The 137,879-nt window shown below is 51.4% G+C and overlaps 7 protein-coding genes across 14 annotated transcripts; 4 read left to right on the top strand and 3 right to left on the bottom strand.

The window, feature by feature from the left end:
* Positions 1-39,358: 39,358 nt before the first annotated feature.
* CYB561 (cytochrome b561) lies at positions 39,359-47,803 on the bottom strand. 4 transcript variants are annotated; one of them, XM_081171626.1, is made up of 6 exons: positions 47,780-47,803; positions 43,407-43,637; positions 42,819-42,917; positions 42,227-42,330; positions 41,074-41,231; positions 39,359-40,659 (listed from the first exon to the last, which is right to left on the bottom strand). In XM_081171626.1, the coding sequence occupies exons 2-6, from the start codon at positions 43,612-43,614 to the stop codon at positions 40,464-40,466; spliced, it is 765 nt and encodes a 254-aa protein (XP_081027752.1). In that variant the 5' UTR covers positions 43,615-43,637; positions 47,780-47,803; the 3' UTR covers positions 39,359-40,463. The 4 variants fall into 4 exon arrangements, with proteins under 4 accessions (XP_081027752.1, XP_081027751.1, XP_081027753.1 ...); XM_081171625.1 differs by lacking the exon at positions 47,780-47,803 and adding an exon at positions 47,307-47,381; XM_081171627.1 differs by lacking the exon at positions 47,780-47,803 and adding an exon at positions 46,923-47,068.
* Positions 47,804-48,980: 1,177 nt separating this feature from the next.
* On the bottom strand, positions 48,981-52,095 carry ZNF511 (zinc finger protein 511). Its single transcript, XM_081196607.1, has 6 exons — positions 51,891-52,095; positions 51,725-51,795; positions 51,406-51,616; positions 51,005-51,129; positions 50,323-50,520; positions 48,981-49,335 (listed from the first exon to the last, which is right to left on the bottom strand). Exons 1-6 carry the CDS (start codon positions 52,092-52,094, stop codon positions 49,266-49,268), a joined length of 879 nt encoding a protein of 292 aa, XP_081052733.1. The 5' UTR covers position 52,095; the 3' UTR covers positions 48,981-49,265.
* TUBGCP2 (tubulin gamma complex component 2) lies at positions 52,054-64,215 on the top strand. The gene is made up of 17 exons (XM_081195673.1): positions 52,054-52,266; positions 52,409-52,537; positions 52,917-53,111; positions 53,501-53,660; positions 54,291-54,498; positions 54,814-55,013; positions 56,412-56,601; positions 57,057-57,202; positions 58,277-58,457; positions 58,897-59,077; positions 61,196-61,368; positions 61,637-61,765; positions 62,292-62,412; positions 62,864-63,007; positions 63,111-63,239; positions 63,492-63,655; positions 63,890-64,215. Exons 1-17 carry the CDS (start codon positions 52,093-52,095, stop codon positions 63,999-64,001), a joined length of 2,736 nt encoding a protein of 911 aa, XP_081051799.1. The 5' UTR covers positions 52,054-52,092; the 3' UTR covers positions 64,002-64,215.
* A 521-nt stretch (positions 64,216-64,736) lies between these two features.
* On the bottom strand, positions 64,737-73,956 carry LOC308588146 (erlin-1-like). The gene is made up of 11 exons (XM_081196472.1): positions 73,727-73,956; positions 73,548-73,629; positions 73,342-73,388; positions 72,367-72,428; positions 71,064-71,189; positions 69,182-69,255; positions 68,846-68,904; positions 67,729-67,820; positions 66,789-66,878; positions 66,037-66,116; positions 64,737-65,854 (listed from the first exon to the last, which is right to left on the bottom strand). Exons 1-11 carry the CDS (start codon positions 73,939-73,941, stop codon positions 65,624-65,626), a joined length of 1,158 nt encoding a protein of 385 aa, XP_081052598.1. The 5' UTR covers positions 73,942-73,956; the 3' UTR covers positions 64,737-65,623.
* An 89-nt stretch (positions 73,957-74,045) lies between these two features.
* On the top strand, positions 74,046-84,428 carry CWF19L1 (CWF19 like cell cycle control factor 1). 3 transcript variants are annotated; one of them, XM_081196207.1, is made up of 14 exons: positions 74,046-74,103; positions 74,225-74,309; positions 74,407-74,485; positions 75,316-75,417; positions 76,713-76,930; positions 77,762-77,880; positions 78,373-78,457; positions 78,587-78,727; positions 79,570-79,681; positions 80,898-80,959; positions 81,399-81,608; positions 82,095-82,214; positions 83,207-83,304; positions 83,653-84,428. In XM_081196207.1, the coding sequence occupies exons 1-14, from the start codon at positions 74,078-74,080 to the stop codon at positions 83,795-83,797; spliced, it is 1,602 nt and encodes a 533-aa protein (XP_081052333.1). In that variant the 5' UTR covers positions 74,046-74,077; the 3' UTR covers positions 83,798-84,428. The 3 variants fall into 3 exon arrangements, with proteins under 3 accessions (XP_081052333.1, XP_081052332.1, XP_081052331.1); XM_081196206.1 differs by having other exon boundaries at positions 80,898-80,977; XM_081196205.1 differs by having other exon boundaries at positions 78,373-78,727; positions 80,898-80,977.
* A 4,756-nt stretch (positions 84,429-89,184) lies between these two features.
* LOC308588074 (cytochrome P450 2H1-like) lies at positions 89,185-96,550 on the top strand. 3 transcript variants are annotated; one of them, XM_081196292.1, is made up of 9 exons: positions 89,185-89,710; positions 90,700-90,862; positions 91,496-91,645; positions 92,313-92,473; positions 93,648-93,824; positions 94,485-94,626; positions 94,798-94,985; positions 95,458-95,599; positions 95,902-96,550. In XM_081196292.1, the coding sequence occupies exons 1-9, from the start codon at positions 89,531-89,533 to the stop codon at positions 96,081-96,083; spliced, it is 1,485 nt and encodes a 494-aa protein (XP_081052418.1). In that variant the 5' UTR covers positions 89,185-89,530; the 3' UTR covers positions 96,084-96,550. The 3 variants fall into 3 exon arrangements, with proteins under 3 accessions (XP_081052418.1, XP_081052419.1, XP_081052420.1); XM_081196293.1 differs by having other exon boundaries at positions 89,607-90,121; XM_081196294.1 differs by lacking the exons at positions 89,185-89,710; positions 90,700-90,862 and adding an exon at positions 90,973-91,124.
* An 8,129-nt stretch (positions 96,551-104,679) lies between these two features.
* LOC308588030 (uncharacterized protein) lies at positions 104,680-112,477 on the top strand. The gene is made up of 7 exons (XM_081196193.1): positions 104,680-104,807; positions 105,275-105,361; positions 107,171-107,665; positions 107,828-107,903; positions 108,345-108,427; positions 109,556-109,682; positions 110,638-112,477. The coding sequence occupies exons 3-7, from the start codon at positions 107,240-107,242 to the stop codon at positions 112,227-112,229; spliced, it is 2,304 nt and encodes a 767-aa protein (XP_081052319.1). The 5' UTR covers positions 104,680-104,807; positions 105,275-105,361; positions 107,171-107,239; the 3' UTR covers positions 112,230-112,477.
* The last annotated feature ends 25,402 nt before the right edge of the window (positions 112,478-137,879 follow it).

The following is a 137,879-nucleotide window of genomic DNA, read 5'->3' as shown; positions in this document are numbered from 1 at the left end:
GGAGGGTTCACAGTTGCCCCATGTGGAGGGTTTGGAAACTGCGCATGAAGCTTATGCTGCTCTTGAAGGAGTGCACCACAGAACCACGGCTGGTGCTAAAATCCATACCACCAGGTGGTTGTTTGAAATGAAGCTACGTCCAGGTGGGGACATAAGACAACATGTTACAGAGATGCTCTCTGTGTTTAATGAACTGCGGCTGTTGCAGGTGAACTTTACTGATGAATTGAAGGTTTATATTTTGCTAAGCTCTCTGGACAAAAGTTATGACAATTTATGTCTAACTTTGGAATCTATGAATCCGCAAGATCTGACTTTGGCCTACGTCACAGGACGCTTGGCTGACGAACAGGAGAGACGGCTCAGGGAGAGCAAGTCTGGCGCAGCAAGCTCCACCGGGAGAAAAGGGGGGGCGAAGCAAGATGAGAGCTTTGTTCAGGCTTTTGCAGCTCGTCGGTGTTACGTGTGTGGTTCTCACGGGCATTTGAAAAGAGACTGCCCACAGAAAGCGAGAGCAGCTGGGCAGGAAGCCTTCAAGGACACCTACCATGGAAATCAGCAGGGTTTCCATGGGAACCAGCCTGGGAGACAAGGCCAGCCTGGGAACGCAAGAGGAGGACGTGGAAAACAATGTGAGGAGACGTATCAGATAGCAGCGAGCATGGCTTTGTTCGAAGACGGCTGTGTGGAAAATTCCCAGTTTCGCTTTGTTATTGACTCTGCTGCTAACCGCAATTTGATTCCAGAGACACCTGCTGTTGAGAGGTGGAAGTGCACGGCAATACCTGCCGGGAAATCTGTACTGTTTGCAAATGGACAGAAAGGAAATCTGACTAACGTTGTAAATCTGCATTTTCGTGTTTTGCAGGAAACGCTGGAGTGTTGTACCGTTCCTGGGTTGCACCACTGTCTGTTATCTGTGCCATATTTACTGAAAAAGGGATTTACGTTTTCTTTTCAGGATGATGTGTGCACAATCTCCAAAGGAGGGAGGATGCTTGCCAAGGTTAAAAAGGGGCAGAATGATCTTTTCATTCTTAAAACGTCTCTGGAGGGTGAGGGGAAGGTTGAGAAAGCACAAGCCCTGTGTACTGAGATTCCCACTCATGTGCAATGTGCACATATTTGGCATGCTAGGACGGCTCATAGTTCAGTAGAAGAACTACAGGTGCTGCCGGAAGTTTCTAAAGGGTGTAAGATTGCAGAATGTGGACATGATGTAAGTTGTGAAACTTGCAAGCTGGCAAAGATAAAAGGATGCAGTTATCCAAAGATTGAGAGGATAACCACTAGGCCTTTTGAACAAATTCATGTAGATTTGTGGGGTCCTGTGAAGGAACCAAGTCTGGGAGGGTCAAGATATCTGCTCTCAATGCAGGATAATTTTACCCAGAATTCCTGGACACATGGTCTTAAATCCAAGGATGATGCAGCACAGCTGATCAAACGTTGGTTTGAGGAGGTGGAACAAAAGTTTTCCACCAAAGTGCAAGCTGTCACAAGTGACAGGGGAGCTGAGTTTACAGGTTCTGCTTTGCAGAAGTACTTTCGCAAGAAAGGAATACGTCACACAGTGACTGCACCCAATCAGGGGGGGAAGGCAGAGCAGATGAGTCAGGCTCTGGTTAAAACTGCTCAGGTGTTGCTGAAAGATTCTGGGTTACCTCCAAGGTTTTGGTTGGAGGCAATCAAGTATGTGAGCTTCACCTGGAACCGCACCTACAATTCCATGGTAGGGGACACACCGTTTGGGCTGTTGCATGGCAGGAAACCCCAGATTCATTTTTTGCGCAGGTTTGGATCGCATGCATCTGTGTCAGTACCTGCAGCGTTGCAGGGGCCAGATGGATCCAAGTTCCGGAAAATGATCTTCTGTGGGTATGAGCCAACAGCAAATGCGTGGAGATTTGCATTTCCATCAGGTGATCAGAGTAAGTTACTGATCAGCAAACACGCTGAGTTCTATGAGCAGGATGAAAAGTCAAAACCTGCTACCAAGCGTGATGTTCTTTCAGAATGTCTCTCTGATTCAGAACAGGAAGATTCTGAGGGGGAAGAGGGGGAGGAAGGAGAAACTGAGTCTGATGATGACGATCAGGGAACTGACCAAAGTCAGGAACAGGAGGAGGTATCTGTAGTTTCTCCACAGGTTAAGAGAACACCCAAAAGCGAGCCCAGTTCTCCGGTAAGTGTAATGGAGAAGGTCCAAAAACGTTTTAAGTCAGAGGGGGAATCCCGTGAGGATGAGGACACAGGTTCTGGTGGCAGTGAGTCAGAGGTAACATCTGAGTTTATGCCCAGAAGATCTAGTCGCTCAACGAAAGGAATTCCGCCGGACAGATACCAGGCGACAAGCGCATGGGCCTGGTTCACACAGTGTGATTCTGGGAGTGTTGAAGGGGTTCAACGGGTGCCTGGGAAAGATGCTGGAAAAGAGCACAAGGCAAAGGGGAAGGTGTTGAACTCAAAAGGGTCTTGTCAGAAGGTGCAGCAAGGGGGGGTGTGGAAGCTGGAACCTAACGAGTTAAGCTTTTCCCATGATGCTACACCATTCTGACGTCATTTTTAGAAGCTCGGGCGGAGCTTGGGCAAAGTTTGCCAGTCCCACTTCGAACTTTGTGGGGAAAAGACGTGGGCTTGGAATGGCTGCTAATAGCCCTGGAAAATCCTGAGAAATGTTGGAATAAATGCTGTATATAGACAAACCTGGACTCAGTGTGAGTTTGTCTGGAAGCCAAGCAACGTGACAGTTTACACCGCTGTGCAAAACTCTGCTTAGCCGTGACGGAGAGCTCGGAGCAGAGCATGCCGCAGAAGAAGCGTGCCGGGCAGGGAAGAGCTAATTGAGGGCCATAAATCAATTAGCGGGGGTCACGGCTGATAAAATACGTCACAAAGCAACCCAACACTGATCAACCAAACTTAATATGCTCAATCTAACCGGATAGGTTAACTGACAGGCTTGATCTTCAGAGTCTGCTCATCTTAACAGAGAAAGTGGACAGAGAAAAGTTTTTCTCTTTCTCTCATTGCACCAGAACTCATGGGCATCCAATGAAGTAGAAGGCTAGAAGATTCAGAGCAGATAAAAGGAAGTTCTTCTTCATGCAAAACATAGTTAAACTGTGGAACTCCCTTCCTCAGCAGCGTCCCCATCAGAGAGAGAGAGCATTGAGTCTGTTCTGCCCTCTCCTTCAGCATTTTCATGTGGAGAAAGACAGGTAGGTGGACAGAATTCATTTGTCTCTAGAGAAGTCAGCTAATGGGCTGAGCCATTGTTCTCTTATCCAGGTGCAAATCTCTTCCCATCCATTCTCTAGGGATGCAGGTTGGTGAAAGGCAAAAGCTCAGGATCAGTCCTGATCAGTTTCCTGCTTGGCAGGGGGTTGGACTCGATGGCCCTTGTGGTCTCTTCCAACTCTATGATTCTATGATTCTATGATTCCTGGCACCCAGATTCACCAGCCCATCAGTTCCTTTCCACAATCCGTTATTCCCTTCTGCAAATGTGATTAGTCCCTGGGCTGAATGACTTCTCCATAACAGCATCTGCATGGAAGTGTCACAAGGAATTTCCCACAAGGTGAAACGGAGGCAGCGGAATCGAAGGTGAGTGGAGGGAAATTGCCTCTGGGCTCCCACCAGCCAAGGAGGCCGAGGTGTCACTGCCTCTTTCCAGAGGTGAACGCCTGGGAGACGTGAGGACAACCCTGTGCTGCCCATAAAAGGGTTGTGACTGTGGCAGACTTGGGCCTTCAGACTGAAGTGGCACCTTGAGCGAGGCCAGATTTCAGGGCCGCCTGTCTCTCACATTCTGTTCTAAGTCACTGTTGCAGCGACAGACAAGGCAGCAGCCAGTGCTGGTGAAACAACCACACTCCCCTAAATCCACCTCTGGGTCGTGAGATTATTCTTGTCTGCTGAAGGCAGTTGCAAAAGGAGGCTGCTCAAATAGAAAATAAAGTGGCAGCAGGTGCCAGAGGAACTCTGAGAGCTGCTTTATGCAGAGAGTAGTGCTTCTTCAAACATCGCAGAGTTAACCTATGGAACTCACTCCTGCAGGAGGCAGGAATGGCCAACAACCTGGATGGCTTTAGAAGGGCTTCTGCACCTCACACCCACCTGCCAAATGCTCTGCCCTTCCAGGTGTCCAGAAGGGAAGTCTTGTCCCCATCCAAATGCGCATTTCATTCCTGTCCTTCCCAAGCCTCACATGGAGGTGAGCAGCCACACAAACGCACACCCTTCGCAGGAAGGGTTGCTCTCCCCCCCCCCCCGCATCATGTCCCCATGTGGCCTCTGTTTCTGCCGCCTCCTGCCAGAGTTACATCACAAGGACTCGAAGGAGTTTGGGGAATTAATCTCGCCCTTCATTTTAAGGCTTCATTAGCACCGTCACTGCTAAGAGGCTTCCAGTGTCCTCCTTGTTGTAGCGGCTTCTTTTTTATTGTTGTCAGATAAATTAGTCTGGACCTCGTTAAGGGATGAATGGATTGCACTAGCGACAGAGTCATTTCGGGAAGCAGAGCCAGCCGGGAGAAAAACTCTGGGAGGGAGGCAAAGCAGGGCAGGAGGGAGACACACACACACACACACACCCCGCTGGGCGGCTGGATCCCCTGTTCTAGGAACTCTTCCCTTCCAGGAGGAGAAGAGGGCTCTTGGTGGCTCCAAACCAGGATGGCTCGACTCTGCAGTTGGAGGCAGGAGAGGCTTCCTGTGCCAGTTACTGGAAAGCACTGGAGAGGAGAACACTCCTGGGGTTGAATCCTGCCTGTGGGTTTCCCATAAAGGGTATGCAGCTGGCAGGTGAGACCTGGATGCTGCAGCAGACGAGCCATTGGCCTGACCCAGCAGGATCTTCATATTGTTGTGGGTTGGGGGGGCAGGGATCCCCTGGATCCCTGGGTGCCAGATTTAGCCCTCTAGCTCCTTGGAGGCTTTGAGAATTAAAGTGAGCTGGCAGGATGAGCTGGCAGTTCTGCTGGGCAGAGGGAGAGGAGGGACCTGCCATTAACCCAACACGAAAGCCATCCACAAGACAAAAGGCCCTGCCAGTAACCAAGGGGGCTGTTGCCAGGCAACGTGGACGTGATATCACGCAGAAAAAAAGTGGTCCTTTTACGCAGAGGTTTTTGGCAAGGTGTTCAGGGAACAAGAAGGAGAAAGTGGGGAGAACTCCATGGGGCGCAAGACTGGCTGCTTCCTGAAGTTATGAGAAGGGCAATGAGAGACATTCTAGGGGCAAACTATTCTGCACCCTCTCCGTTGAAGGCTGCAGGTGTAAATATGTGTAAAATAAACCATACTTCAGAAAGGCATTAGTTTGTGCTGGTGAGCATCTGGAATCCCTGGACTCTTGCTACGGCTCCCCAGGAATTGGGTGTGGCCTGTAGCACTTTGTCCTTATGAATGTTTCTCCCTTTTCCATGTGACAGCCCTTCAGATATTTGAAGATGGCTCTCCTATCTGGGGAACACAGAGAAATGCTATTGGGTGAGAGAGAAAAGGCAGAACTGCTCAACATCTACTTTGCCTCTGTCTCAAAAGGAAAGGGATGCCCAACATGGTGATAACTGACGTAAGGAAGGAGCAGCAGCCCAGACAGGAAAAGAGGTATTAAGGGAACACCTGGATACTTTAAATGAATTCAGATCTCCAGGGCCTGATGAGCTGCATCCAAGGGTACTAAAGGATGTAATTTCAGAGTCTTTGTCTATGATCTTTGAGAATTCTTGGAGAACAGGGGAGGTCCCTACAGACGGGAGGTGGGCAAATGCTGTCCCCATCTTCAAAAGGGGGGGAAAGGAAGACCCAGGTAACTACCGACCGGTGAGGCTGACACTGACACCAGGGAAGGTCCTAGAACAGATAATTCAACAGTCAGTCTGTGAGCATTTAGAAAAGGATGCTGTGATTACTAACACCCAGCATGGGTTTCTCAAAAATAAGTCATGCCACTTGGTGGATTGGGGAAATACTGTGGACATAGTGTATCTTGATTTCATTAAGGCTTTGGACAAAGTCCCCCATGATATTCTTGTGAGGAAGCTGGTAAAATGTGGGTTGAAGGAGGTACCGGTAACTGTTAGGTGGATTTGTAGCTGGTTGACTGACCGAACCCAAAGAGGACTCATTAATGGTTCCTCAACATCCTGGGGAAAAGTGGCAAGTGGGGTGCCACAGGGTTCTGTCCTGGGTCCGTTGTTGTTCAACATCTTTATAAGTGACTTGGATGAAGGAATTGAGGGGATGCTCATCAAATTTGCAGATGACACCAAACTGGGACAGGTAGCTAATGTCACAGAAGACAGAGCCGGAATTCAAAGTTACCTTAACAGACTGGAGAATTGGGCGCAAGCTAACAAAATGAATTTCCATAGTGACAAATGTCAGGTTCTGAACTTGGGCAGGAAGAACTAGATGCACAAATCCCTGCAGAGACACAACTCATAAGGAGGGAGGGTCAAGAGTCTCTGTGAACCTTTGCCACAACAGCTGCCCCCCCCATTGTAGCATCTTGATGACCCAACCCCCCTGCTTGTCCAGATTCACTTGGTATCTCCTGCTGCTGCTGTTGCTGCTGCTGCCTGAATGGTGAAAGGAAGGCCTGACACAAGCAGACCCTGCCATTGGCTGCAAGAGGAGCTCCAAAATACTGAAGTTCCTCCTCCTCCTTCTGTTGCTTAGCAACCACTTTCTGCATCTCCCTGGTACCCTGGGCTTTGGGTGGGCTGCCCTGTGGCTGCTGGCTTGTGGGGAGAATGAGAATACAAGGAGAAGCCTTGCCACAGGGGCAGGTGGGGGTCCCCCCACCACAAGAACTGCTCTCTTCTGGAGCCAATTTAACACCCTCCCCAGCCCCACAGAAGAGAGGCAGAGGAGAATCTCTCTCTCTCTCTCTCTCTCTCTCTCTCTCTCTCTCTCTCTCATCAGCCACAGTCAGCAATTTAAAAATCACAAAACTGCTCTCAGGATTTCCAGGCTCAGCCCCCCCCCCCCCACGTTGGGCCATCAGGGCAAACCTCTCGTTTGGCTGCTGCCTGGATTTCCACACACCAGCAGGTTTTTTCAGCTCAGCAATTGACTACTGCCAGGAGCGACCCACACAGCTCAGAGAGGGATGGAGAGGAGGGCCTGCCCCAGAAGGGATGTCTGTGGGTCACCAGTGCCCAGCTCTTGGGGAGGAAGAACCACGGGCGGAAGGATGCCTGCCTCATACCTCTTGGAAAAGGACAGAAGATACTCCCTCCTCCTCCTCCTCCTTCCCTTCCAGATTTTTCCTCAGGCCAAATCTGTCCTCCTAGGGCTTGTCTTTCTGGGGCTCCTGCTAGAGACCAAACAAATGTTCACTCTGGAAATAAAGTTAAAAATTAACGAACCCCTTTTTCAAACTGTCAGAGCTTGGAAACTTCTGAAATTTAGACATACTGAAATCTGGTTTTCAGACATAATGCATGTTCTGCAGATCTGGAATTGTACGTCTGTTTCCATCCAGCTTCCACAGAGGAGTTTTGCTTCCCTTTCCAAAGTGTTGCCTGGAAAGTGGGGCACAGAATGAGAGACTTGCATACAGGAGAGGAAAGACGGCTGTGCTGGCCGAACCTCTGAGAGACTTCCGGGGTGCCTGCGCTCTGTGACTTGCCAAGAGGGTGAGGGGTTTCTGGGCCTTGGGGCACTGGGACTCAGAGTGGCTGCTTCTTCGCATCCAGGAGACCCTCGGAGCAGAAGGGCTCTCAGATATACTCTTAAGCAGCTTGAAATGTCAACCTATTAAAATGAAGAGATGTTTGTATATATTTATGGCAAAGTGAGAGTCAACGGGAGAACATAAATTGGTCTATGAGAAGATAATTCCCAGCCCAGTAGAAGTTAATAAACTGTAGATCATTGCTGAGGGTGAAGAAAGCACTTCATATTTAATCTGTCTGGGGGCATTAACCTCACCAGCAGAGGAAAAACCCAAATACAAAACATTGGCTCCTTCTGATCATTGAGTATTGATCCCTGCCTCTCCTGGTCATAACACAGAACTGAACTTTATAAAGTTAATCTGTCCAAACTGAGCAGGTATTTGAGGCCTTTTCCTGCCTCCTCTGTCTGGGCAAAATATTCCTTATTTAAGGGGGGGGAGAGGATTGGCCAGGCTGGGGGAGGGGGGATCCTCATCACAAAATTGCAGAGGAGGGACAGCAGGGAAGAAACATTCAAAGGCTGGACTGGACAGCTGCATTCACAGATCAAAGGAGGCCACAGGGCTTCGCCACACATCCCTTTCTCCCCTGATTTCTAGGGTCCAAGAGGCTTTTATTTTGTCTGGCCTTTTCCCCAGGAAAACACACTGTTTACTGCTTAATCAGAACAAACGTCAATCCACAGAAAACCTGGTTGACGCTTGATCTGATCCAGGGCTCATACAAACTTGCGCTGTACCTAGAAAGCAGGAGCCAAGCTCTTTTCTTTTGCCTCACCACTTTCCCCTGGAAAACCCACTCTTAAGCAAGAAATCAGAGCATTAAGTCAGTCCAGAGAAAACCCAATTGACACTTGCTCCAATTCAGCAGTAAAGCGCAGGGCAAACAGAGGTGTGGCTAAACCCATCTAGTCCAGCACCACTTTCTCTCAGTGGCCAAGGAGACACTTGTGGGGAACCAGAAGGCAGGATCTGAGCCGAAGAGCAGCTCTTCCCTTGGGGGGTTTCCAGCCACTGGCGCTCAGAAGCGTGGCTGCCTCCACCTGGGGAGAAGAGCGCCAAATGAGCAGCAGCTCCCACCTCCTCGGGGGTCTCAGGCCCCCTCTCTGGAAATCTCCAAAGATCTCCCTTGTTCCAGAGGAAGGAGCCACTTCCTTCACTGGCCACTCAGCATCTGGGAAATTACCGCATTTACTCGAATCTCAGGCACCACCTAATCTAATGTGCACCTCAATTTTCAGAACCTTGAAACCCAAAAAAGTATTTGCTGGCGAATGTAAATGTGCCATCAAATCTAATGTGCACCTTAATTTTTGCAACATAATCTGGCCAAAAACAGTGAGCATTAGATTTGAGTAAATACTTCTAAGCTGAGCTTCCATTGCCAATCAATAAATCAGCAAACCCTCGGGAAATAAATTACACCCCCCCCCAACTCCCACAGACGGGAGCGAAGATCCATTCCCTTTACCTTCAGCACCTGATCCAGCTCCACAGACATAATCATTTCGGGAAGATTACCATTCCAAACATTTTTCATAATCTATTTTTATTAAACATTAATGAAATTGAAAAGGAAATGAAGCAAAACAAATCTTTCACACAGAAGAAGTTTTCTTTAAGGTTGGAAGATGCATTTTGATGGGATGCTATTAAGCCAGAGGGGAATGGGATAGTTTGTCATGTCGATGTGCTTCGATGCTGAGGTTGGGGGGGGTCAGAGGGTCCCCAAGGGGGGCTGCCACCAAGGGCCTCATGGCGGAAGGGGGGCTCTGGGCTGCCCCACACAGCGTGGGTGCCTAGCCCAGCCACATCTCCACCCTCGCTCCTGCCCCCAACAGCCTTGGCCCTTGTGGCGCCAGTGTGGCCCCTGCTTTCTCCATGCCACTGGCTGCCCTGGTGCCCACATCTGCTCCCTCCTCAGCATCCTGCCCTGGCTCTACTACAGGATGGGCAACCGCTACCCCAGAGCCAGGCCTTGCCACGTGGTACATCCTGCTGCTCTGTTGTAGCCCAGGGCAGGAGTGGGGTCAGCTGTGATCTGTCAGAGGCACCAGGAGAGGCAGTGGCTTCCCTCAAAAGGCCTGTTCATTTCTTGCTCCATGTGGACTTTCTCCTGGTCCCATCCTGCTTGGCTAGCTGCCCCCTCCCACCTCCAGCTGAGAGGGGAAGGTGTGGGGAGCAGAATGCAGCCCCAAACTCAGCCACCCGTCTGCACTTGCCAAGTGAAAAATGCAGAAGGGGAAGTTTCTCAGAAACAGGGCCGGCCCAGCCATTATACAGGGTGATGCTGCCGCCTCAGGCAACAGAAGTCCCCAAGGCAGAAACCCCTGTGGGTGCCCCACAACCTCCGCCACTGGCAGAGAAGCGGCGCCAGAGTCAGCACCAATTTCAGGTGCGATCTTGGCAATTTTGCTGACCACCCAAGTTCTCACCCGAAGTGGGTCCTGATGCTGGAACCGCTTCTCCAGCAGTGGCTGCAGCAGCAATGGCAGGGCGGGGCAGCACGTCCCATTGCGCCCCTGCTCAACAGCCGCTCTTGGCCTTGATGTGAAGGGGTTTGGATTAGAAATGAAATGGCAGATCACCTTCAGGAGGCTTATAATGACAGCACACTGCACACGGTAATATACGAAATCCATCATATGGCAGCAGGGAAATTAATGCATTGGCGGCAAAGCAGGATAGCGGCGTCGATGTTCTTGAGGAGAGTGGAAAGTGTTGTGCTAATGGCTTGACGCCTCCTAGTCATAATGCAAACATCTGGCAGTCGATCCCTCTTTGGAAGGAACAAGGTGGGGGGCATTAGCACCCACCACAACCATGTGCTAGGTCCAGACTCAGCCTTTGCGCTGGGGGGTTTGGGGGGCAGTCTTAGCCCACCTGGCCTTCCCATCATCCAACATCTAAGTGCAGAAGTCTTCAAAGAGCTGTGGGGTGTGGGGGGGGGGCTCATCTAGGCACACCTGAGCATTGTTTTCCTTTCCGGGGAATACAGAGGCAAAGTTGGTGTTGAACAGTTCCACCTTCCCTCTGTCTCCCAACAGCATCTTCTTAAAGTCCAGAGTGCATGTCCAACCATTCTCAGCTTTCTCATGCCTCTCCATCATGAAACCCAAGAGGACATGATCACTTCCTCCCAAGATTCCCAGTGTTGTTGTTTAGTCGTTTAGTCGTGTCCGACTCTTCGTGACCCCCTGGACCAGAGCACGCCAGGCACTCCTGTCTTCCACTGCTTGGTCAGACTCAAGTTTGTAGCTTTGAGAACACTGTCCAACCATCTCGTCCTCTGTCGTCCCCTTCTTCTTGTGCCCTCAATCAGGGTCTTTTCCAAGGAGTCTTCTCTTCTCATGAGGTGTCCAAAGTATTGGAGCCTCAGCTTCAGAATCTGTCCTTCCAGTGAGCACTCAGGGCTGATTTCCTTCAGAATGGATACGTTTGATCTTCTTGCAGTCCATGGGACTCTCAAGAGTCTCCTCCAGCACCATAATTCAAAAGCATCAATTATTCGGCGATCAGCCTTCTTTATGGTCCAGCTCTCACTTCCATGCATCACTACTGGGGAAACCAGAGCTTGAACTATACGGACCTTTGTTGGCAAGGTGATGTCTCTGCTTTTTAAGATGCTGTCTAGGTTTGTCATTGCTTTTCTCCCAAGGAGCAGGCGTCTTTTAATTTCGTGACTGCTGTCACCATCTGCAGTGATCATGGAGCCCAAGAAAGTAAAATCTCTCACTGCCTCCATTTCTTCCCCTTCTATTTGCCAGGAGGTGATGAGCCCAGATTCCCAGTACTTCCACCAATAACAAACTTGGTCTCTAAGGTGCTACATGGAAGGAATTTTTTTATTTTGTTTCGACTACGGCAGACCAACATGGCTACCTACCTGTAACTTCCACTCTGTCGGTTAGTTCTTTCCTATTGGTGAGGACAAAGTCCAAAATAGATGATCCCCTTGTTGCTTCTTCTACCTTCTGGGAAAAGAAATGGTCAGTGAGGCAATGGAGGAATTTGTTAGACCTTAGTAAGCATTCTTGGCAGAGTTTGACTTCCAAAAGATATCAGAGAAGTTGAAGTCTCCCATGACTGCTATATTTCTCCTTTTTGAATCTTCCGTAACCTGTTCTATGAAGTCTTTAGTCTGGCTTGGAGGTCTATGGCAGACACACACAGTAAGGTCACCTACAGTTTTTACACATACAGTATGCTCTCAATCTGCATTCCATGCTCCAGGTCATGGATTTCTTCACAAGTGTACACAACCATTACATATAATCTTCCCTGTTTAGTCTATTCCCTTTGAACAGATTATACCCCTCAATTTCTACATTCCAGACACAAGTCTCATACCACCAGGTTTCCGTAATGCCTATTAGGTCATATTTGCCACCCTGTATTAAGAGCTCCAATTTGTCTTGCTTGTTTCCCATACTCTGTGCATTTGTGTAGAGACAACTGAAACCATGAGTCATGCCCTTCAGCTGATTCCTACTTGTAGTTTCCAGCCCTTTAGCAGGTTTCTGGAGCATCACTTGTTTCCTGTGCATCCATAAAGCTATTCTCCCCAGTATCAAGTGTTCCGCCTGTCATCTGTAATATTGTCTCCCTCCACCTCAGGATTTAGTTTAAAGCTCCCCTAATCAGGCTCTTAGCAAACAGATGCTGGGTAGCACAAGAGTGCAGAGAAGAGGGCTGTGGCACTTGGGTCCTGCTTTGGGGTTTCCTGCTTGGCTATGTGGGAACAAGGTGGAGATGGGGCTTTGGCCTGATTGGGCAGCTGTGGTCTTCTGATAGCCTTGCGTCAGGAGAAAGTGTCCAATGGTATTCAAAGTGTTGGAAAAGTCAAGGTGGGTGAGGACTGGAGGGAAGCCTTCAGACCTTATAGTTAAGAGACCCTCAGTTATTTTCCTGAGGGCAATTTCAGTGGAGCACAGGGGATAGAAACCGATCAGGGGAGGGAGGGAGGGGGTGCAGGAGCAAGTGACACCTCCCAGGAAGGTGAAGGCGAAGAGCAGGAGCAGAAAGAAGAGTCTGGCAGCTTTGCAGGGGGGCATAATGTTGTGCAGCAAAACACACCAATGATGAGGCACAACCTCCTTGCATTGACTGCAGGTAATTAACTGCCTCCCATAATTTTCCAGGCTATTGGGCACCTGACAAGGGACTCCTACAGGCTTCAGAAGCCTCTGGGTCATCTGCTTAGATCTGCAGGAGGCAAAGCAATCCCGCTCTCTCCTGGGGGCTCCAGCTTTGCAGTCAGAAGAGACCCAGAGACCACCAAGAGCAACTGGGTGAAGGCAGGGAGGGAGACTCCCCACCCATTTGCCTCTCTGGAGAAAACAGAAATCGTTTTCTCCAGAGCTAAGAATGCAAGAGGGGCCTCCAGCTGGGTCAGGCCAGTGGACCCCCTGGTCCAGCATCCTGTTCCCATGGCGCTCAGCCAGAGGCCCCCATGGGAAACCCACAAGCAGGATTAGAGTGCCCTAGAGGACCTTCAGGGTCCCTTCCAACTCTACAAATCGACTAAGCTTCAGCCTCTCCCCAGAGGAAGAGAAGGCATCAGAAAGTGTTTTCTAAAGAATTGATTTTATGTTTTGCTTGCTTTACGTCAGCTGCCCTGGAAGAGGCTGGGTGGAAATATTGGAATGAATGGATTCTGCATTTCCCCAAAATTCTCTACATGACTGAATTCAGCAGTTCTTGAGAGAGAGCATCACCAGGCACTGACCCGGCTGCTGATGGAGGCAACTGGCAAATCCAGAGACAGGCTGGTCACCCTTCGGAAGCAGCATCCCCAGGACAGGCAGCTCTTTGGCTGGGAGGGGGGGGGGCATCAGGAAAGCCACTTACCCCAGAAAAGCAAGAAGCAACCCCCCAAATCATGCTTTTGTACAGCTTGCAAACGGATGGGGAAACTGGGATTTTTCCCCTGGTCATTTTTGAGTGCCTGTTTACATGAAATTGACTTGTTCTAACTCCAGCCGAGTCAGCCTACCTAGGACACACCAATTGTTTTGAAGTGGACATTTCAAGTAAGCCCATTACTATTTTTCTGTTCTTTTAACACATTGAGCGCCATGGGATGGCGCAGAGGATGTTGACGGGAGGGTGTCCTGCCCCCTAAAATAAATCCTGGCTAAGCCCATGGAGAGAGAGAGAGAGAGAGAGAGAGAGAGAGAGAGAGAGAGAGAGAGAGAGATGTGAACTTGCAGGAGATCCTTTGGCCTCCCCCTGAGTCCTGCAGGGGCCGCCTTCGTGGCCAACGGGGTTGGTGGGCAGAGCAGCTGCCTTGGCCCTGAGTTGCCTCTCTCCCGGGGCTTTGGACTAGATGACCCTTGGGGTTCCTTCCGACTCCTCAGTTCTGTGATTCTATTAAATATATTTGGATGTCAATGCCACCTCCTGCCCTCATCTTCTGGTTTGCTATAAACCTGTTTTGTTGAGATTTGCTGCTCTGCTCAGAGATCTCTGAGCAGGGCACCTCCTCTTCCTCCTCCTTCCCTCTTTACTTGCCAGGGGTGGCAGCTGGTTAGTTGTGGGGAGAAAGAGAGAGGCTGGCGCCCCTTCTACTGGCTGCTGCCCTCACAATGCCAGGCTGGCTCAGAGGATTAATCCATTCCCTCATTTATGGGAAGGAGCAGCTGGGCTGGAGAGCCAGGGGCTGGGAGAGGAAGAGGAGGAGGTCTCCGTGGCTACTGATAGGGGGCCTGCCAGGCCTCCCCCTCTTGTGATGGTCCAAGTACCAAGTACGTTTTCATCACTGCCGGCCGTGGCCACAGCGGGAGCAGAAGGCACCTCTCAGTGCAAGGGGTGGAGGAGAGACGACAGGAACTCTCTCACATGCGAGCTGGACTCTGGAGCAGCCTTCTTCGCCTTCTGCCAAGCCGCCTCAGCCTGCCCCACATGGGAAGGGCAGGAAGGCCACCTCAGCCAAAACAGGTGGGGACAACACTGGATGGCAGCTCTCTTCATGGAGGAGAGGGCTGTCGGGGGCTACTGGCCACAGTGGCTATGCTCTGCCTCCACTGGTCGGAGGCAGCAATGTGCCTAGAAATTGCAGGAGGGAAGAGGCCTCTGGTGCTCAGATCCTGCTTGCAGGTTTCCCATAATGGGCATCTTGTTGGCCACTGTGAGAACTGGATGGTGTGATGCATGGGCCATGGGTCTGATCCAGCAGGCTTTGCTTATGTTCTTTTGCCACGAGGAAGGGTCTCTCTCTCTCTCTCTCTTCTCTCTCTCTCTCTCTCTCTCTCCCCCCCCCCCCGGGTGCTACTTTCTCTGTGTGACCTCCTCCTTGCAATACTTTTCACATATTCATAGAATCATAGAATTGCAGAGGTGGAATGCTCTGACAGGTTTATAAACCTCCAGTGAAGGAGAGTCCACCCCCTTCCCAGAGGTTTGCAGAGAGGGGTTGTTTGTGAAGCAGGCATTATTGTGCCTTTGGCACCAGGAAGATTTTCTCTGCTTTGCCTCTTCCAGCTCTTGCTCAGAGCTTCCACAGTCAGAGAGAGTCTACCTTGGATCATCAAATGTTGGGGTTGAAGTGAAGAAGCCATCCCCTCACAGCTCCACTTGGCGTCTTCCCACTGGGCCATTTTGCCTTCCCACAGGCTAGGTGCTCTGGGGTGTCCAGTGCCTAAGGAGGAGCTCTGAGCAACTTAGAGGGGGAAGAGGAGCTAAAAATGCCAGGCCTGAAGCCCCCCACCCCATTCTGTCAGCAGCCCCGGCAAAACATGGCAGGGCCTCTCTTCTTTCGAGGCAGCAGTTGCCATGGGAACCAGACGTTGGGTAAAGCAGCTCCGAAGAGACCCTGCCTGCTCTCTGTGGCACCCCAAAGACAGCGGGAAACACGGGGGGGGGCTTTCTCCTACGTGGGGCAAGGGAAGCTCCAGGGTGTTCCTCTCTCTTGTGGAGGGGAGTCTCTGGGGCTCAGGCTAAAGACGGCTGAGTCTCCCCTTGCTCACCCTCCCCAGGAATTGCTGCACAAGCAAGCGGCAGACAGGTCCTTGCAAAGCAAAAGGCTTCACAGAACTAGGAGCCCCTGCAAGGAGGAGCAACACCTTCTCTCCTGCCAGAGGAAAAGTCCTTCTAGCCCCTACGGAGGGGTCAGGAAACCTCTGAGTTGAGGGGTTAGGCTTCTTCTTTACATGTACTTACTGCACAAAATCCTTCTTTGTGCAGCGCACAGTTAAACTATGGAACTCACTTCCACAAGAGGCAGTGATGGCCACCAACCTGGTCAGCTTTAAAAGAGGACTGGACACATTCACAGAGGAGAGGGCTCTCCAGGGCTCCTAGCCAGGAGGGCTCTCCTCTGCCTTCGCAGTTGGAGGCAGCCGTGCTTCAGAGGCCAGTTGCTGGAATCTGCAGGAGGGAACGCTGCTTGTGAGTTCCCAAAATGGGCATCTGGCTGGCCAGGGTGAGAAGACGATGCCGGACAAGATGGGTCCCTGGCCTGATCCAGCAGGGCTTGTCTTACATTCTGAGCCACAAGGGGAATAGGGAGGGCTGAGGAGCCTCCTGCCCACCAGGCCAAGATGGCCAGTGCCTGCTGGACCCCAGCCCCTGTCGTGGCCCAAAGCCCACCTTGGAGCAAGTCACGGGGCCTCTGCAGCAAAGGAAGCTTCAGTGGGAGGCAGACAGTGGGAGAATTGCCACAAGGGGGGAGGCTGCTCAGTGCCCCACGGTGGTTCATAACGGGGTGTCGATGGAAAGCCTCTTCCGCTCATCTCCCTCCTTCCAATGACTTCTTTAGCTTCCTAGAAAGAATTGAGATCCTAGAAGACCTCTGCAGGTGGAATAATAGAACTGTAGAGTTGGAAGGGTTCCTGACAGCCATCTAGTCCAACCTCTGCAATGCAGGAATCACAAGTGAGGAATCCCTCACAGACGGCCACCCAAGCTCTCTTTAAAAACCTCCAAGGAAGGAGAGTCCACAGCCTCCCGAGGGAGATGGTTCCACAGCTCTTACTGTCAGAAAGTTTTTCGTAATGTTTAGTTGGAATCTCCTTTCTTATAACATGAAGCCATTGATTCGAGTCCTGCCCTCCACAGCAGGAGAAAACAATTTATTTTTTAATTGAATTTATACCTTTCCCTTCCTACCTAAGCATCGCAAGAGACAAGGATCAAAGCAGGGAGAGGTTGGGGTGGCAGAGAGAGAGAATGAGGCTGTGCTGCTATCTGCATGAGGGTTAGGTCACTGGTGAACCAGGGAACTCCTTGCCACTGTGAGATTTGCTGCCATGACCTAGTGAGCACCACACTTCTGCCAGCCAGGCACATGGAGCAAGGCATTGTGGGGGAACAGCCCCATCCACCCAGAGGGAACAAGGGCCGGGCATTGAACTAAGAGCCAGCCACACACCATTGTTAGCCTTAATCACTCTGTGCTCTTTATCCTAAGGTTACCAGATGTCCCCGTTTCCCGGGGACAGTCCCCAGATTTACAAATCAGTCCCCATACAAAATCCATTGAAGTTGAAAAGTGTCCCCGGATTCATTGAAAAAAATCTGGTAACTTTACTTTTATCCCATCATCTTAAAATCGTTTACATCTTTAAAATATATTTTTTCCACTCTTATAAAAATCTCAGGTGCTTTTGGGGCATTATGAGCCTTTCTCAAGAGCAATTAGAAGCTCACTCATCGTATAATGGCAAATCTTATGGAGATTCAGGGAGAAGGAACAACCATTTCAGAGAGGAAGCCAATCTTAGTACAGTATCGCAGAGATTTATGACCTCCCATCCCCCTGTGCAAATGCTCAGCTCCTGCTCCTTGGCAGAATGATCAACCCTTTTGCAGTCAAAAGGCTTCCTCCATTGGCCTCTGTAGCTTTTGCACACTGCAGTCCTGTGCACACTTCATCTTACTTCCAAGTAGACATGCTGAGGATCGCACTGCACGTGCCCCCAACTCCCCACGGAGCAGGAGATTTCAGGGCTGCAGCGCCTGACCAGGGTCCACGCCCCTTTGGAAAGAGGCCGAGGGCAAAAGCATACACACACTCTTCCTCCTCCTGAAGCCCAACTGCTCCCATTTCCTCTCTGCTGTAAACATTTATGGGGCTCTCCCCAAATAGACAGAAAGTGGCCCAGTCCACAGAAGAGCACTTTCACACCAAAGAGATGGTCAAATGGCTGCCGGGCCATTTATAGCCCGGTCAGTTCAAGGTCAGGGAAACGTCTCCAAAGTCCTTGTGACTGTTGGCTCAACTCCCAAATCTAATAATAATAATAATAAATGCCATCCATCTGACTAGGTTGCCCCAGGCATTCTGGGCCGCTTCCAGCAAAATATAAAAACACAATAAAACTTCCAACATTAAAAACTTTCCTAAATTAATGGCAGCAGAGAAGGGAGGGGGGAGGCAGCAGGAGAAGGAGACTTGGGGAGCCTGTGCAGCCAAGAGGCATCCTCAAGCCTCCTGAGGAATCACCTGCAACCAAAAGGTTATCCAGACCAGGCTCCCCACATCCAAGCTTGCCACTTTCCTCAGGGCAAAGGCTAAGCTTCCAGGGTCACCTGACTCCCGCCTGGCTGGGAGGGAGGCGCAGTCTTTGGGGAAAGGAAACCACTCTTGGAGGTCCAGGTAATTTTACCTACCGTATTTTTCACTCTATAAGAGGCACCAGACCACAAGACGCACCTAATTTTTGGAGCAGGAAAACAAGAAAAAAAATATTCTGAATCTCAGAAGCCAGAACAGCAAGAGGGATCAATCCCTCTTGCTGTTCTGGCTTCTGGGATAGCTGCGCAGGTGGGTAGCTGCACCCGCCCCCCCACACCCCCCCCAGCAAACCAGGAGGGAGGCTTCTTGGCTCATCCATTGCTCTACAAACAAATCAGAGTCACTCCTGAATAAGGACTAGAGACAGCCCAACCTCCACATAACCGTTATTCAAGCAGATCCAGACTTTCCTTCATGGAAGGTTTTTAAGCAGAGGTTGGATGGCAACTTGTCAGGGATGCTTTAGCTGGGATTCCTGCAAATGTGACGTGAAGGCTGGTAACATCAACCCCGCCATGTGGAAATCCCTTGCAGACGACCGCAGCGCCTGGAGACAGACAGGTAGTCAGTACATTCACAGCAGTGACCAGAGGAGGAATGACCACTGGGAGGAGTGCAAAGAAAAGCCATTGTGCATCAGAAGCAGCAACACGGGATGCCTTCATTTGCCCCAGAGGCAACAAAACATGACCTTCCCAAGTCAGAGACACAGCAGACTTGGCAACTTTCACCCCCAAAGGCTCACTCTCCCATTGTCTCCTGAGACAGATGGATGAGCTCAACTGTGGGGGGATGAGGGGACCTTTCAGGGGGGCCACAGGAGAGGCTAGTGAGCACCCCGCCAACCACAGGCAACGCACACGCTGCCAGGGAGGGAAACAAGATGTTTAAAAGGCATAAAGACTGCAGGGGGGGCAGGAGAGCATCGCAGTCAGGCAGCTTCTCTCATTTCTGTCTTCTCAACCTGAGAAAGGTACAAAATTATTAACTCGGTGCAGCTCAGCATTCATTTGAAGCCAGGCAAAGAGCTCACACTGATTATGGCAGCGTGTCCCCAAACCACTGCCATGTCCTCAGTATCCGTGGTGCAGCAGCGCCCTCTGCTGGCTGGCCTTTGTCTCCTTCAGCAGCAAAATGGGAAGGGGAAGATTTCGGCTATCAGCACCCAGCACTAAAAACCAGCCTAACCTGAAGGGTGCTGGGTGTCTCCCAAGGAGGCAGGTGACCTGAGAGTGGCTCCCGGCCTATGCTCCATATGATTCTATGATTCCCCTGCAAGGACTCAGGCAAGTTCAGGACTGAAGGCAGGTCCCCTGGAAGGGGGGTTTGCAAGCCACCCATGGCTGCTCCTCCCCAGCAACTGGGGATGTGCAGGATGTGACCCCAACCGGCTGCGCAACCCGGGATGCTGGGTGCAGGGGATACATATAGGAGAAAGAACCCAGCGGACTTGCCTCGCCGATCTGCTATGAGGAATCAAGACACAGCATACAACATAAGAACATAAGACCTGGATCAGGCCTTATGATGGGGGTGGTGGGTTGGAAAGGCCCCTTGCTTGGGGGCAAAGAGAGGGCAGGGCCCCTGCACAGCACTTAGGCCCCATTCTAAGGGCTACCATAGGCTGACCCCCAGCTGGTCCTAGCCAGGATGTGGAGAAAAGGGCTTTACCCTGAATCCACTCACAGCAGGCAGGCTCTGTTTTGAATCCTGCTGGGCAAATTCAGGTCTTGGCTGCTACTGTTTCCTTACTTGTTGCTGTGGTAGATGTGTCCCAGTTCTCCGGGTGATGGGGAATTTCAGGGGCAGGTCAGAGACCCCAATTGTAGACCCCAAAGGGTCATCCAGTCCAATCCCCTGCAATGCAGGAATCACAGCTAAATGATCCAAGACAGATGCCCATACGATCTCTACTTCAAAACCTCCAAGGAAGGAGAATCCACCACCTTTCAAGGGAGTTTCACTGCTGAACAACTCTTACCATTGAAAAATTCTCCCTGATGTTGAGGCAGAACCTCCTTTCTTGTAATTTGAATCCATAGGTTCAGGTCCCTCCCCTTTGGAGCAGCAGAACACAAGCTGGCTCCATCTTCCATGGGACGGCCCTGCAGATATTTGAAGAGCTGGGTCTGGTTCCCTTGTGACCTTTTACACATAGGTTGAACATCTGTGGAAGTGCAGTTTAAACACTCCAGCAGATAGCCCCAAATCCATGCAAACAGGCCAAAGAGGCCCCATCTAGGTCAGCAACTTGGCCTCCTAGGGACCAACAAGCCCCCACTTATTTCCAGGAAAGCAGTTAGCTGTTGTTCCCAAGTGAGCTCTTCAGAGTCTCCCATTCCAGGTCTCTGACTCTGTCCCAGACTGGCTCTGTTGTGTACTGAAGTTCTCACCCTGGGCCAGCAGGGGGAGACTGTAGATAGTTATGCAAATGAAGGATCAAAAGTGACGTTCAATGATTGGATGGATACTGTAGATAGTTATGCAAATGAAGGATCGAAAGTGACGTTCAATGATTGGATGGATACTGTAGATAGTTATGCAAATGAAGGATCAAAAGTGACGTTCAATGATTGGATGGATACTGTAGATAGTTATGCAAATGAAGGATCAAAAGTGACGTTCAATGATTGGATGGATACTGTAGATAGTTATGCAAATGAAGGATCGAAAGTGACGTTCAGTGATTGGATAGTTTTAGAAAGTTGTTACAGTAACGTGGTACTGGAGCTCTATATAAGCAGGCTGACTGAGCCCTTCAGTTCAGTTCTGTCCTGGCCTGTGAATAAACAAGAGCTGTTTGAAGAATCGCTGTGTCGTCTGATATGTTCACCCACAACCTAAAAGGCTCCAAAGTGACCCGCCAATTCTTTTCACACAGTGTCTCTTAAGTAGCAGAATTGCTTTGCTGGGAGAGGGGAAGGCAGGCTGCGCCCCATTCAGAACAGTCCTGAAGACTCTGGGGAAATGGCTGGACACTTAGCCCAGTGCCATGTTGCCATGGCAACACACCTGCCTCACCAAAGAGATGTGTAGGCAAGACCAGTCGTCCTTTTGTATAGACCTCAGTCTTACTGTAGAACCACCACACAGAAGGGAGCCGAAGGTCACCCCCCTAAAAAACTCTCAAAGCCTACAACGTGGTGATCTCTTGGTTTACCTTCAGTAACATTTCCTTGGATTCTGCTCTGGAGGGCAGAACTCAGCCCAATGACTTCAAGTTGCAAGAAAGGAGATTCTGACTCAGCATCAGGAAGAACCTTCTGATGGCAAGAGCTGTCCAAGTGAACAGGTCTCCCTTGGGAGGTTATGAACCCTCCTTCCTTGGAGGTTTTTAAGAGCTTTAGCTGTGATTCCAGCATTGCAGGGGGCAGGACTAGATGACCCTCTGGGTCCCTTCCAACTCTACAGTTCTATGATTCTGTGATTTTCCTGGTTCATGGTGTTGCTAGATCAGAGATGGGGAATGCCTGGCCTGCAGGTCTCATGAGGTGCAACATGGGTCCTATGTTGACCCACAAGGCCATTCCCCACAACCATGCCCACCCAGCACGGGGCAAGTCCAGATGGGGCTCCAATGGGAGGCTAAAGTGAGCTCCTGAGCCCCTCTTTGCCAGTGGGGCTCCCTGTCAGTGCCTATTGACTTATGATGTGGAACATGGGGCCAAGGTCAGGCCATTTCCCGTTCCTGTCTGTGCAGGACTGTGCTTCTGATGGTAATAGTCCATCTGGGTGGCCAAAGGCACAGGAGAGCTCTGAGGGGCCCCGCCTTTAACTCCTGGTGATGGGCTGTCAGCCAGTTCTGAAGCGTTCACACAACCGCAGACCCAACTCTAGTCATTTCCACTGAATTTCTGAAAAACCACCAGCTGCAGCTGGATAGTTAACAGACAACAAGCTCTTTGTTGAAATCTGGGGAATATATGTATGATGATGAATAGAGGCTGTTTGTGAGGTGAATGATAGAAGAAAGAAAAGCCAGCCAGCCTATTTGGCAACACCTCAAAATCCATCACCTTTTTTGGTCAAATGTGCTCCTTCTGCTTAGCAAAGCCTCAGGTGCAATTTCTCCCTGCCAAAAACAGGAAGTGTGGAGCTCACTCCCAAATCATTCCAGATTAAACATGACACCATGATGGTAGGGAAGCTGATTTCACATCACTTGCTTTCCCCCTCTATATATATAGATTTGCATAATGCAGTATAAACTTGCTAATTGCATTAGGAAGCTATTAGAATAACAAGACTTTAACATGCAAACAAAGTAATTATCCCATTCAAAAGAAGGGAAACATTGTCAAGGCACCTTTGATGGGGCTGCTGCTCTCATCCACTCTGCCTTGGGCTGCTGAATTGGCTGCTTTGCTGCAGTCATTTTTTTTTTTAAAGAAAAGGCAAGGAAGAGGCAACATGACAGAAGTTTATAAAATGATGGCTGGCATGGAGAAAATGGACGCAGAAAAGTTCTCTTCCCTCTCTCCTAACTCCAGAACCTGTGGACATCCAATGAAGCCGAACGCTGGAAGATTCAGGGCAGACGAATGAAAGTCCCTCCTCATCCAGCACAGAGCTAAACTATGGGACTTGCTCACCCAGGAGGCAGTGATGCCACCAACTTGGATGGCTTTAAAAGAGGATCAGATGAATCCATGGAGGAAGAGAGGGCTGTCGGTGGCTGGACTCTGTCTCCACAGCGAGAGGCAGCCGTGCTTCTGAATGCCAGTTGCTGGAAACCACAGGAGGGGAGAGAACTATGGCACTCAGGCCCTGTTTGGGGGTTTGCCATAATGGAACAGGATGCTGCGCTAGATGGGCCACCGGCCTGATCCAGCAGACTCCTCTTACGTTGGTTTTTCTTTTAGCATTATATTTTACTGAAATTTATGGGAACTGCCTTGAGCTGAAGAAAGGTAGTCTATCAATATTTTCTGTAAATAAGATACTTACTCAAATCCCACCAACATGATTTCGGACTTCCCTGTTGAGGAAACAGCATTCATTAGTAAATGGGGTCAAATGTGGGGTGCCGTTTCCTTTTTCTGCAGTGCATGAAAGCGCAAGAGGACTCTGGGGGCAAAAGCATCCCCTCAGAAGTGCTGTAAGCCACGGAGCCCTCTGCCCCCAAGTCAGTGCAAGAGAGGGGGCCTTAGAGTGCTATAAAACCACTCTCCTGTCTCCTGACTCTTTGGTGCTACATAGGTGTTGCTAGGAAGGTTGAGGGGCACTGGAAGCCCACTGCTAGCATCTCAGCATCATCCCTCAGGGACCCTGAGAGCCATCCACTCCAATCACCTCCATGCTTGCTGAGTCCCCTATTCAATTCCAGTGAAATATTATCTTTCCCCCCCCTTTTTTTTTGAGGAAGAGAGATCCTCACAAATCAGGAAACCTTTTAATCCCACCTTGACTAAAATCCCATAGCATCACTGGGGGCTGAATCCAGCCCAGTTGGACAGCCATGGATTAACTCAATTGGGGATCCTCTAAATGGCTCTTTTCTGGCTTCCTGTTCCTCCCTGAGCCCAATTTAAAGGTGAGCGTCACCTTTTTGATCCAGGATGTCTAAAAAACAGCTTGCTCTTGCTATGCCTGTGCCTGCCCACAGAGTCTCTGCTCCACATCCATGACCTTGTAAAATAAGTTCCAGTTACAGATCAGACCTAGCAGGGCAGCGGTTGAAGAAGGAGCAAAAAAGGTTTTCTTGTGTGCTTGTGTTTCTTTGTGGCTGATTAGCTGTTTTCCCTGTATAAAGGTCAGAGGGGGCAGGGTTTCTGTTGAGGCAGGGGATTAGCTGTGGGAGGAGCTTATCAGACCTAGCTGGGCAGCGGCGCGCGCAGTTTGTTCCATCTTTTAGATTTAGGGGAGCTAGTCTCAAAAGTTTGTTGGGGGAGACCTAGGTTTTTTTTTCTTGTGGGGGGAGTTATTTGTCCTCTGTTCACGCTTTTTATGATGGAGGACCGCTGTAGCCACCCCCAACGACACGTTCTCAGGATGGAGGGGGAGGGAACAGCTGCAGTCGCCTGCAGTTCCTGCACAATGTTTGCCATCTTGCCAAAGGTTGCAGGCAGCTTTACCTGCAGCAATTGCATGTTGATTGCCCTCTTAAAAGACAAAGTCCAGCAACTGGAGGAACGTGTAGCTACGCTCCAAAGAATTAGAGAGCTGGAGCTCTTCTTGGAAGCAACAGAGCACACCGTCTCCACCAAGGAGGAGACAGGGGACTCCCCTGAGAAGGAGGCTAGTTCACCAACACAGGAGCCAGATATATGGAGAAACGTGACTCAAAGACGTAGGAGGCCCAGGGTTCGCTCTGATTGTTTAGAAATACACAATCGCTTTGAGGTCCTCTCCCCTAGCATGGAAGACGAAGAGCAGACTCCATTTGAGGATCTCTCCCTCATTACAGTCGATCAGGTATATGAAGACGAGCAGCAAAGTCAGTCCTCAGGGAATGTGCAGGCGACCTTGGAACGGACAGCTCACGGAAGAACCCCGACCAAACCTAAGAGGAGGCGTGTAGTGGTGATAGGGGATTCCCTACTGAGGGGAACAGAAGCAGTGATCTGTGGGCCTGACAAGATGTCTCGGGAAGTGTGCTGTCTCCCCGGGGCTAAGATCCAAGATGTAACTGAACGACTGCAAGGAATCATAAAACCCACTGACAAATACCCCTTCCTCTTGGTTCATGTGGGAACCAATGACACTGCAAGCAATAGCCTCCAGAAGATCTAAAGAGACTACGAGGTTCTGGGCAGGAAATTGAAGCAATTAAATGCACAAATTGTCATCTCATCTGTCCTCCCAGTTGAACAGGAACGGTTTGGATTCTTAGATAACGGACTGCAGTTTCTTGAAGATGGACTTCTGGCTGCACCTCACAACGGTTGGGAGGAATGTTTTTGCCAAAAATCTCAGAAACCTCATCAGGAGGGCTTTAAACTGACTAATGTGGGGGAGGGAGACAGTGCTCCTGAAGGTAGGAGTCTATCAATTGACGAAGATGATCATCCAAATGTCATAGACCAAATGGAGCAAAGAGCACGCAGACCTAGTGGTGGGAGGAAAAAATCCTTAAATAAGAGACACGGGGGAATGATTAATGGACTTCAATGTCTGTACACTAATGCGCAAAGCATGGGAAATAAACAAGATGAGCTTGAGCTCTTGGTACAGCAAACTAAATATGACATAATAGGCATCACTGAAACCTGGTGGGATAAGTCCCACGATTGGAATGTAATAATGGGGGGATACAATCTATTTCAGAGAAACAGACCAGACAAGAAAGGAGGAGGAGTGGCGTTATATGTCAAGGATGTGTATACCTGTGAAGAGATCCAAGATTTAGAACCTCAAAGCCAAAGTGAGAGCATTTGGGTCAAAATTAAGGGAGAGAAGAATAACAGAGATCTCATTGTGGGAGTTTACTATAGATCCCCAAGCCAAACGGAGGACATAGATGATGCCTTCCTGGAACAGATGGCCAAGCATGCAAAAGGAAGGGAGATAGTAGTAATGGGGGACTTCAATAACCCGGATATTTGTTGGATGTCAAACTCAGCCAAGAGCATAAGGTCAAACAGATTCCTCACTGGCCTTGCAGACAACTTCATTGTCCAGAAAGTGGGAGAAGCAACAAGAGGAACAGCCATTTTAGATCTGGTCCTAACCAATGTTGATGACCTGGTTAGTGGGGTAGAAGTGGAAGGATCATTAGGCGCGAGTGATCATGCTCTTCTGAAGTTTACTATACAGCGGAAAGGAGCAGCCAAGCATACTAGGACTCAATTTCTTGACTTTAAGAAAGCCGACTTCATAAAACTTAGGGAAGTGCTGGGTGAGATCCCATGGACAGTAATACTAAAAGGAAAGGGAGTTCATGATGGCTGGGAGTTTGTTAAGAGGGAGATAGTAAAAGCACAACGTCAGGCAATACCAATGAGACGGAAACATGGAAGGTGCCTAAAGAAGCCAGGGTGGCTATCTAAAGAACTTTTAACTGAGTTAAGATTAAAAAAGGATGTGTACAAAAAATGGAAAAGGGGGGAAACCACCAAAGAGGAATTCAAACAAATAGCCAGCACGTGTAGACACAAAGTCAGAAAAGCTAAAGCACAGAATGAACTCAGGCTTGCTAGAGAGGTTAAAAGCAACAAAAAAGGCTTTTATGGGTATGTTCGTAGCAAAAGGAAGAACAAAGAAACAGTGGGGTCACTCAGAGGAGAAGATGGTGAAATGCAAACAGGGGACACAGAAAGGGCTGAACTCCTCAATGCCTTCTTTGCCTCAGTCTTCTCCGATAAAGAAAACAATGCCCGACCTGAAGAATTTGGAGCAAATGATTCAGCAGAGGAAACACAGCCCAGAATAACTAAGGAGATAGTACAAGAATACTTGGCTGGTCTAGATGTATTCAAGTCTCCAGGGCCAGATGAACTGCATCCAAGAGTATTAAAAGAACTGGCAGATCTCAGAACCACTGGCAGTCATCTTTGAGAATTCCTGGAGAACAGGCGAGGTCCCGGCAGACTGGAGGAGGGCAAATGTTGTCCCTATTTTCAAAAAGGGGAAAAGAGAGGACCCAAATAATTACCGCCCAGTCAGTCTGACATCAATACCAGGGAAGATTCTGGAGCAGATCATTAAGCAAACAGTCTGTGAGCACCTAGAAAGGAATGCTGTGATCACCAATAGTCAGCATGGATTTCTGAAAAATAAGTCGTGTCAGACTAACCTGATCTCGTTTTTTGACAGAATTACAAGCCTGGTAGATGAAGGGAATGCAGTAGATGTAGCCTACCTTGATTTCAGCAAGGCATTTGACAAGGCGCCCCATGATATTCTTGTAGAGAAGCTGGTAAAATGCGGTCTTGACTATGCTACCACTCAGTGGATTTGTAACTGGCTGACTGACCGAACCCAAAGGGTGCTCATCAATGGTTCCTCTTCATCCTGGAGAAGAGTGACTAGTGGGGGTGCCACAGGGTTCTGTCTTGGGCCCGGTCTTATTCAACATCTTTATCAACGACTTGGATGATGGACTCAAGGGCATCCTGATCAAATTTGCAGATGACACCAAACTGGGAGGGGTGGCTAACACCCCAGAGGACAGGATCACACTTCAAAACGACCTTGACAGATTAGAGAACTAGGCAAAAACAAACAAGATGAACTTTAACAGGGAGAAATGTAAAGTATTGTTTCCTGCTTGGCAGGGGTTGGACTTGATGGCCCTTGTGGTCTCTTCCAACTCTATGATTCTATGATTCTATGATTCTAAGATAGGTAGCCGTGTTGGTCTGCCATAGTCAAAATAAAAAAATTCCTTCCAGTAGCACCTTAAAGACCAACTAAGTTAGTTCTTGGTATGAGCTTTCGTGTATCTGAAGAAGTGTGCATGCACACGAAAGCTCATACCAAGAACTAACTTAGTTGGTCTTTAAGGTGCTACTGGAAGGAATTTTTTTTATCTTGTAAAATAAGGCAGGTGAGTATGCAGAGAGTATTGGGTGGGGTATGTGATGCCTTCTTGGTTGTTCCCCGGACTCTGGACCTGCATCTGTCAGAAATCCCGCCAATCCCCTTCTCTTCTCATTCTTAGGGAAATGGCAAAAACAGACTTGCTCAGACCGACTTTCAGTCTCGAGTGATTTGCGGCCCTTGAGAAGCTGGTTTTCTTGCTTATTGTTTCCTGACGCTTATTTTTATTGATGCTCATCTCGTCATTCTTGCCTGCTGCTTCAAGGGTCTTTCTGGCTGCAAAACAACACATAACTGTAATAATACTAATAAGGTGTCCTTACCGTTGTCATGAGCACTGCCTGGTCTTTGCCTGAACAGGGCACCACTGCTACTCCCAGCCCCCAAAGCATGATGTAGCCCTCTGGTCAAAGAGCAGGAGGGCGTGCCCTACTCAACATTACAGCCCATCTGGATAACTGATAGGTGGAAAATAAAAGCCAGCCAGCGATGACTCTCACGAGACGGCAGAGCCAATGAAGAAGGCAAGCCAGCAGCACTCCGGGTGCAGAGTGCTGAAAGCAATATGGCAATGCATAAATCATGTGAAAGGCACCCCTGGGTGCAGATGGTCAAGAAGCAGAGCAAGACCTTGCAGGGAATGCATTCTAGGGGAGGGGGCAGGAATCTCTGCCAGGCAGTTTGGAAAAGATTCATAGTCCTGTGGTTTGAATAAATCTGGAGCTATTCAAAACTGGTATCATTTAGGAGTTAAGTCCTTCTGCAAGTCAGCAGGATTCTCTGCTGAATGGCCTCACCCTGTGCACTATGGGAACCAAATTACTGTTATTTAACCTCTAGGTTAGAGTACTGCAATGCATTATATGTGGGGCTGCCTCTGGAGACGGTCCAGAGGTCCAGAGGGCAGCAACACAAAAACGAGCCTTTTCTCCCTCCCTCCCCCCAGGGAGGCTCACCTGGCACTTTCATTGCATATCTTTAAGTGCCAGGCGAGAACATTTCTTTATACCCAGGCCTGGAGCCAATTAGCATCATATCTAGCCTGAGTCCAGCTCAAATACGAGAACTCGAAGGAGGAAGAGCAGTCGGGGCCATGAAGTTGCCTGTCAACCATGAGCAGCGTCTGGGCTACAGACTGAGCAGGCACTCACAAAGCTCACCTGGGCTGGATCTAGACACATTCCAAAAACGTTTCAGGAAAACGCATTGTAAAGCTCATAATGGGAAATCACGTTGCTGAAGGACTGAACTCTACAGCACCATTACAGTGTGATGTCATACCCTTTCCCACCAGAGAGTTTCTACAAAGCATAATAAATATTTCTAAATCTGTATCTATGCCTTGAAGTCAGCATAGGCAAATTTTATGCAGGTCCTCGTCCTCTTACTGCTTCTTTTTCAGGAGGAAGGGGATACACACATGGCTGTCCCAACAGGGACCCTGGCCAACTCTCACCAGCTGACTCTGGTGTCCTTTCACTCAGAAGCATCACTCCTTGCAAGACTACTTACTTGAAAACATGGCAACTTGGCTTTGGCCAGACATTCTGTGCAAATGCAGCCACCACCTTTCCCAGGAACATCTGTCTTCCAGAAGAGAAAGTGCATAACTGCGAAGGCCTTTGTGTGTCCTCATTAACATGCATCATAAACCATCCAAAGAACTGTACTTTTATTGCAGTGCTTCTATTGAAAAATCTAATGGGCATTAAGAGGCTGACAAGAATAATAAATGCCCGTAATTAATAACTGCAGCCCTGAAGCAAAGCCCTCCCCCCACCCCGCCAAGGGCTGAGACGTGGCTCTGTTTGCTCCACTGTTCCTGTAACCAGGACCTCCTGGGGCTGAGGAGGGAATTCTGCCCTGACTTCTTGACTCATCTTCTCCCTCCAGGCAAGTCTGAGTCTCCATTGTCTCCCATCCGTCAGTCCATCCAGATTTACAAGGCACCCTAGTTCAAAGGGAAAGGACCTCTCTTTTTAGAGAGCAATTATGGAACTCTCTGCCTCAGGAGGCCGTGATGGCCATCAACTTGGGTGGCTTTAAAAGTGGATTGGACAAATTCAGAGGCGAGGAGGGCTATCAAAGGCCAATAGCCATGGGGAGACAGCAATGCTGCCAAAGACCTGCTGCTAGGATCCGCAGGAGGAGGAGGACGTGCGCTTGTGCTCACGTTCTTCTTGCTGCCTATGAGGCATCTGGCTGGCCACTGAGGAAAGGATGCTGGACTCCAGCAGGCTCTTCCAAAGTTTTTATGTGGTGCTTTTGTTCACTTTGTGTGTGAGATTGGGGGTGTCTCAATAAGCAAACCAAAAGTTTTGTTTCCTGCCCCTCCAATAACAGCGACACGAGTGCCTGTGCAAGTAGGGAATGTCTTTTGGGGGTGATCGGATCTTGGGGCCCAGCCTGGAGTTCCCATGGAATGGCTTACTGCTCCCAGCAAAAGTGGTGCTGATTCACCATGGGCAACAGGCAGGCCTGTGGAGCAGTCAGACATTCCCACAGAGCAGTGCCAGCAGGGGAGGAGGATTGGGACTCCGCACATTTGTACAGGACAGAAGCTGTGCTATGGTGGTTCTGGACAATGCCACAGCCAGTGACGGAAGAGAGCATTTGAAGGGGTCTGTCAGCACACCAGCAGAGGTTACTCCTGAGTGAACCTTTCCTTCGGTGTTGCTGGCAAGTGAACCCAAAAGACATGATGTGCAGATGACAGTTTAATGACTCAGAAAGGATTCAATAAGTCCGCTAACGTGTGGCTAATTCTTTACATCCTGGAGGAAGGGCTTAGCTACAACGGCCGTTGACTAACGGCAACCTTGGCAGGCACGTTTCAGAGAGGCTTGCAGTTGACAATGTGTAATCAAAAGGGCCCTCCTTGTCACGAGGGGCACAAGTAGCCCATTCTTCATCCTTATAAAGCACGTCCAAGTGTCCCAGAGGCATGCTCCCTTCATGCGGCAGCACTCGTCTCAGTTGGGAGCACTTTCTGGTAGGCTCTGCTGCCACCAGCTGGCACCTAGAGGGGAGGACGAGGCTTTGGGACTATGTTTAGAGGAAGAGGAGAACCAAGGAAGAGGTAGGTCCACCAAGGGCAGCCTGTGGTTGGGAAGAAAAACTCCTAGGCATTCGGAATGAAAACCAATCTTTCTCTGGGCCTGATGAATTGCATCTGGAGTGCCAGAATCCCAGAGTCCATCAGTGACCAGGACACTAAGTTGGGAGGCTCACCAGCTCAGGAATCCAGCTGGCCTTCTCACCTGCCACACTGAGGGGTCTGCCAAGTGCTCTTCACCAGCCACAATTCACCTGCCTTATACCAATAACATTGCTGAGGACTAGTGTGATGGGGTGGCTGGAGTATTGGTCATGGGCCACGTCACAGGCTCATGTTGTGATGGGGTTGCCCAGCCCTGCCTTCATCCCCCACCCCACCCCCTTTGGCTTCCAAGGCACAGGCCTGAAGTCATTTGAGTGGCTGAAATAAGAATGTGATCAATATGTGATGCATGACCAGATAGGAGAAAATGGGAGGGTTGATTAATGTGTCCATGTACAGCATCAGCAGCTCATGTGCACGATACATTTAATCTCGAGTGTTTTACTCAGCAACAGAATGATTCAAATGTAATTTATGTATGAAATTAATGAAGCAAAATAATTCATGAGAACGAATTGTTAGAACAAAGAATGTTTCAAAATTCAGGAGCTGCATTTTTAAAAAATGGTTCTATTATCATTGAATTAGGGAAATCAAGGTGCCCAATTTATCAGTGCTGAGATGTTCAAGGTGTTTTGAGGTAATCAAGACTGAGGATAATGGCATGCTGGGAGTTTCATTCCTGGAACTCACAATTGCTATTAAAACCTCTCTTTAGTATGGCCAAAGCAGGAGCAGAAGTTGCAAGATTTATTATGGAATAAAGGGAGGCACTCATAGTGTGCATAAATCTGGGCCAGGGGGCCATGATTAACGTGCAGACCAAGAAGCGTCACACTGACACTTTCCGAAACATGAAATGGCTCCTTCTCAGTAACCAGGCCTACACTTCATCACGAGGGGCTGTTGGACACAGAGCCTTTGCCAAGCAACTGAGACCATGTGCCGTTTGCTACCTGGGACTCACTGGGCAAAGTGCCTCTAATAATTTCAGTCGCAAGTGCCAAGCACGGGCAGTTGAGTGCTGTAGACCAAGTGCTTTGGCAGCAGTCTGGGATCTTGGGAGTTCGAGCTTCATTAGGATGGTCACCTCCAGTCCATTCATGGACTCAAGTCTCTTGGCTTTGGTCAATCAGAGCAACTTCAAGGGGGGCATGGATGGATCACACTGTCATGGACCATGTAATGATCAGCCATTGATGTACACAGGTGAAGAGTCAAGGGGATCTCCCCCTCCTGCTGCAACAAGCTCTCCTCCCATCTCCCAGAACCAAAAAAGGGTTGAAATGGGAGGAGGAAGGGCAGGCTGCATGCAGACACAGTCTCAGATTGCTTGGGGGAAGCACCGGAGAGGAGAGGACTTTGATGGCTGTGGGAAAGCTATGAGTTTCAGTCTCTGCAATTAGATCGGACACTCAGCAAAATCTGTGAAGATTGTGTCTTTACAATAAAGAGTTAACTCCAACTTTAAGCAGTTTGCTTTTCTGACAGCTCACTCTGTGACACCCTAGATCATTTTCACATGTACTACTGGCAACTAGGTTTCCCTCATCTTATATTTGTGCACCTGGTTCTTCCTGTCTAAGTGTAGAAGCTTCCATTTGTCCCCCTAGGAGCTGGGAGCACTGTTATACAGTGGTTCCGCTCCTTCCTTCTGGGCCATGTTCAGAGAGTGGGGGGGTGAGTGTTCAGACCCCTGGGCTCTCACTTTTGGGGTGCCTCAAGGTTCTGTCCTCCCCCCCCCCCATGCTTTTCAACATCTACATGCAGCCACTGGGAGAGATCATTAGGGGGCTTGAGCTGGGTGTTCATCAATATCCGGATGATACCCAGCTCTAACTCTCTTTCAAATCAGAACCAGTGAAGGCGGTGAAGGTCCTGAGTGAGTATCTGGAGGTGGTTGGAGGATGGATGGCAGCTAACAGATTGAAGTTGAATCCTGACAAGACAGAAGTACTGTTTTCAGGAGACAGGAGGTGGGCAGGTGTGGAGGACTCCCTGGTCCTGAATGGGGTAACTGTGACCCTGAAGGACCAGCTGCACGGCTTGGAAGTCATTTTGGACTCACAGCTGTCCATGGAGGCGCAGGTCAATTATGTGTCCAGGACAGCTGTTTATCAGCTCCATCTGGTACACAGGCTGAGACCCTACCTGCCCGCAGACTCTCGCCAGAGTGGTGCATGCTCTAGTTATCTCTCGCTTGGACTACTGCTATGTGCTCTATGTGGGGCTACCTTTGAAGGTGACCCAGAAACTACAACTAATCCAGAATGCAGCAGCTAGACTGTTGACTGGGAGTGGCCGCCAAGACCACATAACACTTGAAAGACCTACTGTACGTTTCTGTGCACAATTCGAAGTGTTGGTGCTGACCTTTAAAGCCTTAAACGGCCTTGGTCCAGTATACCTGAAGGAACATCTCCACCTCCATCGTTCTGCTCAGACACTGAGGTCCAGCGCCGAGGGTCTTCTGGCGGTTCCCTCACTGCGTGAAGCCAAGTTATAGGGAACCAGGCAGAGGGCCTTCTCGGTAGCAGCACTGCCCTGTAGAACGCCCTCCCACCAGATGTCAAAGAGAAAGACAACTACCAGAATTTTAGAAGACATCTGACGACAGCCCTTTTTAGGGAAGCTATCATATTTTAATATTTTGTTGAAAGCCGCCCAGAGTGGCTAGGGAAACCCAGCCAGATGGGCATGGTATAAATTAGTAGTAGTAGTAGTAGTAGTAGTAGTAGTAGTAGTAGTATTGAAATGCATTTTGTTAGTTTTGGCCCAGTCTTCTCCAATCTGTTAAAGTCATCTTGAATCCCAATTCTGTCTTCTGTAGCATTAGCTATCCTTCCTGGTCTGGTGTCACTGGGTGAGCATCCCCTCAATTCCTTCATCCAAGTCATTTATAAAGACAATGGGCCCAGAACAGAACCCTGAAGCACCCCACTTTTCACTTTTTTTCCAGCATGATGAGGAACCATTAACGAGTATTCTTTGGGTTCAGTAAGTCAACCAGCTACAAATCCACGTAACAGTTATCTCATCCAGCCCACATTTTACCAGCTTCCTCTGAAGGACATCATGAGGGACTTCATCAAAAGCCTTACTGAAATCAAGATACACTATGACCACAGCATTGCCCTGATCCAGCAAGCCTGTAAGTCCATCAAAAAAAGAACTGAGATTGGTCTGGCATGACATATTTTTGAGAAACCCATGCTGGGTCTTAGTAATCACAGCATCCTTTTCTAAGTGCTCATAGATTGACTGTTGAATTATCTGTTCTAGGACCTTTTCTGGTATCGATGTTATGCTCACCAGCCAGTAGTTACCTGGGTCTTCTTTTTCTCTTTTTGAAAATGGGGACATTTGACCACCTCCTCACCTAATCGCCAAGAATTCTCAAAGATCACAAAGGCTGAGATTACACCCGCAAGCTCCTTTAGTACCCTTGGATGCAGCTCATTAGGCCCTGGAAATCTGAATTCATTTAAAGTAGCTAAATGTCCCCTTACTACCTCCTTTCCTTTCATGAGCTACAACTCCTTTTTTGCATTTCTTTTGTCACTAGGTTGGTCATTGCGTTCCTTTTGTGTGAAGACAGAGAAAAAGTATATATTAAGCAGTTCCGCCTTCTCTCTGTCACCCAAGAGCATTGCTCTGTCTTCTCCATGCAAATGACCTACCACTTGCTTGTTCTTCCTCCTCCTTCGAGCATAGCTGAATAAACCTTTATTATTATTTTTAACCTCTCTTGCAAGCCTGAGCTCATACTGAGCTTTAGCCCACCTGACATTCACCCTACATCTATTGGCTACTTGTGTATACTCCTCCTTTGTGATTTCTCCATTCTTCTATTTCTTATACATTCCCTTCTTAACTCTCAGTTCATCTGTAAGCTCCTTGTGCAGCAACACTGGTTTCCTTAGATGCCTCCCGCTTTTCTTTCTTGTTGGAAATGTCTGCATTTGGACCTTCAAAATTTCATCTTAAGGAAACTCCCATCAGTCTTGGACTCCCTTCTCTCTGAGTATTTCTGACCATGGGATATTACCCAGGAGTTGTTCCTGATGTTTCATTGGAGTATTGTATGAAATTTGCAGCAGGTGGGTCATTTCAAGAGTAAGCACTATATGCCTGGATGCCCCTTGCAGGACTCCAGACTTCACAAATATTTTGTCACAAAACCTTGGTATCACACTGCTTGAAACTTTGGGATCTTTCCCCCCTGTAATCCTTGTTCTTTCTTAATTCAGGTTATCCAGAGTTGCATGCTGCATCCATTGAGAAACGGCTATGACTATGCAAAAGCTGAAACTCTTCCCCACTTGCAGGAGGCGCCATTGGTGCTTCTACAAAGGCGAGAGATGTCCCCTTTGTTCTGAGCTCCATGATTACAGGGTGGAGAACAAAGAAGCCCCCGAACATTCTTACTAAGAGGATTTCACCAAAGCCTAAAGTTGTCACAACCTATGAAGGCTGGCATTTCACAAAAGCCAGAAACGCTTTAATTTGATTGTGAGAGATAGAATTCCTCATCTCCATGGTTTCTCTTTCAGCCTAATCCTCCTCAAACGACAGAAGCACTTTCATACTGGTGATTATTTCCAAATCTCTGCTCTTGACAGGGGAAACATGACATTATCTCCCCGCAGAGGAGCTACGGGAGACTTTGCGCCCGAAAGGTGGTCAGGCGGGGCGAGGCAGGAGAGGCCGCTGCCTTCTGGGCTCCGGAGTGGCCCGACCCGCAGGGCAGCTCTCCAGACGGCACCATCTTGGCTGGAGAGGCCGCGCGAGGAGTCCCGGGGCAGCCCAAAGCTCCTGCAGGCTTCTCTTCCGTTCTTTCCCGGGCAGCGCGGCCTTCCTCTCCTCGCCTCCCCACGCTTGCCCAGGCGAGCTCCTCGGCGGGGCGGGGGCGGGGGCCGCAGCCTTGCTTGCTCGACTTCTGTGGGAGACCTCGGAGGAGGGAGCCGCCAGCTCCGCTCTGGCGAGGGGGCGAGGGACACCCGCCGCCGCCGCCGCCGCCTCCTTCCCGCCCTTTCCGGCGCCGCCTCAGGCGAAACGCAGAAAAGGGCGGGAAACGGCGGGCGCGGCAGCGCGAGAGCCGCTTCTGGGCTCCCCTCCCCTCCCCTCCGCGCTCGCCTTTTCGGTCTCGGCGTTGGCGGCTCCGCCTGCCTGTCACATGTGGCCCCGCCTCGCGCCCGCTGCCTGCCCAGTCAGACGCCTTGGAAGAGCGCCCGCCTCCCGGGGAGCCAAGGGCCCGAAAGCGCCTCCTTGGCCTGGAGCCCTGGGCCCTCCGCTCGCTTGCCCTTCGGCGCCCTTTGCATTTCTCCGAAGGGGGTCATTTCGCCTTCCATGAGAAGTTTGCGGGGATGCTCAGTGAAATCCTCCTTAGTTTCATTGCTTTGTAATGGCTTTGGCTACACAAATAAGCAATATCTAGGCAGAAATCAATCCTTTCTTCTGGAGGTTCATCCCTATCTCACAGGAAGGGCTTGTAAGGCATTTGCAGTGGCTCCGTCCCCACGTCTGTCGGGCAGGAGAGGCTTCCTTGGCTCACAGCAACCAACGTGGCCTGGGGAATTGGGCCCTTCACCAGCTGCCTGCCCTGCTTGTGCCCTTCTGGCAATTCCAGTCCTTCTGAGGAAGCAAAGGCCATGGTCCTGCCTGGATTGCGGCCAGAGATCCTTCTGGGTGCCGGGGCTCTGGCTTTCAGTGCGCACCAGAGGAGCACTCCGTGAATAGTCCTCCAATAATGGCATCTTAATTCAGGGGGAATCCATACGTTTAAAAAAATCACTGGATGAGATTTCTTTTAAATACCCTGCTTCTGTGACAGGGACACACAGAATTCAAGCTGAGAATACAAATTCATTGCTTAATAATATAGGCATGTTGCATCTGAGTTTATCAAAGAAATGTAAGCAAGAATAGACACTGAACTTACAGTACCATCTCATGCATCTCTACTAGCAGCCAGTCTCACTGAGTTCAGTGGGACTTTCTCCCAGGTGACGTGTGTAGCATTTCTGCCTCAAGCCTGGCAGTAAACAAACTGCATCTTCTTCTCAAAGTCCCCAAGGGGATTCCTAAGACTACTGCATTCAGGCCTTCTAGGCGTTGCGCTACAAAATCCCACCACATAAGCATAACAATGCTGGTGGAATGAATAGTGCCATCTGAGAATGCATTCATTTTTGGTACACAAAATCAAAGTTTAGTACAATGTAGTAAAACTCAGGATATCTGAGCTTTTATCTATGTGAACCAAAGTTTGTTACCTCACCCTGCCCCCAATTTCAGTGCATTGAAATATGTGTTTGTAAGTTTAAGCTCAGAATTTATGAACTCAAGGGGAGAAAAACTGAAAATCTGTACAATTATATCTGAGCCCCATGAATCAGACTTGTAAGAGCAATCGTGTTCTTTTAAAGCATAAGGACTTTATTAACACTCTAAAAAAAAAAAAGCTAAGATTTTCTGGTTTCTTGCTTAAGAAGCTAAATTGATGTTGTAGATCACACAGTGATGTATTCCCAACTGCTTAAGCCTCTGGACTGATGTCATGGATCACACTATGATATATTCACACAACTCAGCAGGTTTTAAAGCATTGACAATTTAACTGTACTCATTATCTTTTTCCTGTCAGTAGGAGATGCAGCTTGGGGTGGATTTGTAGCAGAAAAAATGGAAGCAAAATTGTTAAGAAACTTCCCCCATTGGCCACTGCTCAACTTCTGCTAGAAGTTTCAGCCAAGAAAGGAAGGAAGAAAAATAAAGAGAAAGAATAAGAGAATTGATGAAGGGAGGTAGTGGGAGAGGAATGGAACACCTGTTTGACTCCGATAGTCCAGTGGCTCTTCTGCCTCCTGCTTACCTTCTTGTATCCTTGCAGGTTCCTCTAGAGCACTTACCTTCAGCAAGGTAGAGGGCCACCTGAAACAGGTGGGGAAAGTCTACAGCAGCAGCTCCAGAGCAAATACGTATATGGAGCTGGCTTCCACAAAGAGTCAGGTCTCCTTCCTAAAGAAAGTACTAGAGGAGTGGGGGACCAACTCGTGGAGCACCGTCCACAGCACCAGAAAGAGCCTGCATGACAGCTGACGCTTAGGTCACATGGCTGTGAGCAGCCAGCAGGCAGGACAAGAGCCTCCTTTATTTTATTTGTTTTACTTTACATTGTTTTGTTTTTAAATTTGTTTTCTGCCCTTCACCCAAAGATCACAAAGCAGTTCACAATTTAGGGTGCCCTAGCCTGCTGTCTTTGGTTTTCCTTTGGGTAAGGACAGTGGCCCATCAGTTCGGCAGTCAGCATGTTCTAGCATATTCAGTGCAATTAACTTCAGCCACAAAGGGCAATGAGAGACATGGGAATGATGGGGAAGCCCTATGTGCACTGGGAAAATGTGGCTTTACCCAAAGCACTTGTTACATTATACATCCCTTACTAACTCCATTCTTCCATGTCTCCTCACAAAGCAAAATAACACCTGTTTATCTGACTTTTGTGTTCAAATCTCAATTACCACACCACACTGAATATGCCCTAATTACCATATTTACTTGAATCTAATGCACACCTTTTTTGGCCAAATCACGTTATGAATATTTAGGTGTGCATTAGACTCGATGACACATTTACATTTGCCAGCAAATACTTTTTTTGGTTTCAAGGTTCTGAAAATTGAGGTGCGCATTAAATTCGATGGCACATTAGACTCAAGTAAGTACGGTACCTCGTGCTTTGCAGTGTAACTAACATTCCCCTTTCCTGACAGTGCGACACTGTGTGGGCAGGAGTCAGGGAGCCAGACGGAAGGGAAAGACTTCAACTCAGCTCAGACTCCGCAAATCAGCAGCAAAGCAAGGCCCAGGGCTGCTGGAGATGCTGCAGGCTGACTGCAAGGGTCCATTGCTGTCCAAGGTTCTGAACTACTAAAGCACCGTAAGCAGTAAGGTCTTGCCTGGAAGCCGGATACTTCGCTATTAAGTGTGCTGTTTCATGCCTTAACATAGAAGCCCAATCTGGGAACCGGGCTTCTTGCTTTGCCTGGCATCCTATAAGTTGGGGCTGGACACACTGGTGGCACTGATGGCACTAGGGCACTCCAACTGTGGTGCTGAGCATTACCCTGTTAGTCTTTGTGCTTTAACATGCGGTATGCAGGCTAGAACTGTGCATTACACATAATACATTCTGCAGGTTGGCTACGCAGCTATGTTGTGCTTCATTCTTGCTGGGTATGAGTAACGTGTGGTCGTCACCCCAAGCATTTTTATTGCCTTCAAATCCAGAAAGAGCAGCTGCCCTTGGCAGAACACAACAAAGATGCTGAAATGGCTGGGCCTCTGGTTTGTGGAACAGTTTTGGGCTTGATTTGGGACCGACTCTTGAAAGAGCTAAGCAGGACTAAGTAGCTTCATGAGTGTAGCTTGACCAGCAGCCGAGATCCAGTCCTAAAGGGCCCTGCTGAGATTTCACTGACAATTCAACTTCAAACAATTCAAGAACTTGCTGCAAATATTTATTGAAGTTCATCTCAACCACCAAACACAATATATACTGGTCAGTACACAAGAGAGTGTATTTGTATTAAGGCAAGGAGTCCCCAGGAAAATAAATAATATCACACTTAAGATCAGTATTGTCATAGTGCCTATTGAGTGCTCATAGTGGTCCTCATCCTTAGCTAAGTAATTCTTATACAACCCCACTATTACACCTGATGCATTCAATTCAAACACTTCCATAGGGTAATGTCCCACCTTTTTCTTACAAAGATTTTGCAAACCACAGTATTGTATAATCTTTTTTATATAGTTGAGCCATTAGGAGAGATTAAACATCCAGGTCCCACAGAGATCTCCCAGAGCAGTTTGCGTCAGAGGAAATGCCTGTACCCAAACCCCAGAAAACAGGATAAGTGAGAGACTGTCAACTTTAGGGCTTTCTGGAGTTGGAAAAAACAAACATTTCAATCAAATATCTGCTGGCAGAAAAAGAATTGCACAAGCAACATTCTTGCCTCAGCCTCCCAGTTGTTATGCCTGATAATCACTGTGTAAACAGGAGAAACTCTACAAATATTCAGGCTTGCTTAAATCTTTTGGACAATTAATGGAAGGAAGGTGTGTATGTCTAAAGCCTTCAGAATTTTGTTTTTTACTGATGCAGCTCTGCAAGAAGTCACAGCCTCCAGCTGCACAGAATCTGCAGCTGCCCTCCCAACACCCCTGAACCCTTTTTGTGAGTGCTGTCAGCCCCCCTTCTGGGAATGGCCCCAGGGGACTCCTTGTCCTGCTGCCATTAATGAACACTGAGCAGGAAGAGAGGAGCCGCTTCCAGAGCAGAAACTGGAAGTCCCTGTTAAATCCCCTCTTCACAGGGAATGTGGTACAACACCCCAGCTCACAGGAGTGACCAAGGCACCGACCCCCTGTGAGACCCCTGCTCAGAACGAGACCCTTGCAATGGCCACTGAAGGAAAAGGGATGGCAAAGAGTCCTCTGGAGAGGGCTTGCTGACACAAGGCCCAGCAGGAAAGGTGGCAACCACCATGTTGCACGACAAGCGAGAGACACCACATGGAGACACAGGCAGGCGGCGATGGCGGCCGTCATTGGGGGCTTGTTGGGCTGCCCTCTTCTGTGAGGGTCTTGAAATCCATGGACAGGGCCATCTCCTCAGCCAAGGGGGGCCTTTGCCACTCCTCCCGTGTCAAGATGTAGCCCACAATGGCCCCAAAAGCCACCAGCAGGAGGCCCAAGGTGTTGGCAAGGACTCCCTCTGGGGCAAAGGAGCTGTAAGTCTCCCTGAGCAAGAACAGAATGGTTGACATTAGCACAAGCACTTTATCTCCACCCCACCCCACAATTTCTAATTCATTCATTTAAGAAAAAGGCAGCTCAGGGCTTTGGGCAACTCGTCTGCTGACCAGACATGTTCAGAATCTCATTCTGCCTTCCAGGCCAGAGGAGGCAATGGAGGCGGCACTCGGTTCCAAGCCCAGCACTGCTGCCATTTTGCAGGATGTTGATTTGAGAATATATTAGCCAAGTAAACTGCAAAAATCTGTTTACGAACACCCCTCCCAGGGAGTCATTTCTGCTCCATCCCTCACTTTGCAGCCCAGAATTCTGGATTAATCAGAAGGAAGCCGAGCAGAGACAGAGCCATCAGGTTGTAAGTTAAAACAGAAACACTTCCATAAAGTGGGGGCCACTCACTTGATGTTGAAGAGCAGCACCTCCAGGATCCCCAGCAGGGCAGTGGCGACGGAAAGGATGAGGAGGGCAGCCCCAAAGAAGACATGCTGCGGTTTGTATCTGCTGCGGAGCGAAAAGGAGGCTCCGGGGAAGAGGAAGAAGATCCAGCCCAGCAGCCACTAAGGAAGAAGGGGAGGCAGTGCCCCAAAGTCAGGAGACAGCAGCCCACCTCCCAGGGAGCCCACCCCACCCCCAGAATTGACTAAACAATCAGGAGGCAAAGAGGAGCCAGCCCTCAAACACTGTAAGCTCCCTTGCCGCCAGCGCCTTTAAGTTCTGGTGAGAGGCGGGTGGTGCCCCAGGATGAGGGGCGAAAGGTCTCCCTTCCAATAATCCACCCCATGGCCTCCTTCTGATCCCATGAAGCCACGACTGAGGAGGGGCACAAGGGCTGGCTCAAAGGCAATTCAGAGCGGCGGCAGCCTCCTTCCTTGGAGGTTTTTAAGCAGAGGCTGGAGGGCCCTCTGTCATGGATGCTTTAGCTGAGATTCCTGCATTGCAGGGGGTTGGACTGGATGACCCTGGGGGGTGCCTTCCAACTCTTAAGATTTTATGAGGTGCCACTGCAAGTGATCCCCCCCCCAGGAGGAAGGGGGGCGCAGGAAGGGCTCCCAGCAATGCAGATCAGCTGTGCTTTGGGAAAAGATGAGGCTCCTGGGAGCCAAGACCCAGCTCCCCAAGCAGACAGTGTCAAGAGCCCTGTGCTGTTTCTGCAGTGCAGATGGAGCCCTCCCAGAGATCCCCCACCCAGCGCCTGGAATCAAAGGCCCCCCTGAGAAGGATGTGGGTGGCTGCTGGAAGCTCTGAAGCTGTCAGGCTGCAGCGTCCAGCAAGGATGTGGCTCAAGGGTGTCCTTCCTCTAATCGCTTGTGTCCAGACAGACCCCTGGACAGCTCAAGCCCCCCTCCAAGGTTGCTGAGGAATCTGGGGAGCCCCAGCACCAGATGCAGTTTCAACAGGGGAATCAGAAGCCAGAGTTTCTTCCTTTCTCTTGCTCTGATTTCCTGCCCCTCGTGCATTTCTCCCTTGCTGCTCTCTGGGGCACGACCTGCTTTGGAAGGAGGCCAGGCAGACACCAGCCCCCTTCCTTCCTCCCACTCTGCTTTTGCCTCACCTGCACAAAGTAGAAGCCAAAGGCCAGGATGCCGCACCAGCTGTGCAGGCTGTACATGTCCGGGATGCTCTGCTTCTTGTGGAATTGGAACACGGCTATCAGACCTGGAGGGAGGGAGAGGCCTCAGGTGACCCCCTGCCTTTCCCCACCATCCCAAACCTCAGGCAAAACTGCACCAGAGTGGGACCCTACTTAACATGAGGGATGGGGAGATGGGCAGGTCCAACTTGCCTGGGAAGAAGCATATGGGTGGAAATGGCAGGTGGTGGAGACTGTCTGTCTGTCTGTCTGTCTGGGGGAGCCCTGCTAGCTGTATTCCAATCCACATATGTGAGGAACACAGTAAGCCACCCACGGCCTCGTCCACCCCAGCCTTATGTTTTTATGGGAGAGGAGGCCCCAAACATGCCCGCTTCCTCCAGCTTATTGGAGAACTCAGAGGAGCTGGGGGTTGACCCTGAGACCCAGGGAAGCCTCTGACCACCCCCTTGAGCCTGGTGCCCCTCAGAGGGGCTTCTGAGAAGGCAGGCAGGAGGTTGAGGCTCAAGCAAACAGGGCAGATTATTCCAGCTGCCCCCCCCCCAGGACTCACCAACCAGTGCAATGACCAGCGCCAGGGCGTGGAGCAGCCCGTGCAGGATTTTGGTCGAGCGCTTGCTCTCGTGCCGGAAGACCCGATATACCAGGAGGGCTGCAAGAGGAGAAGAAGGAGGGGAGAGGGGCAATGAGGTGTGGGGCTGGCTGAGAGGGGGCTTGGCTCTTGCTCCCCTGGCCAGGAACTGCTCCGCTCAGACCCCACAAGTAGCGTTCTTCAGTTCTGTATTTTGTACACTTATAAATTCATAAATATATTTTTAAAAAACAAATAATTGAAAAGGTTTGAGGGTCTCTCAAAAGCCTGGGATTTGAGTAACAGAGTGGAAGATAATCTAGTGGAGCATCTGCCTTAATCATGTGGCTGAATGACCATGCGCAGACACAGTTTGTGGACCCTTGGCTGGGCAGTGCAAGATGTGCTTCTGCCTCCTTTGGGACGGGGGTGGGTGGCACATCCTGCTCTGCCCCCTCTCCTAAATTGTGAATGCAGTTACAGCAGGGGGAGAGGTTTGAAATAAGCAGCTCCCAGTTGTCTCCCTTGGAAGAGAGTTCTCAAAAGGCCCCCCTTCCACCACTTCCTTACCGTCTCCTTGGAGGAAGACCATCCCAATGACCATGCACAGTGGGTGGGCATTGAACTGCAGCTTGGATCCATCCCAGGCAATGCCGCCCCGGTATTGGCCCATCCAGGCCCCCGTCAGGGTAATCACAGCCAGGCCCACCACCTGTGAAGCAGCCACGGCGTAGGTGAGGCCAGATGGACTGGCGCTCCTGGCCGGAGAATCCTCCATGCTGTGCTCAGCAGAGCCCGGGGCTGCCAAACAAGAGGAGCACAGCTGTCAGCAGGTAGACCCAGGGAGGGCAGGGGCTGCCTCTGGAAATCTTGGGGGAACTGGAATTTGGGGGAGACCTGCACCCCTCCTTGTCCCACTTGGCAGCAGCAGCTTGGAGAAGCTGCACCCGTCACCAGATCTTCTGTTGATTCCAGTGGCCAAAGAAGGCCCAGAGGGTGGACCAGTTACTCTACCAGCCAAAGGTGGCCCTCAAGATCTCGCTGGACTTCCAGTGGAGCCCGTTGCGATTCTTAATTCTCTGTCTGCATTGTTTTAAAGTGATATTTTATCTCTTTTGTAAAGCTTGCTGCACACCGCTCTGGAATTTTGCACAAAAGGTGCTCTATGAATACTTTTCATACACAACTAAGACGCTGGGCTAGGCTGCCTGGGGTTTCTCCTTCATCATTTCATGGCTCTATAAGGATCAGGGAGAAGAGGAAGCTGGCATGGCCCCACTTGGCCCTGGGGCAGAGAGCCCAAGCCGAAGCTGTGGGGCAAGAGTCTGAGGCTCCTCCACCTTCTGCAACTGGGAACTACAACTCCCATCCTCCTCGGCATCATACAGCAATGCTTTGGGGTACCTGATGGGACCTGGAGAGTTCAGAACATCTGAGCAGGCATGAAGCACCATGCTGGGGAAGGCCACTCTGGCCAAACTCCCCCCAGGAGTCCCTCACCCAAAATGATTGCTCCCCACCTGCATCTTCAGGTCCTTCTCTGCACTTTGACCCAGCACAGCAGAAAGGTCTGCAAACATCCTCCCCTTTAAAACAAACACAAGCCCCAGGAAAACACAAAAATGCCTTCATTGGGCCACAACCAACAATGATGATGTCCTCTCTGCACTGGGAGTTCCCAATCCAAGCAAGAACCTCTGCTCTTGGGAAAGGGAAATGCAAAGTCTGATTGCCCCCCACCGCCTGCAGGCTGCCTTCCAGCTTCTCTCTTCTACTGAGCCTCCACCCAAAGATAGGGCAGGATGGAGCCTTGGTGTGCTTATGGGCAGAACCAGGACTAAACCACTGAGCCTCTTGGGCTTGCTGATCAGAAGGTCGGCAGTTCAAATCCCCACAAGAATGAGTTCCTGTGGCCCTTTCCCAGCTCCTGCCAACCTAGCAGTTCGAAAGCATGCCAGTGCAAGTAGATAAATAGGTACCGCTGTGACGGGAAGCTAAATGGCGTTTCTGTGTGCTCTGGCTTCTGTCATGGTGTCCAATTGCACCAGAAGTGGTTTAGTCCTGCTAGCCACATGATCCGAAAAGCTGTCTATGGACAAAAAGCGGCTCCCTCAGCCTGAAAGCGAGATGAGCGCCACAACCCCGTAGTCGCCTTTGACTGGACTTAATCGTCCAGGGGTCCTTTACCTTTATGGGCAAAACCTCAGCACCACCATTTGCTGGTGGAGAAGCAGAGCCTGCAATGCTTCTGAGGAGCCTGGTGAGTTGTCCCCTAGCTGCGTTGCTGGGCTCTGGATTTCCCTGCCCCTCTGCCAGGGACATGGGTACCCTAGGGGCCTGTTCTGTTGCACAGCACACAGCTGGCCTTTGCAGCAGGGAGGAGGACAGGGCTAAGCCAATTGACTTAATCCACTTAACTGCGCTGATCTAATAAGGCCTGCAGCTCTGGCCAAGAATCGATGCAAATGTGATAAAGACACCCACTCCCACCTCAGCTTCCAGGATCCAGGCTTCTGTTGGGAACATCCTGCTCCCCAACCAGATCCCCCTCTGGCCCCCTGAGCACTTTGGAGTCTGCTGCTCCACAACAGCAAAGAGCAGGAGCTGCCATTAAAACAGGTGAAAACATCTGGCTGCAGAACAGGCCTCCCATGGGAGAGGCGCAAGGCAGGGGATTCCTTAGGCTGTGCTGACTTGCCAGGGGGAGGGGCTGCACTTTCCTCCCTCCTCTCCATAACTTGGTCTGTGTTAGGACAGCTGCTTGGCATGCAGAAGGGCATTGGCATCTCCAGGCAAGGCTGGGGAGAGACTCCTTGCCTGAAATCCTGGAGAGCCACTGCTGCCAGTCAGTGCAGACGGTACTGAGCAAGATGCAGCAATGGGTCCCACTCAGTGTAAGGCAGCATTGCACCCCCCACCACCTCCATGCCAGGCCCACACCGCCTGTCTCGTGAAGCTTGCCATGTAAGGGGTGTGCCAGGGCAGGAGGGGAGGAGGTGACTGGCAGCACCAGCCTCTAATCAGGGAGCACCTTTGCCAGGCTCTCCTTCCGTCTCCCAATCACAGTGCCGGGCGGGGGGGCAATAGAATGAAGTTACCAGTTGCTGCCAAGGGACAAAAAAGCAGAACCTCAAACCAACTTTCATACATCCCAAGTCCCTTCCCCCTGTGCCATTGCAGAGCTGAAAGGGACCCTGGGCATCATCTTCTGGTCCAAGAGTGTAAGGTCTGACAAATTCCTCCCTTGCCTTGCTGACCATTTCATTTCCCAGAAGGTGGAAGAACCAACAAGGGGATCATCTATCTTGGATCTGGTCCTCACTAATAGGGAGGAGCTGGAAGCACTTGGAAACTCTGAAACTTGGGAGGAAGTGATCCTCTTCTCCTGGGTGTCAGGATACAGAGGAAAGGGGAAACAAAAGGGGAGTCGGACACAGACTCTGGACTTCATATAGCTTAAGGAGCTACTGGGTGTGATCCCATGGTCAAAGAGAAGGGAGTCCAAGAAGGATGGAAGTTTCTAAAAGGAGAAATATTGAAGGCCCAAATGCAGACAATACCAACCAGAAAGAAAAGTGGGGGGCTCGGCAAAAATATATGTAAGCTATTTGCATACAAATTGCCCCCCAAGTCACAGCAGAGAGATACCCCCCACACACACACACTTTCTAGACTTCTCTTGCACAAAACCCCCAGCACTGACTTGAAAATTTCAACAAATTCTGCAAATAAATAAATATTATAGGTTCCACGTTATATAAAAAAAGAACCATGAAAGGCATCTTGCCCACAGGCCCCTCCACCTGTTTGACTGAACTCTGGCAAGTAGGATCCACTCCGAAGTGGCTGGCAGACCTGCCCTTGCCACCCAGTTCTGCAAAAGAGCCATCTGCTTCCTTGGGCGCCCCTTGCAGTCAGCAGAGCCAAAGAAATCCTCCGTCCACCTGGCGGAAGCCCAAGCGACCCAGGTTCTGAGGGGCCAAAGCAGGCTGGGCCTGACTCTTCCCTCCTCGGTGCCCCCCGCGCTGCCTCCTTCGCCGCGCAGTCCAGCCCCGGCAGGCAGCGCTCAGCCCGGCCAAGACCCACCTGCTGCTGCTGCTGCTGCGATCTCTGCTCCGCGTCCTGAGCCCCCAAGGCGCGTCTGCCGGCCGCTCCGGAGCTCCTGGCGCAGCGGAGAGACCAGGCTCCCGTTTCCTCCTCCTCCTCCTCCGGGCAGAGCCTGGACCTCCCTCCCGCCCGCCCCCCCGGTGCCCAGCACCACCTCCGCCCCTGGCGCGCCCAGAGCGGCGGGGAGGCGCTGCTGCTCCGGACTGGGGGTCCTCACCTGCCTGCCCGCCCCCGCCGCCTCCTGCTCTCGGCCGGGGGACCCTCTGGCCGGGGGCGGGCGGGAGGGTCCGATTCCTCGGAGAAGGGCCGGGGGGGGGGCGGACAGGGGACTGGACGGAGCCACCTTCAGCTAACATGACTCACCTTTCCTGTTCTCGCCCAGGCAGGAAGCCAGAGAAGGACGAAGGCAGAGCAGCCCCGCCGGAGGGACGGGCGGATGCCTCCAGGACCCAAGACTGGCCGGGTCTGGGGGGGACCCCGGGGCATCTAGCGCACCCCCCCCGCAGTGCAGACCCCCTTGCTTCCAAAGAGGGGCAAGCCGGGGGGGGGCAGCCTTGGAGGGGCCCCTGCTCCTTCTGCCGAGGGCGCCTCCTTGCAGAAGCCTCCGTCTCGAGAGGGATGGGGAGGGGAGGGCCAAAGAAGGGCCGCGAGGGGGGTCCTGGGGGGGGGCAGACGGAAGCCCATCCCGGCGGGGGGGGGGAGAACTCTGGCTCGCCCCCGGGGGAGGGCGAGGTTGCCCATCCCACTCCCCCCCCCCCGCCCAGACCGGGTCTTCTCTGGGGGATGCGGGGCCCCGTGGCGCTCCAGGGAGGCGCCCCTCTCCTCCCCCCCCTCACCTGGCGGCGCCTACGTCCCAGTCGCCGCTGCTGCGCGGCGTCCGCCTCCTCCTCCCGGCCGGGCTCCCTCCCCACCCCCACCCCGTCACCATGGAAACGGGGGAGCTGCGGGGCGAAGGAGGAAGAGGGGCTGCAGCCAAGGGACCTCTCCCTGCCCGTCCAGGCTGAGCAGGTGCAGGGGCGCAGGCTGGGTGGCGGGGGGGGGGCTGCCCTGAGCCCCAACAAAAGAAGCACCGGCTCCAGCGGGGGGCGAGATAAGCCCCCCCCCATGAGGGGGTCTCCGGACTGCACCTGGCTGCGCTGGGGGGGATTCCCTGGTTGAGAAACTCAACAAGGTGCTGTTGGCCCCACAGGAAGGAGAAGGATGCCCGTGGAACTCCCTGCAGATTTTTAGGTGTCTCTTGGAAACAGTCCTTTTAAGACAGGCCACCTCAATACATTTTTGTATAGAACCACCAGCACATACTGATGATTCAAATGTTTCATAGGTACCTTAGGGGTCTCCCTCCACCCCAGTTTTTAACTGGTTTTATCCAGTTCTATTTTATACAGTGTATTGTTAAGTTGCTTTGAGATTTTCTTTGTATAAAGCCATTAAGAAACGTAATAATGTCTTAGCTTCCATAGCAAATGTGTTGTTAGATTATAAAGTACATCTTGGGCAACAAAAGATAATATTTAGAATTGGACTGGTACTTTTGTACAGAAAGGGACTATTCATAGCACGTTGCAGAAGATGTAATTAGGAAAATGCTTCTTTGAAACGTAAGTTTAAGCAATGTCTGACATTTATGAATTTTTGGATTAAAGTCTTAGGATGTATAAATACTATATATGGGGGGAAATAAAATTGTCAGATGATAACATTATCCTAAATGTCATGTCAATTATATGGGGCTTGGCAGCTAGTTGATCTAGATCTAGGCAGGGGGTTGGACTCAATGGCCCTTGTGGTCTCTTCCAACTCTATGATTCTATGACTCTTTGTGCCCTTACTTCTGCCAAAAGACTGATTTTGACTGGAAAGATAATACTTTGGCCCTTTTGATTAATGGAGAGACGACAGGACATCTCTTGCAACATAGGAACAGATTATTTTTAGATGCAGATTGTGTATTTTGTGCATTTTGTTCAGAGAGAGATGACCCTCCATTTGCCTCTTGTGGCTTAATCCACCAGCTGCTCTTTTCAACATCCAGGATTCTGTAAACACCAAGCATTTTATTTTCAAAAATACAGAAACGATTTTCACCCTCCGCACGCAACTCTGGTCCTGGGGATTCCTGGCCTGCAGGAGCAGCTCCCAGTTGGAGAAGGACCCAGTTCACTGTCTCTGCCAGGTAGGTCAGGCGCACCTCCCTGCACCAGAGCCCACTTTGCCTCTGCTGAAGGGTCAAAACCAGCTCCTCCGCCCGAGGAAAGGCCGCCTGGGCTTTGCAAAAGCCTTTCTTCACTCCGCCACTTCCTGAAGTTCCTCTTTGGTCCCTCAGGCCTTCTTTTTTCTGCCTTGGAAGCTGCGCTTTGCCCCTTGTCCAAAGCAAACAGTGTGTGGGACACTGGAAGAGAAGGAACAGCAAGAGAGCTTTCAGTGCCCTTATGGCCAGCAGTAAAAAGGGCTCCGGGTGGATCAGAGGCTTGGCTGAGGCCTCTCAGGTTTTCAAATGCCATATGCGAGCGTGGCCGTTTAAGATAACTTGTGTGACTACAGAAGGCCCAGAAATCTATTGAAACTTGTTACGCTTTCCTGTTGCTCAGCCACTCAGGCTCAACAATGGGTGTAGTTCCTTATTTTAACTCATTTCTGGTACCTCCAGATTGAGCTCATGTTACCACAAGTGCATGCAGCGTTGTCATTTGATTAGTAAAAAAATTACTCAGTCATCAGTTCAGTAACTAAGCTATGCAAACATATATACCGTATTTTTCGCTCTATAAGACGCATGAGACCACAAGACGCACCTAGTTTTTGGAGGAGGAAAACAGCAAAAAAAATATTCTGAATCTCAGAAGCCAGAACAGCAAGAGGGATCGCTGTGCAGTGAAAGCAGCAATCCCTCTTGCTGTTCTGGCTTCTGGGATAGCTGCGCAGCCTACATTTGCTCCATAAGATGCACACACATTTCCCCTTACTTTTTAGGAGGGAAAAAGTGAGTCTTATAGAGCAAAAAATACGGTACATGCAAACAATATTCCAAAAGCAGAACAGCTCTTCCTGACTTATTCCAGAGGCCAGACTTACACATTTCAAGACGTTACTACCCTGTGCTTCTTCAGGAGGAAAGGGGATATAATTTTAATATAAACAGCAATATTAGTAGTGCCAAATCGCCCCGAGTTTCACTCACACAATGCCATTCATGCAGCTTCCAGCCATTCAAAAAGATTTGGGGCAGGATTTTAAGATGAGATACCTATTTTCTCTTGGAGGTTTTGTGACCCTTTTTAGTTTGCTGACAGAAAAAGCAAGCGTTGCCATGGTTCTCTACACACAAAGAACAAGCGGATGCTAAGACGAGGACAGCCGCTCCAGGAGAAGCACCGACCTGGAGCTGTAGAGCCGCCTCTCAGGTGGCGGAAAGGCTGGCGTGTCCTCTGCCCCGGGCTGGGGCGGCTTCTCCTCTGTGCTCTCGCTGGGGCCGACTTCCATGGCATCGTCCGCTGCTGGCTCCCTGCAGTCTTCTCCCTCCCACACATCCATCGGGAAGGCGCTCTCTCTGGAGGGAGATCTCGCTGCCTTTGTGCTGGCGCAAAAACACAGCCCAGAGCAAAACCCTTGCAAACTTTTTATGAAAAGGCATGAGGACCTTGCTGCTGCCACCACCCCCGTTTCTCTCACCACATGGAGGCTACCTGTGAGTCCAGGCCCTTCTCCCCTGTCAGCTTCTTCTCCCCCCAGCCTTGCTTTTCTTCCTGCAACATGCAGGCAGGAGCCTGGGTGGTGCAGCAATCACAGTGGCAGGCAAAGACTTTTTAGAAGAGGATCTAAATTCCTCCCCACCCATGAGGCTCACCAAGTGGCTTTGGGGCCAGGCACTTCCTCTCAGCCTCACCTACCTTGGCTCCTGGCCGAAAAGGGCAGGATTCCAAAGAAAGCCAAACAGTACTAGATTTGTCTAGAAGATTTGTCTGCTCCCCCCCCCCCCGCCACTCCATGTCCGAAGCCAGTCTGCTGAACAGTGAGCATGTCTGCCTCCCCCCCCCCATTACCCACACCTGAGTACTTACCTCTTTGCCTTCACGGGTTTATCAAAGCGGAAGTCCGACGGGTAGCAGTGAACTCGGACCAAGTGCTCCTTGCGCTCTTTGCTGTTCTTGAACTTCTCCGGACAGCTCTCAACCAGGCATTGGTACTAGAAAAGGGGGCAAGAGGGGGCTGGTCAGCATTTGGGGTCCCAACCACTCAAGCAGAGATGGGTTTCTTAAAAAAAAATCTCTGATGTCTTATTGCGTTTTTATATTTTGTTGGAAGCCGCCCAGAGTGGCTGGGGCAGTACAGTCAGGCGGACAAGATACAAATAATAAAATTCTTATCACGAAGAAGCAGCTGGCTCCTGGTGCAATGGTCCTCATGGAGCGGGCGGGAGGATGGGGGCCGCCGGGGCTGCCTTGCCTTCCAGGGGCCTCACCAGGCTGCGCGTCTCCGCCAGGACCCCGAAGAGGGCGTCGTGCCACTCCAGCAGGTGCAGGTGCAGCAGGTGCGCCGAGGGGAAGGCGCGCTGGCAGGCCGAGCAGGCGCTGCGGTGAAGGAGGCCGTAGTGGTGCTCGCAGCCGGCCAGGGAGTCGAAGACCTGCGCGCAGCCCGCGGCCGGGCACGAGAAGGCGGCGGCGGCGGGGGGCCTGCGGGAGACACAGCGGGGTCGCAAGGGGCACCCAAAGGCCACCCAGACCCGCCCCGCCGGGAGGGAGGGGAGAAGGGGCGCCGGGCTCCCCGAGGGCGCCGCTCACCGGGAAGCCCCTCCGGGGGGGGCGCTGGGCTGCGCATCCTGGAGGCCGAGATGCCGCTGGACGTCGCCGTCCTAAGAGGAAGGAAGAAAGACCCGGATGACGCCACTTCCGGGAGGCCCCCCCGGGCTCCCCTCCCCCCCCCCAGCCCGCCCGCCCGCCCGCCTGCCTCGAAGAAGGGGTGCTGCGCGGGGAAGCGGAGCCTGGCCGGGCGGAAGCGGAAGGGGCCTCCGCCTTCCCCGCCGCGCTCGCCTTCCTCGTCCCGCATCCTCCCGCTTTCCTCGCCCGCTGCCGGAAGAGGCGGGTCTCTCTCTCCCGCTTCCGCCGCGGCGCTTCCGGTGCCCCGTTGCCGGGGAGACGCCTCCCGGTCCATGGCGGCCATGAGCGAGTTCCGGCTCCACCACGACGTGAACGAGCTGCTCCGGCTCCTCCGCGCGAGGGGCTCCTGCGGGGAAGGCGGCGCCGAGGGTTACGTGGAGCTGCTGCAGAGGAGCCAGGGCGGGCCCTTCCTCGCCGCCACCTCCGCCGCCGCCCTCGGAGCCAAGGCGAGCGAGGCCCCGGGGGGGAGGGAGGGGGAGGGAGAGAGGGAAGGACCCCCCCGGGACCCCCGCCGGACCCCCTCCCTCCCTGGGTGGCCCCCGGGACTCCTCCCGCCGGGCGCTGACCCCCCCCCCCGTCTCCCCGCAGGTGAAGATCGCGGAGTTTTCTCGGACCCCGGAAGACTTTCTGACCAAGTACGACGAGCTGAAGTCGAAGAACACGCGGCACCTGGACTCGCTGGTGCAGCTGCTCGCCAAGCTGACCGAGGACAAGGAGGTGAGGAGAGGCGGGCGGGGACAGAGAGACGGGGCAGCCCCAGCCAGCCATTCCTCAGCCCGGCCCAGCGCTGGCTCACCGGCTCCCCATCAAGAGAAGAAGCAGAGGGTGGGACCTGCAGCCCGGGGTTGGAGGGCCCAGAGCCCCCCCCCGCTCCCCTCTCTCCCTTCCCGCCCGGCAGACTGACAAGAGACAGACAGGTTGCTCTGGCCTGAGGCCTGAATTTGAATTCGGCCCCCTGAGGGCTGCAGGCTGCCCACCTCGGCTGTCCTATATCAAGACTGGGGAGGCAGCTGGGAGATCCACTCTCCTTGTGGGCTGTGCCTCTTGGGCTCTTTGGTGTCGTTCCTGAGTTCTGCTTTTTGTGGGGCTTTTGCAGACCCTCCAGTACTTGCAGCAAAATGCCAAGGAAAGGGCAGAGCTAGCAGCCAGTGCAGCGGCCAACAGTGGCGGAGCCAGCAGCAGCAGCGTCACTTTCTCCATCCCCTCAACAACAGCCAAAATGACCGTCCAGGAGCTGGAGGAGCTACGGAAGCAGCTGGGCACCGTCACAACCAGCTCCAGCGCCCCACAGGTCCCTCTCTTCTCTTGGGTCCCCTGATTTGTTATTTGGGAAGGGAAGGTTCTGCTGCAGCCAAAGCCTTTGGGATCTCTCTCAAAGGCAAGCCTGGGATGGGAAGCCAGTGACCTCAGTGGGCAGCTGCAGGAGGCCCTCAGCTGGGCTCCCTGTAGTGCCTACTTCAGAGGAAGCTCTGCCTTGTCCAACGCTCCGGGCAGGTGGGCTGCTCTCCGGTTTGCCAAGGGGACTAGGGGTGGGTCCTGAGAGGCCTCCCTGGGTGCAAATACTGTACCAGCCTCTTTGCCCCCTGAGCAAAGGGGGCAGAAACTGGCAGTGAGTGGGAGCCCAGCTGCCACACCCCCTGCTGCCATGGCTGGCCTGTCACTCGCTCTCTTCCTTGGCAGTCTCTTGAGCTGGTGCGGAAGTCGCTCAGGGACAAGCAGAACCGGAAGAACTCTGGGCAGCCCATCCCGTCCTTTCCCGCCTGGGTGTATGAGAGGCCGGCCCTCATCGGGGACTTCCTCACGAGCTCCGGCCTGAGCCTGGACACCACGGTGCCTATCGGTGAGTCTTGCACGAGAGGAGCAGAGGGTCTCCCAGCTTGGGGCTGTTTCTGCCTCCCCTGCCTGCTGGATGTTTCTCTGGGACCCTGAATGGGCAGCTGGTGATGCTCTGCCAGCGTGGGTCTGGCCAGTGCAGCGCGGAAGGTCCAGAACACAAGAAGAGTGGGGCGGCTGGATCAGGCCAAAGGGGCCTATCCATTCCAGCATCCTGTCCTCACAGGGGCCCCCCAGATGCCCCCAGTGGGAAATCCATTGGCAGGATCCAAGCCCAAGAGCATTCCTCTCCTCGCCCATAGCTGCCAACAACTGCCAGCTTACCATAGATTGAAAACACACGAATGTGAGTAGAGTTTTATTCGTGAGCCCAGCAGGCACAGTAAAAACAGTGTCAAACAGCTTGACGTAAAAAAATAAGCACACAAAACCGTGTCCAGGTACACAAAATATCAATAGGGATAAAGTCAAAGAGCATTTCAAGGCAGCCACCTGTCAAATGCCCTCTCCTCTCCCGGTGGTGGGAGACCCTGCTCTTTTTAAGAATGGCCAGCTGCCCTTTTGGCCCTCAGGCGGGTTCCCCAGATGCATTTGTTTGAGTGGCGCCGGTGCATGATGTGCCGCTTTCCTCTGCCAGGGACTTTGCCCCTGGCAGCCCAGGAATCTGCTGTGGTGGAGGACTTGCTCTACGTCCTGATTGGGGTGGATGGTCGGTACATCACTGCGCAGCCACTGGTGGGCAGAGAGAGCCGCACTTTCTTGGTGGATCCCAACCTGGATATGTCAGTCAAGGAGCTGGTCACCAGGATCCTCCCCGTGGCAGCGAGCTACTCCATCGTCACCAGGTAGCAGCCTGGGGTTCCTCATCAGGGACGGAGCTGGGGGAGGCGAAGAGGACGCAGCGACAGCCTGTGTCCCTTCCCTCCGGCTGAGGGCTGGGTGGGGGGCCTCTGGGGTTCCTCCCACCTGGGCGCATCAGCTTCCTCCCACCTAGGGAGCTTCCTGCTTCCTCTCATTGCTGAGCTGCACAAGAACGAGGCTTCCTTGCATCTCGGGCGGGGGGCGGGGCGGGGGGTGGCATTGGTGGGCCACGTTTCTGGTGGGGCCCAGAGGTGATGGGCTGGCTTCCAGCAGCAGCTCTCCGTCCTGCGCCCTGACAGGTTCGTGGAAGAGAAGTCTTCCTTTGAGTACGGGCAGGTGAACCACGCTCTGGCGGCCGCCATGAGGGCCCTGGTCAAGGAATACATGACCCTGGTGACGCAGCTGGAGCACCTGCAGCGCCAAGGCCTGCTCTCCCTGCAGAAGCTCTGGTTCTACATCCAGCCCACCATGAGGACCATGGAGATCCTGGCTTCCCTGGGTGAGTGCAGGGCAAGGGGGGGGGCAGTGAGCAGGGTGTCTTTCTGGGCAGCCGCCTTCTCTGTCTGCTTGCCTCCTGCTCCCCTGGAGGGGGCATGGGAGGGAGGGAGGCTTGGACCTTGGAGCCCCAGTGCCAGGAGAGGCCGAGGCGGCTCTCCTTCATCAAGGGGGGCAGTGGAAGGAGCTGGGTCCCTGTGTCCAGGTGGGCCTCTGGCTCTGCCCACTGCTGGGGTGTTGCTGCAGGGAGGGTCCTTCCAAGGGGCTCCAGCAGCCCAGCGCCGAAAGGGGTTCCCTCGTGCCACAGTCAGTCTCAGGTGAGGCCAGTGATTGGGTCATTCCTTTTCCTGGGGGCAGCAAGGTCAAAGGGGCTCCCTCTGGGCCTCCCCGCCCCCTGGAGGGAGGACCAGGGCCCCCTGGGAATGCCACTCCTCCTCCTTCCCACAAGGAGCCCCATCCCTCAGCCCTAGAAAGAGGAGCTGCAGGGCAGCTTCCTTTGTACCCCCCCCCCCAAATGCTGTGGAAGCCTCCAAGTCCCCCCTACCCTGGTGCCCCAGAGCAGAAGGGGGCATCCTCTGGCCCCTCCTTATTTGGGTAATAATTTTTATAAAGTTGCCACAGAGGGATGTCGGGATGGCTTCATTTTGATTACTGTATATATATTACAGTTTTTAAGGTTGATCTTTTCTGTGAACTGCCCTGAGACCTCCGGGTATAGGGTGGTATATAAATTCAATTAAGAAGAAGAAGAAGTTTGCAATTACAATCCGATAATAGCCTTATTATGACAATTCCAACTCATAATACAGTTATTAAAACCAATCCCCTGGCCCCTCCTGCTGACTGCAGGAATAATGCTGGCGTGCTCGCTCTCTGTTTCTGTGTGTCTGCAGTCTGTGAGCTGTACACTATTTGTTGATTTTGCAGAAGCTTCTATCAGCTGAATAGGGTGGGGTGGGGGGGACATTCTTTGAATAAACAGTTCTACATGATTCAGATTCAGCACAGCGGATTGGCTGGAGCACCTCAATCGCGATAAGTGCACTTGAGGACAACCAGGGAGTGGCAGAGGTTCTGTTCCTGAAGTGGTTGCCAGTAGCCTCTTTTCAGAGGTTCTTGGGCACCTTTGGGGGCCACAAGTGACCCCTGAGAGGCAGGTTTCGCTTCACCAACCCCAAGGGCCCATTGAGCCTTGCGGAAACCCTGCCTCCGCTCTGGGTGCTCACCTTGTAAGCCGGTGTCCCAGGCCACGGTCCAGAGCAGCCATCTCCTGCTGACCCCTTTTCAGATGGGGGAGCTCCTGCAACATCCAGGTGTGTCTGCCATTGATGGGCACCTGTGCCCTGACCAACCCTGGCTTCAGCGGGACGTGACTCTTCTTGGCCTTTGCTTCTTGTTCCAGCCACTTCTGTGGACAAAGGGGAGTGTGTTGGAGGGTCAACACTCAGCCTGCTGCACGATAAGACGTTCAACTACACGGGAGACAGCCAAGCCCAGGAGCTCTGCCTCTACTTGACCAAGGCTGCCAGCGTCCCCTACTTCGAAATCCTGGAGAAATGGATCTACCGAGGCATCATCAATGATCCCTACAGGTGGGCGGAGGAACCTAGAATCATAGAACCATAGAGTTGGAAGAGACCACAAGGGCCATCGAGTCCAACCCCCTGCCAAGCAGGAAACCCCGTCAGAGCACTCCTGACATATGGTTGTCAAGCCTCTGCTTAAAGACCTCCAAAGAAGGAGACTCCACCACACTCCTTGGCAGCAAATTCCACTGTCGAACAGCTCTTACTGTCAGGAAGTTCTTCCTAATGTTTAGGTGGAATCTTCTTTCTTGTAGTTTGGATCCATTGCTCCGTGTCCGCTTCTCTGGAGCAGCAGAAAACCTGTGGTCCTTCTCTTGGCATGTGAGCTGGAGAAACCTCTGTGGTCTGTTGGGGAGTCCAAGCAGGGCGCTGTGTCCTGGGACTGCCTGGATGAAGAGCCCTGGGGAGCCTCCTGCTCTGCACCTCCCTGCCATGGGCCTAACCGCTTTTTAATTCCACAGTGAATTCATGGTGGAAGAGCATGAGCTCCAGAAGGAGAAGATCCAAGAAGACTACAATGACAAGTACTGGGACCAGAGGTACACGATCGTCCAGCAGCAGATCCCCTCCTTCCTCCAGAAGATTGCAGACAAAATTCTCAGCACAGGTGAGGAGCCAAATTCCTGCTTGACAGGAAAGTGGGAGGGGAGGAGGGAGGGTCATGCAGTGGATGGAGAAGCCCCCAGGCGGGGGGGGGGGAGCGGTTGTGGAGTGCCTGGAAGGTCTGGTTCCCTTTGCAGCTCTTCCCTTCTGCCTCTGGGCGAGTCGTATGGAGGATATCCTGTGAGATTTTTTCTCAAGCTCCAAAAGCCGATTGTTGTATTTATCTGGCTTCTTTCCATTGCCCTTCCGTCAAGGAGGGAGATGACAGATGATGCAATTGAGGGGATCCTCATCAAATTTGCAGAGGATACCTGTCAGGGAACTGACATTGGAGCTAGAGGCGGAGGGAAGGCTCTCAAATGATGCTGGAGAAGGGCCCAGCAGGGAGAGAGGCAGCTCCGCAGATGGGGAAGCAAATCAGCGCAACACCAGGGATATAGAGGGGCTGATGGGGGAATCGGTGAGAGGGCTCCAGGACTCTTCACCGGACACCAGCGGGGAGAGCACGGGTCCTCCGCTACCCACGCCCACCCTGTGCAGAAGACTTCCGCGCAGGGAGAGTAGGAGGAGACTGGGTGTCAAACAACTTTTATGTTGGAAAAGATTTAAGAAATGCCCACTGACGGATTCTGCTAGCGACTGAGGCAGCCACGAAGTGAAGGGCTGCCCAGACTGAAAGGTTTAGCAAGGCAACAAAGCCTGGAGAGGCGGCAACTTACGCACGAGCAACCCATACACATTACAATACCAAACTGGGAGGGGTAGCTAATGCTGCAGAAGACAGAATCAGGATGCAAAAATACCTTAATGGATTGGATACCAAACTGGGAGGGGTAGCTAATGCTGCAGAAGACAGAATCAGGATGCAAAAATACCTTAACGGATTGGAGAAGTCAGCCCAAACTAACAAAATGAGTTTCAGCAGAGACTAATGTCAGGTTCTCACGCATTGGGAGGATGAGAGGGACAGCAGGGAAGGGAGAGTTAATGTGCTCATTTGTTTGTGCACAAGGTCTGAACAGCGTTTAGTGAAGAGCTGAGCCCGTCCTCATGTCCCTTTGTCCCTCCCGTCCTGCAGGGAAGTATTTGAATGTCGTTCGGGAGTGTGGCCGTGATGTCACTTGCCCCCTGGCCAAAGAGGTCATCTACACACTGAAGGAGCGGGAATATGTGGAGCAGATCGAGAAAGCCTACAACTACGCCAGCAAAGTGCTGCTCGATTTCCTCATGGAGGAAAAAGAACTTGTGGCCCACTTAAGGTTTGCTTCCTTCCAAGTGGCGTCTCTTGCAGGCTGCTTTCCTTCTCCATGCCAACTGGGACAGTTTTAGGGGCTGCTGATTTGGGAAATGAAGGGGCAAAAGTGTGGAGGAGCTTGTGTTTTCCCAGCAGGGGGCGGGAAGCAGGCACTTTCATAGACTTGCCCTGAGGCTGCAGGAGGAGCTGGGTGCAGGGGCAGGGGCCACGGGACCCCCACTCCAAGAGAGAGTCCTCCCATTTCCTGCCTCCCAGCTGAATTGCAAGGGGCTGCTTTATTGCAGATGGCATAAAGATACTTGCAGCACTTCTTATTCCAAAAGCCAGGTCCGCTTCTTCCTGTTTCTACCGGGCGGGAGGAGGCAGGCGGTGGGTGAGGGGTCCCTCCTGCCTCCTCTGTTCCTGCCGCAGTGAGTTGACTGGTGGCCCCTTTCTGTGAGCAGGTCCATCAAGCACTACTTCCTCATGGACCAGGGGGACTTCTACGTCCATTTCATGGACCTCACCGAAGAGGAGCTGAAGAAGCCGGTGGACGACATTGTCCCCACCCGGCTGGAGGCTTTGCTGGAGCTGGCCCTGCGGATGAGCACAGCAAACACAGACCCCTTCAAGGATGACTTGAAGGTAAAGGATGCTCAGCACAAAGGCAAGGCCTCAGCCCCAGAGCTGCTGCCGGTGTCTCCCCATTGAGCCTGGGCAACCCCGCGAGTGGCTTTGGCTTGTCTAGCAGGGCTCTGGGGGACGTTTGGTGTGGAGCCCTTGCCCACCCAACCAAAGAAAAGACTTTTTGCAGATAAAGTTGCTCAGATTCGGGAAGAGGTAGACTCCACCGTGGGAGCAGGGTCAGGCCAGGAGAGTGCTAGAATCCTGTCTAGTCAAGTTGCATGGAATCAATTCCAATCTGTTACCTCTGAGGATGTGGACAGGCTGCTTGGACGAGTGAAACCAACCACCTGTCTCCTGGATCCTTGCCCATCCTGGCTTATAAAAGCTAGCCGGGAAGGGCTGGGCGATGGGCTCTGCGGGGTGGTGAATGCTTCCCTCTGTGAGGGAGCCTTCCCAGACCCGCTGAAAGAGGCAGTCATTAAACCGCTTCTTAAAAAAACATATTTAGATGCGGCAACGATGGCCAACTATTGCCCAGTCTCAAATCTACCATTCTTAGGCAAGGTGATTGAGCGGGTGGTTGCTGAACAACTCCAAGCACTCCTGGAAGATTTGAACCATTTGGATCCCTTCCAGTCGGGATTCAGGCCTCATCATGGGACTGAAACTGCCTTGGTCGCACTGGTCGATGATCTCCGGCGGGCTAGGGACAAAGGTGAGAGCTGTTTCCTAGTTCTGCTGGATCTCTCAGCGGCGTTTGATACCATCGACCATAAGATCCTTCTGGACCGTCTTGAGGGGCTGGGAGCTGGGAGCACTGTCATACAGTGGTTCCGCTCCTTCCTCCTGGGCCATGATCAGAAAGTGGGGGGGGGATGAGTCTTCAGACCCCTGGGCTCTCACTTGTGGGGTGCCTCAGGGTTCCGTCCTCTCCCCCATGCTTTTTAACGTCTACATGCAGCCGCTGGGAGAGATCATCAGGGGGTTTGGGCTGAGTGTTCATCAGTATGCGGATGACACCCAGCTCTACCTCTCCTTTAAATCAGAACCAGTGAAGGCGGTGAAGGTCCTATGTGAGTGCCTGGAGGCGGTTGGAGGATGGATGGCGGCTAACAGATTGAGGTTGAATCCTGACAAGACAGAAGTACTGTTTTGGGGGGACAGGGGGCGGGCAGGTGCGGAGGACTACCCGGTCCTGAACAGGGTAACTGCCCCTGAAGGACCAGGTGCACGGTCTGGGAGTCATTTTGGACTCGCAGCTGTCCATGGAGGCGCAGGCCAATTCTGTGTCCAGGGCGGCTGTCTACCAGCTCCGTCTGGTACGCAGGCTGGAATCCTATCTGCTTGCGGACTGTCTCCCCAGAGTGGTGCATGCTCTGGTTATCTCTTGCTTGGACTACTGCAATGCGCTCTACGTGGGGCTACCTTTGAAGGTGACCCGGAAACTACAACTAATCCAGAATGTGGCAGCTAGACTGGTGACCGGGAGCGGCCACCGAGACCACATAACACCGGTCTTGAAAGACCTACATTGCCTCCCAATACATTTCCAAGCACAATTCAAAGTGTTGGTGCTGACCTTTAAACCCCTAAATGGCCTCAGTCCTGTATACCTGAAGGAGCGTCTCCACCCCCATCGTTCTGCCCAGACACTGAGGTCCAGCGCTGAGGGCCTTCTGGTGGTTCCCTCACTGTGAGAAGCCAAGTTACAGGGAACCAGGCAGAGGGTCTTCTCGGTAGTGGCACCCACCCTCCCACCAGATGTCAAAGAGAAAACATCTACCCCACTTTTAGAAGACATATGAAGGCAGCCCTGTTTAGGGAAGCTTTTAATGTTTGACGGACCAATGTGTTTTAATACTTTGTTGAAAGTCGCCCAGAATGGCTGCGAAAACCCAGCCAGATGGATGGAGTTTAAATAAATTATTATTATTATTATTATTCCAGGTTTTTTAAGACTACTATGTAGCGTTTCTGCTGGTTCAGGGTTTGACTTTGGCCTCACGGACTGTCAGTAAATGAAAATTCAAATATTTGCTATCATTTGTTTGTTGACAGTCTGGTCACATGCTCTGTTTGGCAGTTTGAGTGTCTGACTGGCCTCCTTCCTCTCGCGGCCCTTTCCCCTCTTTCCAGGTTGACTTGATGCCCCACGATCTCATCACGCAGCTCCTGAGAGTCCTGGCCATCGAAACCAAGCAGGAGAAGGCCATCATCCACGCAGACCCCACGGAGCTCTCGCTCAGCGGCCTGGAAGCCTTTTCCTTCGATTACATCGTGAAGTGGCCTCTCTCGCTGATCATCAACAGGTAAGGCAGAGCAGCTCAGCTGATGGGGGCTCATCCTTTCCATCCAGAGGGGGCAGAGCACAGCCAGCCATTGGCCTGATCCTGATCCTCCTCCCTCCGTGCATGTGCCTCAGTCAATGCATCATAACTCTGGAGGGGAAGGAGGTGCTGGGAAGGCCTCCTCTGGAGGAAAGAGGGCTGGCTGGCCCCTGGCCCTGAGGTAACCTGCCTTGGCCCCTCCGGGCCCTGGCCAAGCAGCGGCTCCTCCACGCCTCTCCCCGTCTCCTAGGAAGGCCTTGACGCGCTACCAGATGCTCTTCCGGCACATGTTTTATTGCAAACATGTGGAGCGCCAGCTGTGCAACGTCTGGATCAGCAGCAAGACGGCCAAGCAGTGCTCCCTGCACTCCTCCAAATGGTGAGCTCTCCCAGAGCCAAGCAGGCCCAGTCACCAGGAGAGTCTCTGAAGGCGGAGGCCTAGAGCGGAGCCTGGCCCCTCCACATGTGCCGTGGGTGCTCAGCCCACTGAGCTGTGGCCGCTTCCTGGGCCTTCCTTCTTTCTGCAGAATGAACACCCTCTTGGATGGATGAGGCCAGTGGGAGGGCATTGGGCTGCTGGGTCCCCTGGCAGCAAGAGGGTCTCTCCCTGCAAGTCCTCTGACCCTGGGAGCTCCCCCTTCAGATTCTGGAAGGGGGCACTGAGGCTTCAGAAGCCGCTCAAGGGGCAAAGACCTTGGTAGTCAGAACTGGCTGTGGGGGGAAGGGGTCTCTTCTCCTTGCTGCCTTCCTCTCCTCTCCCCCCCCCCACCCCCCCCCCAATTGCAGGGCTCCTCCTGCCTGGCACTGGTTTGGGCTCCTTCCTGGGCTTCTGGGCAGCATCCTGCAGCCCCACAGGGGCTCCGCTCCCATCTACCCCTCCAGGCTCCTCCCTCTCTCGTTCCCAGGTTTGCTGGCGCCTTCACTCTCCGCCAACGGATGCTCAACTTTGTGCAGAATATCCAGTACTACATGATGTTCGAAGTGATGGAGCCAACTTGGCACATCCTGGAGAAGAACCTGAAGTCGGTCAGTTTTCGGCCAGTGGCTCTCAGAGCCTCTGGGGGCCACACCAGGCCCCCGAGTCCTCCTTTCGCCCCCCAGTGGTGGGGCTGGGTGGGGCCTCTGTTCCCAAGGGGCTTCATTTGTGAGTTGGAAGGGTGTCAGGCTCTTTTGGGAAAGCAAGGTTCTGGCTGGTAAGGAGCTTTCTGCTGTGCCAGAGAGCCTGAAGTAGCTGCTCACAGGAGGCCACTGGCCCAGAAACCCCCTTGGCTACATTTTGGCTTCTAGTGCTCCCTTTCCTCCACTGTGACAGTGAGGTGGAGCTCCCTTTGCCACCTGCCTCAGCCCCTGAAAATAAGGCTTTGTCATCGCTAGCTCTGCATGTTGATTGTAGCAAAAGAACAGAGCACTATTTCTGGCCATGGCTGTTTCCAATGTTGCTGGGCGTTTCTGATGGGCTGCTGTCTCCTCTGGGCAGGCTTCCAATATTGATGATGTCTTGAGCCACCACACCAGCTTCCTGGACAACTGCTTGAAGGACTGCATGCTCACCAACCCAGAGCTGCTGAAGATCTTCTCCAAGATGATGTCTGTCTGCGTCATGTTCACCAACTGCATGCAGGTGGGCTCCCTCTTCCATCCCTCTGTGCCACGGGGAGCAAGGGGCACCCCCTGGGTGCGCCAGCGTGCTCTGGGCTCATGCCTGCCTTTGTCCCACCCACCAGAGATTATCCAACAGTATAAAGCTGGACAATGAGCTGGGACGCCTGACGGTGGAGCACGGGACCATGAGGGGGGCCCCCACCGAGCAGGAGCGCACAGAGGAATCCACCCGGAAGCAGCTGGCGAACAAGGTAGGGGTTCAGGGGAGGGTGGAGGTGCCTCTTCATTTGCAGATCCCAGCCCTTCGCTCAGGAAAGCACCTCAGGTGTGGACAGAGCCCTTCTCTCGTGGTGCTGAGCACTATCTGGCTCCTTCCCAAGTCCTCTCCAGGAAATCCTGCCCCAGGATGAACCATGGCAGCAAGGCCAGGGCCGCTTCCTTGCCTGCCCTCCCTTCTCCCTTGTGAGCCTTAACTCTCTCTCTCTCTCCCCCCACCTCTGCAGCTGTCAGCAGAGCAGGCCGATACCATGCACGTCACCTCCGGCTTCGAGGCCACAATCAACAAGTTTGACAGCAATTTCTCAGCCCACCTCCTGGACCTGCTGGACAAGCTGAGCATCTACAGCACCAATGACTGCGAGCACAGCATGATCAACATCATTTACAGGTGAGCAGGGAGCAGCATCTCTTGGGCAGCTGGAGGGAGCCTGGGGCTCGTGTGGCGGCTCTGTCCTCCTCCCAGCATCAGGGCGGCTGTGCAGGGAATGGCGCCTGCTTGGCCATGGCAGGAAGGAGGAGGCTGGACTCTGCAGACCCTGCTCTTCTGCTCTGGCAGAGGGACTTCCTGGTCACGCTCCTGTGCTGCTTCCACCCTCCTCTCCCTCTCTCTCTCCGCCCCCAGGTTAGACTTCAACGGCTTCTACACGGAGCGGCTGGAGCACATGTCTGCCGAGCGGAGCCAGAAGGCCGTGCTGCAGGCGGGGCCCCCCAGGCCTCTGGTGGCCACCCAGTGACCCCCTTCCCTCTCCCCGGGGGCTGCACCCAGAACTCCCCACGTATATTTAGCACTTTTATTGCATAGGTAGCCTAGAGCTGCAGCAACACACTCCCGCTGCAGCCGCCATTGCTTGTCCATAAAGAATTGTGGCGTTTCTGGATGCTTCTACTTTTACAATGCAGCTGAACAATTTGGTGTATTTTACTTGACATAAAAAGTACCTGTAAGCAGTTCCTGAAGTCCTGTCATGTGACACAGGTGGCGGGAGGGAGGCGTTGAGGCCTATGAGATGGTGATGGAGCCGAAGGGGGCACAGCAAGGCCCCACCCCACAACCTTGGGGCAGTGGGTGGGTGGATGTTCACCCACACTGCGTCTACATGCTCTGTTGGGAAAGAGGGTCCTTTCCATTAGACTGTCTTAGTTGTGGGCTTGCCAAAGAGGACACCCACACCATATATTGAAAGCTCCCTTGTAACACCCCAACACACACACAACCGCAAGGAGGGAAGCTTCTTGCTTGTTCATACGGCATTGGCAATGTTGCTGCAACCTGCCTTTTTTAGAGCTGAGAAACTTGGCACTTCAGACTCACTCTTCAAACCCCCCCCCCATTAGTTTTCTGCGGGGGAGTGGGGAGAGAAACTAATCTGCTCTGGCGAAATGCAGTGTGTGTGAGATGAAGAGCAGCTTGTTAAAGGCTAGAAGGCAACCATCAAAGAGATGCAGATGCAGATACAGACGCCACAGGAAAAGATTATGAAAATAACTTTATTTTCCCTTAATCCAAAGTTCAACATTTTGCATATATCTCTCTCGCTCTTTTGAAATAAAAGCCATACCAAAAAAGCCAGGAAACACTTCCAGTCAGCAGGTTTACCTTCCACAAATGCATTTTTAAGTTCTGAAGCAAAGTCTGCCCACCAGTTTAATCCAGTTTACAGTTACAACCCAACAAATGTGTCCCCACTTCTGCCCACGCCCTGGCATCGCGGTTCATTCAACCTGGCCATTGGCCCCCAGAATGAAGACACTCTGAGCCTTTGGGCATCTCTGCAAGGAGCATCCAGTACCATGCTGTGGGGTGGGCTCCACAGAGGGGCAATGCCCCCACCCAGGGGACACAGAGAAAGAAGCAATGATAAAGCAGCACAACACACCCACACCCAAGGGAGCTTGCACCCTAAGCCCATCTGCTTGAAAGTACTACCTGGAGGAAGGTTTTGAGTGAGGAACACTCTCCAAAAGGACAACAGATGCTCCTTCATCACAAGCAAACCCTACAAGGAGGCTAAAGAGCAGCTTCCCAACAAAACCCCTGACCATGCAAGCACCAGTGGTAAAATCAGACCCCCCCCCCTTTTGCTGTGTCAAAGTTGTCCTCACAGGAGGTCTGCGGTAGAGTCTACCCTCCACGGACTTAACGGCTGAGGTCCTCCAGAGCATCCCCCCCACACCCCTCCTCTGTGGGGCAGATGCAGCAGCCATAAAACTCCCATGAAAGCTGGCCCTTGGGCTGTGGAGGACCACGCAACTTCAAGGACGGTTTGTGCTGCCCTGAATAAGGCAGATCTGAGGCAGCCAGTGAGTTGCAGTTTCAGACCACGGAGCAGACACGACGGCTGGTGCAGCAGAGGCATCAAGTGGCGGCTGCCGTGGCAGAGCTGGCCCCGCCTCCCCCGTGCTGGAGGCGCAGCTTCCCTGCTTTGGAGAGGAGACGGCTGTCTCTAGCAGTCCTCGCCTCTGCCGGCTCAAAGGCGTAAGAGCCCAGAAAGAGGTTCGGGGGGAGGCTGCTGCCAAAGTAGAGCTTGCTGTTGGAGGCCACGGCCTGGTACCTCATCAGCTCCAGGAAGGCAGGTGTCAGTTTCAGCTGCACAGGGCAGGGGGAGAGAGGAGGAGAACGAATGAGGCAAGGATTTCTGTGCCATGAGCATCCACGGGATACTCACAGTGCAGCCATCCTTCCAAATGAGCAGGAGTTCTGCGTTTCTGAGGCAAAATCCTTTTCCTTCTCCCCAGCACACACATGGGCAGCCAAGAGTCAACACCCACCTTGTTCGAGGCAGCTGCTTTCTGAGCCATGTAGAGGTTGGCGTCAGCCTTCGCCTTCTCTCGCGCCAAGAAGGCCGTGTCTGGGAAGGGACCAAGGAAGGCAGCTCAGGAGAAAGGAGGATCACCAGGGTGCCCCATGGGGATACGGCCCCGGAAACCCACAGCAAAGCAACATCCCACTCAAGCCCAGGCTGGTTTCTCACTAGTTCCACCCATGATGAAGATAATAAACAGCCCCAACCCCACGGTCCAGAGGATTCACCAGAGCAGAAAGCAGCCCCTTTTCCGCCTGCCTCCTCCCTGCCCACCTTGGCTTTGGGGACCTGGATTATGCTTTGCACACAAGGCTTTGGGGACAAGACACAAACACACACACACACACACACACACACACAAACACACACCCCTTCTCACTCTCCATGAGGCACATGGCTTGTGCAGGCTCTGCAGATCTGTTTTTCAGGCTCAAGCAATCTGAGCCAGTGAACACAAGTGAATCTGGAGCCAAGGAGCCCCTGCCTTGGGCCACCCCCAGGGGCATCCACAAGGCATCAATGCTCAACTATGGCCAGACACCCAGGCTGCACCCGGACTTGGCTTCTCAGTCCCCAGAAGACAGGCAAAGTCCCAGTGCTCTGCTTGGCTGCAGGCAAAATGCTTGTGGGTAGCACAGCCAGAGACGTGGGGTTATTTGGCTCACAGCTTCTGCTTTGCAGGCAGGGAGGAGGTAGAGGTAAGGGCTGCATAGCTACCTTCAAGCTCAGAAATTTGCTTCTCCATCAAAGTCTCCATGACCCTCTGCTGGCAATGAATCTTTGCCACCTGAGCCGCCTTCTCTGCTTCTGTGAGGAGAGAGCAGTCAGTCAAGCACCAGCAACCCCACAGCCAGCGCTCCAGGACTCCCGAGAGGAAATCCGTGGCAACAGCGCTCTAGCAGCAGGCAACCAAGAGCCCCAAAGGGCCCGCAGGCCTGGCTTGCGACACACCGCCACTGGTACCTCATAGGCCACGTCCGCTTCTCAGAAAGGCCCTGCTGGGCCTGGGGAAAGAAGACCCTCTGGCCTCTGCCAGAAGTGAAGCTGTGGTCGCCACAGGCCTCTCTCCAGAGTCTCTTGCTCCAGGCTGTCTTTGCAACCAGGCACTAGCAACTGTTTGCCATGTCAAGCAATAAGCTACACAGCTGCCACAGGATTCTCGTTCCGCATTTGCCAGAAATTGATCTTTTATTGCAGCAGCCTCCACACTTCAGAACTCCCTGTCTATTGACACCAGGCAGGTGCCTTCATCACTGTGGCCTTTTTGGCGCCTGCTAAGAATATTTTGTTTAAGACAAGCCTGCCCAAAAATGTAAGATGTTTTATCCATCTTTAGCTTGCTGCTTGTTTCAATTCTTATCTAATTGTTTTAAATAGCTGTTTTTAACTGCTTTATTCATTTTATGCGTTTCATAAACCACTTTAGAGTTTTTTAACAATCACATGGTATATAAATTGTATGAAACAAATATGGCACTGTGGAGTTCCGTTTTTCATGAGGTTTGCAATGCATTTTCCTGAAATGCTTTTTGGATGTGTCTAGATCCAGCCAGAAGCCTAGAATCTCAGGTCTTTGTGCCACACATGCCTCCCAAGGGAAGATAAGGCACCGGGGGTGGGGGGAAGAGAGAGACTCTCCCAAAGGGAGTCTGGTTACCTATGACGGCCCTTTTCCTCTCCGTCTCGGCCTCCTTCTCCACCACTCTCTGCTTCTGGGTCGCTATCAGGAGCTTCGTCTTCTCTGCTTCCCTGAATGGCAAAACAGGAAAGGTCCTTCCCTGCTCCTCCTTGGTGTGGGGCCCCAGCCGCCCTCCCCCCCCCCCCGCCCAGGGAAGGAAGGGGCCCTGGGAGGGGGTGGCTGACACCCCCCCCCCTGCTGTTTGCATCCCAAGGTGCTACGCAAAGCGGGAGCTTGGCCTTTAAATCGCCTCCAGCTTTTGCCCTGCTCCGGACTCACGTGTTTCCTTTTCCAGCACTGGATCTTGGCCCTTCCCTTCACTAGACAGAATGTTTTCTCATTCAGATACATGGCGTGTTTGGGGGGGGGACCCAAAAGATAAACATTTGCACTTCAGATTGTCACCGGCCCTGAAGAGTTAATGAGCTGCTCTGCCCAATACCTCCAGGCACCACCGGTGGTCTCCAACTCCTGCCATCTTCTGCTAGTTTACAGCAGTCCAACTGACGGCCAGCTACTTCTCCATATGCCAGAATCTAAGCCCCAAACCCCCCAAATAACCATCTCTCTCTTCACATGCCCGCCCCTCCGCCATAGAAGGGCCAGACCTGAGCAATCTCAGGCATGGCCCAGAGCAACCCAGCAACAGCCTTGGTTGCTCCTTTCCTCTTTGCAGGGGCCTGGCAAGCAGAGACACTCCGCTCTGATTCTCCTGGCAACTGGAGGGCAGCCCAGGCCTGAAAGCCCTGAGAAGGAGATGTCAAGCAAAGCCGCCTGAGAGGCGCTTCTCCCACCCTGGCCTTTGCATCAGCTGCACAGAATGGGGAGAGACCTCTGAGAAAATGGTGGGCACAAATCCACAGAGGAGGAGGCTGTCATTCATTGACGGACGGAGGAGATGCCTCAGGAGAGCAGGGGCTGAGGAGCCCCAGGGGAGGTGAAAACTGGTGGAGTTCAGGTCCAGTCTGCCTGCCAGGGCTTCCCAGAAGAGACGTTTGGTTGGCCCCCGTGGGAATCCTGAAACACCAGCCTAGAGCCCCTCCCTGGCCCTGTGCTTTGGCCTGACCTTTCTCTGATGCTCTCAGCAAATACTCACACAAGTTCAAAATCTCTTCGGATGGCTTCTGGGATCTTGGGCTTCGTCACACGCACTGCCTGCACACACACAAAAGCCAGCAGACCCCATAAGACTGCAGCTGCCCCCCAAGTGCAAGCTCCTCTGCTGCAGAGAAAGGAAGCGGCCCCTGCATCTGGGCCCGTCCTGCTGGACTGGACCCCCCCAGCCAGCAATATGGCAAGTTCCCACTTTCGACAGAGGGAAGCTCTCCCTCCTCAACCTGCATCCCCACGCAGAGAAGTGGGCTAGTCCTAAATCCACCAAGATCCAGGAAAGGGGGAAAAACCAAAGCTAAAAAGGGAAGGGGGGCATTACCTGGATGGTGAGACCTGGAGCCATGGCATTCAGATCCTGCTGCAGGGCCAACTTCAGATTTTCATCTATTTGATCTAGGATTAGGGGGAGAAAAGATGAGAGGCAGCATCAGCCAAAGAGAGTCCGCTGCACAAGAGTCCCAGCATTTCTCCAGCTGGCTCTGTGCTGCCTGCACTGACCAGCCGCAATGGCTTCGTGTCAGTCTCACCTGGAAACACTGCCAGGACTTGACCCACAGGAATTCTGCATGCACCGCAGATGTTGCGCCACTGAACCACATGCACCCCCTGTGCCAACCACAGGCAAGAGTCAACAAAGACACCAGGCTGCCCTGCCAACTGCCCAGCTGTGGACGGGGCCCTCAGGCAACCCAGTCAAAGATTCCCAAAAGCAGAGAAACGGATCTGCCAGACAAGCCCAAGAACAGCTGGCAAAATATCAGGATGCCATACTAAATATTGTTCTCACTACCAAGAGTAATTCTGTGGTGCTTAATGTGAAGCAGAATACTTGAAACTCAGACTGGGAGCTCTGTGGGTGTCTCTACACAATGCCCAGCTGCCAGCTGCATCTCTCTCCTAAAAATATTCTTCCTCCTTCAGAAATCCCAAATTCCCCAAGCACTCCATCCCAGTCTGGTCAGGCAGCCTCTTACCCTGCCTGCCAGACATCTAAGGAAACAGGAGAGCAGATTCTGAAATGGGAGCAGGTCCAACAACACAAAAGGCTCCGGCATTCCTCCTCTTCCAGCACCTCAGGAGGACCAGGAAGACCCAGCTCTACCTCTCCTTCAAATCAGAAACAGTGAGGGCGGTGAAGGTCCTGTGTGAGTGTCTGGAGGCAGCTGGCGGATGGTTGAACCACGACAAGACAGAAGTACTGTTCTTGGAGGACAGGGGGTGGGCGGGGGTGGGGGACTCCCTGGTCCTGAACGGGGTAACTGTGCCCCTGAAGGACCAGGTGCGCAGCCTGGGAATCATTTTGGACTCACAGCTGTCCATGGAGGCACAGGTCAATTCTGTATCCAGGGCAGATGTGTACCAGCTCCATCTGGTATGCAGGCGGAGACCCTCCCTGCCCGCAGACTGTCTCACCAGTGGTGCATGCTCTGGTTATCTCCTGCTTGGACTACTGCAATGCGCTCTACGTGGGGCTGCCTTTGAAGGTGACCCGGAAATTACAATTAATCCAGAATGTGGCAGCTAGACTGGGGACTAGGAGTGGCTGCAGAGACCACATAACACTGGTCCTGAAAGACTTTCATTGGCTCCCAGGATGTTTCCAAGCACAATTCAAAGTGTTGGTGCTGACCTTTAAAGCCCTAAACGGCCTCGGTCCAGTATACCCGAAGGAGCGCCTCCACCCCCATTGCTCAGCACGGACACTAAGGTCCTCCTCCAAGGATCTTCTGCTTGTTCCCTCACTGCAAGAAGCGAAGTTACAGGGAATCAGGCAGAGGACCTTCTCGGTAGTGGCGCCCTCCCTGTGGAACACCCTCCCTCCAGAAGTCAATGAAATAAACAACTATCTGATTTTTAGAAGACATCTGAAGGCAGCACTGTTAAGGGAAGTTTTTAAGGAATGATCTTTTTATTATTTTTTAGGTATGTTGTAAGCTGCCCAGAGTGACTGGGGAAACCCAACCAGATGGGTGGTGTATATATGAGAACATATCATCACCATCATCAGGTGAGAGCTGGAGGACGAAGTCCTGACCGAGCAAGAGGCACAAGATCTCTGTGGGCTTCCTCTTCCATGCCGTCCCAGAAGAGGAGGGATGGAACTGTGTAAACATCCTTGCTCCATTTCCAATTCACTGGATGTGCTTTGGGGAAACGGTACCAGCAAAAGCAAGCCGCCCCCCCCCCTGTCACCTGCTTACCAAAGAGCTCAATGTAGACCTCCTGGAGGGTGTGGGCACTGCAGAACTGGTTGAGCTCATGATGGACTTTGTTGAAAATGAGGGTCTTGTCATAATCTGCAGTGTAGTTCTTCACAACATCGTATACTAAGAAAAGGAACAGCAGAAGTGTCACCGGAAAGTCACTCTGATGCCACTGGTGCTCTCTCACCTGTCAGGCAAATTCAAGATGCTGGTGCTCAGAGTTTCTTGAACACACAGGAGCTATTTCTCAGAATTAATCGCAATTTCTATCTAACAACTGAATATGACTTGTAAGTATAAAAGATTGTCCACACATCTGAAGCCGGATCCTAGCTATATTTACTTAGAAGGAAGTCCAACTGGTTTTAGTGTGATTTACTTGCAAGAAAGTGTGCTTAAGGCTGCCGCCCCAAAAAGATGGCAGTGGCCTAATGAGCAAATGTCCTAATTTTTACTCAGCAGTTCCAAAGTGAGCAGCTCTAATGAAAACATTACAGTGTGATGTTACGGGAGACTGATAATATTTTTCTTCCTATGTCAACTGCAACTGAAGGCTTCTATACAGAAGTCCTCCTTTACAAGTCCAGTGAGCAGCAGTTCCCAACATCCTGCAAAGCCTCGCAGGGACTGTGGTGAGAGCCAGGCCCCAGCGGGAGTCAGTCTCTGCTTTTTCCTAGAAGCCCAGCTGCGAAGCTTCTTCTCAGAGCTCACCCTCTGCCATCCCCAAGAAGCCCTGTCCTGCGCTCCTTTTCCAGCTGGTGCCCTTCCGGACCCCACTTCCCTTCTCTTCCCCCTCCTCCTGCCGCCCCAGCCACTCCCCCCACCAGAACAGCTCTGTCCACTGCCTCCCCTGCAGGTGCCCAAGGAGAGTCTCTCTGCCTGCTCAGCCTGCTGCCCCACACAGACAAACACGCCTTTGACTCTGACAGATTCAGAAGCAATTTAGCCTTTTCGGCTGGACCAAAATCAGTTCCTTCAGAGGCTGTAAGTCTCGCTCATGCCAGTCACCGATAACAACACTGAAGAGCATCAGAATCTGGACCCACCCCTGGCTGTTTTCCATCAACCTAGCAATCCTTACTGAGCCAACATCAAAAGTCAGGAACAGTCAACAGGAAACCCTCCTTTTCAGCAACATGAGCTCCTCCAACTTCCCTCTGCAAGCCCCTTTCCATGCCCACCAACCCTCCACCTCCCTCCGCTCTTGCTGCTGCTGAGCCCACCCGTCCCTGTCTCCGAGGGGCTCTGCTTCTCTCCTTCCTCCAGGATTTGCTTTCAGGCACAGGGAAAGGAGCCATACCTGCATGTGGAGCCAACATGTTCACCACCTCTATCCGATCAATGTAGATCATGACTCCTCCACTGCAAGGAAAAAAGGAAGAAGATGAGCTATGCCACCCCTTGGGGCAAACTCAGTTTCCTGCAGCCTTTCTCTACACCAAGAGGGAGAGAGGCAGAGACAGCGTGCACAGAGGTTAAGTGCAAGAGAGCCGGGGGTGGGCAGGGGGCTGGTCTGAGGCAGCTTCCTGCTCTCATCTCAGGGTTAGAACCAGGAGACCCCAGATAACCTTTGGCCCTCAACAATGGGCACAGGAGCAAGTGGCACAGACCGCCCAGCTGGGCTGCTGCACCAGCAGCACTTCCCTCCACAACACAAACTCCCGCCAGAGCCAATGACGACAACAGCCTTTGCGGTTCCTCACAGCCTGTGTCACGGAGCGGGTGGCAATGAAGCCGCCGGCCGAGTGACTTGGAACAGACGCAGGTCCCACGGTTATTGCACAGCTATTGGCCCAGGCTGAAAGTTAACCTACACCTCTACTGAGCAACATGCAAGAGAAAATGAAGAGGAAGCAACACAGGACTCTAGAGGCAACCCCAGCTCCCTGCTTTGCCTTCACACTGCTACACCTGAAAGAGAACTAGGTAGCCTGGCTGCGTCCAGCAGCTGCCAAGAGCCAGACTGGGGCGCCTGCCATACACCTGACTAGCCCCCCCCTCCGGCAAGAGAAAGGCCAGCAGCCCCACAAGAGAGCATCTTTCCCAAGATGAGCCTGTTGCCTGCCTGCAGCTTCCATTAAGCAAACTGCCTTGGAGCCCTTTGGTTCCGGAAGAGGTTCCTGGCAGAATCCTGCGCCACACATCTCACTGAGCAGCCGAGAAGCAGAGCCACTGACGGGGTGCTGGGTGCTTCAGCCCAGAAAATGCCGCTCAGGCTCCCCCGCACCCGGCCTAAGGTGCTCCTCCCGGCACAGCCCACCCTCCGGCGACCCACCTGGTCCCGCAAGGCACGTTTTTCACCTCGTCCGTTTGCAGCGTTGTCTGAAAGAGAAGAGAGACTGAGCAGCCCGGGGGGGGGGCGGAGGGTCCCGGCCAAGCCCAGAAGCAGCAGCAGGGCTGGGGAAGGTCCCGCCCGCTCCTCCCCGGCTCGGCCGAGGCCCCTTTCCCTGCCCGGCCCAGCTTCCGCGGGGAGATACAGACCTGGACGGCTCTGGGCGTGGTGACGAAGGGCAGCATGAGGTGGTAGCCCGGGCCGCTGAGGGTGGCCAGCAGCGCCCCGCCCCTGGGGGGAGAGAGAGGGGGGGGCTGAGCGGAGAGGCCGGGGGGCGTCGGGTCGGGGGGTCCCTGCTGGGGTCTCCCCCCCCCTCTGCCCGCCTCACCTGTAATAGACGGCCAGGTGGCCCTCCTGCACCTTGTGGACGGAGGCGCCCAGCAGGAGGAGCAGCGCCGCCGCCGCCCCGGCCAGACTGGCCCCGGCCCAGCGGGGCGGGCGGGCGGGGAGGGAGCGCGGAGGAGCCGGGCCGGGCCCGCGACGGGCCTCCCCCTCCCCGGCCAGGCCTCCGCCGCTCCCGCCGCCGCCGCCGGAGGAGGACATGGCGCGGCCTTCCTGCTCTCGCTCTCGGGAGGCGCCTGCGCAGAAGCGCCTCCCGCCCCGGAGGACTTTGGGCGACGCACCGCCCGCCCCCGCCGGAAGTGCCCTTCCGCCGGAAGAGGGAGCGCGCGGGAGAGCGATGGCGGCCGGAGGCGCCCTGAGAGTGTGAGCCCAGGCAGCCCCCCCCCGCCGGCCTCCCCCCCTCCTCGTTCTCGGGGCTCCCGGCCCAGGCCCCTCCGCCCGCCCTCCTCCCCTGACGCGCCTCCTCTCTCTCTCCCCCCTCCAGGCTGGTCTGCGGGGACGTGGAGGGTCGCCTGGGCTCCCTGTACAGCCGCGTCCAGGCGGCGCAGAGCAAGAGCGGCGCCTTCGACGTAAGGGCGCCCCTTCCCCTCGCCTCCTCCTCCGCGGCGGGCGCCGAGTCTCCCCCGGGGCCTCCTCCTGAACGTCTCCCCTCGTCTTCTCTTGCAGCTCCTCTTGTGCGTGGGGAACTTCTTTGGCTCGGCCCGCGACCCAGAATGGGAGGCATACCGGACAGGAGCCAAGAAAGGTAGGGCGAGGCTGCAGGAGACAGGAGAACGGGGAGCTGATGCAAAGCTGAAAATGAAGGAACTGCAGCTAGTCCTCATCTGTAGACTGCAAAAAACAAAGCCATGCTTCCCCTGCCCGCCCCCCTAATATTCTTATGAGGGTCCCTTCTCCAGGCTTCAGAGTGTGGCTGGAAGTGGGGGACAGAAAAGGGTCCTCCTATCCTTCCACTCTGTAGTTTTAATCTGAAATCGCAGGCACACTCCTGCACCTAGAGCTCAGAAACTGCTCGTGCTAATGAAATTGCCTTTCACAAGATGCGCCCAGGACAATGGGCGTTTCAAACCCTGACTCCAAGCCCCTCTCCCTCACCTCAGGCTGTTTTCCAGCCAAGGTGATGATCTGTGGCTGGGCTGCAGCCCTTCAGACTTTCACTGTGGGGTCACACATCTGCATCGTTCTCCCTGTGAAGGACCCCTTTCCATGTAGGAAGCTCACTCTCTTTCTAGCCTACACCACAGTGCCCAGTCATATCTTTTTCAAAAGCCAGCACTTTCTCTGAAATGAATTGTCTGTGGAGAAAGAAATAATAATAATTAATTAATTTATACCCCATCCATCTGGCTGCATTTTCCCAGCCACTCTGGGCAGCTTCTAACAAAAGATTAAAAATACATTAAAACATCAGTCATTAAAAACTTCCCTAAACCGGGCTGCCTTCAGATGTCTTCTAAACGTCAGATGGTTGTTTATTTCTTTGACATCTGATGGGAGGGCGTTCCACAGGGCAGGTGCCACCACCGAGAAATAACAGCCATCTCATTTGGGCCATGGTGGCTTTGTCTCCCTCAGCTCCTATACAGACATACGTCTTGGGTGCCAACAACAGTGAAACAGCACAATGTTTTCCAGATGCCAGCGGATGCGAACTAGCGGAGAACATCACTTACCTGGGTAACTTTATGCTTATTGTTTACTACATTTAATTAAAAGGAAGGAGGAAAATGTCTGAGAGTAGCTTCTTAAAAAAATAAAGGTAAAGTTACCCTTGACCGTTAGGTCCTGTCGCGGATGACTGGGGTTCCACACTCATCTCGTTCTATAGGCTGAGGGAGCCGGCGTTTGTCTGCAGACAGCTTCAGGGTCATGTGGCTAAGCCGCTTCTGGCAAACCAGAGCAGCACACGGAAACACCGTTTACCTTCCTGCCAGAGCAGTACCTATTTATCTACTTGCACTTGACGTGCTTTCAAACTGCTAGGGGAGCAGGAGCTGGGACCGAACAACGGGAGCTCACCCTGTCACGGGGATTCGAACTGCCGACCTTCTGATTGGCAAGCCCTAGGCTCTGCGGTTTAGACCACAGAGAGATCCTGAGAGATAAATCAGTTAAAAGCCAAATTTAAAATGATGTACCATACAGAATCCTAAAACTGTTCATCCAACAATCCAATGAAAAGGACGATCCCTCCCCATGCCCACTAAAAGATGAGCACCACAATAGAGGTGAAGAACCACCAAAGCCCGGGCAAATGGAAAGGTTTCAGGCTTGCACCTAAAAGCTGACGAGGGGAGGAGGAGCTGACTGCTCTTGGGACTCAGGCATGGTTTGAGGCCCCAATTTAGGGCTCTGTGGGAACCATATTTTGTATTTCCTTCAAACTAGCAGGGTGTGGATTCTATCTGATCCCCACCAGAAATTGTTTCTTTTTCCAAATGGGAAGTTACTGTGCCAAATGAGATTTCTCACTTGGGTCCTTCCTTGCTGGGGTCTGGGCTTGGGAGCACGGCTGCCACCTGCCCCTTCTTTGGTGGAGAACAAAGATTTTTGATCTTCAGCCTTCTTGTTTGGAGGAGAGGGGTGGTGCTCCTCTGACCTCTCAATGCTCCCAAGAAGGTGATGGTGTGGGGCTCCCCAAGGTTTCTCCCCCTGTTCACTCAGCCCCCACCCCACTCCATGCCAAGCTACCTGACCCATGAATTGAATGGGTCATAATGCAGGCATCTGCCAGGCTCTACCAGGGGCTGGGAAAAGACTGGGAATTTTTACTGGCCAGGGAAAAGTTCTTTCCAGCACAAGGCAGAGAGGCTCCTTCCCTGTCTCTTGAACAAATCAGAATTCCAGCATATACACCCAACTAGGATCTCTCTGGTTCTCCCTGTAGAATTAATTGTGTTCAGTCTTCAGGCACGTTGCTGGTGTGTCAAAGGGTTCCATCCTGACCGTTGTCTTCTGTGCTGTGCATGTAGGACGTAAAGGGGTCTTCAGCGGAGCCTCTGGGCTGCAAATTGCCTACCTCAGTGGGACTGAGTCCACAGGGGGGGAACCAACTCCAGCCCACTGCTTCAGCACCAAGGATGTGACTGATCTCAAAACCTCCCTGCTGTCTGCCTCTAAGTTCAAAGGCGTAGACATCTTACTGACATCTTCTTGGCCAAAAGGAGTAGAAATCTTTGGAAATAGCCCTGTAAGTATCCAGTTTTGGGTGGGAGGGGCTTGTATGTTCTGTTCCATAGAAATCCACATTCTGGATTGGTGGTGGTGGTGATTGTAAATCTGTGCTTGAAATTGTACACCACTTTGGAAAAGCAGGAACAGTAAGGAATACCACAAAGTCAACTGAAACAAAAATATGTGGTGATGCAATACTGAACCCAGAGGATGGCAATAGATAAATGTGGCTCAGCGTTGGAAGAAAATAAATGCTGACTACAAGAGTGGGTGCAGGCATAATAAATAAATTTTGCAGTGACAATAAAGTAACAGGAAATAGCCCAACCCTTTCTAAAATGGACAAAGGAAATGCATAACAGTATATCCAAAACTGTGGTAAACAGTTATCATCTCCAAAAAGTTTATAATGGGGAGCAGAAACCAAATGCTGTCATTGTTTCAAAAGTCTGAGAGAAGAAGAAAGTCTCCATTAAATTGAGAGCCAGAAGGCCAGATGTGCTTCTGGCTGGAGACCCTTCTCAGGCTTGGGGCCACCATGGGGAAGCCACCAGGCACCAGCCTGAGATCAGACGAAGGGGGGTGCAACACGAGGCCCCCTTCAGAGACCTCCACAGGTGAGCCATTCACCATGGCAGCCAGACAGCCTTTCAGCAGCCTGGCCCAGATGTGGAGGGGGCTGGGCTGGAGGGAGAGGCTTTCTAGGAAGCAGGTTTACTTTCCCCAAGAAAACAATCCTTTCCTTCTGCAGTTCACAAACATGGGCAGAGGGGGACTTTCTTTCTTTGGACTGCTAACAAATCCACCGAAATGTGAAACAAAATATGTGTGTTTGTGTTTTAAACAGGGTGACATAGACACTAAGAAATGTGGCTCCGGCCTGGTGTCTTTACTAGCTGCAAGTCTGAAACCACGGTACCATTTTGCTGCCCTGCAAAAGGTCTATTACGAAAGGCTTCCCTACAGGTACGCAGAGCCTGGGATCGCAGTTTGCTGACTGGCTGGTGTCTCTGTGTTGATGAGTCCCACGCATTAGGCCAGAGAGGAATATTGTTTATTATTATTATTTATATGATAACTATTGCTGTGCATAAGTGGCCTCTTGAAATTCTCCAAGCAATTTCTTTGCCTTGAGTCCTCTTGGAGAGGCAGAGGGGGAATCTGCTTGCTACCCTGATATTTTGGGATTTTATAGAATTCCAAATTTGTTCTGCATTGATGGTTCCACCTGTAGCCCATCTCGTGCCCCTCACATAGCTGGAAAGTGGTGCTATGAAGCCGGACACCTTTCAGCGTGGGACTTTTGGAATCTCCTTCTCTGGAGGCTTTCAATGTGTGACTTGCTGAGCTGCTCTGGAAGAAGCTGAACTCTGTCCAGATTCCATGTTGACCTGTGCATGGCACTTCTTTGGTTTCTCTGATTCCTGCTGGAAGTGGCCTCACTCTTCTCTTCTGCAGGAACCACACAGTTCTCCAGGAGGCAGCCCAGCATGTCAGCAGGTTCATCGCCTTGGCCGGGGTCGGCAATTCCGACAAGAGGAAGGTACAGAGAGTTCCAGGGACCCTCCTGTCTCCTCTGATGAGAATTGTCAAAGTAATCACCGTTTCATTGATGGAAACAAGTCAGTTGTTTGTGTTTCTCCTGACTCTCTTTGCTGTTTGCTTTCTCCAGTATCTCTACGCCTTCAGCATCCTCCCAATGAGCTCCATGGAGCCTGCAGAGCTGGTCAAGCAGCCGCAAGATGTGACGGAGAACCCCTATCGAAGGCCTGGGGGCGGCAAGAGCTGTGTCCACCTGCTGCCAGATGAAAAGGTACTGGGGGCGGGGGCTGCACACGTGCAATTCCAGCAGAGCCCCCCCATTTGCCTCTGCATTGGAATTGTCTTCACAAACTTTAATTGGCTTATCACTAGTGTGTTTCCTGCCCTGAGAGGAAGGTGGGATATAAATCTGGCATGTTTAAGAACATGTAAGGAGAGCCCAGCAGCAGGATCAGGCCGACCCATTCAGTCCCACATCCTCTTCCTCTCTTATGGCCAGCCAAGTGTCCACTATGGGGAGCCCCCAAGCGGCACGCCAGCCACTTGCGATGCTCAGCATTTGGGATCGGGAGGGTTGGGCGTTTCTGGCCGGCTGGGTGATAAGCACGTGGGGGAGGGAGGTTGCGGAGCTGGTGGCTTCAGCAGCCAGGGAATGGTCAGTAGAAGGAGCCATTCCCTTTTCTGCATCCAGAAGATCCTGGCCAGAATTCACTTCATGCGCAGCAGGACTGCCACTCCCCCCCCCCAGCACCCCCAAAAACAGCTCATGGGGGGAGGTTTTTCCACCTGGGGAGCTGAGATGCTTGCTCAGACACAGCCTTCATCCTGGCACAACACTGAGTTCCACTGATCCTCCCTCTGCACTGCGCAAGAGTTGAATTTGGATCATCTCCCAAGTTTCCTCCGAAAGAAATTTCCAGCAGGCTGTGCCCTGTCTGCTCGTCCTGCTGCTCACTATTTTGGGTCTCCCCAGTCCCGCTTTGCAGCTCCTTCAGAAAAGAGTTTTGTTCCTAGGGTTCCGATTGCCAGGCCTCAAGGTACATGGAAGCAGCCCTTCCCCAGTCTACTCTCCAGATGGTGGCTTGATAGCAGCCCTTCTCCTTTCCTCTGCAGGAGGAGCCGGCTCCCCAGTTCTTCTTTGACTTAAGCAGCAAGCCAAAAGGAAGGAAGCGCCGCCCAGAAGGTGGGGAGGGGCAGCAGCCCAAGCGTGCCCCCGGCAAGCCCCGTGAGTACCAGGCCCACACCTCTCTCCATGGGCTGGCAGAGGGTGGACTGCTCCCTTCAGGCCAGGAATTGGATTTGCCTTTTGTGGGGCTGTGTCCGCACTTCTTCCATGGAGACTCTGACTGGGCGGCAGGCAGAGAACAGAGCCACTTAAGGGGGAGGCTCTAGACTTGCTACTCACTTGTTACAACACAGTACAAAACATAAAGGTAATTGCACTACACCATTGAAGAGCACACACACACAGTGGAGGCAGTAGCAGGCAACCTTGCTGGGGAAAGGACTCTGCAGGTGTGGAGCCACAGCAAAAAAGGCCCTTCTCTTGCACCACCCTCCCAGTCTCCCTCAGGGGGTCTGGCAGGTCTCTTTTGTGGGAGAGAGGCTCCAGAAGATAACAGGGTCCTAATAATAATAATAATAATAATAATAATAATAATAATAATAATTTCTTATTTATACCTTGCCCATCTGCTGGGATTGTCCAGCCACTCTGGGCGGCTACCAACAGAATGATAATAAGAATAAGAATAATACATGATAAAACGTTAGGGCTAATCCCTAATTCGCAAAGAGCTTCCTGGGTCAAAACCAGCCCTTTGAATGAGGCTTGGAAGTGCCCAATCACTTCCAAGCGGAACTGCAACAGGATTCATGTTATAGGATCTGCTTGCCTCCAGCCTGTCAACTGTCAAGCAGCTGCACAAATTCAGCCTTCCAAGCCACTTCCTAGGGCAGCCCCCCAGTGAAGCACATTGCAGTAGTCCAGCCTTAGGTTGCCAAGTTCCCCCTGCCCAGAGGGTTCCTGTTAGGCTACTGTCCTATGCTGAGAGAAGGGAGTTGTCTGTGGCTGGCTGGTGAAAGAGTCTTCCCACCTTGGATGGGCTTTTGATCCTCAAGGGAGAGGGCTCCCTTGCCTGAGTCAACTTGAGCCCCCTCGTAGCACATGCCTGTTCTTTGCCTGTGGGGCCCCCCCTGAGATCCCCATTGTGCTTGGGAAGAAGCAGTGGCCCTGCCTTGGGGGCTCAGGGGCAAGAAGCGAGGGAATGTCAGCTTCCCCCCATGAGTCCAGCACAGCCTTGGCCTGCAGGAGGGTCTTTCTGGAGGCCTGGCCCACCAAGTTGCCCGGAGCAAACAGTGCTCTTGCTGCCTCCTGCTGGCCATCCTGCGACACATGTGTGAGTGTTTGTGTCTCTCCCCCCTCCACCTGCCTGTTTAAGCCCTGCCAACGGCCGCCTGCTGGTTTTGCCTTGCTAGCCCAGAAGTCGAGAAGCATTTGGTGGTGAGCATCGGCACGCACGTGAGTCCCTCTTTCTTTCTGCCTTGGTCCCTTTCGGAGCTTGCCGGGCATTGTGTGGGTCTGAGGTGGACTCACAGCTGAGGACAGGAGTTGCTGCAGCATGACTGAGATGCAGCGAGGCTGGCCATGACGTGGCCTCCTGGAGGGGAGGCTGCTGGGAAGTCTGGCAGGGAGGCTTGGTTCCCTCTTAAAGGACTTCCCGTGGTTTTCTGTCCCGTCCCTGGATGCTCTTGAGCTGCTCTTTGGTATCTCTCAGTGTGCAAGGAAGCAGCAGCTGCTCCGGGGAAACCTCCGTATGGCCACAGGGAGAGCCGCCTTGGGGCTCTGGGCTGCTTCAGCTTTGACCCGGCTGGTGTCGCTGCCGGAGCTGGCGGGGTGGGTGCTCACCCTTTGTGTCCCTCTGCGCCTGGTTCTGCTGCAGTGCTACCTGGCCCTGGCCAAAGGGGGCTTGACTCCAGACCACGTCCTCATCTTGCCCATTGGGCACTGTCAGTCGATGGTGGACCTGGCATCAGAGGTGGTGGAAGAAGTAGAGCAGTACAAGTCTGCCCTGAAAAGGTTCTTCGGGGCCAGAGGGAAGAGATTCGTGGCCTTTGAGAGGAACTACCGCAGTCAGCACCTCCAGCTCCAGGTGAGAGGCCTCTGGGTTAGTCCCTCAGGAACCGGCGAGGGATGGCCATGGGCGTAAGAGCAGGGGGGTGGTGCTCCTTCCTTCCTTCTGGGGAGCAGATTGCAGTTGCTGCTGGGCTCTCAGACCCTGGCAGCTGTTGTGACAGTTCTGCGTAGCCGGCCAGAGACAGTGTCTGAGCGGCGTCTGCCTGTCACCGAGAGTGTGGAGGAGGCCAGAGAGCGGAGGGCTCCTGGAGGGTGCAGAGTCCCCGGCTGCTGCTGCTGCTCACCTCCTACAGCTACAGGAAAGCTTTCCTTTCCTTCTTTCCTCAAATTTCATAAGTTTAAGCCTGCAGGAGAGGCTCTCTGCCTTTCACCATGATGACAAGCTGGACTGAGGGACGCCCTGTGGGCCCCTGTGATGGTACTCTCAGCTTGCTTTGCAGTTCTGCTCTTAGGCTGCGATGCACCATGCCAACTCCTCTGTGCTGTGATTCCCATCCCCCAGGTGGTTCCTGTTCCCCTGAACTGCTGCACTACGGAAGACATCAAGGAGGCCTTCATCGTCCAGGCAGAAGAGCAGCGGATCGAGTTGCTGGAGATCCCAGAGCACTCGGCTCTCAAGCAGGTAGAAGGAGCACACCGGGGTCTCCTGGGGCCACGAGGTCCATTTCATCCGTAGCGAGGCTGGAGCTCCCCCTTCTTGGAGCAACCCCTTTGGGTGGGCCGTGCTCAGAGATGGCTGGTGGCTGCATGGAGCCACCTTTCTATGCAAAATTCATCTGGATGTCCAGGAATCAGAATTGCAGGGTTGGAAGGGACTTCAAGGGTCATCTGGTCCAGGAATCACAGCTAATCCAGGGGTCCTCAGTCACTAGTCCTTCCTTTGCCGCCTGCTCCATAGTCACTGACTGCAAAGTGGCTCACCTAACCTGGAGCCATTTCTGCTTCTCTCCCCATCAGCCGAGGGGGGCACTCAGAGGGAAGTAGGCCTATAGCAGGGCCCTGGGGGGGGCAGGTGTAATCAGAGGAAGGCCTGAGAGTCATGCAGGCCCAGCGTCTCTGCTGACAGATCCTGAACGGGAGTCCTTTTGGCTTCCCCTTCCTAGGTTGTGTGAAGACTCCTCTTCAGTAGCCGTTAGGGCAGCTGCCCAGACCATCTGTGTCCTGGGCCAGCTCACAGAGCCACCCGCGGGGGGGGGGGGGTGAGGGAGTATTGGCCTCTCCATCACTCTGTGGTTGCTTTAAGGGTCTCCAGATTTCCTGGGTCCTGCTGCAGCCATGAATAATAATAATACAGTGGTACCTCAGTTTTTGAATGTAATCCGTTCCGGAAGACCATTTGACTTCCAAAATGTTTGAGAACCGAAGCTGCAAGTGGGCAGGGTCCTACCTCACCCCTGGCATATTTGCTGCCTCTGGGTCAACGGGCAGGATAAACTTAGCAAATAACTTGCTGAAAGCTCTTCCAAGGCTGGGCCCAGCACCTCCCGCTCAGCTTGGGGCTGGCAAGGCAAGGAGGAGGCTGCTCTGGTGTTCCGTCCACTCTGAGCCCTGGGGTCCCAGCAGCGGAAATGCTGCCCCAGCGTCTCGTTCTGAGGCCTTGGTTTTGTCTTTCAGATAGTCCAGCCAGGGACGCCTTATTTCTATGTGGAGCTCGATAATGGGGAGAAGCTCTTCCACCGTATTAGGAAGAGCTTTCCCCTCCAGTTTGGAAGGTTTGTCATTTGTCGTCCCCCCCAATAACAGGGGCTCTGCACATGCCGGGTGGTTGCTGAGCCCCAGGATTCTCTTGGTCAGAGAATCCTAGAATTGTAGAGTTGCAAGAGATCCCAGTTGTCACCCAGCCCAGCCCCCTGCAACGTGGGAATCTCAACTGAAACCTCTGCTTGGAAACCTCCCATATCTCTGCCCCTTCAACCTCCCCCAGCAGAAGATGCCCCAATCAGGAGTGGTTTGGGGAGGGGGCAGGAAGCCAACTGCTCTGTGGGCCTGGTGGGGTTGGGGGCGCTTGGAGAGAGCAGGCCGGGCTGACGCTTTCCTGGGTGTCCTCTCTCTCCCCTCAGGGAGGTCCTCGCCAGCGAAGCCATCCTGGCCGTGCCTGGGCGGGCGGACTGGAGGAGCTGCCAGGCGGGGCAGGAGGAAGAAGCCGCGGCAGCCCAAGACTTCCGCCAGGCCTTTGAGCCCTTTGACCTCGCCCAGGAAGATTAAGGGCCAGGGCGGGAGTGAGCAGGCGGCAGCACAGACCGGCTGGATCCTGCCCTCTCTCTTCCTGTGAGGAGCCTCCTTTCCCTCCCTGCGAGGGCTCTTCTTCCACGGCCACAGAGACTTCCTCCACACAGGCCAGCCACATCCACCTGACCCTCACCCCCCACCCCGGATCAGCTACCATTGGCCTGTCTGGCCTCCAGAGCAGAGGTGGCTGCTGGGTCTAAGTGGGGGTCCTGCGCACAACTCCAGATTGTGCTGTGGAGGAAAGGAAGGCAGCTGTTCCCTCTGAAACGGAGGCAGACTCGCCCCACACCGAGCATCTCCTATGAGGTTCAGGGAGAGAGGGGTCTCTCTCTGCTACAGGGTCCTCCAGGGCACCCAGGCAGGATGGGCATTAGAGGCCATGGCAGGACAGACTCCCCTTCCCCTCTTCATGGCTTTGCTTCAGCTCAGAAGATGCTGCTCCTTGCTTCTGCTGGGAAATATTAACTGCCGGCCAAAGGCGGATTCCTAAGGATTGCTCTGAGGAGGGTGTATATAATTTGAACGTATGTTGGATTGTTGTACTGTAAAAAAAAGTGTTTTGTCATAAGAAAATCCTCAAATAAAAGGGTGTTTTTATATATTTAAATACATGAGCTGAGCCCATCTGCTCCTGGCTAGTCGGGTGGGGCTATGGCTGTCAGAGAGGGAGGGATGTGGAGGGGAAGGGGTGGCTAATGGCTGCTCCAAAGGACCTTCATTTCATACCAGCCGTAATGTGACAGTCGGAGGGTGTTGCCTTGTGGCTCCCTCTGGGCCCACTGACCTTCCCACCCATGGAGATACCAGCTGGAATGAGAGGAGCATTTTGGCTCTTATCAGATCATAGAATCGTAGAGTTGGAAGGGACCTTGAGGATCCTCTAGTCCAGCCCCCTGCAGTGCAAGCATAGGCAGCTGTCCCATACAGGGATTGAGCCTGCAACCTTGGCGTTATCAGCACCAGGCTCTAACCAGCGGAACTCGGGGGAAGTGTCAGCTTCGCCTTTGAGCCAGTGCCAATGACTGGGCTCAACCTCTTCAGCCCCGACTGGGCCAAGCGAGCTGGATCTTCCACTGCAGGGAGCAGGTCTGAGTGCTGTGGACTCACAACTTAGAGCTGTGAGCACCAAACTCAGTTCCAAAAGTCAGCAGAGTATGAACCACACGAACGGCAGCTCTGAAGTATAACTTCTTTTATTTTCTACAGCTACTGCATAAACTAACTAAAGACTAATCGGAGACGCTGGGCTGCATGAGTGTTACAGCTGCTTGAGCAGTCGCCTTATATATGTTATACAGATAACACTCAGACTCCCTTTGAAGTCAGGCTGGAGAGGAAGAAGCAATGAGCAAAATCCGCCCCCTCCTTCCTGAAACATTGTCAGCAGATTCTTGCAATGGGAGGGGTGAAACATCCTCAGGAAGATGGTCTCTTTTGAGAAAATTCTTCAAGGAAGGTCTGCTAACCTTTGCCTTCCACAGCCCCCCTGAAGGTGGAGGGTAGAACCCTTTTAAACTGCCATAAGAGCAAAATGCTGCTTTGGGGTGTTGTGCCGCTCTCCTAAAACCCCATTCACAGTTTATATTCACGATTCAGGAGGGCAACTTACTTGTAGGGCAAAGACTCTGTTGAGTGTCCCTGCAGAAAAACTTAATGGTAAATGAGAGGTAAGTCTTTCCCAGAGCATTTCTGAAAATACAGCTTAAAAAATATAATAATGACAACGAAAAGTGATGAACAGTTTGTTATGTATGTTCTTCTGAGCTCTTCCTAGCTGCTAATTAGCTAGGCTAATGGATGCCAATACTAGTCCATCCATGCAGTTTCCTCCTTCCTTTGTTGGGAGGTGGAGCTAAGGGAAGGAGTGAGAAGGTTCTGTAGACAAGCCATATTTGCATTTCAGAGAGACTAGATTGAGTGAATGCCCTTAGGTTTTAGATTCAGGTAGCTAGCCGTGTTGGTCTGACGCAGTCAAAATATATTAAAAAAACACAATAAATTGTCCAGTAGCACCTTAGAGACCAACTAAGTCTGTTCTGGGTATAATCTTTCGTGTGCATGCACACTTCTTCAGATACACTGAAACAGAAGTCACCAGGCCCTTCTATATAGTGGGAGGGTGGGGTGGAGTTTTTCTGTCTCATTACATATGCTGATCCAGGGATAGGCAACCTCAGCCCACCAGATGTTTTGGGACTACAACTTCCATCATCCCTAGCTAACAGGACCAGTGGTCAGGGATGATGGCAGTTGTAGTCCCAAAACATCTGGAGGGCTGAGGTTGTCCATGCCTGTGCTAATCATCTGCAAGCTATCCCTTGCTTTTTCTTGTAGGACTAATTGCAGTCATTAACAGTTGTCAACAAGTTTACCATACCCATTGAGTCTATCACCCATCTCCTACTACCCTTGTGAGAAAAACCCCACCCCACCCTCCCACTATATAGAAGGGTCTGGTGACTTCTGTTTCAGTGTATCTGAAGAAGTGTGCATGCACACGAAAGCTTATACCCAGAACAGACTTAGTTGGTGCTACTGGACTTTTTATTTTTTTATATTTTGACTGCCCTTAGGTTTGTTCAGGTTAACTGCAGAATTCTGCCCCCCCCCCCCTTTTAGATTCAAGCAAGGAGGCAAGCTCCCTTTGACAACAGAGTTGTTAGGCTTCCCCCAGGCAGCAAAAGCTTACCAACACTACCCCCACCTTCTGTTGCTTTTTCAAATATGCACTTTGCTCAACGGTCCTTTCTATTAATTCATTTTTCTCTCTCCTTGGCTACTCTGCTTCAGGAGTGGGTAGAAAAACCCACCGCAAAACATGGTGACAAATTATAATGCTAAATATTCTTTTCCTGTACCTCAGTGCCTTATTCTTTCAACTTCTTGTCCACTTGATTTGGCTAACAAATAGGTTTCAACCTGTAAACAAGTGATTTGCTCTACAATTAGACCATTCCTTTTTTCTTTTTCTGTCCACCCCTTCTTTGCCTGCCTGCTTGGGCTCATTGGTTCTTCTGTTATTTATTGCCTGTGATGTTTAAAAGCAATAAGCACACTGAGAGTTTATAAAAACTATAAGGTATCATTAAAAGCATGTAATGCCTCTAGGCTCTAAAATAAATGTAAACCAAATGATGAGCCAAAATACTAAGAAAAATGGCAGGAAGGTTCATTAGCTGGTTAAAGGCAGTTGGGGAAACTAAACTTCCCTGTCCCTTTTTCTTTCTTTTTTTTACATTTTCCAATATTGCAGATTTGCTCCAAATTGCAGTAAAAAATAGGAAGATGGGGAAAACATGCACGTGTTCCTCCAACCTAGGAAACCTGATGTCTGTTGTGGACATGTGCAGAGGTATTCCTTCAACTGTCCAGCACACCAGGAGGGCCAACGTGAATAAAATAATGAGGGGCACAGGTAAGCCCTTCCATGCAATGCCCTCAAATATTTTATGGGGGGGGTGAAGGTACCTTGACCCTTAGGAGTTGGCTTCTATGCGACCCATACACCTGTGGATCGTTCCTATTTTTAAAAAATCTATCTGCACTTCTGGCACCAGAGCACAGTTTGTCTCCTTTGGGGGGTTCTGAGGTGCCCTCCAGCCAAGCACTCGGCACACAAGGGGTTTTCCTGGGGGAAGCAGAGCCCTTTGCCGCAAGGCAACTTCGCTGTGTTTGTCCAAAGCAGCAGCTCCTGTGCTTGTCTTGCGTAAAAGAGCCTTTGAGAGCCACTCAGTTGATAAAGCAGGAGGTCAGCATTCTAAACAGGGCCTGATCCACTAGAAGTCCTGCTCTCGGACTCCAGGGCAACCGTGCAGGGCACACCCTTGGCCAGGGTCCCCCCCCCCCCCGTGGGGTTCGGCTTCTAGGGCTCACCTGGCCTGCCCCCTGCTGGGAAACAGGACTCTGCCCCACCCCCACCCCCAGCTCTTGCCTTGTCTGTCTTAACAGTGACAGATCTTGCAGTTGCAGCTGGGGGCAGTTCTGGATTCCTCTCCTGATTGCAGCACTGATACCAGGCCAGAGAAACCAGAAGGGCGACATGGCAGGATCCAGCCGCTGCACGAAGGCCACAGAACCCTCTTCCCCAGCAGAACCCTCAGACTCCAGCAGGAGACGCCTGTTTTCAGTATGGCTGACCTATAAGTCTTTGACATATCTTAGAAACCTGAAAAATGTTCTCCACACCCCACCCCACCCCGGGTTTATACCTGGTGCAGACTTTGGCTTTGCAGCTTCTGCCATGGTGTCTTCAGATATTCTTTTGTTCCTGTTTTCAGTTTGTGACTTTCTGAATCTTTCACTTGTGTCTTCAAAAACAAAAGAGAAAAACAAGACTGGTATTGTTACAAGTGATATTGACCTCTATTACTCCTCTGTCTCCTCCTAATTAAATTTGTATATCATCCTTCATCTGAAAACCGCAAGGCAGTTAACAATGTAAAACCCTCAAAGTACAGAATAAAAACAAGAACAAAAACAAAACAGTAATGTTCCTGCTCCCGTCCAAAAAACACATTTAAAAGCACATTGACTGCTAATCAGCCAAAGGTCTGGTTGCATAGGAACATTTTTGCCTGGGTCTCTGGGCAGACACAATGATGCTAAGCTTGCAATTCAGAATCCTTGTACTGAAGTTTGTGCAGATTTTCAAAGGCTCTAAAAACAAGTTTAAAGTGAATCAGACTGTCTCTCAGGGACCCACTGCCTGGGGGCCTGCAATGCAAAGCTCAGTGAGCCTGGTCAGAAGCAGCAATCCTTCTGAATAATCCCAGTTGCTGGAAACTACTGGGGGGGGGGGAGAATTGCTCTTGAGCTCAAATCCTGCTTGACAGCTTCCCAAAGGCATCTGCTTGGCCACTAGACTAGAAAGGGTCATTTGCCTGGTCCAGCAGGCGCTTCTCAAGAACATCATGTGGAATTACCTGCTTCAGTGTCCACACTTGGCTAGGATGTGATTTTAGGTTGATCTCCCCCACTATCGACCCGCATCAGATTATTCATAGACTGGGGAAACCCCAATTAATTGGGAGGAAAGTTCAGGTTGTCACTTGGATGAGGGTGACATCATGGGGACAATGCAAAAGCCCTGAACCCATGAAGTGCATTGAATCCCCTTGGACCTGCAAGCAGCTCCTTCCCTGCCACCACCTCTGGTTGGTCAGTCGCTGTGGCTCCCTGGGCAAGCAGGTGGCCAAAGCAGATTTGCTGTATGATGAAATATGCTGTGTCTCATTCCTGGCCGCCTTAAAACAACCCAAAATTCAGAGTGGGACAGACTGCAGGAGACAGAAAAGACGCTGCAGCAGTGTGAAAGAGAAGCAGGGAGCTGGGGCTGGGGCTGGGGCTTGTGGGTTCCAGGGAGGTGCCTGGTGGGCCTTTGGGGGGGGGTGCTGCACGCTGGGCCCCCCTTGCTGTGAGCCAGCAGGAACCTTCTCATGGATCCGGACGTGCCAGGAGAGTCCTGCATTTTGGAGGCTGTGTGGGTGGCTGCGTGTGCCTGCATCTGCCTTGGCTTTCCTTCAAGGGCCTCCCACACACCTCCAGCGGTGACCTTTGGGCACAGAAGGTTGCAGTTGTTATCTTGAAGACCAACAGAAGGCGATTGGCTAGCAATCCAGCCCCACCTTCATCTGAGCAGTTTTGCATATTTTGGACTGTAATAAACAGCTTCCCTTTGTCCTGCAATCTGGTGAAGTGCAGTTTTTGGTCATGGAGACTTGGGGGGCCCCTGGCATATTTCTCCTGCTATGTGCTGCTTGCCTCTTCTTCCTCTCAGTCCGGAGGAAGGCGCCTGGCCGCCAGAGGCTCCCTCCAGGCCCCCAGCCCCTGCCCTGGGTGGGGAACATCCTGCAGCTGGACACCACGGACTTCCCCGGATCTTTGGAGAAGGTAAGCCAGCATGCAGTACGGGCCGGTGGGGGCTGGCAGGCTAGCCTGGCATGGAGCCCCACGGCAAGATGGGGCCTGTGCCACCCCAGGCCTGCCCAGCAAGAGGCCTGAGTAGTTCACCCTCTTGGTCTTCACAGTCAGGAGGCCCCAGATGTTTGCAGACTGAGATGCACTTTGCAATGTGAGGGTTCCCAGGAGGGCTGCTTTGGAGCAAGGGGGGACCGCATCCTGCAGCGTGCCTCTGCCACCCTGTCTCAAGGAGACACACGTGTGGTGAGGCTGCAGGACACACTGGGGCCCAATAAGGGCAGCCCTGCCCTTCTCAGCTGCCCAGAGGCACCACCCAGGAGCTCCTCCTTACAGCAGCACCAAATGGCTGCAGAAGCCGCCAGCGAAGGAGACTCTGCCCAGGTAGGTGCGCCGAAGGCCCCTGGCTCAAAATAAGCAGCCCTCTTCTTTTTTAAATATATTTTTATTTGATTTTAAAATACATATAAACATACAACAAAAAACAATTCAAGATCCAACTATCAAGATTACTCTGAATTTCCTGACTTCCCCACATCCCTTCCATGGGTCCTAATGATAATATTTACAACTGCATATCGATACTTATCCAAATTTTTATCCTTCCAAATTATCCATACTTTCCATTACTTTACAAATGTGTTTAAAATCCTCCTAATGTTTTAACCTGCTTACAATGGTCTCGTAAATAAATTATGAACTTTCCCCATTCTTTTGTGAAGTTCTTGTCTTCTTGATTTCTGAACTTCCCAGTTAATTTTGCCATTTCAGCATAGTCCATCAGCTTGTTTTGCCACAATAAGCAGCCCTCTTCTACTGCTCCCAGCGAGGAGCCCAGAAGGGCACACCCCTTGGCGGTGGAGGCTGGCCGGGGCTCTTGGGGTGCAGCCTGAGGGCCCCCCCGAGAGGTCAGCCTGGACTTGCGCCAAGGAAGCCTGCCCCCCTCCCTTCTCTTCCCACAGCTCAGCCAGAGGTACGGGCCCATCTTCACCATCCACCTGGGCTCTCAACGGGTCGTGGTGCTCTATGGGCACGAAGTGGCGCAGGAGGCCTTGCTGGCCCAGGGAGACTCCTTTGGGGCCAGAGGAAGCAACCCCATTCTGGCTAAAACAGCCAATGGAACAGGTTGGTTTCTGGAAGAGCGGCACGCCAGCACACGCACAGCCTCCAGCCCCTTAGGCAGAGCCCACGGGGGCTTTGTCAAAAGTATTTATGGGCTGCTTTCTAAGGTGTGGCTTATGCAAGGCAGTGAACGCAACACAGGAATGCCCCCCTCCCCACGCCACCCATTAGGTCTCTGCTGGGCATTTGACAGACTAAGGTCCACAGCTCCCCTTCATGGGGGGAGAGTGTTGGTTAAGGTCCAGAGGCCAGGAACTGAGGAAAAGTAAGTAAGTATTGGGGGAGCTCCTTGTTCCAAGTACGGTAGTTCTCTGTTTTGGGTGACCCTCCCCATCCCCATTCCTGCTCCCTTTTCCCGCAGAAATACAGATCCAAGTCTGTGGCATCAGAAAGGCAGATTGTTTTCCCCTATGCAATGAGGCCGAATCCTGTACATGCCCCATTCACCTTCTCTCTAATTGCCCTATTGAGCTTCCTTGGCTCTTGTGGTGTGTGAGAGACAGACAGACAAATTCCACCCTCTGCTGCTCAGCTTACGGCAGAGGGACAGCGCAGCCCTGCGGTGGGGGGAAGCATCCTGGCCCCACAAGGCCCCTTTGCCCCTCATGCATTGCCTTCCTCTCTGCGTGTCCTCAGGAATTGGCTTCAGCAACGGGGAGACGTGGAGGCAGCTGCGGCAGTTTGCTGTTGCCACCTTGGGCAGCTTGGAGGTGGGGAAAAGGAGCTTTGAGGAGAGGATCCAGGAGGAGGCGAGTTTCCTGGTGGAGAGACTCAGAAACACAAATGGTAAGGAGGCCTCTTTTCCTCACCTCCAGACCACACAGGGCTACGGGCTCCTCAAGCAGACTTCTTTTATTCCAAGTAGCAAATGGCTGGTGGCTCATAGAATCATAGAACTGTGAAGTTGGGAGGGACCCGACCACCTTCAATATGCCAGACTGCTCTAACTTTTTGGCTCCACAGGATAGATCCTGATCAGGACTGGCCTTGTGGGCAGAAGAACCTAAGGGCCTGCTGGATCAGGCCAAGGGGAGCCCATCTGGGCCAGACTCCTGGGCTCACAGGGGCCAAGCAGATACCCATCAGAGGCAGTTTTAGGGTAGCGTGAGACACCCTGCAGGGGGCACCAAAACAAGGCTGTAGAACAGAGCGGGGGGGGGGGGCTGGATTGTAGTGTTGCATAGTCGTGAAAGCCCAAAGTCCGCCACTGCCCCATGGGAAACCCCCAAGCAGGATCTGAGAGCAAAAACAGTCCCTCTTGTGGGTTTGAGAATCATTGCTAACTCTGGCTGTGGAAGCAGAGCAGAGTCCACATGGCCAGAAGCCATCCTTAGTCCTCCCTTGGGTCTGGAGACGGGCCCTGACCCTTCCTGGCCTTGGAGGGGGGCCTGACCGGATGCAGCCGGGATCTCCCCATGGCCTCGAAATGATGCCTCTGCTTGTGCCCTGGCAGGAAGGCCCTTCGACCCATCTCGCTTCCTCAGCCAGGCAACTGCCAACATCCTCTGCTCAGTTTCCTTTGGCAGTCGCTTTGACTATGAAGACGAGGAGTTCCTGGGATTCATCCGCCTGGTTCAAGAAAATGCCCTTCTCCAGTCCAGCCCAATGACAAAGGTGAGCACACAGGCGGGGCTTCTGTTCCAGCCATTCAGCCACTGGGGGGGGGGGCGATGCTCTGTATAGGATGTGCAGGGAGGGCAGAAGATGGCCAAGGTTCCTTTCTTCCTGTGGGGCAAGAAGTGACCCATCATGCAATCTATGCCTGAGGTAGCATGGGGGCCCTTCTGTGATGGTGCCCCCCGCCAGCACTTCCTGACTCTGGTCTGGGTCTGCTCCTGCTGCTCCCATCTCCCTCTGCCAAGAGGCACAGAGAGAAGACACGCTCCCTTTCAGACTGCACCCAGGGCATCCCCACTGCCGACTGGGGAAGCCACAATCCATATCTATCCTGTATCTACCCTATGAAATGCTGCATTTTGATGTCCTTCTCCCCTAAATCAGCTTTGATCAGAATTGAGAAAAAACAGGTAATGTGCACACAGCCACACAGTTGGGGTCCTTTGTGGAAAACTCCCTAAAATGCCTGCACCGTCTCACCGAAAAGGCAGCCCCTGCTCCCATCAGCCGGGCCCTTCCAATTCCCCTTGCCCACCAGGTGAGGGGAGCAGATGGGGCTGGCTAGGGCGGGTCCCCAGCAGTGGGTGTGGGGCTGGAGAGGTCAGCTTTCCCCCTTCACAGAGACGGGTCCCAAGTTTGTGAACCAAGGGCTGAACAGGGGGGAGCAGCTCCAACCCGCTTGCTCCCCTTAAGCCGCTCAGACGCTGGACCCCGGCTGACCAATTAGTGGGTCAGAGTGCCTGCCCCCCACCTGCCAACTCACCCCTGGGCTGCAGCATGCAAGGTAGCCTGCAAGAACAGAGAGCTGAGCTATGAACATCCAGAGGAGGAGGAAGAGGTTGCGGGGGGTGGGGGGGCAGAGCAGCACCATCTCCTGTGTAAATGCTATGCACTACCCTGGAGGGTGAGGGGGGAGGTTGGCTGGCTGGTTTCCAGTTTAAGATTTTGGAAAAGGCTGCCTGATGTGAGCAGTTATTGGGCTACTCGGGTCTACCTGAACATAGGGCAGGCAGACTGGAAATGCCATTTGAATGGTAAGAAATGCTCCTTTCTATGGCCAGGCAACTATAGAATCCCAGAACTGTAGGTTGGAAGGGACCCAAAGGGCATCTACTCCAACCCCCTGCAAGGCAGGAATCACATGGTGAGTTTTACCTCCTGCTCTTCACAGCTGTACAATATTTTCCCGACAATCCTGGAATACTTCCCTGGATCTCACAAGAAGATATTTAAAAATACAGAGGAGTTAAAGCGTTTCATCTCAAGGCGGGTGAAAAGACACCAGGAGACAACGACGCCCAGCCAGCCTCAGGACTTCATTGATGCCTTTCTCGTTAAGATGGAGCAGGTGGGGGCGTGTCACCTGCCTCCTTGGCTGTCCTGCCTGCAGTGATCCCTGGGCCACCCTGCTCAGAAGCTGATCCGCTGTCTCACTGGGTCTCACTATGGCAGCCATCCGAGGGCAGGTGCCATGTGGTGCATGTGGTGCTGTGCCACCCCTGGCTGTGTGCTCAGCAGAGCCTCTCTGCCACGTTTCCAGACTGGAGGTGGCAGGGAAACGTGTCTGTATGAAAGGGGGCAGCAGGGCACATTTTTTCGCTGGAAGCCCACATCCAGGGTCAAAGCGCCCCCTGTTCCCACCTTATGCTGGGCCATGGCAGCAGGGGCAGAGGGAGGGGGCACAAAAGGCTTTGTTCTGCTTCTCATTGCACCCCCTTCCCCCCAGCTTTACGCAGGAGGGAGTGGGGGGTGGGTTGGGTAGTGGGTGGGTGGGTGTGCTGAGGAGAGGGATCCTGGAAGATGGCAGGTTGGGGAAGTCCTCTCCCCTCACACAGGATGAGAGGAAGAGTTTTCCAGGACTGGGACTTATCTCTGCATTGCAAACATGACAGACAGGCCCAGCCCCAGATCCTTGAGAGGTGTTTGTGGTGGAATTCTGTAATGGCAGAGTTACTCTGGGCAAATAATGTGCTTTGTGCATCTGTCGTCTCTTCCAACCTCCCCACAGGAGAAGCAGAACAGTGGGTCAGTGTTTGATCTTCAAGGTTTGGTGAGGAGCATCTTAGACCTTTTCATTGGAGGAGCAGAATCCACCAGCCTCACCCTGAGTTACGCCCTCCTGACTCTCATGAAGCACCCAGAGGTCAAAGGTAGGCCGCACCCTGACAGAAGTGGGGGGCTTCTAGTTGGGAGACTGAGGAGCTTGGAAAAGAAGGGGGCAGAGAAGAGGGGCAGAAACAAAAAACAAAGCAAAAAAATAATAATCAAATCACACTCACAAAAATCTCACTCTTACTACATCTCATCTATTTTCACCTTAGAGAAAGTTCATCAAGAAATTGATACTGTGATTGGCTCATCACGAAGTCCTTGCATGGCGGATCTGGGAAAGATGCCCTACACAGATGCTGTGATCCATGAGATCCATCGGACCTTGGTGCTTGTGCCACTGAATCTGCCACATGAAACCACAAAGGACACTCTCTTCAGGCAATACTTCATCCCCAAGGTCAGTTTCTGGCCTCCTGTGTGCAGTTTCCTTTCATCCACAGCAGACACTGTGGAGCCTTCTGGCTATTGGTTATAGTGGAGGAGCAGATTTGAAAGCTGGGCAGGACACACTCAAGGGCTTTCCAAACACACAGCACCAGAAATGTGCAGCCGGCACTTTGCATGCGAATCAAGGCCACCCTGCCAAGTAGTCCCCTCCATGCAAGCCTGAGACTCCTGAGGTCCACAGGAGCACCCAGAACGGAGGCCAGGGCTGGGGTGGGAGTACGGTAAGTCATTTCTCCATCAGGCACCTGGTCCCCAGAGGAGGTTACTGAGGGCTGCCCCACCTGAGCCAGGCAGGGGGTGACCCCAGACCTCAAGGGCCTTGTCTGCGATTGCACCTGCAGGGCAGAACTCTCTGCTTCCTTCTCTTTTGGAGAAGAACCTCTTGAGCCCAGGAGGGTCTCCTCTCTTTGTCCCCCCACCAGGGCACCACAGTCTTCCCTGCTCTGAAGCCTTCGCTGCACGACAGCAGAGAATTCCCCAACCCACTGCAGTTTGATCCTGGACATTTCCTGGATGATAACGGAGGCCTGAAGGAGAGCAAATTCTTCATCCCACTTTCCGTAGGTAAATAGATGAATCCTCATTTTACAGCTGAAAGGAATCTTGCAGCCAAACAGGTTCTCCTACGCCTCATCCTAATTCCAATGCATGGCTGGAGTCTCTGGCTGCTTGGAGGTGGGAGGGTCACAGACAGCCATAGATTTTGTGCCCACAGCATGGAAGAGCTGCTCTGCCTCCCCCCCCCCCCTGGCAATTTAGCATCTCATTTGGTCCCCCTTCCTGCCATCCCAGCCGGTGTGGCTTTGCCATTCCAAGGATGCAGCCAGGAAGGCACTTCCAGGGCTCACCTCCCTTTCTGCTTGCAGGCCAGCGGGCCTGTATTGGCAAGAAGCTGGTGGACATGACCATCTTTGTGGCCTTGACATCCATCCTGCAACACTTTGACCTGGTCCCTCTTGTGGCTCCTGAGGACCTCGATGCCTCGCCAGCACCAGCATTCCTGACAATGGCCCCCAAAGCCTACCAGCTCCGCGTTGCCCCTCGCTGAAGGGTGGGAAGGTGGCAACCCACACGGCTGCCACAGCCATGGCTCAGTGGCATGTTCTGTTTTTATTGTAACCTGCCTCTTGGAAGGGTTCTCGAAAGCCGGGAGGGGGGTGAATTGTTGGAGATTGGTAAATATATTACAACAAAGGGCAAAGAGAAAAACGGGTGGTGGGTGGAAAGGATGAAGGAAATTTAAGGTTTATAACTCATGGCACAAAAAGCTGTTCTATGCACAGGTTTTACATTTGCCAAGACTGAGCTGAGACATTGACGCTGCAATGTGGGGAAACTGCAGGAAGGCAACAAAAGCTCTGCTGGGCCACTGAGAGAAGAGGCGGGTGTGGGGCTGGGTGTTCCCCTTTGGCCTCTGCAGGTGGCTGCTCTTCCAGGGAGCAGCTGGTGGCAGGTCACTTTGGGCTGAGCAAGTTAAAGCAACTAACAAATTCAATAAACCGTAGTAATTGTGTACCCCTTGGTTCTTCCACATGTATGTTCCACCCTCCCCCAGAGACACTTGCCTGGCTGCCCCACATCACCTCTTTCCCCCCACTGGTCCCAGGGCCCCATCTGGTTGCAGCTGAGGCTGGGGCAGAGGGAGCCAGGCATGGGGGAAGGAGAGGAGCATCAGCCAACCCCAGGATCCGCCTCACCCTACCCCACCCCTCAACCTCCTGCACAGAGGGGGGCAGTCTGCGGAAATGTCCATGAAGAAGCCACCAGCTCCCAGGGGCAGCCCCCTGCACCCACGGGGGAAGGAGGAGGGATAGCTCCCCCCCTTCTGCTGATTCTTGGGGGTCTCAGCCCAGTTGTTACCGGAAAAATCCGAGGGCTCCCTTGGATAAAAGTAAAGACACCAACCAGAGTAACTTGGAGCAAATCAGCAGCCTGTAGGCCTGGTCTTTATTGAAGACTGTCGCGACAGGACTCCCACTGCCCACAAGGTGAAGCAAAATGGAAGCCCCGAACAAAAGAAGACCCTAACTTTTATTAGCTTCTAATCCCCTAAGTTACACCCCTAAAAATACATCATAACTACATCATGACTACATTAAAAACAGGAGGGGTCAGGGGAGGGGTTGCACAGGCAACCTGAGTATCATGACACCTGGCCGGTGCCCCTTCTCCCCCTCCCCATGAGTCATTTTCAGAAGACAAAAGGGTAGGCAAAGTTTCCTGCCCCCTGAGGGGGAATCCGATCACTGTTCTTTTGTCATAGTCCGTGTTGAATCCACTGGTGCATGCAGCCCGTTGTGTTCTTGATAGTCTTGTGTCTGAGCCATCAAGATGTCTATCAAGGTTGCCATGCCAACTGGGTAGGGCTGCAGAGTACGTGTCTTCTCGTTTAAGGGATTATGGCTGACCAGTGCCAAGCCACCCCCCTTTGATAGTCCTTGTTGTATAAAGTGAAATAAAAGTGGTCCGGTGTAAATCCAACGTCCGGCTGATTTTTAATGAATTTATAACGAAAGCTGTCAAAAGGAGTTCAAAGACAGGTTCACTTCCGGAAGAACTTGCTACATTTTGATTGGATTGTTTTGTTGTTTTAGTCGTTTAGTCATGTCCGACTCTTCGTGACCCCCTGGACCAGAGCACGCCAGGCACTTCTGTCTTCCACTGCCTCCCCCAGTTTGGTCAAACTCATGCTGGTAGCTTCAAGAACACTGTCCCACCATCTCGTCCTCCGTTGTCCCCTTCTCCTTGTGCCCTCCATCTTTCCCAACATCAGGGTCTTTTCCAGGGAGTCTTCTCTTCTCATGAGGTGGCCAAAGTGTTGGAGCCTCAGCTTCACGATCTGTCCTTCCAGTGAGCACTCAGGGCTGATTTCCTTCAGAAAGGAGAGGTTGGATCTTCTTGCAGTCCATGGGACTCTCAAGAGTCTCCTCTAGCACCATGATTCAAAAGCCTCAATTCTTTGGCGATCAGCCTTCTTTATGGTCCAGCTCTCACTTCCATACATCACTACTGGGAAAACCATAGCTTTTACTATACGGACCTTTGTTGGCAAGGTGATGTCTCTGCTTTTTAAGATGCTGTCAAGGTTTGTCATTGCTTTTCTCCCAAGGAGCAGGCGTCTTTTAATTTCGTGACTGCTGTCACCATCTGCACTGATCATGGAGCCCAAGAAAGTAAAATCTCTCACTGCCTCCATTTCTTCCCCTTCTATTTGCCAGGAGGTGATGGACCAGTGGCCATGATCTTCGTTTTTTTGATGTTGAGCTTCAGACCATATTTTGCACTCTCCTCTTTCACCCTCAATAAAAGGTTCTTTAATTCCTCCTCACTTTCTGCCATCAAGCTTGTGTCATCTGCATATCTGAGGTTGTTGATATTTCTTCCGGCAATCTTAATTCCAACTAGGGATTCATCCAGCCCAGCCTTTCGCATGATGAATTCTGCATATAAGTTAAATAAGCAGGGAGACAATATACAGCCTTGTTGTACTCCTTTCCCAATTTTGAACCAATCAGTTGTTCCATATCCAGTTCTAACTGTAGCTTCTTGTCCCACGTAGAGATTTCTCAGGAGATAGATGAGGTGATCAGGCACTCCCATTTCTTTAAGAACTTGCCATAGTTTGCTGTGGTCGACACAGTCAAAGGTTTTGCATAGTCAATGAAGCAGAAATAGATGTCTTTCTGGAACTCTCTAGCTTTCTCCATAATCCAGCGCATGTTTGCAGTTTGGTCTCTGGTTCCTCTGCCCCTTTGAAATTCAGCTTGCACTTCTGGGAGTTCTCGATCCACATACTGCTTGAGCCTTCCTTGCAGAATTTTAAGCATAACCTTGCTAGCGTGTGAAATGAGTGCAATTGTGCGGTAGTTGGAGCATTCTTTGGCACTGCCCTTCTTTGGGATTGGGATGTAGACTGATCTTCTCCATTCCTCTGGCCACTGCTGAGTTTTCCAAATTTGCTGGCATATTGAGTGTAGCACCTTAACAGCATCATCTTTTAAAATTTTAAATAGTTCAGCTGGAATACCATCACTTCCACTGGCCTTGTTATTAGCAGTGCTTTCTAAGGCCCATTTGACTTCACTCTCCAGGATGTCTGGCTCAAGGTCAGCAACCACACTACCTGGGGTGTACGAGACATCCATATCTTTCTGGTATAATTCCTCTGTGTATTCTTGCCACCTCTTCTTGATGTCTTCTGCTTCTGTTAGGTCCTTACCACTTTTGTCCTTTATTATGGTAATCTTTGTACGAAATGTTCCTTTCATATCTCCAATTTTCTTGAACAGATCTCTGGTTCTTCCCATTCTGTTGTTTTCCTCTATTTCTTTGCATTGCTCGTTTAAGAAGGCCTTCTTGTCTCTCCTTGCTATTTTTTGGAAATCTGCATTCAATTTCCTGTATCTTTCACTATCTCCCTCACATTTTGCTTGCCTTCTCTCCCCCGCTATTTGTAAGGCCTCGTTGGACAGCCACTTTGCTTTCTTGCATTTCCTTTTCATTGGGATGGTTTTTGTTGCTGCCTCCTGTATAATATTGCGAGCCTCCATCCATAGTTTTTCAGGCACTCTGTCCACCAAATCTAAATCCTTAAACCTGTTCCTCACTTCCACTGTGTATTCATAAGGGATTTGACTTAGATTGTATCTTACCGGCCCAGTGGTTTTTCCTACTTTCTTCAGTTTAAGCTTGAATTTTGCTATAAGAAGCTGATGATCTGAGCCATAGTCAGCTCCAGGTCTTGGTTTTGCTGACTGTATAGAGCTTCTCCATCTTTGGCCGCAGAGAATATAATCAATCTGATTTCGATGCTGCTCATCTGGTGATGTCCATGTGTAGAGTCGTCTCTTGTGTTGTTGGAAAAGCGTGTTTGTGATGACCAGCTTGTTCTCTTGACAGAACTCTATTAGCCTTTGCCCTGCTTCGTTTTGATCTCCAAGGCCAAACTTGCCAGTTGTTCCTTTTATCTCTTGATTCCCTACTTTAGCATTCCAATCCCCTATAATGAGAAGAACATCCTTCTTTGGTGTCACTTCTATAAGGTGTTGTAAGTATTCATAGAATTGCTCTATTTCAGTTTCTTCAGCACCAGTAGTTGGTGCATAAACTTGGATTACTGTGATGTTAAAAGGTCTGCCTTGGATTCGTATCGAGATCATTCTATCATTTTTGAGATTGCATCCCAGTACAGCTTTCGCCACTCTTTTGTTGACTATGAGGGCCACTCCATTTCCTTTTTGGGATTCTTGCCCACAGTAGTAGATATGATGGTCATCCGAACGGAATTCGCCCATTCCCGTCCATTTTAGTTCACTGATGCCCAGGATGTCAATATTTATTCTTGCCATCTCATTTTTGACCACATCCAACTTACCCAGGTTCATGGTTCTTACATTCCAGGTTCCTATGCAATATTTTTCTTTACAGCATTGGACTTTCCTTTCGCTTCCAGGCATATCCGCAACTGAGCGTCCTTTCGGCTTTGGCCCAGCCGCTTCATCAGCTCTGGATCTACTTGTACTTGTCCTCCGCTCTTCCCCAGTAGCATGTTGGATGCCTTCCGACCTGAGGGGCTCATCTTCCAGCATCATAACTTTTATATGCCTGTTGTCTTTGTCCATGGAGTTTTCTTGGCAGGGATACTGGAGTGGCTTGCCAGTTCCTCCTCCAGGTGGTTCACATTTGGTCCAAACTCTCCACTATGACCTGTCCATCTTGGGTGCCCTGCTTGGCATAGTTCATAGCTTCTCTGAGTTATTCAAGCCCCTTTGCCACGGCAAGGCAGTGATCCATGAAGGTTTGATTGGATTAGTCACGGTCAATTAAACCCGGAAACTTTGTATTGAGAGCTGTCAAAGTATTGGGAAGGGTGCGCATTAGCCTGCAGTACCTGCGTAGCCACCACAAAGGGCGCTGTTCAGTAACGCTGATCGGCTGAAGCGGCCGCCGATTGACCTCGAGTTCAGGGAATTGGTCTACCCATTCAAAGAATAGGGCGAAGAGGGTTTGATATAGCGAAAAGGGTTCCAATACGGAGAGCTGTCAAAGTAGCGCTTCCTTATTTACGGAAGGCTTTTCTAAGGGATGCCCCTCTAAAGGGGCATCTCCGGGGTCGGGGAAGGTGGGAGGTGTGTGTGTGGTGCTTGTGCATTACATTGTAATGGGGGGGGGTCTCCTGCTACACAGTAAAAAAGGAGGGAAAGTCAAGTACAGTGCCCCCTGGAAGAAGCAGTCGGTGCTTCTGCCCATTGCCGTGGGTGGCCCTGCTGAGCAGACTACACTTTCCAGCAGGCTCCACAGTGTAGATTTCAGAGCAGAAGAAACTATGATGATTGGCTATGCTCTAGGGAACAAAGGATGAAGGGTGATGGACTTGAATACAAGGAAAGTCAGCACAAGACAAGTGGTTCATTTTGACAAACACAGGAAAGCTGACAAGAGAGGACCTGTGATACTCTTATCTGATGATTCAGAGGGGGGAAATGCAAGCCCTGAATTGATGTATAGCATTCCAGATCTACCGTCTACTGTCAGACCTCCTAGCACAGATGCTGAGCAGGAAGGAGAACCAGAGGAGCAGATTACAAGAAGTGGTACAACCAGAGGGGAGGAGAGTGATGAGGAGGCACCCTGAGGTCTACAGGTATAGGGCAGCATACATTTAATCAATGATGATGATAATGTTACAAAAGTTGGGTGCCACCCCCACTCTGCTGAGCTGCAGCAAGAGTCCAAGGGGTTCCAGGCCTCACTCAGGGTCTGTGGTCCTTGGGAGAACTGAAACACAGAGGAAAGCATTCACCACCCCGCGGAGCCCATCGCCCAGCCCTTCCCATAGTCATAAGCAATACATAAATAATTAAAAAATACACAACCAAAATATACAACCAAACTGAACAATTTCCTCATAAATCACAAGATCTGAAGAAGAAGAAAAACCCAGCAGGAACAGACCTGACTCACAAAAACAACCTCCTAAGCCAAAGATTCTGTTCAGCAGCTTCAGCTTTTGCAGCAGAAGTCAGGGCCCAAGGCTCCCAGGCTAGGTGGGAAAAGGCCTTTAAAGCAGGGAGCAGGTCTTGCAGGAATCTCAGCCAAGGTGGCCTCAGCAGCCTCTTGGGTAAGACAGTTGGAGGTGTTAAAACCAGGAACGGGGGGGGGGGGGCAGTTAAACAACTTCCCCCAAATTCCACGTCCCCACCATAGCCTCTAAGGCCAGGACAATGACCTTTGACACAGGGCACCATACATACACAACCATTTCCTTGGTTGTAGTGACTAATGACTCCTCTGGAAGAAGGGAATCCAGGCTTCCCCTGCCTCCATAATCCCTGAGGCATGCAGTCCCATACACAGCAAAACAATGGAGATCCGCTGATGGGTTTGCTGAGGCAGGGTGTTCCCAAAGCCCAATCGGGAAGGCTGGGGGACAAGGATATACATAGTACCCATTGTTCTTTGGGTGGCGGGTACTTAAGGTGTCTGGGACTAAATCTGATAAGCGGAGCAAGTTGATGAACTTGGGTAACCTCAAGATCCCTCTCCCTCTTTATGACATGTTGATGGTGTATCAGTGATGTATCAATGATGCTTCTGGAAAGGTCTTATGGGAAGTGGGGGAAGGTCTTAAATGAGCGTGTAATCTATGCTGGGGTTCTCACTCCGTGTGGGAACCTGCTGTGCAGCAATAAAGATCCTGGTCTACTGATCACTGTTTTGCTCCAAATTACTTGGCTGGAACTTCTTTCTTTTACTGACCACATAGAACCGCGGGGGACTTGCACCCTGGCAAGCTGGGCTGTTGAGTAGTCTCTCACCCTGGATTTTTTCCTTAACAGAGGGGAGAGAGCAGTGGCAGTTCTGAAGCAGGTTGGTTAGATTAGTACTATAGAAATAGCATTATACTCCCCATTGCTCCTGCTGTAATAAAGTAACAAAAATGAACATTTTTACACAGTTATCTTGAAACCCTTGTTTATTTTTCAATAAATCCTTTGTATTCCACCACACCCCTCATTCTTTGCTACCTTAGGAGAGAAGTGTTCAAAGAGGAGCTCTCAGCAGGAAATAAGAGGGAGTTTGGTGCAGGACCCAGTCCAGACCCATCTCATAGGGGGAGGGTGGTGGTGCAGGGGTGTTTGGGCAGCGCCAGAGCCACGCCAAGGAAAGATGGGGTGGCAGAACATCGGGAGATAAGCCAGACCTCTGCATAGTATATTCCGAAGCGCCTCCTTAAGAACAAACCCCGTCCTTCTTACAACAGCCCTAGAAGGCAGACCGGGAAGTTCCCCCCGATATTGCAGGCAGTTGAAGAGCAGGGCTGGGGGCTGGAGAGACTCTCTTCCTTGTCTGTTGGCGGCAGCACTGGCGGCGCAGTCCCAAAGAAAGGACTCCTTCCCGCTCTCTCCTTTCCCGCCATTCAAACTAGTCCAAAGGCAAGAACCTTCCTTGTCCGCTACAGGAAACCCCTGAGCTCCGCAAAGCCCTTGCTGAGATGTTAATAAGGGTCTTAAAGAAACAAGAGCCGCTCAGCCGCCAAGCCCAGGGAATCCCCCAAAGAGAACAAGGCAGGAACTCCCTCCTGGGCCAGGGGGCGGCGGCGGAGCTGGGCGCGCTAGGCTTGCCAAGGGTTAAAAGGCATGGCGCCGGATTCCTAGAGAGGACAGGAAAAGAAGGCATCCCGAGCCCAAGCGAAGGGTTAAGAGGCATGGCGCCGGATTCCTAGAGAGGACAAGAGAGGAAGGCATCCCGCGGCCGAGCGAAGGGTTAAAAGGCATGGCGCCGGATTCCTAGAGAGGACAAGAGAGGAAGGCATCCCGAGCCCGAGCGAAGGGTTAAAAGGCATGGCGCCGGATTCCTAGAGAGGACAGGAAAAGAAGGCATCCCGAGCCCGAGCGAAGGGTTAAAAGGCATGGCGCCGGATTCCTAGAGAGGACAGGAAAAGAAGGCATCCCGAGCCCGAGCGAAGGGTTAAGAGGCATGGCGCCGGATTCCTAGAGAGGACAAGAGAGGAAGGCATCCCGAGCCCAAGCGAAGGGTTAAAAGGCATGGCGCCGGATTCCTAGAGAGGACAAGAGAGGAAGACATCCCGAGCCCAAGCGAAGGGTTAAAAGGCATGGCGCCGGATTCCTAGAGAGGAAGGCGGGCGCAGGTCCCTCGCTGGTCTCTCTCCTCCTGGGAGCCTCGGAGGGTGAGTCTTTCTTCCCCCGGGGGCGGGGGAGCCGGGGTGCGCGGGGGCCCCCCAGGGCAGGAGGGAGCTGAGCACCTCGGCTCTTCCTCGGGGTCCAGGCGCTGCTCTGGGTCGGGGGAAACGGGCGTGCAAAGAACGAGAGACAAAGCAGATTGAGTATTCACAGGCCGGGTAGCCAGGCAGAAGCATTTGGACATAAATGTCTATGCAAAAAATGAAAACGAAAACCTGAGCCCTGCACTCCGTAGAGAAAGACGGTCGGAAGACTGAAGGCGAGAAAAGAAAGCGCGTCTTCCTGCGGTGAGCTATGGATCTCCCTCCCGCAGGAGGCAGGCAGGGCCTCCGAGCTGGCAAGAAGGGCGGGTTGTTAACCCCCGGGGGGGGGGGGACGGGGGAACCTCGCCTGGCAGCTCCAACAATCAGGGCCGGAATGTAAATGCAGGCATGTGATATAACAATCCCACACATCTGCAGCAGGAGGATGGACATTCCCAACATTCCGCACTAACCCCGTTCCCCGGGATTCTTTGGAAGCCATGGCTCTTTCACAGGGTCCGATTCTGCTTTGAAGGTACATTGCAGGTGTGGCCTGGGCGTGCTTTTTCCTTTCTTCTTTGAATAACTTTTTATTGAACTTTATAAACAAGGATAATAGAAGTAATGAATGATACCAATAATTAGACCGAGTCTTCTCACGTCATTTGTATATCACAAAAGTAGCAAAATACATCTGCAGGAATATCTGCAATATATGTTTCATTATGAGTGTTCAACGTAGGATTCCTTGGTTCGATTCCTTGGTTCCTGAATTGGTTTAAACAGAAGCAACATAGCATAGCCAAACTCCCAGAGAGGCAAGCTTGTGGTTGCTCTTAGGTTAACTCCCCCCCCCCCCCTTTCATGTTGCAAATGGAAGAATGCCAGATGCCCTCATGGTCCCTTCCAACTCCACAAATCTGTGATTCTTAATGGAAATGTTGGTCTATTGATGAGTTGTGGGAGGGAGGCTCAAAGTGAAGATGATGATTTATGTTTACATTTAAATTTAGATCAACCAGATTGAGCCAAATACTGATGATGTGTGTGTTTTCTTCTGTAACCTCAAGGGGCAACAAAACCTCTGCAAATTCCAGCAGGCAAGTTGCCCACTTTCTTGAGGATGTATGTTATTGCTGTTCTTGTTGTTATTGTTATCACTATTTTTACTACTACTCCATTTATTATCCAGGGCAGGATACAGCAATTTTTAAAATCAACATTAAACAGAGTTGAAGCAAAATACAGTCACAGGAATAGGGTGGTCCTGTAAACACATGTCTGCGGTGTCAGAGGCTTTGGTGAATAGCGGAAGGTGCCAGATGTGCCTTTGTGGGAAGGAATTCCCCAACCAAGGAATGCCTCTCTTGGGACATCCCCCTTCCAAAACTCTGAGCATGGTGAGACTACCAAGACCTCTCCCAATCCAAAAACATCCAATGGGTATTTTAGAGAAGGAGGTGGTTCTTCAGATAATGTGAGCACCTTGAATGGGGCTCAGAAATGAACTCACAACCAATGCAGCAGTTTTAAAAAAGCAAGTGAATGTGTTCTCAGGTCATTGTGGGGATTAAATGAGGAGGGGTGTATGCCAAGTAGAGCTTTTTGGAGAAAAAGGTGGGATATAAATACAGTTAATAAAGAGAGCGAGCCCACCAGCTAGCCAATAATCTGGTCACTGCATTTTGGACCATCTTCCAAGTCCTCCTACAGCGTGGTGTAGTGGTTAAGAGTGGTGGACTCATAATCCAGTGAACTGGGTTCGCGTCTCCGCTCCTCCACACACAGCTGCTGGGTGACCTTGGGCTAGTCACACTTCTCTGAAGTCTCTCAGCCTCACAGAGTGTTTGTTGTGGGGGAGGAAGGGAAAGGAGAATGTGAGCCGCTTTGAGACTCCTTAAGGGAAGTGAAAGGTGGGATATCAAGTCCAAACTTCTTCTTTCTCCTCCTCCTCCTCCTCCTCCTCTTCTTCTCTTCAAGGACAGTTTCACACAGAGGGCATTGCAGTAATTCAATCTGATTCAGAGCATGGATTACAAGGGACACCTCGTCACAGTCCCAAAGGGACAGAGATGGCAAACTAGCCCAGAGCTGGAAATGGGCACTGCTAGTCCCTGAGGCCACCTGAGCCTCAAGTGACCATGCTGGATTCAGGAGTACCCCCAGGCATATATGGCTGTGTGTGGGTTAAGCTTTGTCACACCATCATCATCATCTGCATCATCATTATTAATCCACCCTTCACCTTCAGTCCCCAGGGCAGATTACAACATTAAAAACCACATTAAAACCGTTTAAAACAACTTACGATCTCAGAAATAAGATGAGTGTTTCTTTACTTGCTTTTTAGCGCTGTCCCTTGGCTCCACCCCCACGTGCTTTGAACTTTACCCCCGTCATCCTCAGGGGGTTGGCCAGGTAAGTATCTGGCCCTCAGAAGAAAAAAGGGGAGACCCCACACCAGTAGTATGTTTTGAGAACATTGGAGATTCCAAGTGCTAGAAAATGAGACAGAAACAGGAAAGAAATGTGTGTTTAGCGGGGGAGGACAGGACGGAGAGCAGCTTTTGAGGGCCCCAGGTTTAGGACCCCCCCCCCACAGCCTAGTGTCCACAATGCACTTGGTGCTCACTCGTCAGTCGCAGTTCTGACCTCATGCATTGACTGAAAGGCAGGAACAAGCGGGGTATTCATCTCACAGAAATGCCCTCAGTTGTCTGCACATTTTGTGTGGCAACATTACTTCTAGGAGGGCTAAAGTCTTCCTTTTTCTTTTAGAGAAAGCTCAGAGTCTGTGCTGTGGTGCAGTCCAACCCTGGTTCCTAGTAAGTCCACGCTTACTCAGGGAACATTTTTCTTCTCCTGACAGTGTACCAGTTTTATAACAGAACAATGCACTTGTTTTGTAGGACTTGCTAGTGCTTCTAATTGGGACAGACAGAACTTGGCAGAAGAAAAAGGGATCTCCGCGAGGCTTCATGAGAGCACAAATGGATGAGCAAGACTCAGCTGACCCTGAAGCAGGAAGAGGCCATGCTATCAAAACTGGGAGCAGTGGGAGTTTCTGGGGAAACTCGCTGCAGAAGGTCCTGGGTGAGGAGGACACCCTCTGCTCAGAGGTGCAGAGCCAGCAGTTCAGGCAGCTCTGTTCCCTGGAGACTGAAGGACCCCGAGAAGTTTGCAACCAATTTTACCGTCTTGATGGTCAGTGGCTGAAGCCAGAAAGGCATACAAAAGTTCAGATGCTGGACCTGGTGATCATGGAGCAGTTCCTGGCTGTCCTTCCACTAGAGATGGAGTGCTGGGTGAGGGAATGTGGAGCAGAGACCAGTTCCCAGGCAGTGGCCCTGGCTGAAGGTTTTCTCCTGAGTCAGGCAGAGGAGAGGAAGCAGGCAGAGCAGCAGGTGAGAGAGACTTTCCTCTGGATGCTCCTAAGGGGCTCCAAACATGAGGGAGAACATCCCTAAATCCCATCCTTTTTTGGAAAGCATCCAAGGAATGCCTCTGCCATTCCTTTTCCAGTACTTCTCCAGCTTCTCTGTTTTAAATCCTTGTTGCTCTTTCAGGGAAAGAAACTGTTTGCAGAAAAGGGCTTGGATTCCTCAGAGAGGACTCTGTTGGAAACCAGAGAGAGGCTGTTGGGTAAGGATTGATGAGTTCTTTCTACATTTTGGCACATGCTATTGATTTTGAAACGAATATAATGGGTTCTTTGAATTCTTTTGAGGAAGACATTTGGGCCCAACATGGAGTCTACACACACACAAAAACTGTTCTGAAAATGCTTTTTTAAAAATACATTGAATTTTCCATAAGGCTCACCACCGTCATTTAATGTCACATTGCATATTGCACTGAAAACACACTTAAAGCCTTTTATTTGTGGCTGTGTAGCTGAGTCCCAAGAACCCCAAGGAGAGGAGACCCATTTTTGTAGCATGAAAATGTGAAATGAGTACAAACATCCAAATGCACTCAGCAGGCAAGACTTTATGTAAGGCCCATCTGAAGTTAAGAGTCGTGCTGCTTAACCTCTGAGAGAAGCATGCACCTGTGTCTTCCTACTTGCCTTCTTACTTACAGGTGACCAAATGATGCCATCAAGACATGCTCCTCCATCTTTTCATGGTGCTGGAGGGGAAGCAGCGGCTGTGGAACCAGATCAAGTAGGAGGAAGAAGCCTTGTGGGGAAAGAGGCTGAGGGGTGGGGCTGGCTGGGTGCCTCCGGGCCCAAATGAATCTCTCCCCCTCCTCTTGCTGCTGTGAAACTGCCCTTAACAAAGTCTGAACATGCCATGCCAGAAGATTTGTGTGCTGTGAATAATCAACAGCCACCTCTCCTTAACTAGGTTTCTGAGTGTGGCTAGTATTATTTACCGTAATTTTCGCTCCATAGGGCACACTGGACCATAAGGCACACCTAGTTTTTAGGGGGGGGGGAATCTTATTCCCCACCCCAGCCCCAAAGAGCAGCGGACAGGCTTCTGGAGCTGTCAGGTGAAGCCCGGGTTCGCTGTCTTGGCTTCGTTTTTAGCTGTGCGCAACCTCTCCCGGCTGGAGCCTTGGCTTTGTTTTTAGCCACAGGGCTGGGGCAGGGGAAGCCCGAGCTTCCCCCGACCCCAGCCCCCAGAACAGGTAAGGGAGCGGCGGCAAGGTTGCGCGCAGCCTTGCCTCCGCTCCCAGAGCTTGCGGGGCTGGTGGGGGAAGCCCGGGTCCCCCCCCCCAGCCCCAGGGACTACACATTCGCTCCATAAAACACACAGACATTTCCCCTTAGTTTTTAAGAGGAAAAAAGTGCATCTTATGGAGTGAAAAATACGGTATGTTGTTGCACTTTTATTTATATATTTATTGTTGAATTCTAAGACAGGCTTCTAAGCAGTGGCCAGGAGTCCTCTAGCCAGCCACATCAGTTGCACAATGGGGCTCAGCTCCCTTTCCTCCCACTCCTTGTGCCCCCATGCACCCCTTGCAGTTGGCTTTAGGGCATTGGGAGCCCCCCCCCGCCAAGAACAGCGCATTGGGGAGTGGAGTGGGGATCTTTCCATCTGGCAAGCTGGAATGCTTGCACAGAGAGAAGGATTTGAAGTTCCACCCTATTACACAAAATTAATACCCATCATTAAAATACACAACAAAAAATCCATTAAAATGTTAAAACAAGCTCACATAATTGAAATGTGCAGCGAACCCATCCAATTAAAACAACACAGCAATTCACAGGGAGAAAATAGCAGAGCAGTGTACAGTTTATATTCTTCATGCTGTCTAAGAGAACAACCTTTTTCTTTTAGGGTCCAGTGTGCTTTGAAGATGTTGCTGTTCATTTCACAGATGAGGAATGGGTGTTGCTGGATCCTGACCAGAGAACTCTGCATAAGGAAGTCATGGAGGAGAATCGTGAGGTCATGGACTCTCTCAGTAAGACTCCCTCTTGCTTCATAATTTCTGTTTTGATATTGAGTATTGTGACAAACCTCCAGTAATTGGATGGAGCTCAACAGCACCATCTACAGCATCAAGGATTCTAACTCCCCAATGGAGGACTATCAACTGTTTTGTCTGTGCATATTCTCCCTCCAGTTAGGCTTCGGAGCTGTTAGGAAAGTTGAAACAGCTTCTGTCAGGGTTTTTGGTTGACTCAAGAGAAAACTAACATTGGAGATGGAGAAGAGTCCATGATTGGGCAAAGCAAAATCCATCCCAGAAAAGAGTCAGGCTTTATTGACCTCAGGTTCCTATAAATATGTCAGTTAATACAAAGACACTGAACCTTGTAGTAAGACCTGGGTGTTCATCAGTATGTATATAATATCCAGCTCTACCTCTCTTTCAAATCAGAACCTCGGTCCAGTATACCTGAAGGAGTGTTTCCACCCCCATCGTTCTGCCTGGACACTGAGGTCCAGTGCAGAGGGCCTTCTGGCGGTTCCTTCATTGCGAGAAGCCAAGTTACAGAGAATCAGGCAGAGGGCCTTCTCGGTAGTGGCACCTGCCCTGTGGAACACCCTCCCACCAGTTGTCAAAGAGAAAAACAAGTACCAGACTTTTAGAAGACATCTGAAGGCACCCCTGTTTAGGAAAGCTTTTAGTGTTGGACAGATTATTGTATTTTAATATTTTGTTGGAAGCTGTCCAGGGTGGCTGGTGAAACCCAGCCAGATGGGCAGGGTATTAATAATAACAACAACAACAACAACAACAACAACAACAACAACAACAATAATAATAATAATAATTATCAATAAATGAATGAATAAATAATTGTCTAACTCCCTTCTCTTTTTTCTCTCTCACAAGCATTGATTATCATTGTTCAATAATCTGGGGCTCAGTTTCTTCCTAAGGCTCTAATCCATTTCTCTTATTGTCGCAGGTGCTGATGAATTGGAAATTAAGAACAAGAGAGACCACTGCAAAATCCACACAGTGGAGAAGCCATATAACTATATGGTGTGTGGAGAAAGCTTCAGTCAGAGCTTCCATTCCTCTTCCCATCAAAAAAATCCCATTGAGAAGAAACTCTGTCAGTGCTTGGAATGTGGAAAAAGCTTCAGTCAAAGCTCCTATCTCATTTCCCATCAAAGAACTCACAGCGGGGAGAGACCATATCATTGCTTGGAATGTGGAAAGAGCTTCACCTGGAAGGCAAGTCTCACTTCCCATCAAATAATTCATACAGGGGAGAAACCATATCAGTGCTTGGAATGTGGAAAGCGCTTTAGTCGGAACTTCCATCTCACTTCCCATCAAAGAACTCACAGTGGTGAGAAACCGTATCAGTGCATTGAATGTGGAAAGAGCTTCAGTCAGAAGGGCCCACTCACTTCCCATCAAAGAACTCACAGTGGGGAGAATCCCTATCAGTGCTTTGAATGTGGAAAGAGTTTCACCTGCAAGGAAAGCCTCATTTCCCACCAAAGAATTCATACAGGGGAGAAACCATATCAATGCTTAGAATGTGGAAAGAGCTTCACTTGGAAGGTAAATCTTACTTCCCATCAAAGAATTCATACAGGGGAGAAACCGTATCAGTGTTTGGAATGTGGAAAGAGATTCACCCAGAAGGAAGGTCTCACTTCCCATCAAAGAATTCATACTGGGAAGAAACCATATCAGTGCTTAGAATGTGGCGAGAGCTTCGCCTGGAAAGTAAGTCTCACTTCCCATCAAATAATTCATACAGGGGAAAAACCATATCAATGTTTGGAATGTGGAAAGAGCTTCAGTCGGAACTCCCATCTCACATCACATGAAAGAATTCACAGAGGGGAAGAGCCATATAGGTGCTTGGAATGTGGAAAGAGCTTCATTCGGAAGGATAATCTCACTTCCCATCAAAGAATTCACAGCGGAGAGAAACCCTATCAGTGCTTGGTATGTGGAAAGAGCTTTAGTCGGAAAGAAAGTGTCACTTCCCATCAAAGAATTCATACAGGGGAGAAACCATATCAGTGTTTGGAATGTGAAAAGAGCTTCAATCAGAACACCCATCTCATTTCCCATCAAAGAATTCATACGGGGGAGAAACCATATCAGTGCTTGGAATGTGGAAAGAGCTTCAGTAAGAGGGCGCATCTCACAGCCCATCAAAGAATTCACACTGGGGAGAAACCATATCAGTGTGTTGAATGTGGAAACAGCTTCAATTCCAAGGGGACTCTCACTTCCCATCAAAGAATTCATACAGGGGAGAAACCATATCAGTGCTTGGAATGTGGAAAGAGATTCAACCAAAAGGAAAATCTCACTTCCCATCAAAGAATTCATACAGGGGAAAAACCGTATCAGTGTTTGGAATGTGGAAAGAGATTCAGTCGAAATTCCCATCGCACTTCCCATCAAAAAACTCACAGCAGGGAGAAACCATATCAGTGCTTGGAATGTGGAAAGAGATTCACCTGGAAAGGAAGTCTCACTTCACATGAAAGAATTCATACAGGGGTGAAACCATTAAAATGCTTGTGATGTGGAAACAACTTCAATTCCAAGGGGAATCCCGTGGTCCATCGAAGAATTCATACAGGGGAGAAACCATATCAGTGCTTGGAATGTGGAAAGAACTTCAGTAAGAGCACCAAGCTCACGTCCCATTAAATAATTCACCATGGGGAGAATCATAGAATTGTAGCATTGGAAGGGACCCTAAGGTTAATCTCTTGTCTTTGTCCATGGAGTTTTCTTGGCAGGGATACTGGAGTGGCTTGCCAGTTCCTGCTCCAGGTGGATCACGTTTGGTCAAAACTCCACTATGACCTGTCCATCTTGGGTGGCCCTGCACGGCATAGCTCATAGCTTCTCCGAGTTATTCAAGCCCCTTCACCACGGCAAGGCAGTGATCCATGAAGTGAGTGAGGAGGAATTAAAGAACCTGAGGAGGAATGAAAGAGGAGAGCGCAAAATATGGTCTGAAGCTCAACATCAAAAAAACTAAGATCATGGCCACTGGTCCCATCACCTCCTGGCAAATAGAAGGGGAAGAAATGGAGGCAGTGAGAGATTTTACTTTCTTGGGCTCCATGATCACTGCAGATGGTGACAGTAGTCACGAAATTAAAAGACGCCTGCTTCTTGGGAGAAAGGCAATGGCAAACCTAGACAGCATCTTAAAAAGCAGAGACATCACCTTGCCAACAGAGGTCCATATAGTTAAAGCCATGGTTTTCCCAGTAGTGATGTATGGAAGTGAGAGCTGGACCATCAAGAAGGCTGATCGCCGAAGAATTGATGCTTTTGAATTATGGTGCTGGAGGAGACTCTTGAGAGTTCCATGGACTGCAAGAAGATCAAACGTATCCATTCTTAAGGAAATTAGCCCTAAGTGCTCACTGGAAGGACAGATCCTGAAGCTGAGGCTCCAAGACTTTGGCCACCTCAGGAGAAGAGAAGACTCCCTGGAAAAGACCCTGATGTTGGGAAAGATGGAGGGCACAAGGAGAAGGGGACGACAGAGGACGAGATGGTTGGACAGTGTTCTCGAAGCTACAAACATGAGTCTGACCAAACTGTGGGAGACAGTGGAAGACAGGAGGGCCTGGTGTGCTCTGGTCCATGGGGTCACGAAGAGTCGGACACAATTAAACGACTAAACAACAACAAGGTTGATCTAGTTCAACCTCCTGCAATGTAAGAATCTTGGCTGAAGCATCCATGACATGACCATCCAGCCTCTGCTTAAAATCCTCCAATGAAGGAGCACCCCCCACCCTCTGAGGGAGTTCATTTCACTGTTTAACAGCTTCCACCACCAGAAAGCTCTTCCTTGAGCTATTTCCACCATCTCAGCCTCCTCTTTTCGAGGCTAAACACAGCCAGTTCCCTAAACCATTCCTCACAAGGCTTGTTTTCCAGACCCTTGATCATCTTAACCACCCTCCTCTGCACATAACTGGACACAGTATTCCAGGTGTAGTCTGTCCAAGGACTAGTCTGACCTTGAACTGGACACTATACTTCAGTTGATGCAGACATTAGCCTTTTTGACTGCAGCATCACACTGCTGACTCGTGTCAAGCCAAGTATTACCCATTGTATATATGTGCAGCTGATTATTCCTGTGTTAGTGCAGAACCTTACATTTGTCCTTATTAAAAATCATTTATTGCCTTTTTATACCACCTTTTCCTCCAAGGAGTATTAAAGGTCACAGTCCATCACACTTTTGCTGCATGAGTATACTCATGTGTAGGCTCCTTGTTAGCTGCTTTCAGTCCTTCTGCTGAGTTTCTGGAAGCAGTCGTCAGCAGTTGAAGCTACACTTTGAGAAGAAACATTCACAGACACCGTAAAACTCAGTCACGTGTTTTATTGCTTAACTGGTCATAAATGCTTCACGGTAACACTATTTACAATCATTATAGCAAGAGCTGTAACGTCATACTTAAGTCTCGCAGGCGGACACAGTCTATAGGCAGTCATGACACTACAGTTTGTAGGCAGCATTTGTTGGTCAGTTGTTTGCAAAAGGAAAAAAAACAAAAGTTCTGCTTTTATCAGCACTTGCAGCTGAAGCTGTGCATGCTCAGAGTGCCAATCCCACTTATATACGACTGTTCTGGAATCTTTTCACTGTTTCTGGATGAATGCCTCCCCCCCCCCCCTCAGTCATATACAAATAGAAGGTATAATGGCTCGGGCTCAGGTTCAGGCACGAGTGGGCTTGGCGCAGTGGTGGCAGATGGAGGGGGGTGGAGGCAAGCTTGCAATCACCTAAAAAAAGCTCACTGCCAGTGATGTTTAAATATACAATACTAAAAATACCAGAGTTTTGAATATTTAGGAAAATATCAAAGTTATGTTTGATGTTTAAAATTTTGATTTCTTAATTTGGGGTTCACCATCCGTGTATAAGACAAACCTCAATTTTTGAGTAAGTTTTTTAAAGCAAAAAACATTGACTAACACATGGAAAAAGATGGTAACTACAAATGATGGTTTCCTTTGCAAAGTGAACAGTTGCAATTATATCTTTTTGCACTGTCAACAGTTCACATTTGAAAGCAAGACCAGAATAGAGCGTAGTTCAATCGCGGACTGTGGGTTGGGGGGAGGGGTGTCGTCGTTAATCCAGGAGAATTGCTCTTTCAGGGTTCTGCCAGAGCCACAGATCTCCGGCATTGAATGTGTTGGCCTGGTGTGGGGCACCAAGGAGAGGCTGGCTGTCTGGCGGGTATATCGACCACCTAGAGCACTGGCAGCCACCCTGTCAGGCCTGCTGGAGGCGGTGGCAGGCTGGGCCTTGGAGTTCCCTAACCTATTGGTTTTGGGGGACTTCAACGCCCATGCTGACACTGCCCCTTCCTCATGGGCTCTGAACGTGGTGTCTTCCAAGGCGTCACTTCGTTCAGGAGCTGACAGAGGCTGGGAATCAAAGCAGGAAAAGAGAGATAAGGACACTGGAATGTGAGAGGGAGGAGGGGCAGCCCAGTGGCATAGCTTCAGAAAGCAGAGAGCAGGTAGCAGATAGCAAAGATCCAAATACCAACCTTAGCTCAGAGACAGAAGGGGAGAGGCTGGGAATAGATAGCCCAAAAACTCAAAGGTGCGAAGAGGTCAGTGAGAGGAGGGGAAAAGAGTGGAAGCGAAAGGGTTTTCCCCCCTGTTGGAAGAAGAGGAAGGGCGGAGTTTAGACTCGGCAACTGCAAACTTGGAGTCAGACACAGAGTGAAAGAGCTCCGGAGTGATTTATGTGTTTGAGCAATAAACCTGAGATAATTACTGCCGGTGTCTCGCTTCTGTGGGAGAGCCAAGCCATTACACTAGGGCTCTCCCAGTTTGTTTTGGCAACACACGTCAAACAGGCCACACACTGGATTTGATTTTTGGCACAGGTATAGATTAGGGTTAGGGGCAGGGTTAGAGTTATGGATAGGGGGTTAGGGTTTAGGGTGAGGGTGGGAGTTAGGGTTAAGGGTTAGGTTAGGTTAGAGGTTAGGTTAGGGTAAGGGTTGGGTTGGGTTAGGGTAGGGGGTTAAGGGTTTAGGGTTAGAGCAGGGTTAGGATTGGGTTAGGGTTAGAGCACCGGGTTAGGGGTTAGGGTGCCCACCACCAGAGGGGTCATGGCTGAGGCAAGGTAGCAGAATCGTATGATTTGCTGCCTCACTCAGATTCTGGCGCACCTCTCCCTTCTGTTACCCGTTTATTATAGAAACAGGCCACCGACGAAAGTATGCTTAAAACATATAGTTTACTCATAGTCAAGCACCTGTCCTTAGCAACAACAGCAGTAAAAATAAATGCAGGTAAAATACTTGTATTTACAGTGAAAGCAGCCTCAGGCATGAGCCTGATGCTGGAGCAAGCAGATACAAGTCTCCCATCGGCTGATTGGAGAGAGAGAGAGAGAGAGAAAGAAAGAGAGAAGGAACAGAAAATACTTCTTTGCTTCTTCCCTCCCAAGAGAGGAGGGGAAATGAAATAACACAGAGCCTTCTCTACCAATTGCATTGATCTGAGTCCACCTAACAGCAATACTGCTCTGTGATTTTAATCCCCACACTTGCTTACTAGTAAGAATATGCATTTTTAGATTTGATTTCTAAACTCCCACAATATTTACTCCATGGAGCAGTTTCGTTAGCATCCCAACCTTCCATGGCCTAACACAGTCAAAGCTCCATGAAAGAACCTACCACACCAGCACCCACCTAGAGCTGGCTCTGAAGTCTGCTTGTTTGTGAAGTGAAGCACTTGGGGTGCTCAGAGGCCTGACCCCTCCAATGGATGTAAGTTGCAGAGCTGCTGATTTCCAGACTATGAAAAATGTACATTGCCAGCTATCCGTATAGAAGCATCTGTGGTTATTTATTTATTAACAATATTGACATAGCCATCTGTCACGGGCTCAGGAGCAGAGGCACAGGGGAGAGAGGAAATGGAGAGCGAAGGGGAAGAATCTGAGGGGAGCGTAGGGGAGTATGGCAGTGACCCGAGAGATTCCATGAGCTTCTCCAGCGATTCAGAAGATTCCCAGAAGGTCCCAGCTCACAAAGGACCAACGCCAGTTCGTTCTTATATACAAAAGTCTTTACTGAAGCTCATTATCACTTTGACAGCCGCAGCGCGCAGCTCTACGTCTGAAACTCTAGACCGTCGAAGCTCCATCTGAATCTCCTCCCCCCAGACACCAGTTTAAGACTCTAGCCTTGCCCCACCTCTTCCTTTGCTCTTTCCTCCTTTGGCTCCGCCTGTCAGCTGGGGTCTCGCCCTTCCTAGACTCTTCTGACGCTGAATCCCCTGAGTCTTCCCCCTGCCTCCAGCGGGCTTTAGGACCTGGTTCCCAATCCGGGTTCTCTGCTGTCCCGCGCACCTGTACATTCGAACTTGGGGCGCGCGCCCAACCGGCAACCTTCCTCCTGACCGTTACACTGCTCCTGTCACTGCTTCCCCCTTTGGGGGGGCTAGCTGGACCTGACCTCCCCTCCGTTCCCCCACTCTCAGATAGAGGTGTGGTCAGCCCTGACTCATCTTCTCTCCCTGCTGGATGAGACGCTGGCCCTGCCACCTGGGACTCTTCCCCCCCCCACTCCTCTCTGGTGGGGAAGCTGGTCCTGATTTCCAGCTGCTGCTTTGGGAGTCCCCTCTGGTCCCTTGTTTCTGGTGTGTCCCCCCTGGGACCCCCCTTGCCCTGACCATCGGCACCTCCTTCTGGGAATCTTGAATCGCTGGAGAAGCACATGGAATCTCTCGGGTCACTGCCATACTCCCCTATGCTCCCCTCAGATTCTTCCCCTTCGCTCTCCATTTCCTCTCTCCCCTGTGCCTCTGCTCCTGAGCCCGTGACAGTAGGCTTCATAATAACTCATCTGCATGGGGAAGCTAAAGCGTGGCTGCGCACTTTATGGCGCGAAAATGATCCTGCCCTCCAAGATTCAAATGCATTTATCAAGGCTATGGACACTTGTTTTCAATCAACGGTAGATGTGGACGTAGCCAGGAGGGAAATGCACGGGCTGAGGCAGGGCAAAGCCATGGTGAGGCAATATCACTCCCGCTTTTTTCCGTTGGTTAACGTGCTGGGCTGGGAGAAGGACTCCACAGCCGTAAGGGACCTGTTCTGGGAGGGGCTAAATGGAGCCGTGAAGGATGAGCTGGCGAGGGGGTAGAGACCCAAAAGCACCACAGAGGTCATCCAAAGAGCGCTGGCGATAGGAGTGCGCCTGGAAGAACGCCCTTGGAGCAGGGATGAGGGACGTATGGCACGCACACCAGCCAGAACAACTCCCTTCCTACCCAGAGAAACCGGGTGCGCGCAATCCACGCCTCCACTGGGGGGGGAGGAGAGCCGATGGAGATAGGTGGTGCCAGGGCTCCGACAACAACCAGAGCCCAAACACCAGGAGCAGTCAAGACGAAGGCTCCTAGAGGGAACAGGAAGTGCTATATCTGCGACAGTGCGCAGCACATGGCCAAAGAGTGTCCCCCAGAGGCTCCAGAAGCACACTGCAGCCTCAGCAATAGTAAAGGGAGCAGTGCAGCAGGGGGAACAGCTGCAGGGAAACGACGAAGCCTGGTTGGAAGCAGGGGCACTGGGGCCCAGCCAGGCGAGTCAGTGAAGCAGTCCCCAGAGATTTTGGAGCCCACAGACCGCCTCCCACCCAAACCAGTGGTGCAACTCACCGCATCTCTCCAGCTGCCCAATGGACTCACCCTGGAGGTCCCTATTACCATTGACTCTGGTAGCAATGCAGACTTTGTAGGAGTGGACTTCATCAAGCTACATCGCATAGCGCTCCTACCAGCCACGATGCCCCTAAACGTCGTCACGGTCGATGGCAGAGAGCTACTGGGAGGACAAGTGGTGCAGCAAACACCGCCTATGGTAATGCAAATTGGAAATCACCGCGAAGTCATCAGCTTCAACGTCACCCACCTGTCGGACACGCCCATAGTGTTGGGCATGAGTTGGCTGGATAGGCACAGCCCGGCATTAGCATGGTACCAGCGGCAATTGACCTTCTGCTCCTCCTACTGCGCAGAACACTGCATCCGGACCAGCCAGGAAGAGGAGGGGCAAGAGGATGACCCGCAGCTACACCTAGGCATGGTGCAAGCGGTGCCCAACAAGTACAAGGCGTTTTTGGAGGTATTCTGCGAGAAGGAAGCGGACAAGCTGCCTCCCCACAGGCCCTACGACTGCATGATTGACCTCCTGCCAGGGGCGATGCTGCCGACTGGAAAACTGTATTCCATGTCTGAAGACGAACTGCAAGAACTCAGGGAGTTCATAGATCACAACTTGAAGCGGGGATTCATCCAAGAATCCAAAGCAGTGGGGGGCAGTCCCGTGTTTTTCGTGAAGAAGAAAGACACGCCCCAACGGCGGCTGGTAGTTGATTACAGAATCATCAATTCCAGGACAAAGCCCACAGCATTCCCCATGCCCAAGATCGATGACCTGCTCGCGACGGTGAGGAAGGGACGAATCTTCACCAAGTTGGATCTACGAGGGGCGTACAACCTTATACGCGTGCGGGAGGGCGATGAGTGGAAGGCGGCCATGTTTACGCCTTTAGGCACCTATGAATATCGAGTTATGCCGTTTGGTCTGCAAAATGGCTCCCGTTGTTTCCAAGCCTTCATGCACCACGTGTTAGCGGGACTCCTCTACAAGAAGTGCGTATGCTTCCTTGACGACATCCTGCTCTTCTCGGAATCGCAGGAGGCTCACGAGGGAGACGTCAAGGAGGTCCTGCAGAGACTACGGGAGCACAGACTTTACGCCAAACTGGAGAAGTGCCAGTTCGACATGACGGAGGTGGATTTCCTGGGCTACAAGCTGTCCGACAAGGGACTCGCCATGGACAGCACCAAGGTCCGCTCGGTGTTGGACTGGAAGAGCCCGCGCAATCGGAAGGAGGTCCAGAAGTTCGTCGGCTTCGCCAACTTTTATCGCAAGTTCATCAAGGGGTTCGCGAAGGAGACGGCGGCCATCACGGACACCCTCAGCTCCAAGAAGAAGAAGTTCACCTGGACGGACCAGGCGGAGCAGTCTTTTCGGAGACTCAAGCGTCTCTTCGCGTCCGAAGAACAGCTGCTACACGTAAACCCCAGCAAACCAATGAGGGTTGAAACGGACGCCTCGGACAGAGCGGTGGGGGCGGTCATGTTGCAGCAAGTTCCGCAAGGGAACTGGAGGCCCTGCGCATTCTACTCCAGGAAACTCAGCAAGTCGGAACAGAACTACACCATCTGGGACAGGGAGTTGCTGGCCATTCATGCAGCCTTCAAGGCGTGGCGGCACTTCCTCATCAGAGCCAGACACACAGTGCAGGTCCGCACGGACCATAAGAACCTGGAGTACTGGCGCACGTCGTGGTTTCTGAACCAGAGACACATCCGCTGGGCGGAGTTCTTTGTGGATTTCGACTTCCGGATAGAATACATCCCGGGAGACAACAACGTCATGGCGGATGCACTATCCAGGAAACTGCAGTATCTCGAGGAAGCGGCACCGGTGGCGGCCAAGCACATTTTCGCACCGAAAGCGTGGGCATGCGCTTCAGCCACCGTGGACCTGGACGCGCTGCGTCGCGCGCTGCAGACGGATTCGTTCGCACAATCCAAGATGGAGGAGATGCGAAGAGGAACAGCGAAGGACGACGAGTTCCAGTTACGCGACGAACTGCTCATCCGCAAAGGGGCCCTCTACGTGCCGAGAGACAACCTCCGCGCGAAAGTCCTGCAGCAGTTAAACGACGCGCCCAGCGCTGGGCACTTCGGCAAGGACAAGACGGCGGAATTAGTAGCCAGAGACTTTAGGTGGCCCCAGATGAGGGGAGAAGTCGCGGATTACGTCTCTAGGTGTGACACATGCCAAAGGGCCAAACCAGTGCACAGGAAGCCGGCAAGCCTGCTGGAACCGCTACAGACGCCGCTCGAACCGTGGGAGAAAGTGGCCCTGGACTTTGTCACAGATCTGCCCAGCTCGCGAGGCAAAACAGCGGTACTCGTGGTCGTAGACCTGTTCACCAAGATGGCGCACTTCATTCCTTACGCGAAGGTGGCCACAGCGGAACAGACCACCAAGCTGTTCATAGACCACGTGTTCAAAGTTCAGGCTTACCACGGTCCATCCTGTCCGACCGGGGTCGCCAATTCATCTCCAGCTTCTGGCAGAAGCTGCTGGGCATCCTGAACGTCAAGATCAACTTAGCGTCGGCATGACACCCGCAGACCAACGGACAAGCGGAGAGGGTCAACGCCGTCATGCAGCAGTACCTGCGATGCTACGCGAATCAACAGCCCTCGACCTGGGTGGACTACCTACCGCTGGCCGAGTTTGCCTACAACAACACGAAGCACGAGTCTACAGGGGTGACACCATTCTTCGCCAACAATGGGCGGCATCCCAGAACCTTCCCGGGGTTAGAGACGAAGGGGGAGGGGGAGCCACAGGGAGCAGAGCACTTGGCAGCAGAGTTACAGGAGGTCCACGAGCAACTCCGAAGGCACTTGGAACTAGCAAAACACGCCTACCAAATGCAGGCAGACAGGCACAGGAGAGTCGGGGAGGACATCCAGTTGGGGGACTGGGTCTGGTTAGCAGCCCAGGCAGTGCCGGCCAGAACGTTAGCTAAGAAGAAGCTCAGACATAAGCAGCTAGGGCCCTACCAAGTCGAGGCACAAATCAATCCAGTGGCCTTCCGGTTGACACTCCCGGAGGGTTCCAGAATGCACCCGGTCTTTCATAGGTCAGTGCTCACACCCTACAAGGAACTCCATAGGTTTCAGGTGCCAGGGAACGCACCAGACCCACTCAGAAAATCGCCAACAGGGGAGGAGTCACCGAGGGCGGCGCCACTCAACGAGGTCACGGAGATTTTAGACTCGAGATGGGGGGAAGAGGGAGTTGAATATCTCCTCGCCAGGGAAGGTACCCCAGCCAGCGCCAACAGGTGGGTACCGTACTATGCCATGGAGGAGCACTACCTCAAAAACGAGTTCCATGCACTCTTCCCACACAGACCTATGCCGGCAGATTATTTCGACGACTGTCTTTTCACATCCACACTTTCAGCCAGCACGTTCCAGGGGTTCTCATCAGCTGAGGAAACGGCGCCAGAAACAAGCTCCCCAGAGGGATCACTCTCGGGGTTTGTCACAGACCGCTCTTATTGGTGGGACAATCAACCGGAGGTGGGGTGGAGCAGGGAACTGCTAAGGGGGCCCTTACACGCAGCATCACTCGAGGTAACAGGGGGAGGGAAGGACATGGATGTGTTGGGGGAGGATCCTGGGTTCGAGCACGAATGCAGAGAGATGGAAGCAGAGGAGATCAACATCGACGAGCCCATTACGGGCTGGCCGGATCCAGCTGGCCGGCTGCACACCAGGGGGAAAGAACGGTATCCCGCACTCATCCCCACAGCACTGGAGCACCCGGAACCCACACCCGAAGAGGGGGAGGGGGGAAGGGGGGCTTCGAGGGGGGATGGATGTCAGGGGCTCAGGAACAGAAGCACAGGGGAGAGAGGAAATGGAGAGCGAAGGCGAAGAATCTGAGGGCAGCGTAGGGGAGTATGACAGTAACCCGAGAGATTCCATGAGCTTCTCCAGCGAATCAGAAGATTCCCAGAAGGAGGCGCCGATGGTCAGGGCAAGGGGGGTCCCAGGGGGGACGCACCAGAAACAAGGGGCCAGCGGGGACTCCCAAAGCAGCAGCGGGAGATCAGGACCAGCTTCCCCACCAGAGCGTAGTGGGGGGGGAAGAGTCCCATGTGTCAGGGCCAGCGTCTCCTCCAGCAGGGAGAGAAGATGAGTCAGGGCTGACCATGCCTCTATCGGAGAGTGGGGAAACGGAGGGGAGGTCAGGTCCAGCTAGCCCCCCCGAAGGGGGAAGCAGTGACAGGAGCAGTGTAACGGTCAGGAGGAAGGTTGCCGGCTGGGCGCGCGCGCCAAGTTCGAATGTACAGGCGCGTGGGACAGCAGAAAACCCGGATTGGGAACCAGGTCCTAAAGCCCGCCGGAGGCAGGGGGAAGACTCAGGGGACTCAGCGTCAGAAGAGTCTAGGAAGGGCAAGACCCCAGCGGACGGGCGGACCCAGAGGAGGAAAGAGCAAAGGAAGAGGTGGAGTAAGGCTAGAGTCTTAAACTGGTGTCTGGGGGGAGGAGATTCAGACGGAGCTTCAGCGGTCTAGAGTTTCAGACGTAGAGCTGCACGCTGCGGCTGTGAAAGCCAAACTGAACTTCAATAAAGACTTTGGTATATAACAACGAACTGGCGTTGGTCCTTTGTGAGCTGGGACCTCGGGCAGCTCTGACAGAAACACATACAAACTGAACTGAACCAAGGCTGGCATGAGAAGTTACATTATATTATTATTATTATTATTATTATTATTATTATTATTATTATTATTATTATTATTATTATTTTATTATTTATACCCCGCCCATCTGGCTGGGCTTCCCCAGCCACTCTGGGCAGCTTCCAAAAAAATATTAAAATACAGTAATGCATCAAACATTAAAAGCTTCCCTAATCAGGGCTGCTTTCAGAAAAAATGATGACTCTAGTTATCCAGATCTCAGCAATAGGATACAGACAGGTAAGAGGAAAGTGCCATCATGAGAAATGAGAGAACAGCAGGTGTGGCCAACTCTGCATTACAAATACTAGGATGAATAACATCTGAATGGCAGCAGCTGAAGAAGGAGCAAAAAGGGTTTTCTTGTGTGTGTGTTTCTTGTGGCTGGTTAGCTGCTCTCCCTGTGCAAAGGTCAGAGGGGGCAGGGTTTCTGTTGAGGCAGGTGATTAGCTGTGGGAGGAGCTTATCAGAGCTTGCAGGGCAGCGGCGCGCGCCTAGTGGTGCATTCAGTTTGATCCATATTTTGATTTAGGGGAGCTAGTCTCAAACATTTGTTGGGGGAGACCTAGGTTTTTTTTGGGGGGGAGTGATTTGTCCTGTCTTCACGCTTTTTATGATGGAGGACCCCTGTAGCCACCCCCAACGACACGTTCTCAAGATGGAGGGTGAGGGAACAGCTGCAGTCGCCTGCGGTTCCTGCGCAATGTTTGCCATCTTGCCAAAGGTTGCAGGCAGCTTTACCTGCAGCAATTGCATGTTGATTGCCCTCTAAGAAGACAAAGTCCAGCAACTGGAGGAACGTGTAGCTATGCTCCAAAGAATTAGAGAGCTGGAGCTCTTCTTGGAAGCAACAGAGCACACCGTCTCCACCAAGGAGGATAGAGGGGACTCCCCTGAGAAGGAGGCTAGTTCACCAACACAGGAGCCAGATATATGGAGAAACGTGACTCAAAGAAGTAGGAGGCCCAGGGTTCACTCTGATTGTTTAGAAATACACAATCGCTTTGAGGTCCTCTCCCCTAGCATGGAAGACGAAGAGCAGACTCCATTTGAGGATCTCTCCCTCATTACAGTCGATCAGGTATATGAAGACGAGCAGCAAAGTCAGTCCTCAGGGAATGTGCAGGCGACCTTGGAACGGACAGCTCACGGAAGAACCCCGACCAAACCTAAGAGGAGGCGTGTAGTGGTGATAGGGGATTCCCTACTGAGGGGAACAGAAGCAGTGATCTGTGGGCCTGACAAGATGTCTCGGGAAGTGTGCTGTCTCCCTGGGGCTAAGATCCAAGATGTAACTGAACGACTGCAAGGAATCATAAAACCCACTGACAAATACCCCTTCCTCTTGGTTCATGTGGGAACCAATGACACTGCAAGCAATAGCCTCCAGAAGATCTAAAGAGACTACGAGGTTCTGGGCAGGAAATTGAAGCAATTAAATGCACAAATTGTCATCTCATCTGTCCTCCCAGTTGAACTGGAACGGTTTGGATTCTTAGATAACGGACTGCAGTTTCTTGAAGATGGACTTCTGGCTGCACCTCACAACGGTTGGGAGGAATGTTTTTGCCAAAAATCTCAGAAACCTCATCAGGAGGGCTTTAAACTGACTAATGTGGGGGAGGGAGACAGTGCTCCTGAAGGTAGGAGTCTTATCAATTGATGAAGATGATCATCCAAATGTCATAGACCAAATGGAGCAAACAGCATGCAGACCTAGTGGTGGGAGGAAAAAATCCTTAAATAAGAGACACGGGGGAATGATTAATGGACTTCAATGTCTGTACACTAATGCACGAAGCATGGGAAATAAACAAGATGAGCTTGAGCTTTTGGTACAGCAAACTAAATATGTCATAATAGGCATTACTGAAACCTGGTGGGATAAGTCCCACGATTGGAATGTAATAATGGAGGGATACAATCTATTTCAGAGAAACAGACCAGACAAGAAAGGAGGAGGAGTGGCGTTATATGTCAGGGATGTGTATACCTGTGAAGAGATCCAAAATTTAGAACCTCAAAGCCAAAGTGAGAGCATTTGGGTCAAAATTAAAGGAGAGAAGAATAACAGAGACCTCATTGTGGGAGTTTACTATAGATCCCCAAGCCAAACGGAGGACATAGATGATGCCATCCTGGAACAGATGGCCAAGCATGCAAAAGGAAGGGAGATAGTAGTAATGGGGGACTTCAATTACCCGGATATTTGTTGGATGGCAAACTCAGCCAGGAGCATAAGGTCAAACAGATTCCTCACTGGCCTTGCAGACAACTTAATTGTCCAGAAAGTGGGAGAAGCAACAAGAGGAACAGCCATTTTAGATCTGGTCCTAACCAATGTTGATGACCTGGTTAGTGGGGTAGAAGTGGAAGGATCATTAGGCGCGAGTGATCATGCTCTTCTGAAGTTTACTATACAGCGGAAAGGAGCAGCCAAGCATACTAGGACTCAATTTCTTGACTTTAAGAAAGCCGACTTCATAAAACTTAGGGAAGTGCTGGGTGAGATCCCATGGACAGTAATACTAAAAGGAAAGGGAGTTCATGATGGCTGGGAGTTTGTTAAGAGGGAGATAGTAAAAGCACAACGTCAGGGAATACCAATGAGAAGGAAACATGGAAGGTGCCTAAAGAAGCCAGGGTGGCTATCTAAAGAACTTTTAACTGAGTTAAGATTAAAAAAGGATGTGTACAAAAAATGGAAATGCAATGCAAACAGGGGACACAGAAAGGGCTGAACTCCTCAATGCCTTCTTTGCCTCAGTCTTCTCCGATAAAGAAAACAATGCCCGACCTGAAGAATTTGGAGCAAATGATTCAGCAGAGGAAACACAGCCCAGAATAACTAAGGAGATAGTACAAGAATACTTGGCTAGTTTATTTGTATTCAAGTCTCCAGGGCCAGATGAACTGCATCCAAGAGTATTAAAAGAACTGGCAGATGTGATCTCAGAACCACTGGCAGTCATCTTTGAGAATTCCTGGAGAACAGGTGAAGTCCCGGCAGACTGGAGGAGGGCAAATGTTGTCCCTATTTTCAAAAAGGGGAAAAGAGAGGACCCAAATAATTACTGCCCAGTCAGTCTGACATCAATACCAGGGAAGATTCTGGAGCAGATCATTAAGCAAACAGTCTGTGAGCACCTAGAAAGGAATGCTGTGATCACCAATAGTCAGCATGGATTTCTGAAAAATAAGTCATGTCAGACTAACCTGATCTGGTTTTTTGACAGAATTACAAGCCTGGTAGATGAAGGGAACACAGTGGATGTAGCCTACCTTGATTTCAGCAAGGCATTTGACAAGGTGCCCCATGATATTCTTGTAAAGAAGCTGGTAAAATGCGGTCTTGACTATGCTACCACTCAGTGGATTTGTAACTGGCTGACTGACCGAACCCAAAGGGTGCTCATCAATGGTTCCTCTTCATCCTGGAGAAGAGTGACATGTGAAAAGGATCTAGGAGTCTTGGTTGACCACAAACTTGACATGAGCCAACAGTGTGACGTGGCAGCTAAAAAAGCCAATGCAATTCTGGGCTGCATCAATAGGAGTATAGCATCTAGATCAAGGGAAGTAATAGTGCCACTGTATTCTGCTCTGGTCAGACCTCACCTGGAGTACTGTGTCCATTTCTGGGCACCACAGTTCAAGAAGGACACTGACAAACTGGAACGTGTCCAGAGGAGGGCAACCAAAATGGTCAAAGGCCTGGAAACGATGCCTTATGAGGAACGGCTAAGGGAGCTGGGCATGTTTAGCCTGGAGAAGAGGAGGTTAAGGGGTGATATGATAGCCATGTTCCAATATATAAAAGGATGTCACATAGAGGAGGGAGAAAGGTTGTTTTCTGCTGCTCCAGAGAAGCGGACACGGAGCAATGGATCCAAACTACAGGAAAGAAGATTCCACCTAAACATTAGTAAGAACTTCCTGAACCTGCATCCGTTAAAACTTTGTTTTTATTTAATAAAACCCGACATTTGGACCTTAGATCTCCCCTCTAGCTAGCAGGGCAGAGGGGAGGTGAAAGAGACTTTGGTAACTGCATGATTTATTTAAAAGAAAAATCCTCCGCTGCCTCAGTCATTTAAGAGCATGAAACGGTCTGCCTTTTAGGACAATAGGACACTGAACTGACTTTCTCCTGTAAAAGTTACACTGTGATACAAAGTTTATATACTGTCTGGCTACAGTACATCAGAGTAAGACGAAACAGTATCTATTGGAAAACTGTGGCAATTTGCAGCTATAAGCTTCTAGCTATACTTGCTTCAATTGCGTTAATTTCTCTACATCTTTGGATATTCCCCTTTGTCTCTGTATTTGGACATTTTATTTTTTGGCCATTTTGATTTGCTCCCTCTAGAGGGTAAAGTAAAGGTTGGCACGGCTTAAGACAGTGGAATTTTCCAACGGGGAACAGCTCCCGTGGGAAACGACCTTGACATGAGTGGCTCACAAGAAGAGATAGTCACAAGAGCCAAGACCAAGCAACAACAACAACAACAGCTGCAGCAGCAACAGACAAAGAAAAGAGGCTCAATTTCAGGCGTAACTGCCGGACTTGCAGGAACAACAGGACAAGAAAAAGGGACAGCTGTTTCTATGGAAGCTGTGACAGAAGCTCTGCTTAAAATAAATCAATCTCTGGAGTCTCTGACAAAACAGACTTCAGAAAATACACAAAAATTAACAGAAATATCAGTAAGACTAAACCAGAATACAGAATCTATAAACAAATTGGTGGAGGAAAATTCTACCACACGTAAAATTGCCGAAGAAGCGAAAGCTATTGCTGGAGAGACACAAGAGAATTTAGAGCCGATTGCTAAGAAGGTTCATGAGCATGACGCAACTTTGGCCTTGTGGGAACTACAGAGAAAAGAGAGAAATTTGAAATTAAGATTGATTCCAGAGAATGAAAGAGACAACCTTGTGGAATACTTGACACGGGAGTTTGTTGACTGCTGGGATCTGGAAGAAGACGAATTTAAAATTACAACAGCTTTTAGACTGGGCAAAAAGCAGGACAGAAAGACCCCGAGAGACTGCCTGATTACATTTAGATCTAAGGAGGAAAGAGACAAAATATTAGGGCTACATTTTGAAAAGGCCTTGCAAATTGGAAACTCAGCTGTACAGATCTTCAAAGACATCCCAAAATATATCTTGGATTTAAGAAACTTCTACAAGGATTTAGCTCTTCTGTTAAAGAAAAACTCCATCCGCTTCAGGTGGGAATTCCCACAAGGACTGTCTTTTGATTACAACGGAAAGAAGGTGAAAATAAAGACAATTCAAGACAAAGACAAATTTTTGGGAAGAAATCAGGAGGACCTGCAGAAGGGGACTGTGGACCCAATTGCAGAACAGAGGAGAGCATTAGACATCCTGAATTTCTCGCTTGGACAAAAACCACCACCATCAGAAGAAGAGCAACAACTTGGAGCTGTTGGAGGAGTGTCAGAAAAATAACAAGATGGCTCTGCAATTCCTTAGCTGGAATTGTAATGGGCTCAATGGGCCTTTGAAGAGAAGACAAGTATTTCATATTTTGAACAGAGAACAACTGGACTTGATATGTCTACAAGAAACTCATATAACTAGAGCCCACAGGAGACTACTTATAAATAAAAGTAGGACAAGAATTTATTTCATCAGACAAAGTTAAGAAAAGAGGAGTTGTGATATATGTGAAAGAGAAATGGGCCCCAAAAATGATGTTTAAAGATGAGCAAGGGAGATACCTGGCAGTGGAGATACAAGTACAAGGAGAAAAACTTTTGGTTGTTGGAATTTATGCACCAAATGAAGGTAAATCTGACTTCTTCAAGAGACTCCATGAAACCCTGACGGACTATTTGGATTACAATATGATAATCATGGGAGACATGAATGGTGTGGTCTCCACTAACATGGACAAGGCACAAAGACTAACAGTTACTAAGGAAGGGAGACTTCCTAGGACCTTTTTTGAAATGACGGAAAGCATGGACTTGATAGACATATGGAGAACAAGGAACCCTCTGGAGAGAGAGGGAACCTTTTTCTCCCAAGCAATGATGACCTGGACCAGAATCGATCAAATTACTAGTGGCATGGCTCCAAAGATTAAGAAGGTGGAAATCTGCCCAAAAACTTGCTCCGACCATAATGCCGTGAGGATGGAGATGAAACTTACAACAACTGGTCAATTTAGATGGAGAATGAATGACACCCTCTTTCGAGATAAGGAGATCCTTATGAAGGCCCAAAAAACTTTAAAAGACTATTTTGAAATAAATTTGAGGGCCGACGTGGAGAAAAGAGTGATCTGGGACGCAAGTAAAGCGGTGATGCGAGGTTTCTTGATTCAACAAAACTCAATAAAGAGGAAAAAACAAAATGAGAAAAAAGAAAAGATTTTGGAAAAGATAAAGGAAGGAGAGAAAAAATTAAGAACAAAACCAAAGTCCCAGGAGATTTTAAGAGAGATTAAGTTATATCAAACACAATATATGGAATTGATGAACCAAGAGATTGAATGGAAGATAAAGCAAATGAAACAAAAGACATTCGAATCAGCAAATAAATGTGGCAAACTTCTGGCATGGCAACTGAAGAAAAGGCAGAAATTAAATACAGTTACAAGCCTAGAAGTGGATGGAAAAAATATATCTAAACCCAATGAAATCAGAAATTGCTTTTTGAGTTATTTCAAAAAACTTTATACTCAAGGCCCGCAAAACGAAGAAGATATAGACAAATTCCTTGATAAATATGGATTACAAAAAATCTCTCATCAAAGTAAGATGGATCTGAACCAGAGAATAACGGAACAAGAGATAGAGGCTGCCATTCAGAATATGCAACTGGGCAAATCTCCAGGACCAGATGGACTGACTTCCAGATACTACAAATCGCTGAAGGAATGGTTGATTCAACCACTAAAAGAAGTTTGTAATGAGATCCTTGAGGGAAAAAAGGCACCTGAATCGTGGAAAGAAGCATATATTTCACTCATACCAAAGACAGAGACTGAAAAGACCCAATTGAAGAACTACCGCCCAATATCACTACTTAATGTGGATTACAAAATTTTTGCAGACATTTTGGCAAAAAGATTTAAAAAAGTGTTGATGGAAAGGATTCATAAGAACCAAGCAGGCTTTCTTCCAAAAAGACACCTAGCTGACAACGTAAGGAATATAATAGACATTTTGGAAAAGCTAGAGGTGAATATAAATACTAAAGCAGTACTGATTTTCGTGGACGCGGAGAAAGCTTTTGACAATATTTCTTGGAACTTTATGATAAAGAATCTTCATGGGATGGGGGTAGGCCAAGGTTTTGAGAATGGTATGGCTGCAATATATTCTGAACAAAAAGCTAAATTGATTGTAAATAATGTAATAACTGAGGAACTTAAGATAGAAAAAGGAACACGACAGGGGTGCCCAATTTCCCCATTACTCTTTATTTCAGTTCTGGAGGTGTTGCTGAATATGATTAGGAATGACCAGCAGGTTAAAGGAGTGCAGGTCGGAGCTAAACAGTATAAGTTAAGAGCATTTGCAGATGACCTAGTATTGACTTTGCAAGAGCCAAACACTAGTACGAAAAGGGTCTTAGAAATAATCCAACTGTTTGGCCAGGTAGCTGGATTTAAGTTGAATAAACAAAAAACCAAAGTTTTAGGAAAAAACTTAACAGATATGGAAAAAGAGGAATTCCAAGAGGAGACAGGGTTGACGGTGGTCAAGAAGGTTAAATACCTAGGGGTTTATTTGACATCCAAAAATGTGAATTTGTACAAGGATAACTATGAAAAATGCTGGTCAGAGATTAAAAAAGATCTAGAAATATGGTCAAATTTGAAATTGTCAATGTTAGGCCGAATTGCAGTGATTAAAATTAATGTATTGCCTAGAATGTTATTTTTTGTTCCAGACCTTGCAGATTCTGGATAAGATGGAATGTTTCAAGAGGTGGCAGAAAGATATTTCGAAATTTGTCTGGCAGGGCAAAAAGCCCAGAATCAAATTTAAAATATTGACAGATGCTAAAGAAAGAGGGGTTTTTGCCCTGCCGGACTTGAAATTGTACTATGAGGCAGCAGCATTTTGCTGGCTGAAAGAATGGATGCTCCTCGAGAACACAGACATTTTAGATCTGGAAGGTTTCAACAATGCTTTTGGTTGGCATGCATATCTATGGTACGACAAAATCAATAGTGCCTTTAAAAATCACATTGTTAGAAAAGCATTGTTCAATGTTTGGATAAGATATAAAGATCTGTTGGAAAACAAAACCCCTAGATGGGTGTCACCAGTGGAGGCCAAGGCAGTGAAGAAACTCAATATGGAGGTCGGATGGCCGAAGTATTGGGAAATTTTGGAACAGGATGGAGATAAGTTCAAATTACAAAGTCATGAGAAATTGAAACATAAAGTACAAAATTGGTTTCAATATCATCAGATAATGGAATTTTTCAAACAGGACAGGAAAATTGGCTTCCAGGTGGAAAAATCAAAACTAGAAACTGAATTGTTAGAACCCAGTACTAAGAATTTATCTAGAATGTATAACTTGTTGCTGAAATGGAATACACAGGACGAAACAGTCAAATCGGCTATGATTAAGTGGGCACAGGATGTTGGTCATAACATTATGTCAGCTGACTGGGAATGGTTATGGAACACCAGTATCAAATTTACGGCATGTAATGCCTTAAAGGAAAATATTATGAAAATGGTTTACAGGTGGTACATGACCCCAGTCAAGCTGGCAAAAATTTATCATTTGCCCGATAACAAATGCTGGAAATGTAAAGAGACTGAAGGCACTTTCTATCACCTTTGGTGGACATGCCCGAAGATTAAGGCTTTCTGGGAAATGATCTATAATGAAATGAAAAAGGTACTTAAATGTACTTTTCCTAAAAAACCAGAGGCCTTTCTCCTGGGCATTGTCGGCCAATTGGTGTCAAAGAGGGATAGAACTTTTTTTATGTATGCTACAACAGCAGCAAGAATACTTATCGCGAAGTATTGGAAGACACAAGATCTACCCACTCTGGAAGAATGGCAGATGAAAGTGATGGACTATATGACATTGGCCGAGATGACAGGCAGAATCCACGACCAACGAATAGAGACGGTGGAAGAAGAATGGAGAAAATTTAAAAGTTATTGTCAGGGCTGCCACTCAGTCCCAGCTCACATAGGACCACGTTAGCCAGCGTTCAGGTTAAAAGAGTCTTTATTGGATTACAGCTTCCATTTCCAAACTGCAATATGCAGCCCTACTTCTTCTAGGTCAGACCGGCGAAGACCCGTCTGAGTCTCCGCCTCTAGCACACCAGCTTAATACCCTAGCCTTGCTCCACCTCCTGCGCCTTTCCCTCCGTCTCTGGGTCCTTCTGCCCCCCGGGGTCTCCTCTTTCCTACTCTCTTCTGACGCGGACCCCCCTGACCCTCCCGCCTCCTTGCGGCGGGCTTTGGGACCTGGTTCACTCTCTGGGCTGCTTACTGCGCCAGCTTCCGCTACATTTGAACTTGGCGCGCGCGCCCAACTCTCAACCTTCCTCTTGATCGTTTCGTCGCTCCCCGAGGTGGGCGTGACTACTCCTGACTCATGCCCTCCCTCCTTCTGAAAGCCTCCGGAACCCGATATCTGGTCCCCTTTCTCCCCGCTGTTCCCGTCTGGGTACGTGGGTCCCGATCTCCAACTGCTGCTCTCTGATTCCTCTCTGGACCCTTCTTCCTGGGGTGTCCCCCTGCTTTCCCCCCTTGCTCTGACTGCTGGCGCTCCCTTCTGGGAATCCTCGTACTCACTGGATAAGCTCGGCGATCTCGGTTCGTCATCCCCACTCATCTTTCCTTCGTATTCCTCCCCCTCGCTCTCTGTCTCCTCCCTTCTCTGCGTCTCTGCTTCTGAACCCCTGACATCCATCCCCCCCTCGAAGCCCCCCCTTCCCCCCTCCCCACTTTCAAGGGTGGTTGCAGGGTGCTCCATCATCACAGGAGTGAATGCCGGATACAGTTCGCTCCTCGTTGCTGGCCGCCAACTGAAGACCTCCGAGTCTTCCTCCTCGCGTTCGTCAACGGTGAGCTGCTCCGCCTCCATTTCAGTGCCGCCGTGCTCGAAACCGAGATCCTCCCCGCACACGTCCATGTCAGTCTCTGTGTCGGTCGCTTGACCTGGCATCTCCAGCCACCTCCGGCGCCACTGCTCCTCTGGCCGATCGTCCCACCAATACGAGGTGTCGGACGCCGAACCCTCCGGTGACCCCTCTGGGGAATGTGTGCATTGTGCGGGCTCCCCGTCCGAGTCGAAGCCATGGAACGTGCTGGAGGAAAGTGTGGGCGTGAACAACCAGTCGTCGAAGAAGCCTGCTGGCATGGGTCTGTGTGGGAAAAGGGCATGAAACTCGTCCTTGAGCAGGGGTTCCTCCAAAGCGTAGTCTGGCACCCAGTTATTAGCACTAGCCCGGGTGCCCTCCCTGGCTAGGAGGTATTCCACTCCGTCTTCCCCCCATCTGGAGTCCAAAATCTCCGTGACTTCGTTGATGGGGTCCTGCTGTGGCAATCTTCCCGCCTCCGACCGCTCCTGAGACGGACTCGGTGCTGTTCCTGGTTCCTGGAACCTGTGAGGTGTCCTGTAGGGAGTGAGCACCGACCTGTGGAACACCGGATGCATCCTGGAACCCTCCGGGAGCACCAGCCTGAAAGCTACTGGGTTGATCTGCGCTTCGACTTGGTATGGACCAAGTTGCTTGTGCCCCAACTTCTTTTTGGCTAACGATCTGGTCGGCACTGCGTGGGCTGCCAACCAGACCCAGTCTCCCACTCGGATCTCTTCGCCAACCCGCCTGTGCTTGTCCGCTTGCACCTTGTATGCGTGCTTCGCTAGCTCCAGCTGCCGTCGGAGTTGATCGTGGACCTCCTGCAACTCAGACGCGAAAGCGTCCGCCGTCTGCGGTTCCCCTTCCCCCACTCTGTCCAGTCCCGGGAAGGTTCTGGGATTCCTCCCATTGTTGGCGAAGAACGGTGTCACCCCTGTGGACACGTGCTTCGTGTTGTTGTAGGCGAACTCGGCGAGCGGCAGGTAATCCACCCACGTCGCAGGCTGTTGATTGGCATAGCATCTCAGGTACTGCTGCATGATGGCATTGACCCTCTCCGCTTGCCCGTTGGTCTGCGGGTGTCTCGCTGATGTCAGGTTGATTTTGACGTTCAGGAAGCCCATCAGCTTCTGCCAGAAATTCGAGATGAACTGGCGACCGCGGTCGGACAGTATAGACCGCGGCAGCCCGTGCACTTTGAACACGTGATCTATGAACAGTTTGGCTGTTTGTTCTGCCGTGGCCACCTTCGCACACGGTATGAAGTGTGCCATCTTGGTGAACAAGTCCACCACCACTAGTACAGCCGTCTTGCCTCTCGAGCTGGGTAGATCCGTGACAAAGTCCAGGGCCACCCTCTCCCACGGTTCAAACGGCGTTTGCAGCGGTTCGAGCAGTCCCGCCGGTGGTTTGTGCACCGGCTTGGCCCTCTGGCAGGTGTCGCACCTCGCGACGTAGTCCGCGACTTCCCCTCTCAGTCTGGGCCACCAAAAGTCCCTTGCGACTAATTCCACCGTTTTTTCCGTGCCAAAGTGCCCGGCCGTGGGTGCGTCGTGCAACTGCTGCAGTACCTTGGCGCGAAGTTCATCTCCAGGCACGTAGATGGCCCCTTTACGTAAGAGCAAGCCGTCCCGTATCTGGAACTCGTCGCTCTTCGCCGTGCCCTTGTGCACCTCGGCCATCTTCGCCTGCGCGAATGAGTCGTCCTGCAACGCCCGCCGCACCGCCTCCAGGTCTACTGTGGCTGAAGCGCACGCCCACGCTGTTGGCGCAAAGATGTGCATGGCTGCCGCTGGCGTCGCCTCTTCGAGGTATTGCGGTTTTCGGGACAGTGCATCCGCCATGATGTTGGTGTCGCCTGGGACGTACTCTATTCGGAAATCGAAGTCAGCAAAGAACTCCGCCCAACGTATCTGCCTCTGGTTCAGGAACTTCGCCGTGCGCCAGTGCTCCAGATTCTTGTGGTCCGTGCAGACCTGCACCGTGTGCTTGGCGCCGATCAGGAAGTGCCTCCATGCTTTGAATGCTGCATGAATGGCAAGCAACTCCCTGTCCCAGATGGTGTAGTTCTGCTCCGACTTGCTGAGCTTTCTGGAGTAGAACGCTCCCGGTCTCCAGACCCCCTGTGGGTCCCTCTGCAGCAGGACAGCTCCCACTGCTCTATCGGACGCGTCTGTCTCTACCCGCATCGGTCTGCTGGGGTCGATATGCAGCAGTTGCTCTTCCGACGCGAAGAGACGCTTGAGTGCCTGAAAGGACTGCTCTGCCTGCTCCGTCCAGATGAATTTCTTTTTCTTGGAGCTTAGCGTGTCCGTAATAGCCGCCGTCTGCATCGCGAACCCTTTGATAAACTTGCGATAGAAGTTGGCGAAGCCGACAAACCGCTGGACCTCCTTCCGGTTGCGCGGGCTCTTCCAATCCAACACCGCTCGCACCTTGGCGCTGTCCATGGCTAGCCCCTTGTCCGACAACTTGTAACCCAAGAAATCCACCTCCGTCGTGTCGAACTGGCACTTCTCCAGTTTGGCGTACAGCCTATGCTGCTGCAACCTCTCCAGCACCTCCCGAACGTCTTGGTCATGCGCTTGCTGCGACTCGGAGAATATCAGGATGTCATCCAGAAAGCAGACGCACTTCTTGTAGAGGAGTCCCGCCAACACATGATGCATGAAAGCTTGAAAACAGTGAGAACCGTTTTGCAATCCAAACGGCATCACTCTGTACTCGTAGGTGCCCAGAGGCGTGAACATGGCTGTCTTCCACTCATCGCCCTCCCTCATGCGGATGAGATTGTAAGCCCCTCGCAGGTCCAACTTGGTAAACACGTGTCCCTTGCGCACCGTCGCCAGTAGGTCGTCAATCCTGGGCATGGGGAAATCAGAGGGCTTGGTCATCTTGTTCAAGAGGCGAAAATCCACCACCAGCCTCTTTTGGGGCGTGTCCTTCTTCTTCACAAAGAAAACAGGACTGCCCCCTACTGCCCTGGACTCCCGGATGAAACCGCGCTCCAAATTGTGATCTATGAACTGTTTGAGTTCCTGTAGTTCATCCTCAGACATGGAATACAGCCTCCCCTTCGGTAGCGTCGCCCCTGGTAGGAGGACAATCTTGCAGTCATATTGCCTGTGCGGTGGTAACTTGTCTGCCTCCTTCTCGCAGAAGACCTCCAGAAAGTCTGCGTATTTGTGGGGGACTGCTTGCAACGTTCCCAACTGCAGTTGTGATTCCTCCTCCTCTCCCTCCTGTCCGGGCAGGATGCAGTGTTCTGCGCAGTAAGAGGAGCCGAAGATCAGCTGTCGCTGGTACCAAGCCAGTGTCGGACTGTGCCTGTCCAGCCAACTCATGCCCAACACAATGGGTGTGTCCGACAGTCGTGTGACGTTAAAACTGATGACTTCCCTGTGGTTGCCAAGGCGCATCACCATTGGCGGCGTTTGCTTCACCACCTGCCCCCCCAGCAACTCTCTGCCATCCACTGTGACGACTTGCAGGGGCAGAGTGGCCGGCAATAGCTGTATAGCGTGCTGCTCCACAAAATCCTGTGCTATAAAGTCTGCGTTGCTTCCAGAATCCACCGAAAGCGGGACTTCGATAGTGACGCCATCGGGCAGCTGGAGAGATGCTGTGAGTTGCACTACTGGTTTGGGTGGGAGGGGGTCTGTGGGTTGCAAGATCGCTGGGGACTGCTTCAGTGATGCATCTGGCTGGGCCCCAGTGCCTCTGTCTCCAGCCAGACATCGTCGTTTCCCTGCTGGTGTTCGCTGTGTTGCGTGGCCGCTTTCACCGTTGCGGAGGCTGCAGTGTGCTTGGAGCTCCTCTGGGGACACTCTTTCTCCAAGTGTTGAGAGCTGTCGCATATATAACACTTCCTGGTCCCTCTAGGAGGTTTAGTCTTGACTGCCGCCGGTGCAGGGGCTCTGGTAGCTGACTGAGCCCTGGCTCCTCCCACCTCCATAGGTTCCACTCCCCCTCCTGGCGGAGGTGTAGATTGCGCACGCGTAGCGTCCCTGGGAACGAAAGAGAAACTTCTCGCTGCTTCGCGCCCTCCACGTCCTTCGTCTCTGCACCACGGACGTTCTTCCAGCCTCACCCCCACAGTCAGCGCCCTTTGGACCACCTCCTGCGTGCTCCGGGGCCTCTCCCCCCTCGCAATTTCGTCTTTAACAGCACTGCTTAATCCCTCCCAGAAGAGGTCTCTGACTGGGGGCGAATCCCGGTCCCATTCCAAGGCACTGACCAGCGCAAAAAAGCGGGCGTGATACTGGCGTACGCTCGCCCTCCCTTGTTTCAGTCCATGAATCTCCCGTCGGGCAAGATCCACGTCAATGGTAGATAAAAAGCACGCATCCATCGCTTTGATAAAGGCATCTGCATTCTGAAGCGCCGGATCTTTATCCCTCCACAAATTGCGTAGCCACGCTTTAGCATCCCCATGCAAATGGGATAGTATAAACCCCACTTTCTCTTCCTCATCCCTAAAGTCTTTCGCCAGCAGTTGCAGTGCGCACATTACGTCTGCTCGAAAATTGGGGTACTGTTGTAAATTCCCATCGAAGTGAGCCACAAGCCCTCCTGCTCTCCGTGCCAACCCAACCCCCTCCGGTCTGGGTCCTGGCTGCCCATGCTTAACCAATGCTTCAAACCTGGCGTGGAGATCTCTGTAGGCGGCTGCCGCATCCTCCTCCCTTTTCTTGGATG

This window comes from Podarcis bocagei, assembly GCF_964188305.1.
Source record: "Podarcis bocagei genome assembly, chromosome: 1".
Lineage (NCBI taxonomy): Eukaryota > Metazoa > Chordata > Lepidosauria > Squamata > Lacertidae > Podarcis > Podarcis bocagei.
The sequence above is the reverse complement of the archived record's forward strand: the minus strand, read 5'-3'. Positions and strand labels throughout refer to the sequence as shown.

Excerpts from the sequence above, each read along its gene's own strand:
- CYB561 (XM_081171626.1), bottom strand. The coding sequence starts at position 43,614 with ATGGAGGATTCTCCGGCCAGGAGCGCCAGTCCATCTGGCCTCACCTAC. Across the intron at positions 42,918-43,406 it reads GGTCTTCCTCCAAGGAGACG|CCCTCCTGGTATATCGGGTC; the intron begins GTAAGGAAGTGG and ends CTCCTCTTGCAG. Across the intron at positions 40,660-41,073 it reads GTGCTGCTCTTCAACATCAA|GGAGACTTACAGCTCCTTTG; the intron begins GTGAGTGGCCCC and ends GTTCTTGCTCAG.
- TUBGCP2 (XM_081195673.1), top strand. The coding sequence starts at position 52,093 with ATGGCGGCCATGAGCGAGTTCCGGCTCCACCACGACGTGAACGAGCTG. Across the intron at positions 53,112-53,500 it reads CCAGCTCCAGCGCCCCACAG|TCTCTTGAGCTGGTGCGGAA; the intron begins GTCCCTCTCTTC and ends CTTCCTTGGCAG. Across the intron at positions 63,240-63,491 it reads GGAAGCAGCTGGCGAACAAG|CTGTCAGCAGAGCAGGCCGA; the intron begins GTAGGGGTTCAG and ends CCACCTCTGCAG.
- ZNF511 (XM_081196607.1), bottom strand. The coding sequence starts at position 52,094 with ATGGACCGGGAGGCGTCTCCCCGGCAACGGGGCACCGGAAGCGCCGCG. Across the intron at positions 51,617-51,724 it reads CCCCCCGGAGGGGCTTCCCG|GCCCCCCGCCGCCGCCGCCT; the intron begins GTGAGCGGCGCC and ends TGTCTCCCGCAG. Across the intron at positions 49,336-50,322 it reads AGGCGGCTCTACAGCTCCAG|TGTCCCACACACTGTTTGCT; the intron begins GTCGGTGCTTCT and ends CTTCTCTTCCAG.
- LOC308588146 (XM_081196472.1), bottom strand. The coding sequence starts at position 73,941 with ATGTCCTCCTCCGGCGGCGGCGGCGGGAGCGGCGGAGGCCTGGCCGGG. Across the intron at positions 72,429-73,341 it reads AACGTGCCTTGCGGGACCAG|TGGAGGAGTCATGATCTACA; the intron begins GTGGGTCGCCGG and ends TTTTCCTTGCAG. Across the intron at positions 67,821-68,845 it reads CGAAGAGATTTTGAACTTGT|GGAAGCAGAGAAGACGAAGC; the intron begins GTGAGTATTTGC and ends TTTGCCATTCAG.
- CWF19L1 (XM_081196205.1), top strand. The coding sequence starts at position 74,078 with ATGGCGGCCGGAGGCGCCCTGAGAGT. Across the intron at positions 79,682-80,897 it reads GCGTGCCCCCGGCAAGCCCC|CCCTGCCAACGGCCGCCTGC; the intron begins GTGAGTACCAGG and ends TGCCTGTTTAAG. Across the intron at positions 81,609-82,094 it reads GTCAGCACCTCCAGCTCCAG|GTGGTTCCTGTTCCCCTGAA; the intron begins GTGAGAGGCCTC and ends CCCATCCCCCAG.
- LOC308588074 (XM_081196292.1), top strand. The coding sequence starts at position 89,531 with ATGGAGACTTGGGGGGCCCCTGGCATATTTCTCCTGCTATGTGCTGCT. Across the intron at positions 91,646-92,312 it reads GAGACTCAGAAACACAAATG|GAAGGCCCTTCGACCCATCT; the intron begins GTAAGGAGGCCT and ends GTGCCCTGGCAG. Across the intron at positions 94,627-94,797 it reads GAAGCACCCAGAGGTCAAAG|AGAAAGTTCATCAAGAAATT; the intron begins GTAGGCCGCACC and ends TTTTCACCTTAG.
- LOC308588030 (XM_081196193.1), top strand. The coding sequence starts at position 107,240 with ATGAGAGCACAAATGGATGAGCAAGACTCAGCTGACCCTGAAGCAGGA. Across the intron at positions 107,666-107,827 it reads GGAAGCAGGCAGAGCAGCAG|GGAAAGAAACTGTTTGCAGA; the intron begins GTGAGAGAGACT and ends TTGCTCTTTCAG. Across the intron at positions 108,428-109,555 it reads CGGCTGTGGAACCAGATCAA|GGTCCAGTGTGCTTTGAAGA; the intron begins GTAGGAGGAAGA and ends TTTTTCTTTTAG.